This window comes from Carettochelys insculpta, chromosome 4 (assembly GCF_033958435.1).
Source record: "Carettochelys insculpta isolate YL-2023 chromosome 4, ASM3395843v1, whole genome shotgun sequence".
Taxonomy (NCBI): Eukaryota; Metazoa; Chordata; order Testudines; family Carettochelyidae; genus Carettochelys; species Carettochelys insculpta.
In genome coordinates, this window is record NC_134140.1 from 13,684,590 (window position 1) to 13,801,572 (window position 116,983).

At 47.4% G+C, this 116,983-nt stretch overlaps 3 protein-coding genes across 5 annotated transcripts; 1 reads left to right on the forward strand and 2 right to left on the reverse strand.

Moving 5' to 3' along the window:
- Positions 1-5,899: 5,899 nt before the first annotated feature.
- Positions 5,900-29,557, reverse strand: THNSL2 (threonine synthase like 2). Its single transcript, XM_074991678.1, is given in 10 exon segments — positions 5,900-7,205; positions 8,365-8,516; positions 9,772-9,897; positions 14,526-14,674; positions 16,129-16,359; positions 17,072-17,224; positions 18,799-18,912; positions 18,915-18,992; positions 21,529-21,764; positions 29,461-29,557. Coding segments are annotated over 9 exon segments (1,431 nt in total). The 5' UTR covers positions 21,752-21,764; positions 29,461-29,557; the 3' UTR covers positions 5,900-7,000.
- Positions 29,558-35,669: 6,112 nt separating this feature from the next.
- Positions 35,670-57,633, forward strand: FABP1 (fatty acid binding protein 1). 2 transcript variants are annotated; one of them, XM_074991679.1, is made up of 5 exons: positions 35,670-35,723; positions 51,721-51,811; positions 53,358-53,530; positions 55,758-55,850; positions 57,516-57,633. In XM_074991679.1, exons 2-5 carry the CDS (start codon positions 51,745-51,747, stop codon positions 57,564-57,566), a joined length of 384 nt encoding a protein of 127 aa, XP_074847780.1. In that variant the 5' UTR covers positions 35,670-35,723; positions 51,721-51,744; the 3' UTR covers positions 57,567-57,633. The 2 variants fall into 2 exon arrangements, with proteins under 2 accessions (XP_074847780.1, XP_074847781.1); XM_074991680.1 differs by having other exon boundaries at positions 35,705-35,723; positions 51,725-51,811.
- A 7,384-nt stretch (positions 57,634-65,017) lies between these two features.
- On the reverse strand, positions 65,018-108,390 carry SMYD1 (SET and MYND domain containing 1). Of its 2 annotated transcripts, XM_074992262.1 has the most exons (10): positions 108,190-108,390; positions 94,813-94,989; positions 91,510-91,723; positions 87,767-87,897; positions 83,265-83,303; positions 77,647-77,839; positions 73,352-73,444; positions 71,795-71,958; positions 67,463-67,631; positions 65,018-65,413 (listed from the first exon to the last, which is right to left on the reverse strand). In XM_074992262.1, the coding sequence occupies exons 1-10, from the start codon at positions 108,324-108,326 to the stop codon at positions 65,255-65,257; spliced, it is 1,476 nt and encodes a 491-aa protein (XP_074848363.1). In that variant the 5' UTR covers positions 108,327-108,390; the 3' UTR covers positions 65,018-65,254. The 2 variants fall into 2 exon arrangements, with proteins under 2 accessions (XP_074848363.1, XP_074848364.1); XM_074992263.1 differs by lacking the exon at positions 83,265-83,303.
- Between the last annotated feature and the right edge of the window lie 8,593 nt (positions 108,391-116,983).

Sequence of the window (116,983 nt, forward strand, 5' to 3'; positions counted from 1 at the left end):
GAGTCCACACTTGGGACTTGTAATCTGAGCTAAGTGGTGCAAACACTGTGGTGCTGCATAGACAAGCCCCCAGAAAGTCTGGGGTCAAGGGTAGAGTAACAACAATTCATATTTTTATAGTGCCTTCTAACCTAACCTATCAAAGCCTTTTACAAGTGTTAGTGATTTAAGCTCATCTTCCCTGTAAGGTAAGGAAATATTGTCATCCTTGTTTTACTAATGAGGAAGCAGGCACATAGAGGTGATGTTCCTAGCCCCATGTCACCCAGAGATGCTATAAGCTACAAATTCTTCTCCCTAGGCGAGCAGAATGGTGCCATCCGAACTTAAGGTCTATGACTCAGTCAGAGGCTTTGTCATTTTACTGACAAAAGTCCTGATTTTTATAGCAGTGATTATTTGGTTTTTCACTTGAATTTGGATTACTCTAATACAGGAAAGTACTGATTAAATGAAAACATCGCAATACTTTACCACAGATAGCTAATTTATTGATATAAGCATAGCTACATGTAAATGCCAGTCTGTCACAGTAAGCCAATGTAATAGATCATACCCTCACACACCCATGCATGCATATGTACGTATCATTAATATAAATTATGAAACATTCCTCAGCATTAAACTACTTTTACTTTCAATCCTCTTAATTTTCTGTCACTTTTTTCTGCCCTTCTCTTCCCCCAATATTCATCCCAATATTTATTCAGACAACAGCGATGATAATTTTTTGCACCAATTTTCACCCAGTTTTAAATGTTTGTTATAAATACTGATCAGTTCCATGGTTTGTGGAGGATAGTATGAGTCCTGGGAAAAGTCATTGTATTAGTAGATAAGGGCTGTATTAGAACTGGGAGAAGGCAGGTCTAGCACAGTCTCTCAGATTATTGTGCTTTTAAATGTAAAGGATTCACAGGTAATTCACCTTGACTGATGGATGCTCAGACTCAATCACCACCCAAGAGCTCATTCTGGGGTAAATTATTCATGTCTGCTGCTTGATCCCTGGCCACTCAACTGTCTCCCTTGTCATTAGCAGGAATGCCAGGGACAGTTACCTGCATATGAGGCAGTAAGTGCTAGATTACGTCTCACTTATGCCCATGGGGCGCATTAGAATGAGCTGAAGTGATCCGGTGTCAATGTAGACAGGCTTTGGCTCCAAGAATAGGGCACCCTGGTTTATACATGGAGATACACATCTCATAGAACTGGAAGGGACCTTGGGAGGTCATCAAATGCAGTCCCCCGCCCTCTTGGCAGGACCAAGCACCATCCCTTTTTTTTTTTTCACCTCAGACCTCTAAATGACCCCTCAAAGACTGAGCTCACAACTCTGGGTTTAGCAGGCCAATGCTCAAACCACTGAGCTATCAAGTAACATTGCCAGCATGGAGTGGTGTGAAATGTATTCACCTCCATCCTTCCCCCGCAGCAGTTAAAATGTTCAGCCCTCTCAAAAATGCTTGGCCAGGCCCTGCTCCTCACCCCTCTGTTTATTGCTCTAATCTCCTTCACACGGGTGTCTCTGGCACTGCCATCCCCATTGGCACAGAACACACCTGCAAAAATCACTGGGTCATCCCGTCTTTCAGTCTCATTGACGCCTCTTTCTGCACAGCGAGGGTCCTTCCTTCTACTCTCTTCGGAACTCTCCCCTGCCTAGACACCCGGCCTCTCTTCTTATGAGATTCCTGGCCTCCCATCTCACTCTCTCTGGCTACCCCATTCATGCACTTGGATCACAATGAGGTCTGTATCATTCCCTGTACACTGAAACCCCTCCCTAACCTGAGCCACTGACTCTCTGCTTTACCTCTGACGTCACAATGGACCTACACTGTTGATTTGACCCCCTTCTGACAGTATATTACTTAAATACAACAATTGTTAATAATGCATCTTAATTACAAGCTCATACCTTCAAAAATTGCCTGTGCACAACCTCTCATCCCATGTAAAAACACTGCAGTGTCTGGAGTGTCTATAGGCTCATTTAAGTGACAAACTTAGACTGACATGAGTCACCTTGTACTAACCTAGCTGTGCACCAGTCTGCACTTAAAGCTGCTTGGCACGGATCAGTAAGCTCTCCACTATGCTGACAGAGTATCACCACCTCCATGAGCAGACCTGAGTCAGGGTCATTGGACTGAGATCAAAACAAAGCTAACATAGGTCTTGCATTACTGATGTCAGCCCTAACTCTCCTCCAGCAGCTGTCCTACCATGCCCAGCACTGATTGCCCTGGGCACAGCCGTGAACTCACTGCCCAGCAGTAGTAGTGACTAGTGAGAGACCTCCAGGGGGAGGACACATGCCCCAAACTTTTCCCCTCCCTGTCCTTGCCCTGCCCCATCATGATCTATCCCCTTCCCCTGTACATAAGCAGGCAAGCCTGGTCAGCTTTGAGATATACCTATCTCATAGAACTAGACGGGACCTTGAAAGGTCATTGAGTCCAATCCCTTACACTTACATCAGGATCTACATCACCATCCTCAATAGATTTTTTTCCTTCACCCCAGATCGCTAAATGGCCCCCTGAAGGGATGAGATCACAACTCTGGGTTTACAAGGCCAATGCTCAAACCACTGAGCCTTTGGGAGACCTGCTGGGCTGACTGTGCCTTTATTACTCTAAGGAATGAGATAGCAGCTAGACTCACCATTGCCTGTGAAAAATAGTGCCAGGATTCAGTGCCATTGTCCTGTACTCCTAGGAAAGGTCTACTGAGCAAAGTTATTTTGGAATAATGGCTAATATTCCAAAATAACTTCGCTAGTGTCCACACAACACAACCACTATTTTGAAATAATTTTGAAACAGTGCACGGCTTATTTCAAAATAGGCAAACCTCATTGCACGAGGAATAGTGACTATTTTGACCTACTTCAAAATAGGTATTTCAAAATAGGGGCTGTGTAGACAGCGAATAGAGTCTATTTCAAAATAAGCCATAGTGTGTCCAATGGCTCTATTTCAAAATAGGTTCTACTGCACCAGTGGCTAACCAGTTAGAGACTTAAGAACCAAAGTTCCTGTAGATAGAGTGCTAAGAGCCATGTATTACATATTTATTTTTATCTATTCTATCTATCCATATAATATCTATCTACAGATAGATAGATGGCTCAATGCCCTGCCCCTCCCCCAGAGTCAGCCCCCCTATTCTAACCCAATGTACCCACCCCTTCCCCAGAGCCAGCTGCCCCAGCCCCCCTGGTCTAACTCTCTTGTCTGGCAACTTCCCCAATCTGGCACGATTTCAGTTAGCGGATGACCACATTATGGGTGTGGCCAAGTTTCCCGTTGTCCCATGAAGTTTGTTTACAGCCACCAGTCCTGGCTCTCAGTGTTCTGCACTGTTATTTGGCTCTGCTACCGCTAAATGTCTTTTAGAGCCCACTAAGCAGTGGTAATGTGCCAGACAATATTGACCTCCTGCTGTCTGGCAAAAACTCTTGGCCAGCAGGGATAAGGTACTGAGGATGCTGGAGTAGAGAGGTTCATCCTAGACGCTGCTGGAAAGAAAGTCCCTGACTTGCTGCTTTCTGAACAAGCTTTCGTTCTTAAAGATGGACACATCATGCACCCCACAATCCACCCAGTTTGATGTCAGTCAAGTGTCCCTTGTGATCCATCAGTTCCTGCACAAGCACAGAAAAACGCCCCCATTGACATGCTCTGCAGTAAGGTGGTCTGGTGCCAACCAAAGATGTGTTCCAGCTAGCACTCTGTCACAAGTCAGGAAGCCCATTGCTGCAAATCAATCCATTGTGTATGTCCTGCTGTAGATACATCTTTGTTTAATTATTTTCTCATTGGAGTTTTTAAATATTGTATCAAGTCATTTTATGTATCATTGTATTAAGCCCTCTTATATAGAGATTTGGTATCTTTTTCATTTAGAATGTAGAAAGTTTGTATTAAAACTTTCTATATAGAAATCATGTATCTTTCCATTTAGAATGTAGAAACTCTGCACGAAACCTTTTCTTTGTGTGTGTCTTGCAGAACAGTTCCTAGGAATAAGTAAGGTAAAGAAAATCTCTGTACCCTTTGTTTTTGGATTGCTTAGTTGATTACTCTCTTGAGTGAATGGGGTGTGAAAGGAGAGGCATGGAAGACAAGCACCTTCAGGTATTGCAAGGAATGGAGAATGGATAGAAGATAGATCCAAGACCAACAAGAAAAATAAAGGACCTGTGAAGTGGGCCCATTGAAAGAAGATTAGATATATGGATGCCTTGGGAGTCACCAGCAAGTGCCTGCTTTTGAAAGCACCACCCAGAAGAAGGTGCCATGGATGTCTAAATGTATATTCATAAGATTGCTCTTCCAGATTATGCATATGCATGAGATGGCTAACTGATGTCAACCTGCCTGAGAGAGCGGACACTATAAATGGAAGGCATCTTGCACAGGGACCCTATCCTATAGGAATAAGGGGATTTTGAAGTTGCTGGGGTCCTTTTGAAAAGGAGCCCCATCTGGACAAGCTGCGCGGCGGCAAGTCACGGCAATTTCGAAGTGCTGCGGCCACTGGCATTCTAATGAGGCGCTGAATATGTATTTCAGTGCTTCATTAGTAAGCTTCAAGATGGCCATTTGCATGGCCATTTTTCAAAGTTTTGGGATAGTGTAGACACGGCCAGTATGATGATTCTGAACAAAAAAGACTCCTCAGTTAGTGAAAAGTGTAATTTTTAAATTAATTGTAACTCAAGCTGATTAATGGATTTCCTTGTATATTCCCAAACAATTAAGTAGCGTATGGCTGTGACTCAAGAAAGCACTTCACATGAGCTTAAAAAATATGTTGCCCACATTCACAAATGCCAAATTGCCTGCCTAGCCTGTATGCCCTGCTGCCCTGTGCAGCATCACTATTTGTGCATGGAAACAGCTGCATTAATGACTGTGCAATTACTCCAACTGCACACACTGAATGTTTGTGCATGCAAATGAGACAGGCAACTCCCAGAGGAAAAATTTACACGTTCAATTGTGAAGATTAGTTAGCGTGAAGATTGTTGAAGCCTGATCTGGCATTTATTGTACACCTGGAGATACGAGTCTCCAAAGACCTGCTAAGACGGCTTGAATATACACAGCTGACAACTAGTGGGCACTCTCAATTTATATTCCATTTTAAACAACAAAAAAGTTAGGCTGCAGTGCCCTCTGGTGGACTGCTCAAGCAACTGACAGATAGCTGTGATAGTCTGTACTCCAACAAAATAAAGCAGCAGAAATGTAGCACTTTAAAGACTAACAAAATGATTTATTTGGTGATGAACTTCTGTGGAACAGACTCATTTCTTCAGATCAGATTGGCGCACCAAATAAATTATTTTGTTAGTCTTTAAAGTGCTGTATTTCTGCTGCTTTGTTTTGTTCAAGGAACTGGTAAAATTTGTTATTATCGAAATATCAAAAAATAGGTACAGAGGCCAGAATTCAGCATTGGTTTTATTTACTGTACTTGATCAATAATTCATTTTTATTATGTCTCTGAATTACAACATAACAGTTCAGGAGAAAAACACTACAGTACAGCCATGTGTATTGTATTCCTTTACGCTGCGGTTACACTGAGTTCCACTTTCGGAAGTGAAATGCAAAAGAGCGAGATCAAAAGTGCAAATGAAGCACGGATATGCACATCTTGTGCCTCATTTCCATATTCTCACATGATTGTGCGTCCGGAAGGTGCTCTTCCAGAAGCAAACACAGCTGTCCAGACGGGGTTTCTTCGAAAGCAAACCCCTTTTCCAAAAGAATGTCTGTTTTTGCTTCTGGAAAAGCACCTGCTGGAAGCACGATCATGTGAGAATATGGAAATGAGGTGCAAGATGTGTAAATCCATGCTTCATTTGCATTTTCGCTCCCGCTCATTTGCATTCCTCTTCCAAACGCTGAATGCAGTGTAGCCGCAGCCTTAGGAAATTAAGGCAAGATAGGGACTTATAATAATTATGTAAAGACTGAACAGGATAATGATTAGTGTTTGTAAGACACTTGGAAGACAAATTTGAAGGAACTTTCCCTTTAGGATTAACAGGGATCAAGTCAAACACAGTAGTCCCTCAAGTTATGGGAGGGTTGCGGTCCCACGCACCCTCGCACAACTCAAATTTTGCATAAGCTGCTGAGGAACAGCTTTTTCCCCAGCAGAACTCACGTTCTGCAGCCAGGGCAGCAGCAGGAGCACCTGGATCTCCTTTTGCAAAGTAAGTCCTGGGCTGGGGGAGAGGCAGTTGGGGAGGGTTAAGTCTGGCAGTGGTTTGGGGCCATGGGAGGGAGGCAGGGGAGTTAAGCCTGGGGTGGGTTAGGGCTATAGGGGGGCAGGGGGTGGTGAGCCAGGGCTGTGTGCAACAGGGTGGGGGTTTGAACCAGGGCTAAGGGGGTTGAACTGGGGAGGGAAGGGTCTTGAGCCAGAGCCACAGACAGGGGTGGTGAGCAAGAGATGTGCTCAGGTGGTGAGATGGGCCACAGGGGGTGTGAGTAGGGTTGGTGGGGTTTAGCTGGAGCTGCGTGGAGTGAGGGTTTGAGCCAGGGCCAGGGGTGGAGCAGGATTTTGAGTTGCGCTTCACTTGTGTTAATGCCAGTGAAATGCAACTCAAAATCGTGCACTTTGAGGGTTTAATGTAGAGGGAAGAAAAATGACCCCCTTCAAGGACTGAACTCACAACACTGGGTTTACAAAGTCAATGCTTAAACCACTGCATTAGCCCCACAAGAAAGAGGGCTATATGGCCAAGGCTGTTTGGCCAAAAGTGTCCAGCCAACTAGTTCCACCAGTAACCCCTTCCCCCTGCTACAGAATTACTTGAATTACATGTTACATGGAGAAGTTATAATCCTCTATTGAGTTCATTAGGACCTTCCCAGCAAGAAATTAGCAGAAAGCTTAAGCATCGCTAAGTCGGTCATGTTCTTTATAGGCAACCACCCAGTGATGGCTCTATTCAGGACCAGATGAACTCCACCTACATGTGTCTGAGCTTGGAGATAGCTTCTATTCTGTCTCTTAGGATTCTCACCCAGTTGTCTTCTCTCGTCAGTGCTGTGGACCTGGTCTCCATCGCTTTTAAAGTTTGTATTTCAGGTGGAAGCTCAGGCACAAGCTTGGCTCTGAGCACAGCATCCTGGAACTTTGCTGCTGAGGCGGGTGCTAAGCAGCACCTGGGAGTGCTGCAAAAGAGAGATGTAAGGTCACTGTGAGTGGTACTGAGGTCAGTGAGCTGCAGACCAGCCCCTCAACTAAAGGGCAGAACTTCTACCTTAGGCTAAGGCTACTAGAAATTTCTGGGGGCCATGAAAGAGAAACAGGATCAGGAGTGGTGTCAGAGGTTAGTAAGGAAAGAGCCAAATGGGGACACAGTGCAGAGAACTCCAGATAGCACCTACGGCTCCTCAAAGGCTGATTGATTTGGCCAGTGCCAGGAGGAGGTTCATAAGGACTTCCCACAGCTTCATGGGGCACGGAGAGGATAGAATTGGATCAGCTGGTGAAGGGAAAAGTGCAGCCACAACCTAAGAGGCTCTGGAAGAGACAGAAAAGAGGCTGCAACCTGAGGGACCCATGCTGAGGTACGCCAGGAACTCCCTCGTGCTGTGCAAGAGATGGGTCAGGGAAGTTCATGACCCGCACAAGGTGCACATCCATGCTGCTCACAACTCCATGAAGGAGCCACTAGTTCTGGCTGTGGGACCACAGTGGAGTACAGACTGGCTCCTGGGGTTCCTTCCCTCTTCAGGTAGTAACGGGTCCCACCACTTGGCGTCAGAGCTGGACATCAGCGCAAGGAAGTAAATAACATGGCGCATGAGCCAGTATGAATATTTCCTGGATGCAGTTCTGAGTCAGACCAGCTGGATGTCAACCAGCCAATGAGATTAGCCAAGCCAGAGCTTCAGCAACATACACGAGAGCGGGCAGCACCCATGAGGACACTATCTCAGGCATGGCTTTGCAGTGTAGTTATTTTCATGGGTGCTGCCCTCTAGTGTACGTGGGTGTTGCTAAAACTCCCCTGGTTCCTTGTGCTGAGGTAAACCAAGCTGCTCTCTGTGAGTGGTGGGAGAGCTTGTCTGTTCTTCTAGGCACATGGGGTGGGAAGGACTACAGGGAGCACTGAGGGCTATCAGCACCCCAAAGTGGGCAGGATCCCAGCCTAAGACAAAGCAGAACCGGACTCACGATGACCCATGCCAGGTCATCTGGCCAACACCCCACCTGACACGCGTTAGACCTCTCCTTAAATACTGCCTCCGACAGAACAATTATAACCAAGATTATCCAGCTGCCCCTGCCTGACAAGAATCTGGCTTCCCATGAGTGACTTCTTACTCGCTGAGATGGCCATCCAACTGCCTGTAATGGTAATGAACAGCCACGGCAGAGTGGGGACATAACAGGTAGCCGTTATCTTCCCAACAGCGTCTCATTGCTTGGACAATATCTTCGTCAGACACAGAACAGGAGCGCAGCGCTTCTGACAGCTGGAGATCCAAGGAGAGAGGCAAAAAAACAGAACCCAACCGTCACACACAAACACCACCGTGGACTCTGCCAGTCAATAGCCAATTGTTTAAAAATAAGTGTATGAAAACATCACTCTGCGATGTTACCCCCTGTGCGTTAGACCTTCTTATTTGTTACTATCTCGAATGCAGGAAGATGCACACGGCTGGTGGATACATTAATGTCATCGTCAGGGTCAATGCAGCCTATCCGGGGGTTTCACTCAGCCAGTTCCCTCAGTTAGCAGTTGCACTTTGTGGGCGGACATGATGCCAGTATCTGAAGGTATCAATCTCAAAGCACCAAAAGAACCCCCGATGGATGTGACAAGGGCAGTAATTTGTATCATTTACTACTAAATGGAGACTTAGTTACTTGTTCTTTTTCATGGTGATAACAAACATTGAAACCATTCGTTTACTTTTCACTTTTTATCTTTCTCCTTTTGTACAGGTTGAACCTCTCTCATAGGGCACCCTGGGGACCTGACAGGTGCTGAAGGAGAGAATTTTCCAGATCACAGGAGGTCAGTATTTTCTAGCACATTACCAGCCCTTCCATTGCTTACTGGGCTCTTAGAAGACATTTAGGGGTAAACTACAGCTAAATAACAGCACAGACCACTGAGAGCCAGGACTGCTGGCTGGAAACAAACCTTATGGGACATGGGAAACTTGGCCACACCCACGATAGGTGATCGTCCTGCTAACTAAAACCATGTCAGATTACAGCATGTGCTGGATGACAGAGTTCCAGATTAGAGAGGTTCAACCTGTAGTTCACCCATTCTGATCCCTGCTTCACTAAAGCTCCTCCTTAAAAGATTAAGTATGCATGTAGTCCCACAGAAATCCATACAATGGCTCACAAATTTAAGGCTATCCATATGATTAACAGATTTACTGGATCAGAGTCTTAGGCAGTGAAATTATATTGATTTGGCTCTACGTGCTATTATAGCACATGCTACTGTACTGGGCTTTCTAGGACTGCAGGGGAATAATTAAATCCAAACAAAAGAATTGTCTTTTTTAAAGGCTCATGTGACAAGATACCTATACACACAGGTTTTGCATACTCTTGTCTTCCCCACCCCGACCTGTGCTTTAAGCTTTAGTTGACTTGACATAATCCCTTCAGTACACTCGCAACATTAACACTTAATTCGGAAAACAGCTACTTTAACCAGTTGGAGTGGAAACTGATTTACTCCACACACACAAAGGGACTCACCTTTCTGTGCAATTGTTCTGGCAGTATCAGGTTTTTCGAGGTGTAAAACTGCTCCATCAGCGTTTTAATCAGGCTGCCATCGCAGCCCGAAAGCAGCCACAAGATCCTCTCCATGTTGTAAGGTGCCTATAAAACACACACTCCACACATGAGCCTCCATCTCCAGAGGATCCAGGTCTCAATCCCCACCACCAGTGATCTCTAGTTGGATACCGAGGCTACTATTACCTGGAAGATCGACCAGCTCAGAGTTGATCTTCCGGGGTTCGATTTCGCATGCTTGGTGGAGATACATGAATTCGACTTATTGGGGTCAGCAGTTGACCTGTGTACTCCTTCCTATCGTGAAGGGTCAAGAAAGACAATAGGAGAAACTCTCCCATCAACCTCCCTTAGTGAAGATGGCCAAGTAAGTCGATAGCAGATAAGTCGATTCTAGCTACGCAACTCCCGTAGCTAGAATTAAATATTTGCAATCGACTAACCTGCCTAGTGTAGATCTCGCCGTGGTGCTTAGCACTTCCTGGGTGCTCAGTGGGAGCGGAAGATGCTCAGCTCCTTGTATATTCATGCCAAAGTAACTCAGGCTGGAAAAATCCAACTACCTGGCGCCATTCCAGGTGATCTCTCAGGTGCATCAGCACATTCGGGAGCCTTTACTGGCCTGTGCGTGCCTGGTCCTATTATTCTGGACATTTGGAGGGAGCAGGTTGTCTACGGGACACATTTTTCTGGTCTGGATTCAGTTTTTCACTCTTCCCCTTTTTCCTCCCACAGGACTCCAGCCTCTTTGAGTGCAAACGACGGCCGGGGCTCGAAGGATGAGTAGAAGTTTGCTATTTCGCTTACCCCTTATTTGTATATGGAGAAACATAATGAGGTAGGTCCCCTCTGACAACTCTGGTGTAGCTGATAGGGGAGCAGCTCGTTAAGGGTCTGGTCTCAGTCCAGTTGCTAATCAGACCTAGGAACCGCACCATGGAAACCACCAACGCAATAGGAAACGCAGTAGGCTGGGGCAACCGGAGCAGGGATCTCAGGGAGGGTATCAGACATGTGCTCCTGCTCTGTCCCTGCCCCTCCCCCTCCCACCTCTTCTCTGCCCCGCCTTTGACCTGCCCCCTCCTTGCCCTGCCATGCCCCTCCACCCTTCTCCACCCAGGCTGTGCCCTCCTCCCACCTCTGCTGTGCTCCCACCCACCTCTCCCTGCAGAAGCACCATACTGCTTGTGGTGAGTGCAGGGCCATCCCCCCGCCCCTGGAGCAGCGTGGCCTGAGAGAAGCATCAGCTAAGAAGCTGGTGCTGCTCTGGGCTGCGCGGCTCTGGGGAAGGGGCACAACTGCCCCCCTTTAGCCCTCCCCGCACTCAGCGCTGGTGATGAGTGAGGGGGAGAATCCTGGGGGGTGCGTTTGGCCCCTCTGGGGGCCCCTCCCACATCACCTATGCTTGTAGGTGGTCTTGTTGTGGTAGTTTCTAGGAACATGATTAGGGGTCTCCTGTGCTAGGCACTGTGTGGACATAGACAGACGGCAGCCCAGACCCCAGCGAGCTCCGAGCCTAGAGGTCTGTCCACCTTTGAAACCCTGCAGCTGCACTGCTGTAGCACCTCAGCGTGGACACTGCCAAAGCCTGTAAACTGCGGCCATAGAGTGTCTTTGAAGACTTGATCTCTGTTAGGCCTACAAAGAACCCCACACCAGGCTTCAACAATGCTTACAGGGACTAATCTCCACAATTCAATAGGTGCAGTCTCCCCCAGGCAATTGCATGTACAGATATTCAATGCCTGTAAATGGAACATTTGCACAACTGGCCATGCCGCTAACTGGCCATTTGCCTGCACAAATAATGGCACTGCACAGGCAGTTGGGGGAATCATAGAACCACAGAGCTGGAAGAGACCTCAAGAGCTTATGGAGTCCAGCCCCCTGCCCCAAGCAAGATCAACCCCAACTCAGTCATCCCAGTCAGAACTATGTCAAGCTGGGACTTAAAAACCTCTAGGGATGGAGAATCCACCACCTCCCTAGGTAATGCATTCCACTGCTTCACCACCCTCCTGGTGAAGTAGTTTTTCCTAATATCCAAACTACACCTCTCCCTCTGTAACTTCAGACCATTGCTCTTTGTTCTGCTGTCTGTCACCACTGAGAAAAGTTTTTCTCCATCCCTTTTAAAGCTCCCCTTCAGGAAGCTGCAGCCTGCTATTAAATCACCCCTCAGTCTTCTCTTCTGTAAACTAAATAACCCCAAATCCCTCAGCCTCTCCTCATAGGTCATGTGCTCCAGCCCCTTAACCATTTTTGTTGCCCTCTGCTGGACCTGCTCCAGCACTTCCACATCCCTTCTATATTGGGGGGCCCAAAACTGGACACAATACTCCAGATGTGGCCTCACCCTAATGTTGGCCACTGCCGAATAAAGGGGAACAACAACCTCTCGAGATCTGCTCGAATTGCTCCTCCTAATGCATGTCAATATGCCATTGGCCTTCTTGGCTACAAGGGCACACTGTTTACTCATATCCAGCCTTTCATCCACTATAATCCCTAGTTCCCTTTACGCTGTATTGCTGCTTAGCCAGTCCGTCCCCAGCCTATAACAATGCTTGGGATCTTTCCATCCCAGGTGCAGGACTCTACACATCTCCTTGTTGAACCAATGCAGATTTCTTTTGGTCCAATCCTCCGATTTACCCAGGTCACTCTGGATCCTATCTCTACCCTCCAATGTATTTATCTCTCCCCCTTGCTTGATGTCATCCACAAACTTGCTGAGGGTGCAATCCAGTCCCTCATCCAGGCCATTAATAAAGATGTTGAACAACACCGGCCCTAGAACCAAGCCTTGGGGCACTCCGCTTGAAACCAACCACCATGGAGATCTTGAGCCACTGACCACTACCCCTTGGGCCTGACCATCAAGCCAGCTTTCTATCCATCATATAATCCATGTATCAAATCCATACTTCCTTAATTTATGGGCAAGAATGTTGTGGGAGACTTTATCAAAAGCTTTACTGAAGTCAAGGTATATCACATCCGCTGACTTCCCCATGTTCACAGAGCCACTTACCTCATTGTAGAAGCTAATCAGATTGGGCAAGCAAGACTTGTCCTTGGTGAATCCATGTTGATTACTTTTAATCACTTTCCCCTCTTCCAAGTGCTCCAAAATGGATTCCTTAAGGATCCATTCCATTAAGTCTTACAGATTACACAGACAACTTGGCCCTTGTGAATGTGGGCAACGTACTTTCAAATGTGGTGTTAAGTACACCACTGAAAACAACAGGGAGGAGCCAAACAGTGAAAATCTCCACGGGAAGGAGACTTACCCTTCTGCGTCCAAAGAGGAGAAGCTGTTTCTGTTAGGAGAGGGCAAATAATCCATCGGTGCAGGTAATCCTTATTCCCCAAAAGTGGTAGGTAGGTTGATGAAGAATTTACTGCTGTCTACACTGAGGGGGTAGGTCTGCTAAATGCTATCATGCAGGGGTGTGAATTTTCACACACCTGTGCAAGGTAGGCAGGTCAATCAAACATTTTAACATTGGTCGCCCTCCCTCAGGATACAACAGGAGGACAAAAGAGAGAAAAAAGAGAACCCTGTTATATGGCCCTCTGAGGATGTGTGTATCCAACATAAAGGGTTAATGTAGGCCTGAGAGGTCAGTTATGGTGCCTGATAGCACCCGGAGAGACAGCCAAGCTTAGCAGATCATGAGGCCCACTGGGCAGGGGCAGGCTGATTGGTAAAAAGCCAGGGAGTTGGGAGAAGATGAAAGCTGCAGGGAGATCTGCATCACTCTGCAGGGAGAAAGGGAGCTGGTCATGGACAAGGAGGGGATTCAGGAGGAGAAGCCTGGGGTGCTGTCCGAGATTGGGAATTTCAGCAAGATGCCATGAAAGTTAGAAGTAGCCACAGGGAGCACAGGAACCTCTGGTGGTAACCAGAGCCAGGCAAGGTGATCGGGAGGTGGAGTAGGAACCATGGGAAACAGAAACAGAGTCCCAGATAGAAGAGATTTAAGTGGCTAGTCACAGGGCCAATGGGATGAACCCAGAGTACCAGGTGAGCCAGGGCTCCCCTACCAGCAGCTGACAACATGGCACAGGACCTGTAATTGGCAGAGAAGACTGCCTAAGACAACATACGAACAGCTTGTCCAGTGGGACTTTATTACGCCAGATCAGGGAAACGAAGTGATCTGGATACAGGTCCAGGAGAAGCTGAGCAGAAAAACAGATGACTTGGCAAAGAACCAGGATTTTTTAACTGCACTCCAGGATGAAGAACACAGTCAAGAACTCCACTTTTCAGCCACAATGGAACTTTCATCCACCAGAGAAAAGCTCATCTATCGAGCAGACCGAGCTGTCTCAAAGGCAATACGAGGCTGTGGAATAACCTAGCAGGAACTCTGGATCATCACACCCCCCTCCATACCTTCTTCAAATGCCAAGGGCACCTCTCCGGCCCACCACTGGTACTATAAACCCAGAGGGACACGTAAACACAATAGTCTCTACCAAAACACACCATTGCACATGCAATTCTCTCATTAGGGAAACAATCAGAGGAAGAATGAACAACATGTGACACGTAAGTCACATCGCTTGATGCACAACTGACAGGCACTCAGAGTCTGCACAGATGAACGTGGCGTAGGAACCTGGATAGCAAAATAACTTTAATAGACGGATTGTTCAACATAGTGTACATGAGCTCTCCTTCTTAACCAGACACGTACCTGAATATCCATGGCCGAAGCTAAAGTTGGCGTAACGCTCCCTGACAACGAGAAATCGCCATGCTGAACTGCCCTGTGGATAATGTCATTCTTATTTACCACGGTGACCAGTTGGATGGGAAGTCCCATTTTCTGTGCGATATATCCAGCTAGGAAAGGAAAATTTAAAAATGTGGCCTTGAGCCCCAAGACAAAATGCTCAGAACGTTGATTTACCAGCCAAATCACCGCTCCTCTATTTGATCAGGAGGGGCCAAAAATGAGGTCTCATACTGCAGCTCTATCTTTCATACACCCAAAGAAAACCAGCTTCCACTTTGCGATGCTTCATTTGACCAGTCTCAAGAGAGACCACACCATGGTTGGTCCTGGAGTCTTTGTGGATGCCACCATCGTATTGGGAGATGTAGTGTAGACACTGGCCACTGGAAGATGCTTTTCATTGGTATTGGATGTGGCCACTGAGTTCTTGGCAAAAGGCTAACGCAGCTCCAGGTAAATGCCCCGAATGACCATGACTGTGACTCTTTACACCAACCCCTCGTACTGCTTTTCTCATAGATATGATACCCTAACCCATGGGTCAGCAAACTTTCTGAGGTGGAGTACCGAAATTTGACCGTTTGACCTCTATATATGGTCCAAGTGCCAGTAATATTTTGTAAAGTCACTAATAGTCCTACTTACAACAGTGTCATTAATAAATAAATTAAGATGAAGAGCTTTACCATTTAGGCTACGGTTGGTAGCATTAGCTGGTCTTCTGTTAATCCACAGGCAGCACGACTTTGAGCAAGCTCCCAGCTGCATGGGAGAGGAGCGGCGGGGCTGAGCTCCCACCTCGCTTGCCAATGAAAATCGGCTCACGTGCCACACCAGGGGTTGATAACCCCTGTCCTAAAGCAAGGGTGGGGGACCTTTTTTTGGCCAGGGGCCACTGACCCACAGGAAAATCAGTCAAGAGCCACACACAAGCAAAAGGAACGCACACACACAGCCCGCCCCAAACCATCTCTTACTCACACTTGGTGTGCACTGTGTTCTAGCCCTGCAGGGTGGGCAAAAGGGTAGGAGGAACTGCTGAGGCTCAGGACTTCCAGCCCACAGAATGGAGACTTACCATAGGCTAGATCAAATCAAGCCAGGGTTTGGATCTGGCATGTAGGCCGTAGGTTTCCCATCCCTGCCCTTAAGTTAAATAGGCCAGACGTGTAAAGATAGGTGAAAGCTGTTACTGTGACTGCCCACAAAATAACAGGATGAAGTTCATGTGCAAATGGGTGCACAGTCAGCCATGGGTACACACAGGTCAGATCAGTTTCACATGGATTCATGTCTAATTTAGAAAAAAATCAGAACCTTACTCTTTTCTCTCCTAAGTATCCAACTCCTTCTGTTCCTGTGTACATCTAGTGTTCTAACCCCCATATTGCACTCTCCATAACATTGCTTTGGATTAGTTGTGCCTTGTGTGGCACCAACAAGGTTGTTGGTACTTCAACATTAATAATTTTGATTTAAGTGGTTCAGAAAAAAAAAACTCCTTTTTCACAAGCTGCTTGCTGGTTTTAAGCCCAAAGAATGTCTTTTCCCCACACCTTACCTGTGACATTTCCTCCAGCCCCTGTTGGTACAACGATTTCCACAGTCGCCAGAGGCATCACATCCATTGATGGAGTGCATTGAAAGTAAGCGTAGAAGTAGTGAGCAATCTGCACCATAATCCTAGACCAGTTGATTGAGTTTAAACTCATCAGATTGTGTCGTCTGGCAAAATCCGCATCAGCGAACAATTCCTTGATGGGCTCGTCAATTTCATCGCTATTTCCATGAGCTGTGGAAAAGAGGAAAGCACGATCAGGAGCACGAACTGAAATGTTGCTAAAATCGGTGACTTTGGCACAAAATATTTATTTTCAGCTACCAAACACGATTCAGGACTGACGGACAATTCTAGCCAACCAGGACTCAAGACATAACTAATCATTGAACTGGAGTTACGGAGCTGGGGTTGCTCACACACAGAGGTCTAACAGCAATATTTGGCTCCACACGTGGGTTGCAATTCTGAAGTACTCAGAATTCCCAACTTTTAAGGGCATTTGGATCTGGCTTTCTGGTTCAGACCCATCTCTGGCTTATTCTTGGGCTAGGAGCCAGCAGCAGAGTCAAGACTTGAACCTACGGCTTATAGCTCCTAGGGCTGTTTAGTAACTCAGAATGCTGCCTGGGCCATGAGGAGTTTTGAATAGGATCCTACCAAATTCAAGATCCATTCTGGTCTATTTCATGGCCCTACGATTTGTAAATTAGTAATTTCTCACTTCCACATGTTTATATTTGAAATTTCACAGTGCTGTAATTGTGGGGGTCCTGGGACCCACACAGCTACAACAATGCTGAGTACAAGTCTTGTTGACTGACAGCCCAATACGGCAACAGCAGGAGCAGCGTGTCACACTCCTTCCCGCAGACTTTCTAGAATGATTGGCCAGTAAACATTGGGATTGATGGTTATAAAGTAGGTCATCTGAAGAAGTGCAAACCAATAAACACGTGGACATTTTCTTCAATCACCGTCGTCATTTGCAGCTCTTGTATCTGGCTGCAGAGATCTTTGGGTAATAGCACAAAGATGTCCATGCTGCTTTCCCCTCGCACGCTTTCAATGGCCGAGCTTCCCGTGTCTCCCGAAGTTCCTGTTTCATATAATCAAGGGGAAAATAGGAGTGATCACTATTAAGCAGAAGTTAATTAAAGACGGAAAGATCAGCCAAATCTGTGTTCTCACACAGAAGAAGGTTACAGTCGTCAGCCCGGGATATTTTTGGTTCGTGACGGTGTGGCAATTAACATTGGAAATGAGCTGTTCCCAACAAGGCAGTGTCAGCCTCATAAACCACCACCACCATCAGTGACACCTTTGTCAGCCTCAGAAGAGGCAGCAAGGAATGAATGGGAGGCTGAGCCACTAAAGAGTCCATTAAGTGGCAGCTTCCTCCGGGCTGCTCAACCTTTCTTTATGGCACCTGACCCCTTCTCCCAAACCCCCACTCTGTCTTGCCTCTTCCCACCACAGGCCCTGTTCTACCCCCTAAGTTCCCACCTCTTCCAACCTCCTCCCCTAAGCATGCCCATCCCCGTTCCTCTCCCTCCATCCCAGAGCCACACACACAGTGACACAGTTGATCAGAACAGGCAGGAGGTGCTGAGCAGGAGGGGGCAATTGGCTGCCAGTGGGTGCTAAGCACCTGCTAATTTTTTACATGAGCACTCCAGCCCCAGAGCACCATCCCTGATAGGTGTCTGTCTACCCTGCTCTTAAATATCTCCAGAGATGGAGATCCCACCACCTCCCTAGGCAATTTATTCCAGTATTTAATCACCGTGACAGTTAGGAAGTTTTCCTAATGTCCGTCTAAACCCCCCTTGCTAAGGTTTTAGCCCATTGCCTCCTGCCTTATCCTCTGAGGCCAAGGAGAACAATTTTTCTCCCTCCTCCTTGGGACACTCTTTCAGGTACTTGAAAACTGCTATCATGTCCTCTTTCAGTCTTCTCTTTTCTATGCTAAACAAGCCCAGTTCTTTCAGTCTTCCCTCATAGAGCTTGTTCTCTAGAACTTTAATCATTCTTGTTGCTCTTCTAGCGACCTTCTCCAATTTCTCCACATCTTTCTTGAAATGTGGTGCCCAGAACTGGACACAATACTCTCACTGAGGCCTAACCAGCGAAGAGTGGAGCGGAAGAATGACTTCTCACGTCTTGCTCACAACACTCCTGTTAATGCATCCCAGAATCATGTTTGCTTTTTTCCAAGAGTGTCAGGCTACTAATAGTGGAAGGGTAGCTCAGTGGTTTGAGTGCTGACCTGTTAAACCCAGGGTTGAGAGCTCAATCCTTGAGGGGCCTGTTTAGGGACCTGGAGCAAATATGTTTAAAACAAAATTATTCCGTCAGGGATGGTGATAGGTCCTGCTGTGAGTGTAGGCGACTGGACTCCAAGAACTCTGAAGATCCTGTCCAGCTCTCCGAGATAGGTATATATGAGAATAGGACTCATATTTAGCTTGTGGTCCACTATGGCCCCTAGATCCCTTTCTGTTCTGGAGACAATGCTAGAAACTTAGATGTCAATCCAATTCCACTCCTAAGCACTACTATGAGAGTCGAGTACATATAGTATATAGCCTCCATGCAGCAGACCCACTTTGCACCACCATGGCAACCTCTGCACTGGAGTAAACAGCATCCACCGGCTCAGCTGTAACCTACCTACGAGAATAGTGACATGCTTCTTCCTCTTCTTCAGGAAGTACTGTAAGAACTGCCCTGTGCAGGACAAGGACAGGTCCTTGAAGGCATATGTGACCCCATGCCAGAGCTCCAAACATTCAACCCGCTCTTCAGCCTGGCCAGATGCACAATGTTTTTGTGTCTGAACCTGCAGAAGGCTCTGTCAATCAGATCTAGAGGGAAGCATTTGAAAGGGACTGTTTGAATAGGTACCAGCAATAAATCTCCAATACACCATCTGCCTGATCATGGTTTGCAAGCTCATCGGAATCTTTACTGGGAAACCAAAACCTCTCCAGCACCACAGCAGTCTGGAAGTGGCAGACAGAAGCAGTGTTCTCATGAAGGTTTCCCACACATGGGCGGAATGACTTGTGTTATGTGCACCAACACATGCTGGGAGTGGGATCAAGGAGTTTGGCAGGAGGGGTCAGGACAGAGGGTTGGGGTCCAGGGGGTGAATGCTCCCACCTGGGGTGAGGGCTCTTGGGTGGGGCTGGGGTGCAGGTGCTAAGGCCTCCAGCTGGCGGTGCAGGCTCTGGGGTGGGACTGAGGGACTCCAGCTTGGGGTGCAGAACTTGGCACTGGGGCAGATGATGGGTACTGGGGGGGCTCAAAGCACTGGTTGGGGGGCAGTCTTTGGGGTAGAGCTGGGAATGAGGGACTCAGGGCTGGGACAGGGAGCTGGGGGGCTGAGGGCTCCAGCTGGGGATTCAGGCTCTGTAACGGGACGGTGGATGAGGGATTTGGGGTACAGGCTGGCTGGGGCTACAGCAGGAATAGAAGATCCTCCACCCCCAGCTCTCTCTCCCCTCAGAAGCCCCTGGGACTGTGGGGGGAGAGGCATCTCTCCCCACTACATCAGATCCAGGGTTGGAACCATGGTACACATACTATCCCCCAGCTGCAGCAGGTCCATGCTGGGGATGGGTTGGGGCCAGGGAAAGGGGCCTCTCCCCATCATGGAAGGTCCAGGTCTCCCTGCCACAGCCCTGAGCAGCCACGCAGCTTAGTGGGAACATTGGACGGAAGCCCAATGGGTTCTTCTCTTACAAACTACGAGTCTGCTCTTCGATGTAAACAGGCCAGCTCCTCTGACCATAATTGAGCTACACTGGTTTACACCAGTCGAGGGTCTGACCCAGTCAGAGCCATTTTGACAATTACAACAAAGACTCAACCTGTGTTGTAATGAACCGCCTCAGGTGAACAGTCCCCACTGCCCTACAGTGGATGCACAGATGTTGGATAGGTGCTATATTAAAATCCAGCTGTATATACAGAACTGTGTGACTGTCTGTCAGAGGCTGTTTACAGCTAACAGCTAAGCAGATGCTTCTTTCAAAGCAGGAGAATCCAGATGCTTTCCCCACTGCTGGAGAGAAATTTGAGTATCTTTGGAGTTCAGCACAGTGACTACTCTCAAGCACCATGTGGCCACTGATTTGTAACAGGGTTTCTTTACCAAAAATAGTGCCTGGCTTCATGCTATGGGACTGTTTTATGATCCATGTTACCAGGGGCAAAAATAGAACCAGGCACTCCCAATAGGAGGAGGAATCAATTTGCCACATTTGCTTTTTTTACACCTGCATACAAATACACATTACTTAAAACAGTCGGGGCAAGCTCTGATAGGCTGCTGCTTCCCAAAGGCAGAGAACAACCACATGCACAGCAAGAGAGGAAATATCCTCCTGAATCCTGCCACCTCTCAAAACTCCTAGCAAGCTCCATGGATCTCCCCAGAGAGAAGCCACAAAGGTGACAGCGCCTGCTTATCTTATCCATGCATGCCCCCAGTGACAGCAAAGGCCCCATCTGAAACTCTCCCATATTCCTAGATGGGAGGTTTTTTTACATGGAACAGCAGTGTGAGCTGAGGCTGCTGCAACCACCACAACGGTGCCCAGGACCACTGTAGCATTATATACACTGTATTTGCATCCACCTGCAGATCTCCCTTTCTACAGCAACCTGAGAAACCACATTAGCCTTTTAAGAGAATGACAGACACAAACAGAATTTGTGCATAAACGAGAAGTCCTGTGGCACTTTATAGACTAACAGATTTTTGGAGCATAAGCTTTCCTGGGCAAAGACCCCATCACCCAATGCATGTCTTTGCCCATGAAAGCTTATGCTCCAAAATACCTATAAGTCTATAAGGTGTCACGGGACTTCTTATTGGTTTTGTGGATACAGACTAACACAGAGACTCCTCTGAAACTTGTCAGAAGTTGTGCATGCTTGTTTAGAGACACTCTTCTGGTAGGGTTCAGAAGAGGAGTAGATCTCCAGCAACCTCTGTTCCTCCTAAACTGTGCGCTTGCGTGGCAGCTCAGGAGAGATTGCTATCAGCTAGGTGGCATCTGAGAGCTCCCAGAGCTAGGATTTTTGTTTCTACCAGTGGTACACATCCAGTGCACATAAAAATATTAATTCTGCACATGGATGGAAAAGATTAGAGAGAACGTTGAGGACAAGACACAACTAGCGGCTGGAACAACTGCAGGGGAGGAAGGAGAGGGTAACATTAAAACAATATTGAGATTCTGGCCACTAAAGGCCTTCACAGGTCCACTGAGGATTAGGGTTATGGGTTGATGGGTTAATACAGAGTGAGATAATAGTATCATCAAAAAGCTTTGATGCAACTAGAGCAAACCCTCAGCATGCTGCTTGCACTGCAGTCTGGTTTCTATTTACCATTCAGATCTCTGCGTGGGATGAGTTCAGAGGAGATGAAGAGGGAACTCAGCTCTTTCACGAGCTCTGGATAGGAGAAGGCACTCCAGTTTCGCAGGGTGTGATGGTCCAGGGTAGGGATTTCCTTGGGCATGAACAGGCCACCATCCGATGCATAGCCAGCAAAGAGGGCTCCTTCAAAGTCAACACTCTCTGCTTCTCCTCGAGTGCTGATGTACCTCATGTTTCCAGTGTCCCTGCAAGAGACATGACAGTTACACCGGGGCACCTGGGGAGAGAAGTCTGGTGTATCACATGGCAGACAGTCAGGTGTTTTGTGAATGCTGCTGTGTCTTTTACTGATGTCAGGGAAACTCAGATGTAGATTGGCTGCAAGACTGATTCCAGCTAGTTCTCTGCAAGTGCAAGGGATCTTCTCAGGCCAGGACTCTCTGGTGACATTAGAGGGACTTTGAAAGTTCAATAGGAACCAGTGGCGCTGGTACTATTTTTGCAGGGGTGCTGAGTTAGGCCCCACATACACCTGTTCATGCCCCTCTAATGGGTGCCAGCTCTCCTGAACCGGACTGACCTGACAGCATTCACAGCAATGGCTTCTAGTCCAGGAAAGTTGGCACCCAAGTAGCAGTACCAGGGCTGGGGGCTGCAGAGCCTGCAAGGCCAGCAGGCAGTGGGACCCAAGGGGGCTGGCAAAGCCAGTGGTGGCAGAGGAATCCCAGGGGAACCCTGTGGTGGCCTCCCAGCCCTGGGCAGGCAAAACCAGTGGTTAATCAACAGTGGAGCTGACCCCAGGCATGGTGAAGCTGGATGCAAAATCTGGGGGTGCTGCAGTATCCCCTGCACTCCAACTTTTTGCACCTATGATGGGGACTGAGAGACTTATTTGGAAAAGGAAAAAATGTCTCTCTCTCTCTGGAAATGCTTATCTTGGTATTGCTCCTGGCATATATGGATTAGTTAAGAATTGCCAGTTATTAGTTTGAAGACTGACAGATTTTTGTTTCACAATTGTTATGAGTATTATTTACATTACTTTATAGTTGGGAACTCTGATGTGCACAGTTGCAACACCTACACTACAGGATCACTTTAATATTTACAAATAGAGATTATTAATACATTTAGCACAGTTACAAACACAACTTGGTAAAACCGAGACAGCTACTATAGAATGTACATTTGCACTTTCATGTACTCAGACTATCCTTTGTAGAAAAACCTGAAATACCAGCCATCCTTTTTCTTATTACCCAGCCCTTTCTTAAAAGTGGCCATCTTTTTGGCACCTACCAAAGACTACATCTTCTTTTCCTATTGCCCTTAGCCTGGGATATCACTTTTATAATATGTTACGTGGCCATTATGTTCGATGCAGATTTAGTACAATAATCCCTTGATTCACGCGGAGGTTGCATCCTGGGCAACCTCTGCAGAAATCGACTTTTGCGTAAATGGGGGTGGGGCTGGCTGGGCGAGCATGCAGCTGGGAGAAACCACATCACAAGCAGCTGTCTGCATGCCATGCTCCCCAGCTGGACAAGGGAGGCAATTTCAATTTGCATTTAACTCATATTAATGCAAGTTAAGCACAAATCAAAATTGCGCTTCTCGAGGGTTTACTGTACAGAATATTTTTTTCCCTTTTTCTTATTTGTATTTTCTTACCTTACTAATACTGCAGTGTTTTTTCCAATAGGTTAATATATCAGTAATCTCATTATTACATACATGAATTGGTTCCTTTTCTTTCGTGGTTAGGTTACATTTCTTGTTTGTGTTTAAACCATTTTTACTCAAGTTGCAATGCCCAGTTAAGCTGAAAAGGGGGTGAACTTAGAAGTCTCCCTATGCCAATGTGCTGTAACATATCACTTGTGTGCTCTATGCTTCAGCTTATCACTGTCTATCTCGGTGAAATGCCCTGAATATATAGCTAACTTTGCTATCTGGGTGAAAGGTTTCAGACAGACGTATACGAACTTTGCCCTAGCTCAACACACAGGGCTGTGTGTGTGTGCCTGTAAGTCCCTTGCATTACGGCCAAACTACCTCAGCATAAAGGCTTACCTGGCCTTGTCCACATATAGCCTGGGGGTGAGGCAGGGGCCATGTAGGCCTCCTGCCAGAGCTCCCCGGGCCAGCCCCAGGGTGGGTCAAGGGCCAAAGGCTGGGACTGCACACACTTCCCACTGGCGTTCCCTGGGCCCAGCCTGGGGCCTGGCAAGGGGTGGTGGTGTGGGTGGGGGAAGGCATGCAGGCTGGGTCTGGCAGCATCCCTGGGCCCAGCCCAGGGAGGAGTGAGCAGGCCATCTAGGAGTGAGCAGGAGTGGGTGACCCAGCAGTGCTGAAGAAGAGGGCCGTGGCTCCTGCAGATGGAAGGGCTGGGCTCCCCCACCCAGTCCAGCAGTACAGCCAAGTGTCAGGAGAAATGTTTGAGCTAGTGGCTGGACAGATGGTGAGCCTCGGACCAACTGGTGACTCTCATGGCAGTGCAGCTGCCCCCAGCAGTCACTCTGCAGTATAGCTCTGCCTCCTCTCAACCCACTCTTCTTCCATTTATGGAAAACCATCTGAGTCCAGGCACATCCCATTGTCCTGGCACAACCAAACTCTGGCCTTGCTTTAAGTTAAGGTAACAGGAAGCTGTATACCAATTTTGATGATCCTAGCTCTCACTGCTTAAGAGGAGTTCTTGAACAAATGGACTCATAGATGCACAGGCGGACAGACTCACCGACAAACAGTTTCATTTTAAAATGTAAATATAGATTTACCATTACCAGTGTTTGGTGCCTGTCTAACTCTTTGCTTATACCCACTGAATTGAACTGCATGAATTCTAAAATAAAGAAAGTAATTCCTTTTGTAAGGGCAATAAACCCATTTCTTTATTTCAACATTCAAAACAGGGATTGTTGAAGATTTACTAGGCTTATTTGTGAATTGGGTAATAGCTTATATGGCTTTATTCATATCATTAGTAATTTCTGTGAGGTGGCACTTCTTACCAGCCAATAATGACTTTAATTGCAATTCTAGCAGAGGAACATGGGCAACAAGTGTGACTGTACTTTGGATAGTTAAATCCTGATACGTTGGGCCAGATAGGGGAATTTACTTGATTCCCTGACAAAATAGGTGCCTTGGAGTAAAATAAAATTGAGCCTCAGACAGGACATGCCAAAGGATTATATTGGTACCTTTTTGATTGGTTATCATGCAAAAGTATCTATTTCTGTTTCAAACCCATAACACCTGCAGGTGGACTGAGGCCCTTAACCTTCATTTTCAGCTCCCTCTTACACAGGGTTTTTCCATTGGGCTGTTTATCTGTGCCAAGCTTATCTGTTTAAAGTTCATGGACCTCAGCCTTTATGCTAACTTGCTGAAGTTAATGTCTTAACAGGATATAAGCCTGAAGGTTTCTTGCATTACTGATGAACTTAATGCAAAGCAGAATATAATGCAAAGCCGTGAATATAAAAGTGCTGATCTACAGCAGTAGTGAATATAACAAAGGTAAAACTAGCCCACTGGGTTACAGGACCCTCCTTTGATAGGTTGATTGCTAAAGAACCCTATTGCTTAAGATGAGAACTTTTCCCTGAACACAATATAGAACAGGAAAATGGCCACTTGCACAATTAGTATACGTGCCTTAGATGTTTGGCAAAAGTTTGGCCTTGTGTCCTTGGACTTTAACTGACCATAGAAATAATAACAAAGATGATTGTAAACTGAACCAGAGATACCATGATAGTTTCCATACTCCGCTTTGTCCCCCTTCTTGAAAAGCGTGACAGTCAGGGTAGGGATAACGAATGAGAAGTCCTGTGGCACCTTATAGACTAAGAGATTTTTTGGAGCATTAGCTTTCATGGGCAAAGACTCACATTATTAGATGCATGGGACAGGGTAGGGATGTTACTGGTTAACCAGGAAGCCTCCTCCCAAATGGATTTACCAGTTATGGTTAACAGGTAGGGACCAGAGCAGCCCCTGCACTTACAAGGGGCAGGGGGTTGCTCTGGCACCATGGGGCCACCACAGACAGGGGTGATCCAGCTCAGCTGGAGTAGTCCTCTCTGCAGTGTGTGTGTGTGTGTGGTCTGGGGCTGCTCCAGCCCGGCAGGAGCAGTCCCTCCCTAGCCACACCCCTCTTTAATTGGTTAACTGGCTAAACCTACCGTTTAACCAGTTAACCAATGAAAGGGGATTTTGCATCGCTAATCACGGCATCCATAATTTCACTGGGAATCACCTCCTTAATTCAGATTTTAAGGACAAGTAGATAAATAGCTCTAGTCCACCATCATAAAAGACTTCAAAGGGGATCCCATCTGGACCTGCTGCCTTGTTGTTTCTGCTTAATAGCACTGTATACCTCATGCAAATTGGGAAGATTTCTAAGCTCATCCCTAGGAAGTCATTGGTGGATTTGTTCAAGGACTTCATCTGCAACCATGGAGTCAGGTTTAAGAATATCTTTAAAATATTCTTTCCAGTGAAAATTGATGGCTTTGTTGTCCTTCAGGAGTGTGGTTTCATCCTTCGAGTAAAGGGGATTCGTGCCATAACAAGCTGGTCCATAGAAAGCCTTAATGGCACGGACGAAACCACATGTGCTGTGGATGTTCATGAGCTGTTGGAGTTCTTGTGCTTTCTCAGTCCACCATTTGTTCTCGAGCTCTCTAGTTTTACAGTGGCCTTCCGGCCTCGCCTGGCCATGGGCTTTTCTCTTTGTATTACAATTTATGTTATTCTGCCAAGCTCGAAATGCCATTCTCCTCTCATTGATGAGTTGCCCGACTTCACCACCATTCCTGTCAGACCAGTCCTGATATTTTTTGGTTTGGCAGCCTCACGGGCACTAATGATTACTGCCTTTGGCTGGCTTCAGTGTTCCTCAATTTCTTCTGGAAACTCTGATGGAAACTTTTCTTCCAAGACTGCTTGAAAGTGGTCATGCTTAATGGGGTCCTTCAGATCCTGAACCTCTCCATGGATCATAACCTTGCAGTCGTGGAGAGGCTTGCATATTTCAATGATCCCAAGAGTGATGCTACCTGGAGTCATGTATTCCCTGAAGTGTCACCCACGGCAGAACAGTCAAGGGCAAGGTTCTGGACAAAGTGTGATCCAAGAAGTCCTCAAGGGCAAAGCAGACAGAAGATAACTGCACAATGGAGGTGAAACTGTTGCATAACGTTGTAATGACTACGAAGGCTGCAGCTGATAGAGAGGGCTTGAAAACAATGACACAAAGTACACAATGAATGGAAATCCTCTGTGTTGACAGTTGTGCACCAGTCTCCCCACTTGCGAAAACAATACTTGCACGAGTCAAAAGTCCAGCGGTGAGTGGTGATGGGAACAGGACAGTGAGATCTAGAAGTGCCTAGTCACAGACTGGCACCCAGGCATGGGTGTGTGAGTCAGTCGTCTTCCTTGAGGACTGAGGCGTATCAAGCATATCTGCACCTGCACCCACCACTGAGCACTCCTCTTTAGGACACACCCTGCTCACCCCACCTGGAGAGGGGGCTAGAAAAGGTGCCCTAAAAAGTCTTCTCTCTGTTCCTCTTAGCTGGACAGCTGCAGCCAGCAAGACCACCACCCCAGTGGTCAAAAATGTAGGAAACTTGTTAATTTTGTGACTCTGAATGTACATACCCTGATGGACAACTCAGTGTCAGCCATCCCTACTCGTGAATTGAGTTGGTTTAACATAGATATTGCTGCCTTGGTTGGAACTACAAGAGCTGATGAAGGGCAGGTGAGGGAGGACAAAGGAGGAAACACCTACTTCTGGAAGGGAAAATCTTTGGATGAACCTCAGTTGCATGGAGTGGGCCTTGCTATAAAAAGAACAAACTCCTAAGGTGCCTCTCTAGTTGGCATCAGTGACCAGCTCATGACACTCCGACTGAGGCTCACTAAAAGCCAAGTGCTACTGGACTGCTTTTTGTTTTGATAGTATATAGACTAGCACAGCTATCTCTCTGTTACTAAAAACCAACAGGTAATTATTGTGTGCACCTATGCACCAACACTGAATGCTGATGAGGATGTAAAGGAATATTTCTAATCTTAGCTGGAAACCATTTTGTCAGAGGCCCCTAAAAGGATAAGCTCATCCTTCTGAGGGATGGCAGTGAATGTGTTGGATGAGACTAAGACCTGTGGAAAGGAACAGTCGGGAAAGGGGTTGGCAAAAGTAACTCAAATGGAATTCTGCTCTTGACCACGTGCGCAGAAAGTGAACTCATCACGACAAACACCCCTTTCTGACAAAAAGAAAAGTTCAAAACACCTTGGAGACAGCCATGCTCAAAGCAAGAGCATTTTCTTGACTATGTCATAGTTTGTGCCCGTGATCACAGTGATGTACTCCTCACAAGAACAATGAAAAATGCCAGTGACTGCTGGACTGATAATCCCCCCATTTGATCCAAAATGAAAATTAATATCACTGCCAAATGGGGGCTGCAAAAGAAGCCGATCAAGTGTAAGCTGTATTGTGACACCCAACAGTCTAGGCCAGTGTTTCTCAAAGTGTAGTCCATGGCCCAGTACCAGTCCTTGGGGAAAAAAAAATCGGTCCTTAGAAAATATACACATTATTGTGCACGATCCTATTAATTTGGTACATTTTGTATTTCCCGAATAAGAAAGGTAATAATAAGTTAGGCACTTAAGTATTTTATATCAAGATTTACATTATTATTATATACTGTTATTATTGTGAATAAATAATAGACAGTGAAAATGTATTCATTTTTTCATTCATTTTTTTTCTATATGTATTTTATTTTTGGGCCTCAAAAAAAGGTACTGAAAAAAACCAGGTCCCAATTATATAAAGTTTGGGAAACCCTAGTCTAGGCAATAACTGAATACTGTTTGTGGTTAGTTTTTCCCAAGTTTTGCATACTGCTCACTGGGGATGAACTGCCCAGACCCCACACCAGCTCCCTATCACTTTTCTCCCACACACTGAACTCTGACCACCCCCATTTTTGGTCCCATCCCTGGCCTCACAAGACTTTGTCTGACCTGGGGGAAGCCCTGAACCTCAGTTCCCCCCCTTCTTCAGTCCCCGCTAGTGGAGCTGGAGTGTGAGGAGAGTGAGGTGTCTAAGGGGCCACACCAGTGAGGGAGAGGGGTTTGTTTTATTTTTGTTTGGGTTTTTTTGTTGTTGTTGGTTGTTTGGTTTAGGGTTTATTTATTTGTTTGTTTGTTTGTTTCTCGAGTTCATGTGACCCCCCCCGACGATTTTTCTGTGGGTCAGTGTGTGGCCCCCAACCCAAAAAGGTTCCCCACCCTGGCCTAGGACAGCTGGTCCATGACTGGGCCTCCTGGCTACACAACTGCAATCCACACTAAACCAACAGGGCAGAGGAAAACAGATGCTCTCTGAGCCCCTCAGAAGGCGGTGAAGCTCAGTCCAGGGCTACTTTCTTGTACCTCCTCCCGCCCCCAACGCGGGGTGGGCTCGACCCCAAGGTGTCCAAAGCGGCGCTGAACGCACAGCCCGGCTCCGGCTGCTGATTGACTGTTCCGTGTTACTTCCCGATCCGCTTCAGCCCCGCTCGCCAGACCAGCTGGAGGGAGCCGCGGCCCGGCCCTGCTCAGCCCAGCCCAGCCCGGGAGGGGGCGCCCTGGCCGGGCTGGGCTCGCTCGGGGCAGCGCGTTGCAGCCAAGCCAGAGGCGGGCCCAGCCGCGGGCTGCCCAGGCAGCGGGCGCTCGGTGGCCGGGCCCAGCGGGAGGCGGAGCGCGCGGCTGCAGCCCAGGCAAAGGCCCCGATCCCGCGCAGTTCCCGCCTTCCGGGCCTCGCAGCTGTGGCTGCCCAGCCCGGAGCGGCAGTCGGCCCGGCCCCGCCGGCAGGACAACGCCCCGCCCGCTTCTCCTCCGAGCCCAGCCCGTACTTACGAACCAGGCGGGCCCGCCGCATCAGCCCGCGCCCCCGTGCACAGCTCGGCCACGTGCCGCAGGGGAGCAAAGCCAAGAGCCCCCCGCGCGCTGGTAACCCGCCGCTCTGGGCCTCCGGGTGCACCCTGCAAATAGTTCCCACGCCAGCGCTAGGGAGAGGGCGGGTTCCCCTGTAAAGAGGCCTCCAGCCGGCTGACAGACACTAAGCTGCACCCGCAGCCTGGGCACGTCCACCGGGCCGGGGGTTTGTGGCATCTTGCGGACAGCGGTGCATAAAGCTGCACTGGGAGGTGGAGCGCGACAGCCCATGTTGTATGGGTGGGGAAACTGAGGCACAGCGCGGTGACATGACTTGTCCAAAGTCAGATGGCAACTTAGTGCAGGGCAGACAAGATCCCCGCCCCCCATCTGTCCCACCAGGCCTTTTCATCCGGCTTGCTAGGGTCCTACAGCTGCAGAGTGGGGTGAGCTTTGGGTGCTGCCCCCTTCAAAACCAGCCAAAGGGTGCGGAGAGATTTTTGCTGGGGGCCCAGGCAGTGCGCTCCGAGTGTCCGGTTTCCAGCCAATAGGAGCTCATAGGTTTTGCTGGGGGCCGGACAGTGCAAGAAAGCTCTCCTGCTCCCTGGCACAGACAGCCACATGGAACAGCCAGTGGGAGGGAACTGCTGGCAGGCAAAGTGCTGCTGGCTGGGAGCTGCCAGAGCCTGTCTGACACCCCACCCCAACTCCCTCCCAGACAAAGCAACCACTCCCACACCACTGAGCCAGTCCAGAATTCTCTCCCCCACTGATACCCCCTCCTGAACTGCAAACCTCTGCCCCTGAGCACACCACCTGGTGATATTGATACTGCATGTGTATGTGACCTTTCATTGGGGTGGCTATTCATGTGTTCCCATGCAGTGTTTCAAAATGAGGGATACATGTACCCTTGGGGGTACACTGAGTTCTTCCAGGGATGCATCAACTCATCTAGCTATTGGCCTAGTTTTTACAACAGCCTACATAAAAATGAAGTAAAGTCAGTACAATCTCAAAGTTCATTCAATAACCTGTTTCTACTGCTTCCTATGCCTTACACCCTGGGTGTCCAACCTTTTGGCTTGCCTGGGCCGCATTGAGTGAAGAGGAATTGTCTTGGGCCACATATAAAATATATAATATAGTTAATGTATATAAATCACAAAATAATGTTAAAAGTTTACGATCTTGTGGGGCCGCATTACTAGCCGTCCAGGGCCGCTTGCGGCCCGCGGGCCGCGGGTTGAACACGCCTGCCTTACACTGAAATGTAAGTACAGTATTTCTATTCCAATTCATTTCTTTAATAATAAGATGGTAGAAAGTCAGCATGTTTTCAGTAGTAGCCTTCTGTGATATTTTTGCATGTTTTTGGATGTGGGTTTTACTGGAGGTATCAGAGAGGTAGCTGTGTTAGTCTGTATCTTTGAGAACAATAGGAAGTCCTGTGGCACCTTATAGACTAACAGATATTTTGGAGCATAAGCTTTCATGGGTAAAAGACCCACTTTGTCAGATGTGACTGATGAAGCAAGTCTTTACCCAGGAAAGCTTATGCTCCAAAATATCTGTTTTACTGGAGGTGTAACTTGATGGCATGCAAAACAAATCTGGCCCTGCAAAGGGTACAGTAGTCAGGTTTCTTTAGTAACAGAGAGGTAGCCATGTTAGTCTGTACTCCAACAAAACAAAGCAGCAGAAATGTAGCACTTCAAAGACTAACAAAATGGTTTCTTCAGTGATGAGCTTTCATGGGACAGACCCACTTCTTCAGATCAATTCCATTTCCAATACAGACTGAGATTTGTAAGTACAGAGGACAAAAAAAATTGCAATAAAAACTGACAAATTAAATAGGATAGAAGGAAGGGGATGAGGGGAGGGGGGATATTAATTGTCCTGCCTGAGACAATTACCAGCATCAAAGGAAGGGAAGCAGTCCTTGTAATATCAAAACAAAAAAGCAGTCAAGTATAGTATGTAGACTAGCAGGGCTCCCTCTCTGTTACTAGTCCTTGTAATGTGTCAGGTAGTTGATGTCTCTGTTCATACCACGTGTTAATGTCTCAGATTTGAATATGAACTCTAACTCACAAATCTCTGGCTCTAATCTGTTGTTAAATTCTCTATGTTCCAGGACACAAATTCTCAGGTCTTTAATAGAATGGCCCACTCCATTGAAGTGTTCACCGACTAGCTTACGTGTATTGAGTTTCTCAAAGTCTGCTCTGGCCGTGTCTACACTAGCCCCAAACTTCGAAATGGTCATGTAAATGGCCATTTTGAAGTTTACTAATGAAGCGCTGAAATACATATTCAGCGCCTCATTAGCATGCGGGCGGACGCAGCACTTCGAAATTGACGCGGCTCGCCGCCGCGCAGCTCATCCAGATGAGGCTCCTTTTCGAAAGGACCCTGCCTACTTCGAAGTCCCCTTATTCCTATGAGCAGATGGGAATAAGGGGACTTCAAAGTAGCCGGGGTCCTTTTGAAAAGGAGCCCCATCTGGATGAGCCGCGTGGCGGTGAGCCACGTCAATTTCGACGTGCCGCAGCCACCCACATGCTAATAATGCGCTGAATAGGTATTTCAGCGCTTCATTAGTAAACCTCGAAATGGCCATTTGCATGGCCATTTTGAAGTTTGGGGCTAGTGTAGACATAGCCTCTGTGTCCATTTATTCTTTGGTGAAGGTTTTGCCCAGTATCAGAAAAGTAGCTGTGTTAATCTGTATCTTCGAGAACAAGAAGTCCTGTGACACCTTATAGACTAACAGATATTTTGGAGCATAAGCTTTTGTCAGCAAAGACGTGCTTCATCAGGTGCATGAGATGGGGGGTGGGGGGACTCCTCAGAGGAGTATTTAAAGAGTGGGGTCCCAGTAAAAGGGAGGGCAAGAGCTGACAAGGTCTATTCAGTCAGGGTGGAAATGGCCCATTATCAGCAGCATACATCAAGAGAGGAGAAAAAACAAGTCAGATCAGTCAGGGGGGATGCGGCCCATTGTCAGATTGTAATGTGGAGGTGTGAACTTCCAGCACAGAGAAACTGCTTTTGTAAGGGGCCAGCCACTCCCTGTCTCTGTTTAGTCCTTGGTTGATGGAGTCAAATTTGCAAGTGAATTGCAGCTCAGAGATTTCTCTCTCCATTTTATTTTATAAATTTTTTGTTGTAGGACTGCTACTTTTAAATCTGTTACTGAGTGTCCAGGGAGATTGAAATGTTTTCCTACAGGTTTGTGTATGTTGCCATTCCTGAGGTCTGATTTATGTCCATTTATTCTTTGACTTAGGACCATGTTTCTCGACCAGTATGAGAAAAGTCGGGGGGCACTTATAATTTTTAAAGGGATAATTTATAAAAAGAAAGGTTGAGAAACACTATTCTGATGAAACTCAGGGCTTGTCTTCACTGCAGTGTTAGCTCAAGTTATCTCCATCTGAGGTGATTTCCCTGAGGGCCCTACCACAGCAAAACAAGGCTCTGAGCAGCTCAGACTGATTGGATTAGCAGCAGTGTTTGCGTTAGCAACACAGAGTAGCTGCATCACTGGAATAGACCCTGCATAGTAAGCAAGAGGGAGCCGTGCTAGTCTATATACTATCAAAACAAAAAAGCAGTCAAGTAGCACTTTAAAGACTAGCAAAGTAATTTATTAGTAACAGAGAGTAAGCCGTGTTAGTCTATACACTATCAAAACAAAAAGCAGTCAAGTAGCACTTTAAAGACTAGCAAAATAGTTTATTAGGTGAGCTTTTATTAGGCGAGCTTTTGTGGGACAGACCCACTTCTTCAGACCATAGCCAGACCAGAACAGACTCTATTTAAGGCACAGAGAACGAAAAACAGTAATCAAGGAGGACAAATCAGAAAAAAAAGGATCAAGGTGAGCAAATCAGAGAGTGGAGGGGTGGGGAGGGAAGGTCAAGAATTAGATTAAGCCAAGTGTTGCAGATGAACCCCTGTAGTGACTCAGAAAATTCCCATCCCTGTTCAAACCACGTGTTAATGTGCCGAATCTGAATATAAAAGCCAGCTAGGCTGCTTCCCTTTCAATAGTATCGGAGGGGTAGCCGTGTTAGTCTGGATCTGTAACAGCAATGAAGGGTCCTGTGGCACCTTATAGACTAACAGAAAAGTTTTGAGAATGAGCTTTCGTGAGCACAGACTCACTTCATCAGATGCTGGTGATTTCCAATACCAGCATCTGATGAAGTGAGTCTGTGCTCACGAAAGCTCATGCTCAAAACTTTTCTGTTAGTCTATAAGGTGCCACAGGACCCTTCGTTGCTGTCCATTTGAATAGCAGTGTGAAAGTTTTTTTTCAGTAACACGCATACTTTTAGGTCTTTAACAGAATGCCCCATTCCACTAAAATGTTGACTAACTGGTTTGTGGATCTGGAGTGTTTTGATGTCTGTTTTGTGCCCATTAACCCTTTGTCTAAGGGAGTTTGAAGTCTGTCCAATATACAAAGCATCTGGGCATTGTTGGCACATGATGTCGTATATGATGTTAGTAGAGGAGCATGGAATAGACCCTGTGGGAGTTTCAACTCCTATCCTCTCACAGGCCAGCCAGTTGAGTTTAAAGCACCTCTGAACTTTCATGTGTGTGCAAAAGTCAGGTTAGGAGTAATACTTGAAGTATCCCCAGAGCTAACACTGACGTGAAGGCAAGTTTAAGGGATTATGCAACTCAGATCAGCCAAATTCTGTTCTTCTGTAACCTTTCTGCAAGTCAGACATCATATCAACAAGAACAGGTGCTTAAACCCCTGCAGCCCTACTGACAAAGGGCCCATGGGCGGTTGAATGCAAAAACGGTAACAGTGCAACACTAAGGGCTTACCTAGACACAATTATGTTATGACTTCAACATAGAAAACCACTATGGTTAAAGCAGAACCTCCTAGTATGAATGGAGTTATTCCTGTATCCCTTATTCCCCTTAACTGATTTGCCTAAATTTTGGACCTGATCTATACAAGGATGTTCCGTTGAACTTAGCTGACTTAGGTCAATTATCGAAGCAATCATTCCACTCTTCAGGGTCTCTTTCGACAACTTTGAGGGCTCGTAAAGTAAATTTTGGAACTCCTTCTTTTCACGAAGAGAAACACCAAATTTGACCTTGCATGGTCTACGTTAGAATAAAGAGAGTTGTGAAATTCAATATTCTTGGCCTCCTGGAGGTATCCCACAGTATTGAGATATGGCCACTCTGGCTAGCACTTTCAGCTCCGCTGCTCTCCACGTGTGCAAGAAACAGCAAAGGAAAGTTTGAATTTCATTTCCTGTTTGGCTAGGCTCGCAGATGAGCTCCAGCATGGAGTGTCCAGGAGATCCGGAACCTTATTGCTGTCAGTGGGGGAGGGGATGAAGTTGTGCTGTCAGGACTACAAAGCAGCAAAAGAAACAGACACCAGTGCCAAAATATTGCAGCGCATGGTGGAAAAAGGATACACCAGTGACTGATTCTGCCCTTTTTTCGACACCTTCCCTTTTAATGCTCTTCCTCCTTCACGGTTAGAGTTACCATATATAATCTACACACCTATGTGTGGTTCATTGTCCCATGTAGTGGTACCTAGACCACGTCACAGTGAAAGAACGTGTCCTGTACAGCCTAAACTGAGCACCAGCAGGCCTTTAGCTTAAGCTGCAGAGACACCTGCACTAAGCTCTAGAGGTCCCAGGTTCAAGCGGGCCTGTCAGCAGTTACACGTACATCTGTTTTTTCCCCAGACATGTCCTATTTTTCAGTTCTTAAAACTCTGTCCAGATGTTCTTTTTATATTTCTAAAAATGTCCGGGGTAATAATAGGCGCCTGGACCCCTGGCCGTGGAGCTGGAGGCGATGGAGCGGCTGTTTTTCTTTGAGGGCTGGGCACTGGAGGGGGCCAAGCACAGGCAGCCCTGTCCACCTGCCCAGGCTGCAGGGAGGCTGCTGGGGGCGGCTTGGAGAAAGGACAGAGAAAGGAGTGGGATGAGGGGCAGCGCATGTGAGCCCCAGCTTCAGAAGCAGCGCAAAGGCGGAGAGCCAGAGCCCAGCTGGGAGACAAAGCAGGAGGTGGTGATGGAAAAAGCCTTCAGTTGGGCAGGGGGCGTGGCATGCAGCAGCCCCTCCCACTGGGGGGTGTGGGGGGGTGCACAACACACCCCGTCCTCCAGCATGATTGGCAGCTGAACAGGTGCCGGGTGAGCAGATCAGGGACTGCAGCAGCCAGACAGGGCAGCAGGGTGAGTGCAGCCCCCCGCCACTGCCTCCTTGCCCCCACCCCCGACACAGGCAGGGGGGAGACCTCAGTGCCCAGGGCAACGAGGCAAACAAAGCTCCCGAGCTGCTGATGCAATGGGAATGCAGCTGCTTTCCCTGTCCCTGCCTGACCCTCCACTTTCCCTCCCCCTCAGCAGCCCCACCACGAGCCCCTTCACTGCCTGTCCCAGTCCGAGTGGATGCAGGGGTTGTGAGTGAGCTGGTGCATGGGGTGGGGGAGGTGTTCAGACCATGGCCCCTCATTGGCACAGGGCTCTGGGGGTGGGGAGACTGCAGCTAGAGCATGCGGTGCTGGGGGGCAGCCGTGGGGTGAGAAGGGATGCCGAGTAGCATGGGAGGCAGCTGTGGCATGATTGGGTGGGGTGGCAGGTGGCTGAGGGACTGGGGGTGCACCATGGGGGGGCAGCTTTGCATGGGCAGGTGGGGATGTGAGGGAAGGACAGGTGTGTTTAGGGCTGACATTGAGAGGATGGGTGTGTGGGGCAGTGGTGATGGAGCAGATGGGGCATGGGTGGCGGGGTTGTATGGGGGGCAGTGCTGAGGCTGAGGTATGGGGGGTGGGGTAGTTGTCTGGGGGCAGTGCTGAGGCTGGGGTGTGGGGGGTGGGATAGTTGTAGGGGGCAGTGCTGCGGCTGGGGTGTGGGGGGTGGGGTAGTTGTAGGGGGCAATGCTGAGAGTGGGGGGTGGGGTAGTTGTATGGGGCAGTGCTGAGGCTGGGGGGTGGGGTAGTTGTAGGGGGCAATGCTGAGTCAGGGGTGGGGAGGGGTAGTTGTATGGGGGCAGTGCTGAGGCTGGGGTGTGGGGGGTGGGGTAGTTGTAGGGGGCAGTGCTGAGAGTGGGGGGGTGGGGTAGTTGTGTGGGGCAGTGCTGAGAGTGGGGGGTAGTTGTATGGGGCAGTGCTGAGGCTGGGGGGTGGGGTAGTTGTAGGGGGCAGTGCTGAGTCGGGGTGGGGGAGGGGTAGTTGTAGGGGGCAGTGCTGAGTCGGGTGGGGGAGGGGTAGTTGTAGGGGACAGTGCTGAGTCGGGGTGGGGGAGGGGTAGTTGTATGGGGGCAGTGCTGAGGCTGGTGTGGCGGGGGTGGGATAGTTGTAGGGGGCAGTGCTGAGTCGGGGTGGGGGAGGGGTAGTTGTAGGGGGCAGTGCTGAGTCGGGGTGGGGGAGGGGTAGTTGTATGGGGGCAGTGCTGAGGCTGGTGTGGCGGGGGTGGGATAGTTGTAGGGGGCAGTGCTGAGTCGGGGTGGGGGAGGGGTAGTTGTAGGGGCAGTGCTGAGTCGGGGTGGGGGAGGGGTAGTTGTATGGGGGCAGTGCTGAGGCTGGTGTGGCGGGGGTGGGATAGTTGTAGGGGGCAGTGCTGAAGCAGGGGCACAGGAGCAAGGGGCAGTTGGGGGTGGAGGGCACAGCGGTGGATTGGCCGGAGGCGTGCTGGGTGTAGAGGGCAGCATCTCTGCGTTTTCCGCGAGGGTACGAGGGATGGAAGTAGCACAGAGAGACGGAGGCGTGTGCTCTGCCTGTCACCTCCTTTCTAGCTGGGCTCCAGTCAATTTGCAGATGTGCTTGCGACCTTAGTGAACGGGAGTGTGACGCAGGGTCCAGAGCAGGACATTGAGTGGTGCATCACCACTCCCAGCCAACATGGAGCTGGGATGCAGCGGGAGAACCTCTTTTTCACCCTAAGCCCCACTCTCAGTGAAGGTCGCCTGCACTGACCAGGCGCGGCGCGGCGCATCGCTCCAGTACAGGAAACCTGGGTGTAGAGTCGTGAAACAACTTTCAGGGACAAGTCTCCTGACAAGCCCAGGTGAACGGCGACTAATTTTGGGGTTAACCATGGTGGCTGGGAGGAGGGGACCACTGCCACAAACCCAGCAGATGGTCACGTGACGCAATCCCCCTCTTTGCAGTGCAGGAGCGCCCTCTTGTTTGCAAGTTCAAGTATGGTTCAGCCCTATTCAAGGTCCCTTTACTGTGCTGGCCCCACCAATGACAGTCCTTCCTTGGCACTCATTTCCAGAGTGCACTGGTGTGGCTTACAGAACATAGATCAGTGCCTGCATAGACAACATGCGGGGGATGTCCTGGGGGGGTCACATGCACCCCCGCGTCACCTCCTGTGTCTCACTCACCGTGAGCACCACTGCCCATGTTCATGTGGGCAGTCCCGCCCCTCTCCCGCAGCGGCGCAGCCCAGCAGCGCTACTCCTAGGTCGGGGGACACAGTGAGGGGGACTGACCCCGCACTCACTGGAAGGGGCAAGGTGCTTCCACAGGAAGAAGCAGGAGGGGTGCAGACCAGGGGCAGGGAAAGGTCAGAGCAGGGGTGGGAGACGGGTGGGGCATGGGTGGAGAAGGGATGCGACAGAGCAGGGGCATGAGGCCATTGCCCCTCCTGCAATCCCTGCACCAGTCGTTGCTGGGTGCCTACATGCACATTTAACCTTCCTGATCCGCCTGAGGTCTTACATAGCACTTTACAAAGGAGAGAAGTATCATTAGCTGCCTTGTTACAGTGGGGGAAACTGAGGCACAGGGTGGTCACACTGGGCATTTGCACAGCAACACCCAAAAAACTAAGTCCTGCTCTTAGTCTAGGTCGGTGCCAAGCCACTAGCTACACTGTACCAGTTTCAAGCACAGATGTGGGTTTCTCAGAGGTTTCCCAAGCTGGCCTCCAAAACCCTAGGCCTTTCAGAGCTCCTTGCAAGGAAGGAGCTCCCAGGAATGAATGCTGGGGGTTGGATCACTGGCAGCCTAACAATGAGTTACCCCCAAAGGGGGCTGCACATATACACCCCGCAGAAGCCGTGAACAAATCCGAGTTTTGCATGAGCCCTGTCCTTAAGCAGCTTTTGCTGCCACTTCCCCAAACGTACTACGACTTTGTGTTCTAACACTGAGGTCAGAGCCCCAGCTGGTGTGGCTTGACAAGGCTCTGCTGAAGTCAGTGGAGGGGCTGGCCCATGCTGTTCTGCTGGAATTCATTATGCTAAGCTAGTCTGGGTAATGTTTGCATATGACATGCAAGCACCTGTTGCCAGATGATGACTGCACCATCTCTGGGTAGGTCTTATGAGCCTCTCCCCCCAAATTGGTTCAGTTCAAATCATTCCCATGCAAGGAAGGCTCGGAAGGTGTCACAGCTGCACTGTTGTCATTCTCTGGCACAATGACTCAATAGGCCTGACCCACCTGCAGGGACCTTCCTGGATGTTGTACCCCTGGCCCAGGTCATGACATCGGTAAACAAAAGGTCTTGTAGCCAATGTTCCTTCTAATCTTTTCTTTCCATGTGCAATTTTTTTCCATCCATGCGTGGAATAAATTTTATTGTGTGCTTGAGGCAGTAGAAACAAAACCTAGCTCTGGGGGCTGTGCTAGTCGGCTGGTCGGCTTTGGACTCACTCCTGAGCAGCTGCACAAATTCACAGCTTACAGAGCACATTGCTTGTAGCTGTCTTTAATGCCTTGCATTCTACGACTGCCCTAGTTCATCCAATGGTGGCTGGAGGGAGGTTGTGGAATGTTTTATCCCCTTCTGGTCCCACAGTGTTTTGCAGGTTCTTTGACGACTCCTTCTTGGGGAGCAGTGCTGGGAACAGTGGAATGGGAAACTACTATGTGGAGATACTAACACTGTTTGTCCAAGCCCAGCCTCTCAACTATGGGGAGGAACCACTAAGCTCGGGTCACAGAGTGCTGGATTGTGTGCACACAGAAATGATGTACAGAGGCAGGCTAGTAATGCAAGAGCAGGGGGTGAAAGAAACCCATCCCAGCAAGATTTGGCTGTGAAGCAGAGCCGTTGGCAACTGTAGACTGGGTTGACAGGCAGGCATTGATCCCATCTAAGTGTCCATCAAAGCATAACCAAGGTTGCCAACTCCCCCAGGCGGGATAACACTGACTTTTCCTCTTTCTTTGATTCCTCACTCCTTGCCCCAGTGGCATCTGGGGACCATGAGGGCTGAGCCTGCAACAGCAGCTTCACTTTCACTTGTGCTTTTTTTTCACCTAGTCTTTGCCCTGCTGTTGCCCTTTCTTGTAGCTAAGACACAAAGCCAGATCCTCACTGCCTGGTCAAGTTCCTATAACGCTTTTCTAAAAGAAGGGTGTCACTTCCATTGTTCTGGTTAAGCTCAGGTAACTACATTTTCCCTGCCTCAGGCCCCATCAAATTTGACTGGAGAAAAAGATATTCTCCACCTCCTGTCCAGGGTTCCTGCTAATTTTTTCACCCACGGGTGGAATAAATTTTGTTATGTGCACCAAAGCAAGTGGTGATGTGCACCACCAGTAGAAACACACATTTCCCACTGTGGGCACTCTGCTAATAACCTGGGCATCACCTGAATCTCACCTGGGCAGCCACCCAAGTGCTCAGCTTGCAGGGAACACTGCTCCTGTCCTAATTTGTGGCATAATATTGTTGTATAGTGCAGAGCTGCTTTACTTCCTCCCCTCTCCAGAGATGGCTGCATTTCATATGGAGGGAGAAAGTAATCCCCACATTTCCCCTACCCTTCCCCTTGTGAGCACTAACTTGGTGTTATTTTAAGCCTCGAATTAAAGTTTCTGCAGACTTGTGAAATTTAGAGGGGCCTTATTATCAGTGGTGCCAAGCACCTGGTCCCATTCAAGTGGAAACTCCAAATACTAGAAAATTAAATCCATTCTTAACACAGAAGAAGATGTGCGCTCAGAAAACTTGCATTGCTTCCCCCTTTGTGGAGGAAAACAGTTATTGATTGATCAGGAGAAGATATAAACACAAGTTCTTGTAGGTTAAATGTTATTTTCTGTGTAGTCATCCATTAACGTACTCAGCTCAAAACATGGCCATCGTCTGAAGGAGTGGGTCTGTCCCACGAAAGCTCACCACCTAATACATTATTTTGTTAGTCTTTAAAGTGCTACTGGACTGCTTTTTTGTTTTGATAGAATATAGACTGACACAGCTATCTCTCTGTCAGTACTCAGCTCAGGTGTCATTACAAATCCCCATGTCAGAACACGGGAGAGAAGCACTTTCCTACACCCTGAGAGGTATTTTGAGGATGAATACGTTAAACAGTGTGAGGTGCTCAGATCCTATACTGAAGTTGGGGGAGGGTCCATATTTAAGCTCTTCCACAGCTTACAGAGGATAAAGAAATTCAACAAAAATGCCTACTCACAGGGACTACAAACCCCTACCTTCCCGTGAACTAAGTGCCATCTAACTAGATATTAAACCCCACACTAAAATCAAACCAATCTAAATAGTAAGCAAATAAGTGGACGATTCACTGGTCTAGTTCAGTGTGGTATGTCTGAGAAGTAGACAGCTCTGGAAGAGTCTGTATCTATTGTGTGTACATCTGCTCAGAATGCTAGGTAAAAAATTGGGTTATTTGGGTGAAAGTTAGCTGTGGGATGTCTCTCTGAGTTGCCTATCACCTCTGGTGATTGCTGTTTAGATATGCCCTCTGGATGATGTAACTGTGCACTCTTAATCTTTTTATGCCTTTTATATTAACATGTTTATGTGGGTATATTATTAAATCCGCAAACAAACCAAAGGGCACAAAATTGCCCTTTTGGCACAACAAATAGACATCCGTCCCTTCCAGATGCAGTGTGTGTTAAAGAATGACAGTCATCTGATATGGGCTGGGAGATAACATTTCCACATGGGTGTTTTTTTTTCCCACATCCTCCCTAACCTCCCCAGTTTTTCATTATTTTGTGTTTTGTAAGGCAGTCATTAATAAGGCCAAAGATCAATGTGAGGAGACAAAGACAAGCAGGCAGAATTTTGAAAGAGGAACCAAGTTCTTTCATCTCAGCTTCCCCCTGCAGATTCTTAAGGCAGCAGTGATTTCATATCGTAACAGGTTCTCAGGGCACCACGCACCATTTTGTTCAGTAGAGCAAAGTGCACAACACTCTTGTGGGGACAGAGGTCACAGGAGGATTGAGAGTGAGATTGTGCAACTCTTACTCCTGTTGATGGGACTATTTGAGTTAGTAAGGGTTTACCAATGGAAGGATTGCACCACCCAGCCCTAAAAGTCTAGCAAATAAATGAAATGAAGCAGCCAAATTTTAGCTCAATGGAGATATGTGACTATGAGTGAAAATGAACAGAGAGTGCCGCTTGGGCCCTGTGCCCTAAGCCAAAGAGAAAGGAGAGTGCAGAGGCTAGCCTAACAACCTAACACGTGAGAGATGCCAGTGCAGTTCCTTGCTCTGCTGCAGATTTCCTGTATGACCTTGGGCAAGTTACTTCATCTCTGAGTATGTCAGTTCCCTCTCTGCAAAATGGGGATAGTAGCATTTTTCTACCTCAGGGAGGTATGGGGATAAATAGTGTGGGATGCTCAGATCCTATAGTGGTGGTCGTCCATAGATAGACCACAGAGCATAGTTTGCTATGGGAAATGTGATGTCCCTATGCAAAGAGAGGACATGATACAAATCCTCTTTATGCATACAGCACTTTTTAGATCCCGCAATCTCCCAAGCGACCTTCAGAAGGAAAATAACTTGATTGCCAACTCTAGTTTGTTTAACGATAGCAATTAATAATAGTAACCACTTAAAAGTTAATGAACATTCATATGCAAGGCTTAAAAGGAAAACTTTGTATATACAGGCCCTGACTCAGATCTGACTCGCACCAGTGCAAATAAGGAGTGACTCCCGTGCAGCTACTGGTGTCAACGGGTAGAAGCGTAGTTACTATCAGGTTAATGACTTGGGCTGGGTGCAAACTAACCTGTAAATCTGACTTTCTTAAATTAGGGGTCCAGTGCAAATGACAACCTACTATTATGTATTATATTGTATTGTGGTAATGTCTCAAGCTGCAAGTATGGACCGGCCCCCATTGTGGTAGGCACTGTACAAACACAGAACAAAAAGACAATCCCGGCTCCACATCCAGATGCAAATGGTAGAGCTTGAGCAGATCCCTACTGACAACAACAGTAATGCTCCTGGAGTCACTAGCTGGTAGTGCACGCACAAAACCGTAACAGCTTCTCAGGCATGCCAGTTACATAGCAGGGCAGAGGCTCATTTAGGAGTAGTTCGCACCATTTCAATGCACAGAGTGAGCAGCGTCTGTGCTCTCCAAAGCGCAGAGATTGCATTTGCCCCGACCCTTATTCATAAAATTCCCACACATCTTTTTGCACACTTCTTAAAGACCAGAGACAACGTGGCCCTTAGTAAGTAGCCAGGCACCACGACACGTTTAAGTGACAATGCTATGTTCCAGCTTCTCCAAGTCCCTGTGGCATCCTCAGACAAGAATATCTCAGGAACATGCTACCGAGTGCTTTGCAGAGTGGGCCTAGGCTGTTTCCGCCCACAACATAACTCCAGATGTCACTCTATGACCAGACTCTGCAGTAAGATTAAGGGACAGGGGTGCAACAAGGGGATGTTTCAGGATGAGGCCCACCTCACTCAGACATGAGACTATCTCATGGTTCAGTGCATTTCCCAATGATTTGCAGTTCAAACAACCAGGTGAAGCTCAGGGTATGTCTATACTTACCAGGGGTCAGTGCACCACGATTGGTCTTCCAGGGATTGATTTTGCCATGTGTGTGAAGATGTGGCAAAATCTATCTCTCCGGGCTTGGCCGTTGACCCTGGCAGTAAGGATTTTCAGCACGAGCCCCTATAGTCCCGATCCACGCCAGGGAAGAAGTCGATCCTGACGTGTTGATTCTCGCTTTGCAAATGGCGTGGCTAGAATTGCATATCTGGGATCGACTTTGATCCCTAGTGTAGACCAGTCCTCAGTCACTGCACTGAAATCAGTGAAGCACTCTAACTTCAGAAGAAGGGACAAACCCACCCTGCAAGTCAGAACTCTTCTATGAATTTCAGGACGCAGGGCATCTCCACCCCTATTGTCTATCCATTGTGCACACATTTAGCCATTGTGGAATGCAGTGTTGTTGTAGCCAGTGTTCCCCGTAAGCTCAGTGCTTCGGCAGCCGCCCAGGAGAAATTCAGGTGCCACCCGGTTAATTAGCAGAGTGCCCACAGCCACCCACAGTCAGCAGCGTGTGTTTCTAATGTTTGTGCACGTCCACATATATCTTGGTGCACCTAACAAAATGTATTCTGCCCATGCATGGAAATCAAATAGAGGGAACTACAGTTGTACCCATGTCTGTCCCAGAATATTAGAGACCCAAGGTGGGTGAAATAGTGTGTTTTACTGACCCATCTTCTTTCTGTAAGGGACATGAGAGTTCAGTCCTACACAGAGGTCTTCTGCAGGTCCGGAAAATGTACTCAGTGTCAATGAAACCTGGAAATAATATGTTAACAACTCATTCTAAATCTGATCCACCTTGTGTTTGGCTGGGATGCTCAGAGAACCATGTCCCAGACCTGCAGAAGAGCTCTGGGTAAGCTTGAAAGCTGGTCTGTCTCACTTGCCCACCATGTTACAGTCATAGAAAACAAAAAAGCAGTCAAGTAGCACTTTAAAGACTAACAAAATAATTTATTAGTTGACCTTTCATGTTACCGTTACTAGTCATAGAAAAGATTTTAGCAACCATCATGTCATCATGATCAGAGGAGACCCTGTTGTCTGAGGCCACTGACTCTGTGTTCTGCTTTCAAGTATAGGCACTGGGTAAAGAGAAGCTAAATTAAGATCTGCTGTGAAATGCTGTTTGGGGGAAATTCAGCCCTCTTCACCATGAGTGTGCCCATTGCATAAATGTCCTTTAAGCTTTCAAAATAGGAACTTTCACAGCATGGCTCTGGCCTTTCACAAAGGCAGTGATGAATTTCATCCCTTATGAGCATTAATCACTGAAGTAAATCATGTTACAGCCTTCTGAACAAGCTGCTGTGCTTGCAATTATTTATCAGGCAGCTGATAAGGATGTAATCTAATCTAGGAACTGTACATCAAGGACTGTCACTTAGAAAAAGAATCAAAGATGTTGATAGAGGAAGCCCTTATTAAGAGCTTATCTATGCCTGAATAACACCAAGTGTAGAAAGCTTTTTCTTAGAGGTTGTTCACATTTGAAGTTTATTCAGGAATATAAAGTCTGCTTTAAATTCACATTTTGTAAGCCCTGAAATAGCTTTCACTTAAAGGAGACCTGCAAACAAAAATAAATAAATAAAAGGACCCATGGCCTTTCCGCCTTCTGTACCCAACTGGTCATGAGAGACACACAAACACACAACAACCCCCACCCCCCGCCCATGTCACCAGGTTTGGGGTTGTGCTCTTTACATTTCTCACAGATCCGCAGAGTGACAGCCTCCAAAATACAGGGAGGCAGTCTGATTATAAGGGGGTCGTGCCTGTCAGCCCAGCCACCAGAGAGGGAGCCAGGCCCCCACACTACAATGTCTCTGGAGAAACTCATTACAGGGTGGAATTAGCTGACAGGTAGTGGCCCAAGCCTGCACACCAGGCCAGGCAGCAACTGAGTCTGTGTACCCCAGTCTGCCTATAGGGCAAGGTTTATTATTCCCTCTATTGTCGCGGTGTCTCCGTTTTTTCATTCCTAGCGGTGGCATTGTGTGCTTGTTTTCTTGAATTTCATGAGATTCATTTCAGACCAGTTCTCTAAGCCATTTTGACATGTTGGGAGTAAGGGAACTTTGAAGTTGTGCGGGTACTTCAAAGTGCTTGCGTCTAGACTGGTTGCCGGTGCTTCGAAGTTAGCAAGTTTGAAGTTTGCATGGTTAGAATTATGCTAATAAGGTGCTGCATGTGCAGCACAGCTCCTCATTATTATTCACCAATCAGGCATGTTTACATGCCCCTCTGCTGTCGCCCCTGTGCCACAGCCGAGCCTCAGTAACTCCACTTGGAATACAGTTCTGCAGTTAGTGGCGTACCCATTTCATTCAGTCTGTTCAGGTACAGCCGTGACCTGAAGAAGTGGGTCTGCCCCACGAAAGCTCGTCACCTAATAAATTATTTTGTTAGTTTTTAAAGGGCGACATGACGGTTGGTTTGTTTCCATATATCCTTAGTTTGTTTCTGAGAGCATCGTTAGAGACAGCATCAAAAGCCTTACTAAAGTCCAGATATATCACGTCCACTGCTCCCCTGCATCCATTAGGCTGGCTACACTGTCAGAGAAGTCAGTTAGAATGGCTGGCCATGATTTGTGCTTGACACATGCAGAGTATCTCTTGCTTATCCCCTGATTATGGTCCAGGTTTGAACAAACTGATTGTTTGAAACACCAGAACAGCCATAATGGGCTCAGACCAATGATCTGGCTAGCCCAGTATCCTGTCTTCCTGCGGTGGCAACGCCAGCTGTTTTGTTGGGAGCAAACAGAGCAAGGCAGAGATTGCTCACATCCCTTTGGGAGGAGGGATAGCTCAGCGGTGTGAGCATTGACCTGCTAAACCCAGCATTGTGAGCTGAGCCCTTGAGGGGGCCATTTAGGAATCTGGGACAAATAGGTTAAAAAAAAAATGGTCAGGGACGGCCCTGCTGTGAGGGCAAGAGACTGGACTCGGTGACCTCTCAAGGTCCCTTCCACCTCTGTGAGAGAGGTGTATTATCTCTAGATGTAGGGCACTTATCAAGCAAGTCATCCCCTGCTGGCAGTTAGAGGCTTAGGACACCCAAACTGTGGGGTTGTGTCCAAGATCATCTTGGCTAATAGCCATGGATGTACCCCTCCTCCGGCATGGTGCATGGGGTGGTGCGCAAAGGGTCGCATGCATCTCCCAGCACCTTGTCCCCCTTTGCACTCACTGTCAGAGCTGTGCCGGTGCAGGGGCAGTCCTGCCCGTCCCCCAGAGGGATTCCCTTGGTGGCAGGGCCTGCCCTGCTCTCATTAGAAGAGGTGGGATGGAACCAGAGCATGGAGGGGTGGGGCTTAGAGCAGAGGTTGTTGGTGAGGGGGCACGTACTTGTGGCCCCCCCCCCTCGTGGGTCACCCATCAGCAGTTGCCACTGGTGGGAAACCTGCGGTCTCCACACTGTGGTTTTTAGCCACACAGGGCACAAAAGGCTCCGACTGGGGAAGACAGCCAGGAAAAGCATCTCCCTGCTGCTGGAATCTTTCCCTGCGGCAGTAGGCAAGAGAAGGACTTGGGAATGGGAGAGGGAGGGAAAAGGCTGAGCCATGCCTATGAGCAACAAGGACAGTTGGCATTGGATGGCTAAGCCTTCCCTGCCACTGACCCATCTGAATACCTGAGCTGTGGTGGCCCTGCTACTCCACACACAGTGACACCTCCCCGTTGTCCCTACTGCTCACTGCATCCCTCCTCCTCTTGGTAGGGAGAGTGAGGAGGGATGCAGCCAGCCAGTAGGCAGCTAGCTGGAGGGAACTTGGGCTCACCCTGCAGACTGCATGGAATGATCAGTGAATGAAGCCAAAATCACCCAGGGTGTGGCACATACATGCCAGGTCCTTGAGTGCTGGGTGTTGTAATTGGATCTCAAGTTGACCAAGAGGCTGGTTAGAACACCCATAACCTGGCAACTCCCTGATGACTCAAAAGCCACAGTTTGTCCTCCACCTACATGCAGAAGTAGGTGAAAGTTTGATGGTGAAATCAGAGGCCAGGTCTGGCCAAACACATGGGCTCTGAAATACTAGTCCTGCCAGCGTTGCACTCAGAAGCAGTGTTCCCCGGAGGCTGAGAGTTTGGGTGGGCAGCCACCCAGAGGAGATTCAGGTGCCACCCAGCTGATTAGAAAAGCACCCACAGCGCTCACAGCCGGCAGCATGTTGCAACTGGTGTTGCGCATCTGCACATGCCTCAGTGTAGATAACAATATTTATTCTGCACATGGATGACAAAAATCAGAGGGAACCCTGCTTGGGAGACTGCCTGTTTCTGATAGCAGCCTGACAATACATGCAGGCCTGGCACCTCTTGCTGCACAGTGCATTTGGGAGATCCTCTCTCACAAAGGAGACAGAGATTGATAAATATCCACAGCTTTGCTTATCTACCTGGGACTCTTAGGGTTGGGCCTGGCCCTGCCCAAAGGGGCTCATTAACTGAATAAATGCAGAGGGCCAGATGCCCTGAGGTTAGAGGAGGAGTAGCTGGGTCTTTGCGCTAATAGGAGCCAAGGGAGCCAGCTCAACAAAGTTGTTGTCACCTGCTCTTCCTCTGGATTGAATGCCCTCTGGGAGGCAGGTGCTGCCGAATTAACCTCTGCATGACCATGCTTGTCATGCCGAGAAGCACCACCTATTGGAACTTCTTTGGCCAAGCCAGCCCAGTAAAGAGGCCATAGTGACGACCACTGCTGAAGCCTCCCCAGGGGCAAAGTTTCTTTTGCCCTGACTATTAACCTGTGTGTTGATGGCTGAACTAAACCACATTCAAACTGCCTCCCTTAACATGGGTGTCAGAAACCAGTACAGTCCTTTGTGTAATCCGCTGGCCAATACAATGGCAGCCTTCGCCTCAACCACAGGTACCTGTCAGAGGCCAAAACGAAGAGGGCTTTCTGGCTGTTGTTTCATGAAGCTTTGTGTGTCGCAGAGAAACAGCAGAAAGACCAGAGATGGAAGCAACAGACAAAGCCTGAACAAGACCTGGGAGCATGGCCTTGGGAACAGCCTAGTGAGGCAGAGCTTTTGGGGCAGAGTGCTGGCTGAAAGAGGCTTTGAACTATGAGGAAAACTGCTGGGGCCGGTGGCTTGATTCCTGCTGTGTATAAGCAGAATTGCTACAAAGATACCTGGTCTCATCACCAATTTTCTCTTGTCACTGGAACAGCCTGCAAGAGCCCAGGCTTTTAACTAACTGCTCAGGTGAAAAGGCGTACCACAAAACTTACCGCAGCAGATGCTAACTGGGCTAACTGGCTAGCCAGGTGGACTGAATATAGCCTAGACTAGGCAGCTCAGGCATACGAAAGAGGCATGCAAATGAGGTGACTCAAATGCAAATTAGGTATACATTGCATATTCAACACCTCATTTGCATATTTAATAGGAAGAAGGATTCTTTCAAAGATGGGGTTTACTTTTGAAAGATCAGCATCTATACGGGCTTTCTGCTTTCGAAAGAAGCTCTTTCAAAATTTCAAAATTAGAATATGCAAATGAGATACCAAAATATGCAAATTTATACCTCATTTGAATTTTTGATTTACCTCATTTTCATACCTCTTTCGAAAGAGGAATGCAAGTGTAAACACACCCACAATGAAGAGCTATGGCTTTCTTTAGTGGGTCATCCTTGAAAGGCTTCATGGAAGCTGGGAGGTTTTCAGAAGAGGTTTGGATGAGGAGAATTTAACCAGTAGAGCTGGTTGGAGAATGGGATTGCTTTCTGTGGGAACAGATGATGTTTCATTGAAAAATTGAAAAATTTTGCCAGAAAATTTTTTTTAAAAAATGGATTTTGAGGTTTTTGATTTTTCTGATGAAAAAATTAGAGGGAAGCAGAAACTTACTACACAAATGTACATTTAGGTAACCCCCAACAGAGAAGAGTTTGATAGAAAATTGTTCCTAGCCCTATTGGTCATCTAGCAAACAAGCAGGCACTTCCCAGCATGAGAAGCAACAGGGTGAGAATGGAAGATGGGAAAAGAAGAGAGTAATTAGCCTTTTGTGGAATATTGGTCTCTATATTTAAGGGAGAAGAGCTTATATTTTGGTTGGCTTCTACATCAGTTAAATGGAGACCTGTCTTCTCAGGGACATGCTGGCTGGAGTAGTCAGGAGAACCTCAGGGGCCATAGAAAGAGATGTGATCAGAGACGGAGTAAGGAGCAGAGCTGTCCAGAGCTCTGTGGGTGTCAAATGGAAGCTTGGACTTGATGCACAAACTGGCCAGAGTCCAGACAAGGGACTGAGAGCAGAGGTGATTCCAAGAAGTGAGGAAGCTTTTCACAGCAACATTTTGGGTGGGCAGATTGTGCCACCAGTCAGCTTGGAGGCTGCTGCTCAGCTCACTAATTATATAGCTTTTTAAAGACACTACTATGCAGATCTGAGGGCAGAGATTATCCTTGAATAGCTGATTGGCTCTGTGTGTGTGTGCGCGTGTGCATACATAGCAGTGGGAAATTGGGGGTGGGAAGGAGCAGAAAGAGACTTAAGGGAGGGTTTGTTCAGGGCCATCCTTAGGATTTATGGGGCTCTAGACAGTATTATTAAACCAGTGTCCCAATGCCCAATGGCAGCTGAGGAGGGGTGAGCAATTTTTTAGAGATTGGCTTGTATAATCTTCAGCAACGAATCAATGAAATATTTTAAAAGCAACTTTTAAACAAAGGTCCTGTCAACTAACACAGTAACTTCAGAAACTGACAGTATATACCTGGGGTCAGCAAACGCCTGCGAAATGGCTTCATTACCACTTCAATGGCTCTTTCATGGGTCTAATGTTCTGCCAAGAGCTCTGCGTGGCTGTTTTGTTTGAAGTTAACTAGACCCTCTCCGGAGGAAGCGGAGCCACAGAGCAGGAATAGGAAGAGGCAGGTGAGTGGACAGTAAGACCCATTGGTGCCTCAAATTTTCGGGCGCCCTACGCTTTCGCATACTCTGGGTATGGGTACAGGCAGCTCTGGGCTTGTTGGTGTTTCTCCCCCTCCCCTCCTTGTTTTGATAGCACATGGCTTCATCCCCTCTGCTGCTGTCATTCATCTAGTCCTCCAATAAGCTCAGCCCTGATATGGAGACAAAGGCCAATGATCAAGCTGGGATCCAAAACAAAGTTTCTCCAGGTTTGGATCTGGGGCTCTTCATTCTCACACATCTATCTCTTCACTGCCCTGTTAGAGGCTTTTTAATACTATTGTGGTATCCTGAAGTGCAACACAAGCTGCAGTTACTCTGATGCTGCTCAACATTATGACCGGGTGACACCATAGCCACAGCTGTTTGTGCCAGTATGTTGGAAAGAGCAAATGAAAATCCCGACATCTCACACAGCTCCACACCCAGATGCCAAAATATCATCCCCCATCTCCACCCCAACACTTTTTATCGTGTGTTTGCAGAACTCCCTTGCAGGGATCTTCAGACTTCATTGCACTGTGACCCCCCTTCAGGCAACAAGCATTACTGTATGATCCCAGGAGGGGGCACCAAAGCTGGAGCCCACCCAAGCCTGGGTGCCCAGGGCAAGGCAGCCAAAGCTGAAGTCTTAGCCCCAGGACCCTGGGCAGTGAGCAGGTCAAAATCAGAGCCTGAGCCCTACCACCTTGGGCAAGGCAGCGAAAACTGAAGCCAGAGGGCTTCAGCCCAGAATGGGGGGCCTATAGCCTGGACACCAGTAGGCAGGCCTCAAGTCCTTGAGTGTTAACCCTGGGAAGGGTCGAGGGACTCAGTCTTTGGACTTAGCCTTGGGCCCCAGCAAGTCTCATGCCAGAGGTTGTGAACCCATTAAAACTGAGTCACAGCCAGAAGTGGGAAAAGTCCCCCAGAAGTTACTTGAGTAAAAGTGCTGCTGCTTTTTTTTGGGGGGGTGCTTAAGTACGAGTCACCAGTGTCCTGCTGGAAAACTACTTGAGTTAAAGTATGTGCATGTGCACACACATCACATCTTGATTGTACTTAAGTATCCAGAAGCGAAAGCAGCTGCACTTTTACTCAAGTAACTTTTGGGGCATTTTTTTCCAGCTCTGATCACAACCCACGTCAGGGTCCCAGTGCACAGTTTGAGAACTGCAGTACTCTTTGGTTTGAATCCTTTCGCTTTTTCTGAGACAATCAGCGGACAAGATCTCTCTGCAATTTCTCCTTTCATTTCTTTAGCGTTACACATGCTGCTTTGCACCTTATTAGCATTGTAATGAAAAATAACCCCATTTTGTGACCTAGGTCTGGAGCTGAGGGAAGTGTATCACTGACCATTGCTCAGTCATACGTTAATGTTTGCGCAAGGCCATAAAATTACATCATATTACCTCTGACCGACTTTCAAGGCAACAGATTTTTATAAAGCCCAAGCACTGGTTACTGACAAGCTACATTCTTTCCCAGCAAGGCCACAGAGAACATCCCATCATGAGCTTCAATGGGAAGTTCGAACTGCAATCTCAAGAAAACTTTGAGCCTTTCATGAGAGCCCTTGGTAAGTGTCAGATAATGTAACTATGTTTTGTGTGTGTTTTCTCCATCCTTATGTAGCATCCAGCATGGTTTAAAATTGTGAAATAATATTGTATGCACACACCCCAGATTTAGACCAAAATAATTTTCATTTGTAATGTAGTATGTTACCATGTTTCTCTTTACGTATTCATATACATTTAAAATACATTACGCTGTACTTGTGATCCTACACACCTGTAAAAAGAACACGCAACTGCCAGAGCCTCTCACTGGCTGACATGCTGGGAACACTGCATACATTTCTCTGGGCTGTATTGTGCAGGAAGTCAGTCTGCAATGATCATAAGGGTCCCTCCTGGTCTAAGAGTCTGTGGGTCAGATCCTCAGATGCTGCAGATGGTTGGGAATTTCCAGCTAAATCAGTGGAGCTTTACCAATTTGCACTGGCTGACAAGCTAATCCTAGGACTCTATTAAATTAATCTGATTGCCTTGACTCTGCTCATCTGACATTCTGGGCTGGTCTACACTGGGGAACTTTTTTTGGGAAAAAAGCCCTTTTTGTTGGGGGTGGGGGGGAGTTTTCACACAGCCAAGCAGGATAATTTGAGATGAGTGCTTTTCCCTCCAAATAATTATTCCAGCTCTGCCAACAGGCCATCACTGACCTCCTCCTTTCAAGGTCAAAAAGAAATTGGTGTGAACAAAGTACAGCTATTATCCGCTCATGTGAAAGCATCTCTTGCAATGCTGTGGCTGTAAATGAGAGCGTTCCCTTTCCCAATGCTCTGGCCGTGGGAGTGCGATTTTCCAACATTACTTATCTGGACATTAGAACATTGAAACAAGTAATGTCAAGAACTCCCTGCAGTGTAGACATAGCCTCTGGTTATTGGGAATGAAACCTCTGATTCCGAGAGCTGGGTAAAATGAGCCCATTATTTAGCAGCCTGAAGTTAGATTTTTAGTGCCTTACTTTTTGGAACTCAAGTTGGAAAGTGTTGGCTTACATCTTCAATAACTTTCTAACTAGGAATTTTATGTTCTACAGCCCCTCTAGGTACTCATCAGCGATTTGCTTTGTCGTTTGTTCCATACATTGTGACACGCTTTTTACTCTCCATGCCTATGACTGACCTCCAGATTTTGAGGGATGGCAACCGGGGTGCTCCTCTGATCTCCTCCAAAAATTCTTTGTTCTCCTCTTCATCCTCTGTCTTCTGCTTGATCTTGACTTTCCTCTTAGCCTGGCCAGGAGTGGGGAGCAGTGGTGGCATTTCTTCCTTTCTAACCAGCCATGTAGGGCGCGGAACAAGTCTTTGTGTTGGAGATTTTCATCCAGTCTAGGCTCTGAATGACATTATGGGTTGCGCTCATATAGCACCTGACCACATGCTCCTGTATTAACTTAGGAAGCGTCCCTCAATCTGCGGCCACCGCAAACCAGTCAAGGAGCCCTGAATGTCGCAGGCATGAAAGCTGGCTCTGTTTGTGTGAAGTCCCAATCTTCCCCACTGTAGTGCTCCTCAGAACACTCACTGAGACTGGGCTTTTACTTCTGGCCAGGTCTTCCTGAGGAGTTGATCGAGAAGGGCAAGGACGTCAAGAGCATCACAGAATTTGTACAGAATGGCAACAAGTTTAAGGTCACCGTGACCACCGGCAGCAAAGTGCTGACCAATGAGTTCACTCTTGGAGAGGACACCGAGATGGAGACCCCAGCTGGAAAGAAGGTCAAGGTAGGTGCCCGGACCTCCTTTGAGTAGGTCTGTGGGACGCTGATCATCTCCATCCTGTGGGGTGCTAAGCACCCTGAGAGTGCTCAGTCCCCAGGGAAGGGGCCCTCCGCGCCTTGAAGGATCTTGTCCTTACACTACATCCCAACAACACAAGAAGGGCTGAACTGACATTGCCTCAGGCCCCCAGCACAATAATTTCTGGTGAACTTGTAGCACTTCCCTTTCCACCTAACCCAGAGATACCCAGATTTGCTCAACTAACAGCTGTGCCATGATCTTGCCCGGAGAGCCACAGGCAGCCTCAGAGCCCATAACTGCTGCTAGGGTAAATTATCTGCTTATGTACACAGGAGCAGCTCTGTTACACCATTTACACTGCCCAGGAATTCAGCCCTTGGTGTGCAGTAGGGATGTGTGGCACTCAGCGATTAGAGCTCCCAGCCTGCCCATGGATCAAAGTGGAGCAATGCATGCTGGGACATGTAGTTGCTATGGCCTGAATTCCCTCTGGTAACATTTAGATGGCCTGTGAATTGTGCTGTGTAAGTGCATGGAGGGAGCTTGGCTCGCACTTTGACCACATGGGGTTTATTATAGTGGAAGGGAAGGAAAGCTCTAAATGAAGCCTGAGGGCAGCACTGCCCAATGGACAGGGCATCTACCCACTTGGGTGCTATGCTTTGCGCTGCTTTAGGCAGGACGTCAGCAAGACACACAGGGCAGGTTTACTCAGCCCATGGCTGTGAGGGTCCTAGCCCAGGTCAGCAGACTTGTCTCCATGGGCCTGGCACCACAGCTCTCAACATAGCTGTTTGGATGTTGCAGCTCGGGCTGGAGCTCAGACACTGAAACAGAGAGACAGGGGAAGGCGTTAGAGCCCAACCTTCAGCTTAAACTATGCATCTATTTTTCACGCTGTAACATGAGTCCAGGTCTGGCACCCTGGGTGCAGAGCTCACTGCCGTGGTCTGTGTTGGCAGAGTTTCAAGAATGGCCTCTGCTGGTGGGTGCGTGTGTTTTGGAGCACCCCGTTTGGAAACCCAAGGGCCTAATTCTCAGAGGTGCTGAACACTTTCCTTTGCCTTCAGTTGGCTGCCTGGCTGTTCAGTGTCACTGAATTCCCACACAGCGCCTCTGATAGTCAGACCTCGCGTTTCCAAAGTTAGACCTCCCAAACACTGGGCGTCTCCTGGAAAGGCAGGCTGTAGCCGCTCTTTGTCTCAGTTCCCCCCCTGCCCGCCCCCGTGCAACATGTTAGGGAACCACAAAGAACAATTCTGTGCAAGTGCAGGTGGCTGCTCTTCCAGAATATCTGGCTGAATCTGGTTTGCCCTGGTGTGGTCAGCTGCAGGGCACAGGTATAAACCACGCCCTGCACTGTTACAGAAGACATGTGCACAGGCTCTTTGCCCCTGCTGACTGCTCCCTCATCTGCCTTTGTTTGGGTGGGCGATTGTGGAATTAGGGATATAGCCTCTAAAACTAGATAGTTCTTGTAAGTAGAAAGGAAAAGACAGACACGGGTTTGCCAGACATTAAAATCACACTGTTGGGAAATACAGCCCCTCATCTTCTCTATCTCATCAGCCAGTGGCTTTCTAGGCATTTTGAAGGCTACAGGAATTCCTCAGTCACCTGAAATTACCCTGCAGTGCTACACACCAAAAGGTCATTCCTATCCCACAAATGTATTGGGGATGAATCGTGAAATGGAGCAGAAGACAGGCTACCACCAGTTGAGTTAAAGCAATATTCTCAGAAAGTTAGCCTGAAGAAATTAAAGGTGTGCCTTTGAAATGGATTAGTTACACTTCAGCAGCCCCCGGTGTGAACAGTCTCAACGGTCTCATTCAAAATTAAAGTGGCCCTACTTCGGCTTAGTCTAATTAATTTTGAAAGTGAATTAAATAGAAATAGGTCAGCTTTAATTCAGAATAGCAGCATCCATGCAGGGATTGAATGTGTTTTAACTAATCCACTTCAAATTCACACTGTTAGTTAATTTGGAATCTTACACACTGGTGCCAGCTTCATCTCTAAGGGCCGGGAGGGGAAAGTGTTCAAACCCTCCCCCCTGCCCTGGCCCCACCCTGGATGACTAACAGAGTCAGTTCCTGTGATCTTACATGTGCCTAATGTTTTGAGTAATTAGAAACATGAGAGTGCAAATTGGTCTTTACTCTTCAGGCAGTAATAATGTCTCTCTCTCTCCCCTTGCTCCCATCAGGCTGTTGTTCAAATGGAAGGCGACAATAAACTGATCGCGAAGATGAATGAAATCACATCCATCACTGAAATAAATGGAGACATAATCACCAATGTAAGTGCATGAGGTTATATATACCATTAGAATCATGTAATCGCTTATAGCATGTTTCTAACAGAGGTCCTCAGGAGCAGCTAGCTGTTAGCATAGATCAGGAGTGAGCAAACTTTTTACATCGGGCCCCCGTTTTCGTCCTTGCAATTAGCAGGGGCCTCCCAATCTGTCTAAGGTAATCCAAACTAATGGCAATTTCGGTTATGTTCATATGAAAAAAACCTTTCAGCAAGTGTAGGAAAACAAGTCAACAGAATATAAAAACTAAATCAATTGGTACATAAATGTGAATTCGCAAACATAAAACAATAACAGATGTCATTTTTAACAATATGGATGAGCCTGAGAACCAGCAGCCCCTTATGAAATTTCACCCCCCATTTTGCACAGCCCTGGCAGAAAATGCTGGTGCCAATTACCAGTTTTACATTGGGCCAGAAACTCCAGAGCTATCAATCAGCATATTCCTACTTACTTCAGTGGAACTATGCTAATTCCCACCAGCTCAGGAGGTGCCTATTATACAGTAGTGTAGGAGAATCTGTTATTTATGTAGAGCATGGAGAATTAGCTGTACAGTAGACCCCCAACTTGCATGATTGCGACGTATGCGTTTCTTGCAATAACGCAAGTCAAAATTGTGAGTGGCGTGGAGTCAGGAACCAGGCAGCAGCCTGGCTCCCAGCTCCCCTCTGCTTGTGGGAGCCTGGAAACAGACCAGCACTGGGAGCACAGAGCCAGGAGCAGCTAGGACCAGGAGACTGAAAGCGACGGGGCCCCTCCCCTCCCTGGTCCTGATGCATGAAATTTGGCTTATGCATGGTTGCCCAGGAACGCAACCTAGGTATAAGTCGGGGATCTACTGTAATTTGGCCTTTTGTTAACAACCAACGTCTACAAGGTTTGGCTGAGAGTCTCAGAGGGTTTTATGTTAGTCTGTAACTTCAGAAACAACTAGAAGTCCTGTGGCACCTTAGAGACCAACACATTTATCAGGTCATGAGCAGTGTTCCCTTTAAGATAAACACTTGGACAAGCACCCAGGAGAGATTCACGTGCCACCCAGCTAATTATCAGAGCACCCACAGCTGGAGGCATGTGTTTCTGTTGGTGGTAAAGATCTTCACATGTTTCAGTGCACATAACAAAATTTATTCTGCCCGTGGATGGAAAAAATTAGAGGGAACATTGGTTATGAGCTTCTGAGGAAGTGGGTTTTACCCACGAAGATTCATGACCTAATAAATTTGTTAGCCATTTAAGGCCATTTTCAGTGCGAAGATGCAATACAATACATGCTATACACCTTTAATTAGGCAATTGGCATTGGAAGGTCACTGAAAAAGTGTGAATAAGCAAGACCTGAGTAAGAGAAAAACATTTTCACGCTCATTATAGCAGACTTATGGGGCACAACTGTCTCAGAGAGAAGGGAAGCTCAGTTGATTGGTTTCAAACAAGCAAGGCCAAACGGGACATGTGTGTTTTAGAACACTGATTAATATAGTAAAAGGGTTAGCTGGGCAACTTAAATGAGATACAGTGGTTGTACTTGGGGCCCAAAGTGAGGCCACTGGTCTGCCAGATTTGAGCCTTGGTGCTCATGATATTTGCAGGTGACTTCAGTGAAAGACTAAAGCTTTGTGCATTTTGTTTGGTTTTCAGACCATGACCCTGGGAGACATGAAGTACAAGCGAATCAGCAAGAGGATCTAAATTTCCATTGTGTTTCCTGGCATTGTACTGTGTAAAGTGTGCCCAATAAAGCACAGTATGTCTACAAGCCCCTTCGTTGTTGTCATTATTACTAGCATCCTCCTTAACATTCAGTGACAGTGCTGTAGCTCACAGATGCCTCTTACAAGAGCTGAACTGGCAATAGTCTCTATCCATTTACCCACTGAACAACTGTCTGTCTCACACCCCAAATGGCAAAAACTAGCTAGTAGGTGCAACTCAGTGTTACCTACCAGCTCTGTGTCCTTGGGGAACCAGAACAGGGCCACCTGTCAGGCCTGTGCTCTTGCTGAGCCACTGAGTGGTACTCATGAAAGACAACCCCCCCCCCGCCGACTCCACCTGGGGCCTCTGTTGGAACTAAAAGACAAAACACTGAAACTGGCAGGGACAGACACACCTAAATCCCACCAACAAGGGTGATTGGGTTAAGGAAACACCCCTAGCCTCATCTGCATTGAGGATAGAACAGAGACACATCTCCATTAGCATGCAGAATGGAGAACTGCTTTTCCAAAACAGGAACTGCACTGACTTACAGATATGGAAAGCTAAAGAGCATTGCCCGGTGGGAAATCTCTGCTCCAGATGCTAATGAACCCAGGCCTGCTCACGCCCAGATTAGTCATTATCAGACCAATGCTAACAATAGATCTTACAGTTATCCAAAATGCTGAAGCTGCCTAGTTGCAGTGTGAGCTCACCCATAGCCCAGCATGGTCTGTCTCTATTGAGTCTCCTCTGTTTATCCATAAACAAATCCAGTGTTCTTTTTGAACAACAGTCCTCTCTGTACAAACACCTGCCCTTGCTTAAAAAACTGTTCTGATGCCTTGGTGTAAATTCTGCATCAGTTCCATTGCGACTTCGTCATCTGCCTGATTGTGTCAGGGGCTCTGCTTGTCTCCTGCACGCTGGACCCCCGGCCACCATCACCATGTAGGAACCCCAGTCAGTGCAAGCTCTATGGAGTGTTTAGATCTCTCTCTTTCTTTCCCCATACCACTCTCTCTAGGCATAGCCTCCTGACCCTGCCTTATGTAATCACTTATGTGGTTTGCTAGCCCTAACATTTGTAATCAGTTTCAATTTAGATTTAATATTTTGTAACAGGTAAATATATATTCACTACCCAGAAATAAATAATTTTCATTGTTAAGCTGCTTACTTCTTTCTCTTTCTCTCCCACTCCCTCTTCCTGAGTGTTTGTCTTCCTGGGTGTTGTTTTCACTTCCCCATTCACTCTGCAACAACGCTTCTTGTACCTGCACTAAAGATCCCTGCAGTGCCCCAAAACCGTGTGGGGTTTGCCCATCGAATGGGTTACTAGTAGAAGTTGTGATGTGAAAGTGGGGATTGGGGAGTAGGTGCTGAACGTGGGTGGCATATGAGGGTGGCAGCTGAGAGTGCTGTTTAACCCAGCCACTGAGTCCAAGGGCACATAAGGGCCAGAGCTTGGCACTGCTGTGTGACCCAGCCCACTGAGTACAGGGACATATAAGGTGCCAGCTTGTAAGCGCTGATTAACCAGTCCTCTCAGCTCTGGCCGTGTGTGTGTATGGTCACCTCTTAACCCTGTGAACCCTGGGTCAGGCAGAGTAGCTCCATTGGGAGGGAATTGGCAGAAGGGAGAAATAAAGCTCCTTATGAACACTAGTAACACAAGTAGCACCCCCCCATAACCCCAAATAAATGATCATACCTCAGAGTAACGGGCCAATCCGATAACAACAGTGACTGCACTACCCTGGCAGGTATTTAGAATGTGAAACCTGTCTTCCAAAGTGCTCATAAAACCGCTCCCAGCTTGGCATCATCCACAGTTTTCATGTTTTCCCCCGTTCAGTCCTTCAGCCAAGCCATCAGTGAAATATTTAATAATATCCGACCCAGGACAGACTCTCCTGCAGGACCTGAATAGATCCGTCCTCCCAGTGTGACAGTGAACCACTGATAACTACTCTTTGAATATGTTTTCTTCAGTCAGTTGTTTACCCACTGCAAAGTACTTTCAGCGAGAGCTCAGTGCCCTTAGCTTGCTTGGCAGATTGTCATATGGGATTGTGTCCAAAAAAACCAAGCTATAGCGTGACTGCTGCTCCCCCACCAAGACCAAGAACCCTGTCGAAGAAGGAAATTTGACTGATTTGGTATAATTTTCTCTGGATGAATCCATACATATGTGGAAACCATCTTGTATAAGAAGCCATTTCACATCCCTTACTTCTGCATGTACACAAGAGCCCGTACTTTCCTTGACCTGTTTGGGAACGGCAGGGAGGATGAGCTCTATGGAACGCGTTAATGGACTGTTTGGATTTCAGGCTCCAGCTCCCCAGTACCTGTTTCTCTTTGCTGATAACGGTTTCTCTTTGAGAAGTGATTTACGATTCTCTAACTAATTGCCTCTGACACTGGGCTTTGTTTGCATAAGGGTATAAAATACTAGAGTGAGCTGCATCAAGCAGCCTTGCTGGACCTGGTTTTACTAGTGTCCAGTTTGGCTCATCTGTTGCCTTATTGAATTCAATAAAGCTGAATGTTAGCCGCCTAAACACAGAGAAGTCGTGTGCTTCAACACATACATGCTGATCTTTCACTTTCCCTGGGGGCTCGTGATCCCTGCTCCACCCCAGTCTCTGCCCCCAGAGCACCCCTTCCCCAGGTCCCACAGCAGATGGAACCCACCGCAAGAGGGAGGTGGGTGATCAGCAGGACTGCTGGTGAGGTCTGAGCACCCACTATTTTTTTCCTGTGGGTGCTCCAGCCCCAGGGCACCCATGGAGTTGGAGCGTATGAATCCATGTTGGCTGTTCCTTATCACCCTATTATCCTTTAGGTGCCTACAAACTGGTTGCTTAATAATTTGTTCTGCTGTCTTTTCAGGTATGAGATGTCCCATGAAGAAGGTGTTTCCAAATATTTATAAAGCTGAACACAGTGTCTGGAAAATTAAACAAATCTCTCTCTCTCTCTCTCTCTCTCTCTCACACACACACACACACACACACACAGTGTCAGGAAGATGAAACCAATCACACACACACACACACACTTTTAGCTCACTGGGTTGTTAAAAACTTGGCCCATCTTAATGTCCACTTCTTCTGCAACTCTCTTCTCTTGCCAGAACCTTGCTGAAGCGTGCCCTGTGCTTTGAGAAATAGTACGGGACATCTTCATAATACACTCTGCCCTCTCCTGCCTTGCATGGGATGGGCATTCAAACAGGGACCAGTGTTGGGATTTAGTGTGGCTCCGTTGGCCACTGAGTTTATACCAGTTGACATGAATTCAGCTGTTCAGAGCTATGATTTCAGGGTCTCTGCAGGAAAGTCCAGAATTTATTCTTAAATCTTAAGTTACCTCACAAAGGAATTTTCTTCAGATTACTAGCAGGTATCGGGCCGGGGATTCCCAGGATTGAGCGAGGGGTGTCACAGGTGTCAGGCCCAAGCATATGCCAGCACCCTTTCTAGCTGTCTCAAAGTAAACTCTTGGAGAAAATAAATACCACATTTAACACCACTTTCGCCTATTCCAGGCAAACCCAGCAAAGACCTTTAGCTGGTCTTACAGACTGCCTTGTGCCAGGTCCACCATAAAGAGTCAGCTCAGGGACGGATCTCCGTCGGGGTTCCACAGAGTCCCTCACCCCAATGAATCACACAGCACATAGCCCCTGTTGCCCTCAGAATGGAGAGTCCTGATGCATGGTCTCATCTGAATGGGTGACTCTTGCCTGCCTGCCCCTTGCCCTGCACTGCTGGTTCTCCTCCTACGGCAGTTTTCTTCCTGGTGTTGTGTCCCTTGCTACCTCATCCTTTCTCCTCAGGTCTCATTAGCTCAAACCCACCCAGGCAGGTAGACAATCAGTAGCCAGATCTGTGTCCTTGCTTTGGAGCAGCACTAGGTTGACCAGATAGCGTCTGTGACAAATCAGGACAGGGGTTTGAGAGCAATAGGCTCATATATAAGACAGTCCAAAATATGAGGGCTGTCACTGTAACATTGTCAGTCTAAGTGGCACTGCTCCAAGCCAATGCAGTTTGGCTACCCATGCAAGATTCATCTCTTTTCTGGTCCATCTTTTTGAGTTCTAGCACCCATCAGCAGCTGCTTTGCCTAACCAACTCTCCTGTTCCTCACACTAGCTGACTGCAGCTGTAGCTCTGATGACCACCCCTGCAGAAGATGGGTTGTTTTTCCTCTCTTGCTTTGGTTCTCTTCCCTCACAGACCACTTAGCACTTTAATCCTCAGCATCTTGTGCCATATTAGTGGTTAATTCTCATGATTCCCTCCTCCATTTGTGAAGACTATCTCCCTTGCTCCGATGAAGCAGTGGCAAGTGATTTCTCCAAGCAGGCAAAGAAAACCCAGGACAAACCCAGGATTTGAATTCAGGAGTTCCTAGTTGGTGGATCATAGGTGTTAGCTCATGACTCTGTCTCCAATAGGTATCTGGTTCACATTTCCTAGATACTTTCAAACACATAATAGTGAGTCATATCTTTCACCTTCCTTTTGTCATGGGGAAAAATCATGATGCATATTGGATGAGATGCAAATTTTTGCTGATTCTGCTGGTGGGCAGAATTTTTATCACAGTCCTAACAATACCAGTTGGTTTCAGGTATAGGCTTGTAGCTTCCTGCGCCAATGGATTTTAAGTGTACTCATTCCAATTACAGGGCTTGAAAGAGTCCTGTGTTGTTATTATCAGAGAGGTAGCCATGTTAGTCTGTATCTTCGAGAACAACAAGAAGTCCAGTGGCACCTTATAGACTAACGGAGATTTTGGAGCATAAACTTTCATGGGCAAAGACGAAGCGGGTCTTTGCCCACGAAGGCTTATGCTCCAAAATCTCACTTAGTCTATAAGGTGCCACAAGACTTCTTCTTGTTCTATATTGCTCATCACTCTCTCCCTGGGTTGGGAGTGGGTAATTTGTGAGCCTGCTGCCTTCCTTGGATATGGTAGCCATTTTTCAGGCCCTCTCTCTGGAGTTGAACCCTGATCCCCTGTTACTCATAGTCTCCATGGTAGGCACAGGAAGTACCATCAAAAGTTGATAGGGCAGACGTTTGACTGCATCATCGCTGCCAATGGACTCAGGCATCGAGCTATGCGGGGACACAGAATGATGGGTCAGGAGGGAGTAGTGGAGATGTGGTCATCAGCCAATGGCCGTCAGTAAAGGAGCAGAAAAATTTACCACATTCAGCCACGAAAGTCAAAAATAACCTTGTCAGCTTTTGCAGAATGCTGGCTATTGCTCAGCTGCAGTATCCTGGCAAGCAGAGGGCAGTAGAACACAGGACAACAAACCATCCCCTATGGCTGGGCAGCTTTGGGCTCAAAGGAAACCCGTCGTGCCCGTCACAACTGGCCGTGTGGAGAACAAGATGATTTCCAAAATGGTACTTTGGCAGAGCCATCCTGCCATTGGGCCGTTCAGGGCAGTTGCTCTGGGTTCCTGTGCAGCTTGGGGGAGTACCGCTGGGGACTGGTGCGGTAACAGTGGCTGGACCTGTCCCTACACTGGTCAGCGGCAGGAAGCAGAGTGACCCAGCCATCTCCCAGTGGGGTTGCTCTGCTTCACCCTGGCAGTGGGAAAAGGAGCGCTCTGGCCCCAGCCCCAGCCCATTTCACTCCCCTGAGTGGTGAGTGCGGCAGGGAGGGCAACCCAGGCTGCTGGTGCTAGGCCTCCCCACACCCAGTAATACCCCACGTTGTGAGGCTCAGGGGACAGGGCTTGGGGAGAAGGGGTGGAGGCAGAGTAGGGGTGGGAAGAGGTAGGGTGAGGACTGGGGCAGTTGTGAGGGGTTGCCTCATGCCCTGCAGCCCTCTAAAGACGACTTGCCCCTCTGCCTCTATCCACAATTATGGCCTCACCGCCATCACCCTTCCGCATCTTGTCTCTCACATACCCAAGCCTTCAACTCCACGGCATTCTCTCTGAATCCTCTTCTACTCCCGTCAGCAAGCAGTAAGGAGGGATGAGAGCTTTGCTAACTGGAAGCTGAGCAGGTGTGTAGCTTGACCTTCCTAGGGCCTAATTTTCCACCCGCTGAAATCAACAGCAAAATTATTCTGAGTTTACTGGGCACAAAATCAGGTCTTTAACTTGGATGACTGAGACCGGAGAGTTAAATGTTGTAGCGGTAGCTGTAAAGGCCTGTTGTTGTAAAAGTTTGTGTGCCCAGTGTAAAGCTGTAGTTGTAAATATTTGTTGCAGTCATGTTGTGCCAGGCTATTAGAGAGCTAGTAGTGGCTAAGGACAATAGCAGCAGGTAGGAGAGTCTCATACTTAGGGATGTGAAGTGTTCACTGTAGCCTCCAAGAAAGAATTTCACAGGGATTGGCCGGACTGGAGGCCAGATATCACACACAATGGACTGATGTAAGGTGGGCCTGACTGGACGGATTCTCCTCTGCATTACACACATGTTAATTTAGAGAAATTGCAGCAAAATCAATGAAAAACATGAGATAAGAAACTGGCTTTAAATTCACTGTTTTTTTCTGGTCAGAAGTAGTGATAAACTTCTAGAATACACCATTAATTTTGTCTGCTACTCACCACTGGAGATTTGGAAAATATAATTTCTGAAAGGCAGACAGACAGAAAACACTTTTTTATTTAAAAACGTTGTTTCTAATATATTTCCTTTTTAACATAAACCCGAAAGCCTTAGTGATATAATGTACTAATGGGAGTGTACGGAACACAAACCAGTCCCAAGGGTGATGATAGCAACACAGCCACAGTATGGCATTAACTAACATTGGATGAGAATTGATTTGTAGGTGTACTGGTTGTATAGCACAAGTTACAGAAAGATTTAAAGAGACAACGTGTTAATATACACCAGCGCAAGCTGGTTGCCAGTGGCTTTACTTAAGACTCCCAGGCTGTGTCTACACGTGCCCCAAACTTCGAAATGGCCATGCAAATGGCCATTTTGAAGTTTACTAATGAAGCGCTGAAATGCATATTCAGCGCTTCATTAGCATGCGGGCGGCAGCGGCGCTTCGAAATTGACGAGCCTTGCCGCCGCGCGGCGCGTCCAGACGGGGCTCCTTTTCGAAAGGGCCCCGCCTACTTCGAAGTCCCCTTATTCCCATGAGCTCATGGGAATAAGGGGACTTCGAAGAAGGTGGCGTCCTTTCGAAAAGGAGCCCCGTCTGGACGCGCCGCGCGGCGGCAAGCAGCGTCAATTTCGAAGCGCCACTGCCGCCCGCATGCTAATGAAGCGCTGAATATGCATTTCAGCGCTTCATTGGTAAACTTCGAAATGGCCATTTGCATGGCCATTTCGAAGTTTGGGGCACGTGTAGACACAGCCATTGACAGTCTAAGTGAGGACTTTGGCATTTGGTTTTATATGAAGAGAGCAAGACCTAAAATGAATTATTACTGAAGCGATGCTATAAAGATCTTTTTATTATTTGTGGAAACAAGATCTATGTCCTGTGAAATAGTTCTTAGCTGGTGCTGGAAGCCCTTAGAAGAATACTTGACAAGAGCCTCTCCCAGGAGCGTTAGATGTTCTTGGTTAGATGGCATTGTGTTCTTTAGAAATAACCACTTCAGATGCAGAACGGAAAGGGCTGACGTTCTACCAGATGTGTAGGAATACAGATAACTGGAAGCTATGGAGTTACTGCTTGGTGTGGAAGAGGCCTGATGAAGCTTCGCTGCTGGGCTCAGGCATTACTTGGATCTTCTGGTTCTTCAGGGCCGCTTCTCTCATTTTGTAATATAGGAACTCATTCTGCTGGAACATGCGTAGCTCCATCTCTGACTGGACGCGCATGACCTGCAGGGATGAAATCAAGGGGCAAAACCAAGCAGTGAAAACTATGACAATAGCTCTGAAAGTAAAGAAATAAACTGCCTTTTATGGTAGGATAGTGCTGGCCTCCTGCTCCCCAGCTCCATTTCTCAGCTGAACATGGTGCCATCTAATGACTAGCCAGGGGCCCAGGAGAAATGGTAAGATGATCTCAGTCTGGTTCCACAACCTCTCCCTCACAAGAGAGGACAAACACTGAGGCTATGTTTACATTGCAGAGCTATTTCGGGATCCCAAGGTATCCTGAAATAGCTATTCCACATCTGTGAAATGTGCCTGTTATTTCAAAATAGTTTTTGAAATAGCAGGCATGCTATATTGGCATCCCTCTACACCTTGTTGCAGGAGGAGTAAGGGATGCCTCAAAATAGGGCAATATTTTGAAATTCACTTGATGCAAATTGCATATCTTCTTTCAAAACCAAAGAACACAGTCATGTAGCACTTTAAAGACTAACAAAATAATTTATTAAGTGATGAGCTTTCGTGGTACAGACCCACTTGGGCACCATGTAACGGCAATCTACCGTACACTGCTTTACTGCTAATCAGCTTGGTCAAGAAAGGACCACAACTGGATCTGGGAGAACATTTTCTTGACCAAGCTGATTAGCAGTAAAGCAGTGTATGGTAGATTGCCCGGCCACTATCTACTTTAGCTCTCCTATAGACAACTACGGTTTCCCATTCCCAGAGTTGTCAACCCAGCTCCGAACAGGGTCTAAGGTTGGATGCAGGAAATACCAGGTGATCGGTAGGTGCCCTGTGCCTCCATGGAAAAAGGTTTCTAAACATGACACCCAACAAGCAGTCACTTGAAAAATACCTCTGTGACTATATGAGAGTGTAGCAGCAACTCAAAGTTCCTCAGGAGCACAAATTCACTGCCAGGGCTAGACTACAGGGCTTCCCTGGCACCTGCACAGGCAGTGGAGGGGTGTCGAGGACTCTTTTTATACCCCTCTGAAAGCCAGCTGGCCTTGTGTCCAGGATCACAGGAGTATGGGTACTGCAAGCCCACTACTCTCCTGGTGAAACGGGACAAGCAGTGACAGGGAATGGGTCTTGATTCTACCCTCAATGCGCCAGCCAACAGAGCTAAGTCAGTGTGGCAGGGAGAAATTGGAGCAGTAATTTGCTGCATCTCTAGGCAATCAAAAACTTACTCTGCCAAGCAAGGGAAGAACATGGAATGAACTGGGTCACTAAAGCACAGTTCCTTTCCTCGGGGGCTCCTGAGACAGCACAACAACACCATGCCCCTCATTAAGTGCTGAAGAAATAAATGAACATTTGGCAGTGGCTTTCAGCCTATACTACTGAGGCAGTTGTATAACCACCCATGTGTGTTTCTCACACCCACCCACCCCAACCTCACAATCACAGTGCCACAGGCCAAGTTCAGGCGAGGACAGAGCTAATCGAAGAACATGTTGCTTCCCCAAAGGCACAGCCAAACCTATGCCCAGTTCTCTGGCTACTCTAGAGTTGGGCAAAAAAACTTGATCAGAAGAGTTACATTTTTCAATTTCCCTGCACCATATTTGGAAATGTTTTGAATTGACATTTTTACCTAAAAATGTCAACTTTTAGTCAAAATGTCCATTAGCTATGAACATTTTCATTTGAAACTGACATTTCAAAATGAAACTTCTTTTCAAATCAATATCTTGTCTCATTGTTTTGAATTTTTTTTATTGCTTTTGATTCCACGTAAGTTTTCAATGCTGTATTCTAACTTTTTCTCCCAATCTGGGACAAAAACCCGTGTTAAAACATTGGAATATCCCAGAGGTTAGGAATTCCATTTTCCAACCAGCTGCAATGTAATCTAATGCAAAACATATTAACATCACACTGCAGAAAGCAAGCTTTATATGATCAGTTTTCAGCTTTTCATGCATTTGCTTCTCCCAGACGGTTAAATTTAACTCTTCATATACACTGACAACAAGCCAGCCTGCACAAACAAAAGTCAATGTAGGAACTCTCTAATACATGCTGGCCACCTACCTCCAGGTCTTTGGTGATTGGGTGGGTAGGTCCATGGGTCACCAGAAGAATAGCATAAGCTTTACAGATCATGCCATGTCCTGTTTCAATGAGACTGGCATGCCAGTGAGTAACCCCTGCCCGCATCACTGCCATCCCTAGCTGTGCATTATTGGGATGGTATATTTTCCTAGAAAAAAATTGAGAAATTGTATTGTGGTGAGTCTAGCTTTCCAAATATAAATATGATCAGAAAACACTCTTTACTCGTGGCCAGATTCTGCCATGCTTATTCACACAGAATGGTACTGTGATGCTATGCCACCATGTTTTTGTGGAAATATGTTTTTGAATGTGAATATGCAAACTTGAATATGCTTTATGCAAAACAGGGCAAGCAACCTATCATTCCAGAGCTTGTCATCAGCTGAATGTATATATTCTCCTTATGTGCAGTGCTGGTCAGTTTCCTGCCTCCCACAGTGAGGCAGGAAGCCAGGAACCAGGTGGCAGCCTGGCTCCCAGCCCCCTCCACTGGCGGGAGCTGGGAGCTGGAGAAACTGGAGAGAAGCTGCCCAACTGCAGCTGTCTGCCCAGCTTCCCCCAGCTGGGGGAGCCAGGCTGGCAGACAGCCACAGAGCCATTTTGAGTTGCACTTAACTCACATTACCACAAGTTGTCCATCTTGAAATCGTGCATTTCATGGGTTTATGTATGAAGTGTAAACCTGCTTATTAATTTAGGTCTAGTGAAAGCCATTAGTGGAACTTAATGGCCCAGGGCTCAAGACAGTGAGCCCAAACCATGATTGGTCCTGTAAACCCAAACTGTGGTTGGTCCTACAAAAACACGTGACCATGTCACCTGGTGCTGGAATCCATCTTGAATTTTGTACTCTTCGACAGGATGGGGAAAGGGAAGGCAGAGAACTGAAAAGGATACACACTCTGGGGAAATTCTATTTAAGGGATGGGGAGCAAACCATGATTTTCCTCAGCTGGCTTCACAAACCACTCCTCTCCACAAGAGGACACATGAAGAGACCTGAAAACAAAGTACACTAACGAGGGGAGAAGTTGTTAGACATGGGTTAGCAAAAAGATTAGCTCTGGCATAAAGAAGTTTACCTGAAATGAGAACTGGGATGAGGAATTATCTTTTGTAATTATTTTGTTAGTGTTTTAGGCTTAGCTGGTGTGTTTTGTTTATTTTGGTTTAGTAACCTACTTTGAGCTATCCGTCACCACTCACAATCATTTAAATACTACTTTTTCATATTTAATAAAATTACCTTTGTTTATTATAAACCCTAGTGTAAATAATTGTTACCAGGGAGGGGGATTAGCAACAGCTGTGCATATCTCACATGAGCTGATGGGAATAAGGGGACTTCAAAGTAGGCGGGGTCTTTTTGAAAAGGAGCCCCGTCGGGATGAGACGCATGGCGGCGAGGCGCGTCAATTTCGAAGTGCGGCTGCCGCCCGCATGCTAATGAAGCGCTGAATATGCATTTCAGCGCTTCATTAGTAAACTTCGAAATGGCCATTTGCGTGGCCGTTTCGAAGTTTGGGGCTTGTGTAGACGTAGCCATTCATTGATAAAGAGAACATACTTTGTGAGCTTCCTCTGTGTAAAACTTTTATACAGAGTAAGATGGATTTATTTGGGGTTTTGGTCCTATTTGGGAGATCAGACCATCTGGCCCAGTAGGACAGAGTGGTGGGGCACCCCAGAGGGCAGGTAAGTGGGTTCAGTGGTGTGATCAACACATCAGGTGACAATCTCAGGGGGATCTCTGTGCTCCAACCTGTCACAGATTCCTTAACTTGTGAAAAGAGGCACTGCAATCAGGTGATCATCTGCAAGTGGGAGTTGCGACTCTATGTGGTAGAACCTGGCTGGGAACAAGCTGTTTGCTGACAGCAGAGTCTATTAAGTTCTGGTGCAGGATGTTTGCAACCCTAGATTCCATCAGTATTACTGCTGTCACAGTCCAACGTGATGTCTCTAACTGGGCAGTTCAAGCACAGTGAGCAATTGCTTGAATTTTCTTTTAATCCTAATGCTTTGCACTTACCAAGCATTTTTCATTTGTGGATCTCAAAGCACTTTGCAAAGGAAGGAAAGTATCGCTGTCACTAATTTACAGATCGGGAAACTGAGTCGCAGTTGAAATGACTTTCCCCATGTCACCTAACTGGGCAGCGCTGGAGCCAGGGTTTGAATGCAGATCCCATTTTTAGGCTTATGATTCTTCCACTGGACCACACTGCCTCTCATAAAACAACACTGGTCAATGGCATTTAAAATGAAAATGGACAAAATGGCAAACAAAGCTCTCCGGGGAGCAACTCTTCTTTGGCAGGAGGACGAATGGGATGATTCAATAAGCCTTTTCCACGTCTCATGGCTATGATTTTTTCAGGCCATTTCAAAACCTGTGATTTCTAAGAACCGGTGGTCTGCAGGCCTGTCAATGGGTGGGGGCTGTAGGGAGAGAGGAAGGGGTAGATGGCCAGGGGCCTGGTATTTCAAAGGAAGCTGGAGCTCTGGCTGCCATCACTGCATAGTTCTGGGGGAGAGGGTAGCATCATGGTCTGAGCAGCACTAAGGACTGGCTGTCCTAGGCCTCACCCCATCCACCACTGGCCATGCCCCTTCTAGGGGTGCAGAGCCAGGCCCCCCTCCTACCATGCCCGAGGCCTGCAGCGGCTGTCAGCCCTGCTGGTGCTCTGCCGCTTGAGCTAAACTTAGTGTGAAGGAGGAAAAGCAAAATCTGAATAGAAGGAAACCCAGCCTTCTTCCTAGCTTTACTAGCTCTGCAGTAGAAAGTTGTTTTAGTCAATAAAGAAGTAGATACTGAGTGTGCCAAGGAGGGAGTAATTTCCTTCAGGTTGCACTGAGCTATCTGAAAGGAGATTTACGGAAATTATTACAGTATGGGGAAGTGCTCGGATAAGATGCTGCTGGGCCTGCCTAGATGGAAGAAGATTCAGATGGCTTGAGCAAGTCTCTAGACCAACTGTGTGTTTGTTTCTAGCTGGCCTCCTCTTGGTGGCCAGCTGCTGGGAAGAAGGAAGGCAGCTTCCAGGTGGTGATAGCCCAACAAAGCAAGAAACTATTTTGCAATGGAAAAGCTCACCAGCCAAAACAAGGCTGCATATGTGTTAATTCCTAAAGGCCTGAATCCTAACTCCACATCACCTGAATCTTTTAAAATGGGACTGAGCAAAGCCACCTGCAGAGCATCAAGAGGGGATTTCTCCCCTGTCGGTGTATTTTGGAAGGGTTTTTTGGTCTCCTTCTTTGGAAGGATCTGGGATACCAGAGCTGGAGATGGGACACTGGGCAAGTTGAGTCAAGGCTCTGAGGAGGGATCAAGCATTCACCCTCTCAGTTACTTGGCTGGCAGGTTCTTGCTCATGTACTCAGGGTCTAACTGATTTCTGTGTGTGGTCAGGAAGGAATTTTCTCCCAGGTCAGCTTGGCAGAGACCTCAGGGATTTTGTGCTTTCTTCTGCAGCCCAGAAGGCAGGCAACTCTCTAGCATTATCTGGGTGCATTTCATTTAATCATTTCCCTGCCGTTGCGAGGGTCTCAGGCACTGGTGCATCTTTGTTCCTCCTGTTTTCTGCCTATTGCACATAATACTCTAGTCTTCCATGGTTTTCATCTACTCTGGTCTGACTTCAGCTGTGTGTGTAAGTCCTGCAGGGGCTGGTGACCTGGACTGTATAGGAAGTCACTGGAGGATCTAGCAGAGATACCTTCTGCCCTTAAAGGCTGACTCTCACACTCAGGAATAAACAGCAAGGAACAATTACTAGCAGGAATAAGGGGTGCAAAGCAAAAGAGCAAGGCAAAATTTTAACACATGGTGACACCAGGACAATCCACCAGCACTTTTCTTATCACAGTAACAGAGATCACATTACAGGAGTACAGTGTGCTCTTCACAGAATAACAGGCCTTCTCCATGTCTAATTGCCTTGACTCAGCATCTAAGCACTTTGGTGCAGCTTTGCAGACAAAAGAGCTGGGTTAATTAAACTTGCTCAGTCCCTATCTAAGGTTATATGCAGGTAAATTGCAAAATGATCATGCTTTGGAACTTTCCTTTCACAAACTGAGCAACACTCCCTCTCTCTTTGGTATTAAATCAGGGCCTGATTCTGAGCTGAGTTATGCATATTTTACACCAGTGTCACTCCATTGACTTTAATGGACTTGTTCTTGTTTTAGGTTATTGTGAAGTGAGCACAGAATCAGGTCCAGATTCTTTGTAGAAATGTCTTAATTAAATCAGAGAATCAAAAAGAGCCACCCTGAAAAATGGGTGGTTTGATCACATACATGTAACCGTCCACCATCCTCTTTGCATAGCCTGCTGCTTCCTCGAACATCTGGAGGTAGGAGAGCACTTCTGAAGCGATGCTCAGGATCCTGAGCAGATAGACGTTGGTGTCTCCCAGCACGGGCTCCTGTTTCTTCAGACACTCCCGACAGAGCTTCACAACCTGGGCACCCATGAGAGGTCAATGAATTCAAGAGAACATCACAGCACCACCTGCCCTAGAACTGCTGACAGAGCACTGCATCTTGTATGGTTCACATTTATCCTAGTGCCTCAATAATTACTCTGCAGAGAGACAGTCTGGTATAAACAAGCGAGGAAAGCAAGAGTGAGGGATACAAAGGTAACCCAATGGTGAGCAAGCCACAGGTTTCCCCTTTGCACCCTTCCACAAAGGACATGGATCAGAGGGGTGGCCGTGTTAGTCTGTATCCACAAAAACAAGAAGTCTTATGGCACCTTATAGACTAACGTATTTTGGAGCATAAGCTTTCATGGGCAAAGAACCACTTCATCAGCATGTGATGAAGCAGGTCTTTGCCCATGAAAGCTTATGCTCCAAAATAGTCTATAAGCTTCCACAGGACTTCTCGTTTTTTCACAAAGGACATGTGACTATCAGAGCCTGACCTAGGCAGCCTTGGCACTGCAGCATGTGCTTTTGGTTCTCGAGATCCTTGACATATTGGCAAAGATGGTGGCCATCAGGCAAACTTTCCCACAGCACTAAAGTGGATCAGCAGAGAGACGGGAGTGGATTGACACCAGCTCTGAACCTCTCACGTGCCAGAGAGGGGTAGATCCAGTGTCAACCCTGGGGTTCAGGCTCAGTTTCTGTAAGATGGATCTGAAGGGAAAGACTGGATCATCCGGATCCCTTTGAACACTGGGGAAGTTTAGATCCAGACCAGAACCCTTGTGACTTGGTCCCATCCCTACTTCATTGCCCTGGAGAGAGAGTAGGAGAGGTCCAGTGAGACGAGCAGCCCCAGTGGATGCATCACTCACTGCCGCATTGTGGACAGAGAGGAGGAGGAGGCCAAGATGGGCAGAGGAGAACGACAAAAACAGGCAGTCCTGTAGCATCTTAAAGACTGAACAAATTCATGTATTAAGTAATGAGCTTTCGTGGGGAAGACCCATTTCAGACTTCTTGAAAATCTGAAGAAGTGGGACTTAACCACAAAAGTTCATTACCTAATAAATACATTTGCTAGTCTCTAAAGTGCTACAGGACTGCTTGGTTTTTTGTGAAGTTGCAGACTAACGCAGCTACCCCTCTGAAGAGAATGAATGAGCCAAGGAGGGAGAAAGTGAATATTGGCAATTTTTTTCAATGTCAGCCTGATAAACGTTGATATCAACCAAGTGACCCATCAGCCAGAGGGGACAGCTATTCCCCCTGTCTGCAGTATTGTTTCATAAATATGACACCACAAACATAGACAGAGTCTGCCCAGTGGCTTGGTGAGATCAGCTGCCCCAGGAGATGGCCAGGCCTGTGTGCTTTCCCTGGAGTTCCACAGCAAGGAGAGACCAAAGTCACTGTGACTTACTTCATGGTAGATCCCCTCTGAGCGAGCCCTGTTGATCTTCTCCAGGGTGTCCTTGGAGAACTGAATTACTTCCTTCACCACCTCTTGGGAGGGCTGGGGACAGCATTGGAAAGCCATTGAAACAGGGTGACCACCCATACTATTTTTACTGGGATAGTCCCTTATTAAACTGTCTCACAGGTGTCCCAACTTTTTTAAGAAAATAGACAAATTGTCATGTATTTTGCAGGGCTCTTGTTCCATGGCACTTTGTTTCTTGAGGTGGCAACCTCTCCTGCAAAGGAGCTCCCCCACTGGGTGGCTGCCCCATTCTCCAGAGCTCCGCACCTTTTGGTAGCAGCTCCTGTGGCAGGGGAGCTCTTCTGTGGGGCAGCTGCCCCATTTCCCACCACCCCATGGTGGCAGCCCCTGCTGCCGATGAACTTTACAATGGGGCAGGTGCCTCATTCCCTGGTGCCCTGCACTTAGGGGAGGCAGCTCCTGCTGCCAGGGAGCCCCTCCAAGGGTCGGCTGCCTCATTCCCTGGCCTCTCGTGCCTTAGGGAGGTAGCTCCTGCTTCATTCCCTGCCCCACCCAGCCAGGAAGCTTTGGACCACCCCCAACACAGGGTTCTGGAGCCCCCATCCTCCACTCCCCTTCATTCCTGGTACCTCTCCACTGGAGGCTGTGGAGCCTCCATCCCTGGTGCTTCACCGTGGAGTAGTAGCCCACATTGCCAAGGAGCCCTGACATGGGACAGCAGCCCCACTCCCATTTCCAGAGGGGGCGTGTCCCATATTTGCCATAGGGCAATGTGGTCACCCTACATTGAAATGCATTCACTTCTGAAGTAGCACCCATGTTCCCCAGAATAGAACCAGGTGCCACACTGGGGTCCTGCAAGTTTGCTGTCTTTGAACCCCATTGTAAAACTTCCACTGACTTCAGCGGGAGTAAGATCAGCCCCTTCCTTTGCTAACCTCCTGCGTCACTCAGTTCTCATCATCATCATCAACAACCATGGGTTTAGCACCCATTGGTGTCTGATGCCTCTCTCACTATCTCCTTCCATCTTTCCCTGTCCAGTGTGGAGTGGCTTAATTTCTGTAGACTAGCTCCGCACCAATCTACTACGTCATCTGTCCATCTCTGTGGGGTCTGTTTCTCCTGTTCAAACCATCCATTATGCCAAATACCAGGCTCTTGATTTTTTGTTCATCTCTCATTCTGCAAATCTGCCTGAATAGCTGTAACTTGCACTGTATAACCTTCTGTAGCAGATCCTCTTTTGGCTGTATCTTCCTATATAATTCCTTGTTTGTGACCTTCTGCATCCATCCTATTCTGAGGATCTTTCTATAACAACTCCTCTCGAATGCCAATATCCTTCTCTTTGAATCTCTTGTTATCACCCATGTCTCACATTAGTACAACATGCTGCTGAATACACACGTTTTCAAGAGCTCAGCTTTGTTCCTAAGCTAATCGCTTTGCTTTTCCAGCTCTTATCCATGGCCTTCAAACTCACTCTTGTTTTCGCTATTCTAGTCACTATTTCCTTCTTACAGTCTAGATCACACCTTATGTTGCTCCCCAGAGATGTGAACTTCTCTACGTTCTCTAGTTCAGTCCCATCTGCACTGATCGTCCTTCCTATTTCCTTCTCTCCAGATGCCATTGTTTTTGTTTTATCAGGAAAAAAATTAACAACTTGAGGTTCGCAGGTGATATAGGTATCATTGAGGAAGATGAGAAGCTAGCAAAAATGGTGCAGGTGCTAAAGGAGGAAGGGAATTGGTACAGACTGATTATGAACATCGGTAAAACAAAACCAATATCACTCAGTTCTGCTCTCAGTTGTGCTCTCACTGGGACACGGGGGCAGAGACCTGAGGAGTTTGAGGCATGTGTTTTTGTTTGTTTTTTCATGCAACATGTCAAAAGCTGGCAACTGAGAGACTCTTGCACTCCTCAGAGGGGAATGAAAAAGTCTGAGGCTAAGTCTACACGAGCCCAGAAGATCAAACCACTCAGGGTTACTCTGAGCAGCAGCAGAGACATGGACTATAAACCCACCGTAAAACCCATGGGCATGGATGCAGTACAGCTCAGCCATGCCTCCACCGCTGTGCTAGTGGTACCGTGTCTACACTGCTATTTACACACGCTGGTGGTGTTCACACCCCACAGCTGTGACTATTAAGCGAACAGAACCAGCCTGGTAACTTACTAAAGGACTGAAATTACTGAGGATACCCAGATTTTCAGATTTTAAACAGGGTTTAAGCCTGAACAGTGCACTTGGGGTCTGCCTACACAACAGGCAGAAGTGTGCCTCCTGGCCCAAGTGGACAGGTGCATACTAGCTAGCTCTGCACAGATTCACGCTGATAATAGCAATGTGGGCACTGTGCTGCAGGCTAGCACCAGAACGCGGTCAAAGGGGGCCAGGCAGGCCTGGACTCAGCCACCGCTTATGCTGCAACAGCTGCATTCTTATTTTTAGCATGCTCTGTCAGAGAGAGCTAGTGCAAATCCGTTTAACTGGGCTGGGGATCACACCTCCCAGCTGCTGTGTAGATATACTCTTGGGGTCCCATCTTGTGCTGTGGGGTTTGTTCAAAAGGAATTTTAATGTCAATGCAAGGTCTCTTCTCTGAGTAAGGGATTCCGAGAACAGGCACTAGAAATGTCTCTAAAATAGTAGCTGCACCTGCTGGCGGGAGTAAGGCGTTATCCCATCTGCCCACACGAATTGTCTGATGAAAGCTATTCTTTCCCTGGGTGCCTAATCCTGGCCCATGGAAATCAATGAATGCTTGGTCACTACTTTGAAGGGGCAACGGATCAGAGAATGGAAGGACTGTTAAACATGTGAACTGTCCTTCCAGAGGGTATTCAGCGAGCATTTTCCACGCAGCTGGGAGTGCTGCTACTAACAAGAGTGAGCCTGAATTCGGAGAATGTAGAAAAGCTGGATGGCAGCAAGCAGGCACTGTCTCCTGTTAAGGTCAATAGTAAGATATTTTATCCATGCATGGAGAGTATTTTTAATGCATAAAATCCCAGGGCTTGCATAGGGACAGGGAGACTTTTCCATGAGGGCACCAAAAGGTATGGAAAATATTCACCCTACAAGTGACACATACTGACACACACTGATTATCTGTACAGAAGAACCCTGTTCTCTCTCTCTCTCTCACACACACACGCATCTACACAAGCCCTTACTGCTCTTCACTAAGGCTATGACTACACTAGCAGCAGCACCTGAAAACCCGTGGGCTTGTATACAGTACAACTCAGCCATGCTTCCACCTCTGTGCTAGTACTATCATGTCTACACTGCTATTTACACATGCTGGAGGTGTTCACACACACCAGCTATGCGATACAAGTGGCTACTGAGAGAATGGAGCCAGCCAGGTAATTTACTAATGCATGAAGAGCGTTATAGTAAATAACTATAAGATTTATCCAGCATTGCTCAGGCCTTTCATTCAATTAATTTTTGCTTTGCTCAGGGACAGTTAAAACAATGCAAGGCAGTGAGTGGTCAGTTCAGCCTAGTACTACAAAATACCCCACAAACTTGCCACACTATCATAACCCCTCCTTCCAATAGTGGGGGATTGAGACCAGAAAACATAGATAAATAGAGGCATTTTGGAGTGACTTGGCCAGAGTCACACAGTGGAAAACAAGACCTGTATCTCCAACAGCCGGCCTGTGTTTTTGGGCTGCCAAACCATCCTTCTCATTGGATGCCTGCAATTGCTAATAACATCTGACCTGCACTGTGCATAGCTTTGAAACGAGTACCTTTGTCGCTTGTACTAAACCTTTATCAGTCTAAGATCTCTGGCAGCTGCCTTGTTCCCAGAGCTGAAGGCAGGAGAGATGGTTCTTACACTGGAAGTACAGGGTTGCCCTTTGGGTTTGGAAACATCCTTTGATTGTTAAAGCCCATAGGGGCAGGGAACAATGTTCCCACTAATCTTTTCCATTCATGTGCAGATTTTTTTCATCCATATGCAGAATAATTTTTCATGTGCACTGAGACACATGTGAATGAGCATCATCAGTACAAACACCAAGCCTAGCTGTGGGTACTCTGCTAATCATCTGGGTGGCACTGGAATTTCCCAGAGTGGCCAGGCCAGTGCACAGGTTACTGGGAACACTGACAGGGACCATCTGTGTTTGTACAGCACCTAGCACAAAGGGGTCTTGGCTAATGACTGGGGCACCCAGGTTCTGCTCCAATACAGTAAAGAAGTAGCACCATCCCACGACTGTCAAAGTCAGGGACGTACCTTGTTTTCACCTTCTTTCACTGCCAGCATCAGGTCATCTTTGATCCCTTTCTGGCAGTGCTCACACGTGCAGTCGAAATAATACTGCTTCTTCAGCTGCTGCCTCCGCTCTTGGCTGACATTCAGGAAATCCACGTAGGAGACAGTCAGCTCTTGCCCCGGGGAGATCTTACCCAGTGCGCGCAGCTCGATCCTGGGTTCAAATGAGAAGAGATGTGGAATTAGAAAGGGATGTCTGGAGCCCAAGACACTGGTTGCAGAACTGTTTGGGACAATTTCTACTGCCTCCCACCAGCAACCAGTTGTCTTAAATTAGGGATTCCCAACATTTTTCTCTCTGAACCCCTCCCCCTTATCACACTATAAAAACTCCACGGCCCACCGGTGGTACAGTAACTGGCTTTCTGCATATGCAAACCAGAACTGGTATTAGGGGTAATAAGCAGAGCAGTTGCCTGGGACCCTAAATTACAGGGACCCCTACAAAACTACACTGCTCAAGCTTCAGCCCAGGTGGTGGGACTCATGGCCCCAGGTTCAGCCCCATGTGGTGGGACTTTGGCTTTCTGCCCTAGCAAGTCTCATGCTGGTCCTGCTTGGTGAACCCCTAAAACCTGCTTATGGGGCCCCAGAAGGCCTCAGTCCCCTGGTTGAGAACCACTTCCTTAAAAGACCACTTTAGCCCTTCAAACACTGAAGGAAACACACAGCTCTGTGCTTCTAACTCACACTATAAATGCCCCACCAAACCCTTCACAGCATCTGTCCTAACTAGAAGTTGCTTTGCAAGTTGTAAAGCTGTGATGATCCAATCTGGCTCTGCTTATTCAGTTATCAGCTGAATCTAGAGACAAATCTTTATCACAGTGAAGGGTCTTGGGATGTGTCCAGGGCCAGTGCTGTGCCCCAGTCAGGCCTGCTGCGAGAGGGGCTAAGGAGGCAACTGCACAGGGCCTGATGTTTCAAAAGAGACCAGAGCTTCAGGCCCCCTTGAGACGCTGCAGGAGCATCACGCCTCCCCTCTGCGCAACTTCTGAGGGCTGGTGGTGGACAGAGCACTGTGCTCCGGGCAGCACTAAGGGCTGTCTGCCCTTGGCCCCGCCCCTTTCTCCTGAGGCTCCACCCCTTCTGTGATCATGGAGCCAGGTCCCCCCACACTTTGCTCCCAGGCCCAGGGTGGCTATCAGCCCCACTGGTCCCAGTTTACTGTGGAATCTCTTCAAATGAAGACACAGACACTTGACAGTACACAGCTACCAAAGCCTCTCTGATGACGTCAGCACCCTGGAATGGTCACACAATATTGACTACATTCCCCCAGGTACCCCCACCCAGGTGGCACTGGGTTCGGTGTAAAACGTGGGGTGGATTCCTGAAAGGTGGGAGAGTCTTTGGTTTTTCCAAAGCTCTGGATCAGGCATCTTCCCCACGTCCTTTCACCAGCTCCCCAAAGGTTTAGCAAACCCTTTGAGGAAGGTGACCAAGCTTCAAATGTACAATGAGGCCAATCTCATGTGGGCTTCGGGCTTCCTAACAAAACTGTCCCATGGCTCTAGCTGCCAGCAGGTTATCTAGGTCTTTACTGACCACACAAAAAATACCACTTACTACTACTCTGGTGAAAGCTATGGAATGAGGCCAGCCCTTACAGGGCCTGTGCTTAGCCTCTTCTTTCCCTCTCCTGGCAAGCATTTAAAAACCTGAGGCACTCAAAATCCCACTGTTTTTTGTTTCACTGGAGCAGGCCAGTGTCTCCTCTCTGTTACACCGGTACGACCCTGCTGAAGTTACTGGGCTGCCATGGTGTAACTAAAAGGAGAATTTAGCCCAGCAGGGTTACCTAAGGTGGTAAAAATCCCTTCAAGTGACTGTAAATAAGGCCTTGTGGGATGATTAAAAGTCCGAGATTGCTTATATCTACTACATATTTAAGAGAGGTTGTGCGCCTGTCCATCCTTGAGTCCATCTGTCCATCTGTGAGTCCGTCTGTCCTCCCGTGAGTCTGTTTGTTCAAGAACGCCTACCGAATGGTAAGAACTGGGATCACCACATTGGGTGTGCATCTTCCTCTTATCGTAACTTAAAGCAAGGTCAGGATTTGGTTGTGCCAGGACAAGGGGCTGTGCCTGGAATGTGATTGTTTCTCATCATACAGAAAGGGAGCAGTCTCGCAGCAGGGACAGTTGTACTCCACAATGATCACAGAGAGTCAACAAAGAAGCACCCAACCCCACCCCACCCCCGACAGCCCTGGAGAGCAGTGGAGCAGCCTGGCCCAGGCAAGCAGCTGCCAACGGGGCAGTGCAGCTCCTGCTAGTGCGGGCTGACCCCTGGAAGCAGTGCTGGTGGCTGGGCATTGCAGCACCTGCCAACCAAGGCTGTCCTTGTGGAGCAATGCCACTGCCTGAGCATGCAGCCCCCACCACCCTGAGCCAGGCCCAGGAATCAGCCGCCAGCTGCCCCCAGCCTCTGCCCTGCGCCCCCCACATCTCCCAACCCCTTGCCCTCACTTCTGCACCCCCCACACTCGCCAGCCCTGAAGGACCTGAGCAATGCGGGGTAAATCATCTAGTGCATATTTCATTCTACCCTTTTTCACCCTTCCCCCAGCCACCAGTTAGCAACTTTGGCCATCGTTAGCACTAGAGACTATATTTTTATGAACAGAGTCCCAGTTAGTGAGTGTGACCCTAAAGGCACTGAGACCACATACTAGGGAGCATGAAATCTCTGCTCTACAGCTTTGGCTGAGAGCCAGCTGGTCTTTAGCTCATGGGCTTTAGCCCCTAAGTTTGCAGGATCCATCCATTCTGCTAAAGACCCAGGTGCATTGGCCTTAGGTGAGCAAAAATGTATTTGTGCTCAGTTTAGCAGGTCAGCAAAGTGGAGTTAGTGCAGCAATTAGCTCTACAGTACATTCTACTTTGCTTTGATCTACCAACATGTTCCCAGTCCTGCTGTTACTCCGCTGGTCAACTGCATGATCCATCATGAAGGGTTGTGTCCACAACCATAGAATCATAGAGTTGTAAGAGACCTCAGGAGGTCATCAAGTCCAGTCTCTTCCCCAAAGCAGGACTGATCCCAACTAAACTAAAGCATCCCAGTCAGGACCTTGTCAAGCTGGGATTAACCTCCATGGATGGAGATTCCAACCCCTCCATAGGTAACGCATTCCAGTGCTTCACCACCCTCCTAGGGAAATAAAGTGATGGGTCATGCAGGATTGGGGCCTGGGGATTTGAAGTGAATGAGGTCTACACATCAGCAAAGCATGTCCAGAGAACCCCCCAGCTGTCAGACCAGGCTAAAGAGTGTCCACTGTCTTGAGAGCAACAGCAATGAAATTAGTTTGTAAACTGCAGAACTAAATGGAGCGATGAAGCAGATCTGAGTTGGAGGAAGGTGGGCCATGGGAAATGAAACAATTTCATGATCATGCTCTTTGCTAAAGGCTTGACCCTGCTCCTATTGAAGTCAATAGCAAACTTCCCATTGACTTCAGCAGTAGTATAGAGAAGCCGTATGGGATCTCCTGACTTCCATTGAAACAGGGGCACCTAACGCAACCACAGCCAGAAGTATACCCAGAGAATGCTCAAGGGGCAGAGCAGATTTACTTCAGGGGGTTTCCGTTGCTTCTTTCTCCCAGGAGGGTTACAATTTGCTCAAGATAACCATGTTTGACCATAATGACGCAGACGTTGCACTTTTGAATCTCTTGGCCATAAAATCCTAGAGCTGTTACCCATCCCGTGAGGCTGGCTCTGAGCATCTGTTGGCATGAGATCACATCAATGGGATATTTCCTAGTAAATGCATCACTAAACACACCATCAGCAAGGACAGCTATTAGCTGTGCCTTGACCACGAGAGAGTTCTCAGTTTACACAGAGTCATGGCTCTGAGCCAGGATGGACAGGAGTGGTGTCCCTAGCCTCTGTTTGTCAGAAGCTAGTAATGGGGGACAGGGGATGGCTCACTTGGCCAGAACTGTAGAGGGAGGTATAGTTCAATGGTTTGAGTACTAGCCTGCTAAATCTAGGGCATTGAGTTCAATCCCTCATAGGGGTCATTTAGGACTTGGGGGCAAACAGATTTAACAAAACAGGAGGGTGCTTAGCCCTTTCAAGCAGGGAGGGGACTAGACTCAATCACCTTGCAAGATTCCCTCTAGCTCTATGAGATGTGTATCTCCATTCCCCTTATGGCTTCTGTCTGAAGACAAAATACTCTGGTCTGAGCCAGTAAGGCAATTTTCACCTTCTAATATAACCAGCCACGAGTCTAAGGAGACAGTAGGTACGGTACAATATCCAGGGTGAAGGTTTACGTATACACACATCCTTTTTCAGACTCAGCAGGGCCTTAACTAAGGCCAATCAGGCACTCAGAGAAACAAAATCAAGCTTTTGAACTTTTATGATCCTCCTGGTATGATGTCAGTAGGCATGCAGGTATTTTAACCAGCTAGCTGTACCATGGAAGGAACTGATAACATTTTGGAAGAAAACAGAACTACAAGGAGCTGTTTGGAGCTATACAGTTAATGGGATGCTATCTGATAAGGACTAAAAATAGCATTTTCACAAGACTGTGAGATCAACATAATTGCTCTCATGACCTTCCGCCCTTCCCCCAAAATTCCAGTGAACTTGCAGAGTTTGCAAATGGTCCATGGTCCCATTGTGCCAGCACAAGACAGCCAGAAAACAGAGTTGACCAGATATGATGTCTGTAAACAAACATGAAACCTACTCATCTATTTTCGTGGTCCTGGCTGAATGTAATGCACTGAGGAAACAAACAGTATTAATAGTAAAAAGTCATTTAAAATATTGCAGCTCTAAGTCAGGACAATGGCCTGCCTGGCTATTAAGTCAATGGAGCTATGCTGGTTTACATGTATGGAGAATCTGGGCCATCAATGTTACAACAACAGAATCCCTGCGAATGAAACAGAGCACAAAATATCCAGTGCAATGAGAATTAAAAAAAAAATCAAAATACATCTTAAAAAATCCTTTAAAACCACCAGACAGAACTATATTTTGAACAGCAGCGGCATAAAAAAAGCAAAAAAGGAACAACTGTAAAGGTAAACACGGGTGACATTTAAATCTCAAGTGTATTGCCATTGAAGTCAGTGCAACCGGAGGGAACTGTTTGTTACAAAGAAACACAGGTTTTTTAGTTTGTCAGTAACGCAGTCACCCGTCATCTCATAATAATCCAGGTTTTTATTGCAATTATGTGGGGCCAGGCAAGGTTAGTGAGACCTTGTCAGACTTCCATGCTCTTGCTGTGGTTGAGAGGACAGGAGATAAGAGGGCAGAAGGGAAATGTGTAAGGAGGGCAAGACTGAGGAGATACGAATAGGGTCAGCTATTCTTCAATCTACTGCAAAATGCAGAGGTTACACAGGGAGACTTTGGGTTTAGTGAGGTTTTACACAGGGGGGAAAAACCCATTTCCATTCCAAAAATGAGGAGGGTGAAACATCCACAAACCGAGGCAGCTTAAAGCCTCATCGTCGTTGTCGCTTGTGGCTTTTAGTTAATACAGGATGTGAGAGGTAAAGGTCAGAGGGGAAGATTATGCTTACAAGACCAACCCACCTCATCTGTGTGTGGAACATTGATCTTACAGCCTCATGACTGAAAGACAAAACAAACATCTGCAGTTTGCACAGGCACACGTACGACACAAGCAAAATGGAATCAGCACATACGATATATGGAACAGTAGCTGCTCACGGTCCGGGGAACAGACACATATCCGGATGCAGCGTGAGTCTAAAGCAATGTAGCTCTCCAGTGTCACTATCTACAGCTGCTATAATCAAATTGGTGGCCTATGGCAATCTGAGCTGCCAGCTGTCCCCGGCGCTGTGATTTAAGGAGCATTCTGCAGCAGACCACATGGGAGCATTAAGGAGGAAATTGTGACACTCCGAAGAGCTCAGCTCTGTTGCAGTTAGTCGAGCCACTGCCAGGTGTTAAACACTAGGAATTGAGCATAGATGGAAAACCTCAGTCACCAGATGAGGCTCACATTATTCAACAGTATGGAAAGAATTAATCTAATTTTTCTCCTTAAATCATTAATGACTCCACTGACATCAATAGAGCGACACTGGTTAAAACCATCATGAGAGGAAAACGAGGCTCAGTTATTAGAAATATAGAACTGGCCAGGTCTGATCAGGCCCATTAAAGATAAAGGCAAAATACCCACTGACTTTCATGGGAGCAGACGCCACTACCTATTATGGTTCTCAGAAGAAGACAAGAAACCTCTGACCAATTGCACAAGGGGTGGGAAGTGGTCCTGGCTCACTCGCCCACGTGGTCAGCAGATGTCCTCACCATGCTGTGTTTAATAAAGTTACTCACTTTGTAAGTCTTGGTAAATTCATTTGGGGAAAAAACTGTGCATAGAGATCTGGAGAATCCTGGCGTCTAGCTACTTTCTTTGACAGGGATTTGGGAGAACAGTAACTAACCAGATGATAAATCCTCCATAAAGTCATGATTTAAACCATCTTAAATGTATGACTTTTCATGGAGAAGAATCATCCACATTGTCCAGGGGAGTTAATTCTGAAATTCAGCTGCATTTGCCAGCTGTGGCATCCCTTGGTTTGCCATATGAACATTTGTTTCCTAAGCAACATACTGAGACCCTAATTCACATTACACAAGATCCTGGGAACCTAGAACTGAAAAACAACAGGCCTCCAGGAACATGTGTAACAGCAACGTTCGAAGCAGAGAAGCAGGCTCTAAACTCAGACATGTGGCGAGCACTGATGTGTGTCTCTGTAACCAATTGCTAGTGTGTTTCCACATTCTGAAGCAACTCCTTCTTCAGCACACCCCAGAGTAGGGAGGCCCAGGAGACCGGGGCTGCGGCTGAACCTCACTGACTCCACAGTACAGGATGAACCTCTCAGAACTGGGATTCTTTGGTCCAGCAGGACCATGGATGTTCCTGGACCTGAATGTCCCTGTGGAGGGTGGATGGCTGGGAGTCCAGACGTCCAGCCTCAAGGGAGCCGGCAGCTTAGCCTGGCTAGTGACAGAGGGCTGGCAGCCCTTCTGGGGCTGGTGGCCAAGAAATCAGACAGCTGGCACGGCGGTAGGGTGAGGGGCCAGAAGCCTGGTGGGCTAGCACAGTTCTGGGGCCAGCAACCAGGAAACCTGTGTGGCAGTAGGGTAGGCAGGCCAGGAGCCTGGTGGGGCGGGGGGACAGGAGCCCAGTAGGCTGCCACAGCAGTGGGACAGGCAACTGGGGCCTGGTGCGGCAGTGGGGAAGGGAGCCGGGAGCCTGGGAGGGCTGGTGGCTGGGAGCCCTGCTGTGGCCCAGATCCTAGCTGGGCCAGTGGTACTGGGGGATCCAGCTGGCAGGTCAGAGGCTGAGCCAGGAGCTGAGCCGGCTAGGGAACCGTGGCTGGAGGGCCAGAACTGATGTTCCCTGGTCCAGCAAACTCCCTCATTCAGGACTAGTTAGGTCCTAGGGGTGCTGGACCAGGGAGATCCAACCTGTACAAAAGGGAAGGCTCTGGCAAGCTCATGGAGCAACTTGCCCATGACTGGAAAGTCAGCATTTGGGAGCAGGGCGAGAGAAGACCACTGAATCAGCTGTCACACGGATTCTTGGGCCTCCCCTCCGAATGGAGAGGGATAGAGGCAGTGTGAAAGCTAATCCCACCGCAGCGACTGGAGTAGCAAGTATTGGGAAGCTGCACTGCCACCCTGGGAGCAGAGAGGAAAAGTCCCTGCAGCCCAAGCCTGGACAGATCTGCAGTGTACAGCCCAGACCTACGCAGCAGTGTTAAATGGAAGTGAGAAATCATCACAGAAGGAGCCACTTTCTTCTAGCGCTGAACTAGGAAACTTATAAGGAGCAGAAAAACAGCTCAGTCCTGACATCTGTTCTTCCTTTGTTTCCTTGGAGAGTTTCTGCCTCAAAGCACCTACAGCCCTCTTCCTGCCAGAGCTTAAAGAACCAATGCACGTGGCCTCATTTGGAGTATAGAGGGGTCAGACACAGAAGCGGAATCCTAAAAAAAACAGGCCATTGTTTGCCATGCATCTTAGTTCAGAATGCAGCTCAAAATGTTCTCCAGCTTTTGAAGGCAAACACCCGGCATGACAGGTAACACTACAAGTGGCCCATGCATGGTGTTCTGTGCACATTGAATGTGAACTGAGATGTCTTCTGCAAAACATGACCAAATGGTTTAAATTCAGTACGTTAATGTGTGCAGGAACATAAACACTTAAAATTAATACTCTGTCAAATAAACAAAACTATCAGTAACTCCTTTACGTTCCTGCCAAAGACACAAGATCAGAGTTGTTGACCTCAGTGCTTTGCTAGCTATAGTTTTACATGGTCTCATCCCCATGACACAGGCCTGATCCAAAGCCCACTGAAGTCCACGGAAAGTCTCCCAATGACTCCAGCTCTCTTTGGATCAAGCCCAACCTCCACAAATCTAACAGTTCTGGCTCTTGTCACATTCCCCACCAGTGGGCTTAGAAGCTTGAATGGTCAAGAGATGGGTGGGTTATAGCCTGTTTTCTAAACAACAAGAAGTCCTGTGGCACCTTATAGACTAACAGATATTTTGGAGCATAAGCTTTCATGGGCAAAGACCACGAAGTGGGTCTTTGCCCATGAAAGCTTATGCTCCAAAATATTTGTTAGTCTATAAGGTGCCACAGGACTTCTTGTTGCTTCTGGTTATAGCCTGTTTTCTAAACAACAAGAAGTCCTGTGGCACCTTATAGACTAACAGATATTTTGGAGCATAAGCTTTCATGGGCAAAGACCACGAAGTGGGTCTTTGCCCATGAAAGCTTATGCTCCAAAATATCTGTTAGTCGATAAGGTGCCACAGGACTTCTTGTTGCTTCTGAAGATACAGACTAACTCAGCTACCTCTCTGAAGCCTGCTTCCTGGCACCCCTACCACTCCAGGAAAAGTTGGGTGCCTAAGGAAGGTAACTAAGGGAACACTGATGGGTTGATTGAGGCCCAACAGTGAGTTTAACCCCTCTGATTTTGGAATATTTAGTTTAAAGTGTACGATAGATACAGATGTTCTGAGGTTTTCTTATTTTAATTAATGTGAAAGCCATTTTTGCTTGGATTTATATACTCTGTGCAAGTTGTGCCGCTAGCCAGCGTACGACAATGGAGCAATGCTAATTCATACCAGCTGAGGATGTGGCCTTCAATGTATGTTAAAATCTGCAGGCATGATCCCAAGAAGGGCTGAACACACACCTCTTCCATTGAGTTGGCTGGACAAATGTAGTGGTAGCTGGCAACTTACCAGGGCTGTCCAACCGGCCTGCTGGCACTGTGTTCTCCATTGTAGCTTGCACTGTCTCTTTTGGTCTTGGCTATCATTTTTAGGGGACCTCAGGAAGAACTGTGGGTGCTCAGCACTATATTTGCATAGCAGTGTCCTTTTGTATTCAGGTTCCAGTTATATATACTTTATTAAGGGTTAATAAATAATTACTAGCTGTTATAAGCGTGCCAGGGACATGAGTATTTTGTGTTGTAGATGGTTACAAACTCAGCAAGGTATTATATGTGGCCATAAGCCAAAGTTATAAGCAACCTATTGATCTGGATTCTTGTAACAATTTCTTTATGATACGCATCCTGTAATTCTTCATAAATTCTTTATAGATGAAACCTTAATATAAGGGGCAACCTATCCATTTAGTTACTATTTTACTCCATTTGAGTGTTATGGGCCTGATCTAAAAGCCACTAAAATCAGTGGAAACCGTCAATAATGTCAATGTCTTGGGATCAGGCCCCTTAGCTGTGTTTTGCCTCTTTGTTTTCTGTACCAAAACCAATAAGAATACAAAAGGAGAAAAGCAGAAGCAATGCGGCTCATCTCTAAAGGGTCTGGCTTTCCTGTGTCTAACAGTCTGTTCTCCACAAACAAGCCAGAAAAAGAAGAAACTAAGGGATTTTTCCCAAGTGTCCAATGCCAGGAGAAGCAAATGTGGGAAACGAGTCAAGCACCGGGGCAGACCTCGTCCCCTCCCCTTCCCCGACACCTCCCATAGAATGGAAACGTACTCACTTGCCGTTGTTGAATATCACCGTGCAGTTAGGCCAACAATCATGATTCACAAGACAGAGATTGGGGAAGATGCCCACACCAACAGCTTGCAGTCCCCTTTGGTCACTCAGGGTGAAGCCATTGCAGTTTATCTAGTCCCAAAAACAGGCACAAAATAAGAGTAGATTAGAGGAGGTGAATAATGATGAAATCTTGGTCATGCTGAACTCAGTGGCTCTTTTGTCACTGACTTCAGTGAGCTCCATAAAGCACCTTAGATTTTGGAATATTTTCCACTGATTGTTCATAAAATGTGTTTTCTGTGCTCCAGGCATAGGGATGAAGTCTTCAGACTCTGGAAACAAGAGAGCCACCCAGGGAGTGCTTGGGACAGTATCCATTAGCCTGGACAGAAGCACTAGGAAGTTCACAATGTAGAGCTCCGGAGGACAAACTCATGAGCAGATTAAGCACTGTTGGTTTGAGTGTGTCCTAAGGATGTAAAATCCTCTTTAATTAGTTAACTGCTTAAACATTAAGTTTAACTGGTGACCTGATTAAATGGGTGAGGAGGGTAACTGTGGGGCCGGTGGGTGCTCTAGCTTGGCTGGGCTGGAGCATCCCCACCCTCAGTGCTCCTGGACCTGCCAAGAACCAGGGCTGCTCCTGCCAGGCTGGAGCACCTCTCACCCACAGCAGACCCCACAGAACCAGAGCAGCCCCCCATCCATAGCAGGCAGAGGGCTGCTCCAACCCCCCTGCTTACCCGTAATCAGTAAGCCTCATCTGCGCAGAGTGAACCATAAACACCCTTAGTGTGTTCAACCCTTTCTTGTGTTCACGTTCTGCAAATATTCCAGCAAACACGTCTCACAGGAAAGGGGAAAATTTCACTGATTTGTAGAGAACAGGCGCAGGAAGCAAATTGCAAGTTTGTGAGAATATCTGTATCAGCCTAATTCTGCTGGCTGCCCCAGCCAATCTGAGCAGACAATGTCATGTGATCTGTGTAGCCGAACAAAACGGATACAGTTTGCAATGAATTTTGTTTATTTCATCCTGGCAAGTCCCAAATGACTGACAGACAAGACATAATTTGCATTCCTTATTCAGAGACTGATTTCAGTAACAAAAGAAATTAAGGTGTTCTCAGACAATTTGCAGACAGATATTGAGGGGAAATCTGTGAAATGAACTGTTCACTAACTGTTTTATTTCCTTTCCTGGCCTCCCCAACCCTATCCTTCTGCCACAGTCTAGCAGAGTGTGGTCTAGCAGCTAGCAGAGGTGAAAAGGGGTTTGAGCGCTTATTCCTGGCTCTGACCCATTGGACTAGGTTTCCTTTGTTGGAGAAGCAGAGATGGAGCAGGGATTGGCTGCTTCCCCCCTAGCAGGGGATTCCCTCAGCAGGCTGAGAGTCAGCTTAGTCAATTCCTGTGCAACTGTCCCATAAGCCCCTGGAGCAGAGTAGAGAGAAGAAAGCACTGGGGCACACTGTATCTTGCTAGCCATAGCTGGTGTTGGTTCTTTGGGTCTGTTGCCAGCTGGCATTTGCTACAGCATTCTCATGTCTTATCTCAGCAGCACCAGGGCCAGGCAGAAAATCAGAGCCAGAACTGGTCCATGGAGGCCTCCCTGTCTGCTACACAAGGCAGACCTCAGTTGACCTCTGGGTCAGTCCTGTAGATGCTGCGTGCCTCAGTTTCCCCATTTACTGGTGAGCAACTGAGGCAAAGAGAGACTAAATGGCTTGCCCAAGCTCACCTAGCAAGTCTGGTTTGCGGGGAAACTCCTCAGTGTTTTAAGGGGTCTGGAGGGCCTCTGGTGAAAGATGCAAGCTACATATCTGGGGAGTATTGTTCCAAACACACTTCACACCTTATGCATAGGCCCGAAGGTTGCCACCTTCTTTTTCTTATCTGCACCTCCACACCCCAGAACACTGGGATGCCCCATTTTACACAGGTTATTTCTTACTCCCTAGAAAAACAATGGGGAGTCCTGTAGCGCCTTAAAGATCAACCGATTTATTTGGGCATAAGCTTTTGTGGGTCAACAACACTTCAGATGCATCTGACAAAGTGGTTTTTACCCACAAAAGCTTATTGCCAAATAAAGGTTCATCTTTAAGGTGCCACAGGACTCCTTGTTGTTTTGCAGGTGTAGACTAACACAGCTACCCCTCTGATACTTCTTACTTTCTGTTACTCGGATAGCAGCCACACACAATGGCTACGTCTACACATGCACCCAACTTCGAAATAGCTTATTTCGATGTTGCGACATCGAAATAGGCTATTTCGATGAATAACGTCTACACGTCCTCCAGGGCTGGCAACGTCGATGTTCAACTTCGACGTTGCTCAGCCCAACATCGAAATAGGCACAGCGAGGGAACGTCTACACGCCAAAGTAGCACACATCGAAATAAGGGAGCCAGGCACAGCTGCAGACAGGGTCACGGGGCGGACTCAACAGCAAGTCGCTCCCTTAAAGGGCCCCTCCCAGACACACTTTCATTAAACAGTGCAAGATACACAGAGCCAACAACTAGTTGCAGACCCTGTATATGCAGCACGGACCCCCAGCTGCAGCAGCAGCAGCCAGAAGCCCTGGGCTAAGGGCTGCTGCCCACGGTGACCACAGAGCCCCGCAAGGGCTGGAGAGAGAGTATCTCTCAACCCCCCAGCTGATGGCCGCCATGGAGGACCCCGCTATTTCGATGTTACGGGACGCGGATCGTCTACACGTCCCTACTTCGATGTTGAACGTCGAAGTAGGGCGCTATTCCCATCCCCTCATGGGGTTAGCGACTTCGACGTCTCGCCGCCTAATGTCGATTTCAACTTCGAAATAGCGCCCAACACGTGTAGACGTGACGGGCGCTATTTCGAAGTTACTGCCGCTACTTCGAAGTAGCGTGCACGTGTAGACGCAGCTAATATGTACACTGTGGTCAGGACAGGACATTCCACCATATTACAATCAGGTTTGTCACAGTCTTGGACAATAGCTTGTGGTTTATTACAGTCGGAGATTCCATAGCGTTAATTTTTGGCACACCTTTTTCAGTAATCTTCTGACCTTACTGGACATAGGTTTATTCCTGTGTCATCCTCTCATGTCAAGTGTCCTTAAGTCTACGACCTAATTTGGCTAAAGAAAAACCTTACAGGCCTCAGGCTACAGGCCTAGCATTCCCATGATGCCACATGCATCAGTCCTACATATGTGTCAGTCTTGGGCCAGGTCTGCACTAGCCATTCAAGTCGACTGTAGATATGCAATTCTAGCTACAGCAACTGCGTAGCTAGAATTTGTCTTATCTATAATCGACTTGCCTGGCTGTCCTCACAGAGGGAGGTCAACGAGAGAAAACCTCCCATCGACCTCCCTTACTCCTTGCAATATTGAGGAGTACAGGGGTCGACCGTTGACCGCAGATAGCTCGATTTCATGCATCCCTGCTGGGCACGCCAAATTGAACCCCAGAAGATCGACCCTGACTGGGTCACTCTTCTACATAGTGAAGACATACACTAAAGCTTCTCCAATCCTGCACCCTAACACCTCTTTAGCATACATTGATTATACATGCACTAGCATATACATTGCATCACACAGCACAGTGATAAATGGATGATCAAATGAACCTATTGGCTACAGGAGTTGGTGGCAGAGGGCTCACTTTCAACATGCTTTGTGAAGTTAGCATTGCCCCATTATCAGCAGCTCTCTGTTTGTTCTCCCAGGAGCTGACATACCACTCCGAATATGTGAGAGATGAACTGCATGCCAAACTGCTGGTTCTGGGAGGGCCAGAAGTTGAGGAAACTCTCCACGTCAACTCTCAGCTCTTTCTTCTCCTCTTCTCCAAAGTTCTCCACATGGTTCTGCAAGTCGTCAATGGAGACCAAGCAGCCTTCTGTAAGACCACCTCCCTCTCTCTCTATCCTCCACATGATGCGGGCAGCCAGCCTGGCCAATGAAGAGGAGAATTAGGAAATTCCAGCATGCTAGTGAAATCCACAATCAAACTCAGCCTCACCACAGCAGCAGGGACTGAATGGGAGCCATCACACTGAACAAGCAGAATGCCTGAGTCAGATTTGGCCTTGACAAATTTCTCATCTGGAATTAGTTGAATCCACGGCTGCCAGCTCCCCTTGCAGGTTGCTACTGATATAGCTGAAAATGCCTTTCAAAGTACAGAAGGAAAACAATGCAATGTCTTAAAGCAGAGCAATGCTGAGACTTTCTGATTGTTCACATGCTCTCTCTAGTGGTGTGATATAAAGCAAGCAGCTCTTGAAACAGGGAGTTTGGTGATTTTTTTTTTCATTTTTTAAATGTGGTACAAAATGTATCAACTTGTGGCTCTAGTACAGGGTTTGTCTGGCCATTTGAGCGCCTCCCACTCTTTCATGTATACATCCCCCTAGTGGGATGCTCTTACCTCCATTTTATAGATGGGGAACTGAGACAGGCTAAGTGACTTGTCTAAGATCACAGAAAAAGGGCAGAGAACGGGATCTGCAGCCATCACTCTAACCACTAGTCCATCCTTTCTCTACAGAGTCATTCAGCTGAGAAATGGCACCTTCTTATTCCCCCCACTGGCTCTCCATTTTACCGTATCTTTGGGACTCTAGCACCAGCAGAGCAGCATGGAAGGCCCGACAGAGCTCCCAGAGCTGGGGACCCTCCAGTGTAGAGGAACATCTTGGGATAACACACTCTCAGCTCCACAGGGCCCATGGGTGGACAATGTGCACAGTGCAACAGCTACCAAGTTAGGTTAGAAGTAGTAATATGCTCTGCCTCCTTTGTCTGCTTGTACTACAGGCTGAACAATCACACTGATGGCTACACACACGCCAGTGCCAGTTCCTCCCTCTGAGTGACTGCTCGCCCCAGGAACTATGTTTGCATTAGCTAACAATACCTCTCTGTCTCATTACAAAGGAGTATTTTTATGCAGATGCTATTAATAGCTAGCCTGGTAAGTGAAGGAACTACCGCGAGGCATGGACTGAACACAAGGAAAGCAGGTGGCAGTTCCATGCCCTAGTTAGAGCCAACCTGCCCTTTTAACATCTTTATTTTAAGGGGAGATGACCTTGCTTGGCTGCAGATATGTTTGTTATCTTCTGGCTGGTGACAGCTGGCAGCTTTGCAATTGGAAGGAATGGCTTTTAGACACACCTTCCTTATGGCTACCAGCCCATTCCTGCATTTATTGGGCCGGGGCACATGAAAGGCCAAAGCTACTCCCAGATCCACACATTGCTCTAAGCGGTCTGTCCCCTCAACTCCAAATATCCAGTAGCTTCCTAAGCAATGAATGGATTTTCCTCTCTCTTCTGCTGTGTTATTGATACAGGGCTGGGTTACAACTAGGTGCGGTTCTCTGTCCCATGTAATGACATCTAGACCACTTACACAGAGAGAAAGAATGAGTCTCCTCGGCTGAGAGGCAGCTGGCCTTTGGCTCAAATCTGATAAGTGAAGGAGCTACAGTGAGGCATGGACTAAACAGAGGGAAAGCAGTAAGCTCCAGAGGTCCCAGTTTTGAGCCCACCTTGGGGCAGTTACATATACCCCAATGTTCAGTAGGTGTTTGGGGTTGGACACAGAGCAGATTCTGGCCCCAAAGTACAGGTACAAGAGCCTGACACAGTACAAAACAATAACCGGGGGCAGGGGGGCACACAGTCAGAATCAGATGGTCCTACAGATCCTCTGGTCTCAGAGACCTCCAAAGCCCTTTCAAGAAAGGGTGGAGTCCAGGGCCCCACAGAATCTCAAGCCACTGGGGGAGGCATGACCGCTCATGAGAACAGTGACATTGCTGCTGGTATTCAAATGTAATGTGTGTCTAAGACAGCTAGATACTATAGGTTGAACCTCTCTACTCTAGAACTCTGTCAGCTAGACACATCTATAATCCAGAATGATTTTAGTTAGCCAGACAACCACTTATCATGGGTGTGGCCAAGTTTCCCATAGTCTCATAAAGTTTGTTTACGGCCACCAGTCCTAACTCAGTGTTCTGTGCTGTTATTTAGCTGTAGTTTGCCTCTAAATGCCTTCTAAGAGCCCAATAAGCAGTGGAAATGTTGACAATATGCTAGACAATATTGACCTCCTCCTGTGGTCCAGCAAATTCTCTCATTTGGCACCAGCCAGGTCCCGAGGGTGCCAGACGAGAGAGGTTCAACCTATATGTGATACAAATATAACAGCAAGACAAAGGAAGGCCTGGACTTGGTAGGCAGGAGATGTAGTGGCACCCTGTAAGTCTATTGTGACCAGGACTGGATTACACTTTTGTGAACCCAGGCAGGCGGTGAAGCACTGGAACGTGTTGCCTAGAGAGGTGGTGGATTCTCCATCCCTAGAGGTTTTTAAGTCCCGGCTCAACGAGGTCCTGGCTGGGATGACTTAGTTGGGGTTGATCCTGCTTGAAGCAGGGGGCTGGACTCAATGACACCCTGAGGTCCCTTCCAGCCCTAGGATTCTGTGATAAGCTAGGCCCTTCCATTGCTTTCGCACTTAAGGGCAGCAACTGGAGGTGGAGTGGGTGGTGGGTAAGGCCTCGGTCAAAGAGGCGAAATGGGAATGTGAAGAGGCAGAGCAAGAGCAGGGCCTCAGGAAGATGCTGAGTGGGTACAGGACCTTGGGAGGAAGGGTGGAGTGCGGGGACAGGGACATGGTCCCAGCAACAGTGGTCCCCCTACTTCTCAGGATCGTCCAGCTCCATTGCCTGGCTGCCATAATGGTCCCCTTCCAGGTGTGGGCTCAGCACAAAGGAGCTATTGGGGCTGGGTTTGTCCCATAGCTATGAGCCTTGGGCTCTTCCTAGCTCTTTGCAACCAGTGGTTTGTGAAGGCGTCACTCCCATCCTGGCTAGATCCAAATTAGGCTCCATATTGATTTCCAAACTACAGAAGGGAAGTCCCCTCTCACACCTACATTTTTCAGGCCTGCTCAGGAACCAGACCAAAACCATCACTCCAGCCCTCCTGCAGCTCTCAGCACCACACCAGCCAGACCACCGCTCTCACCTGATGTTTTCGTTGGGTGCTTTCCCATGCGCCTTGATGGCAGAGCACTCGTGTTTGTGGTTCAGCCAGGCATCCTTCTGGCAGGTGCGATCGCAGTAGTGGGCAAACTTACACTGGCCACAGCGGTGGAGCTTCTCCTGCCTTTTAAAGCAGGTGTGGCAGACCAGGGAAGTAAGACTGAAAAAAGGCAAAATGAAGCAGCCATCAGCACCAAGGTAACATCTGTTGGATCCAGATCCACACTTCCCAGTTGGCCCCCGACCCCACAGAGATATTCCCAGACAGGACACCACACCCAGTAAACTGAATAACGCTGAGCAATATATTCCACATAGCTATCCGGAAGGGAGGGATAAACATTTCAAGCAAAGGGTAGTTAATGTCTGTGCCTTTGCCAAGTGGTGTTGCCACTCTCCTGGGCTCTGAGTGTGAGAAAGCTTTTTTGTTTAAAAGAGGGAACAAATGAATGCGTTTCCCAGTCTCCCAAGGCTCCTGTCTCCAGCACGTGGACTCCTGGTTCCTATCAACATTGCTAAAAGGATACTGTTTTCCCATTAGGTCCTTGTTAAAACATTAGTTGTCTGCCCCCTGAGAATTTGCCTCCAAGAATTCTAGTCTGTCTCTCGGCAGAACCAGAAGAAACGCTGCATAGTCAGTGCAGGGGACCACATGCTGACTGTTTTACATGAGCATAACTGGAGAGTAACTCTGCTGACTTCAACAGATTACCTTGAGCTCTAATTCTCTCACCCAGCACCGGCCAGGACCCAAGGGTGCCGGATGAGAGAGGTTCAACCTGTACAACTAAGGGTGAGGATTTGCAGGATCAATTCCTATATGTGCAATGATTGAAATGTTGTCACATACTGGTTTGCTTGTGCTCCCAGGCTACCTCTATACTACAGCAATCTTTTGAAAGAAGTTCTTCTAGAAGAGATCTTCCAGAAAGATTCCTTTCGAAAGAGTACATCCACACACAAAGAACCAGATTGAAAGATCGATCCGCTGTTTCAACAGAGAGCAACCACACAGCCCCTGCTCTTTCAAAGGAATGGACCAGGGATTGAAAAATCCACCGCCTTGAGGGCCTGTGGAGCGTCTACACATGCTTTTTTCCTAAAGAAGATTTCGAAAGGAGGCCCTCTTCCTGATCCAGGAGTGGAGGACAGGTTCCACAAGAAGAGCTGCATTCTTTCAGGTTTGTATCCAAGCGTGCATTTTGTTTGTGGCTGCTCCATGTGTTCTTTGGAAAAAGGGCCTGATTTTCTGAAAGAACTTGCTAGTGTAGACCCGGCCCCAGTGAAATCACTTTGGAGGTATGGCCGTTGGTCCAATGGCAGCTGGATAAGGCCCCCCCAAAAAGGAGTTAACATCGCTTTCTCCTGACTAAAACCACATAGGCACATAAAATAGTTTACCTATCACTGAAGTACAGCCACCTCTGGGATCCAATGTGACAGTTGTCTAACTGTGTACTACACACTGAACCTCTCTCACCCAGCACCCTTGGGACCTGACCAGTGTTGGGTGAGAGAATTTGCTGGACCCCAGAAGGTCAATATAGTCTAACACATTGCCAACACTTTCACTGCTTACTGGGCTCTTAGAAGACATTCAGGGGCAAATTGCAGCTAAATAACAGCACAGAACACTGAGAACCAGGACTGGTGGCTGTAACAAACCTTATGGGACCACAGGAAACTTGGCAAGACCCATGATAGGTGGTCATTGGTTTACTAAGATCATGCCGGATTATGGATGTTTCTGGCTGAGAGAGTTCCAGATTAGAGAGGTTCAAGGTGTAGTGATATTAGACCATAGCTGAGGCCAGGCTGTAAAGAAGGAAGCTGGAAAAACTGCAGAATTACTGAATGCAGGTAGGACTTGACATGGGCAGACTGTCACACTAGTCAAAGGCAGCAGGAGACGAGCATTAACAACCCTCCTAGGCAGAGGGGACTGCGGGTGGTGGGTCTAGAGAGGCACTGGCTATGCACTCCCCTCAGCCCAAGGAAGGGCTGAAACAACACCCTTCCACCCCAAGCCCTGCCTCTTCGCCAGCTGAGGTGGCCTGGGGCACTAGGGAAGCTGGAGGGCCAGCGCCAGCAGCAGAGATCTGTCCCCCGCCCCCACCACACACCCACACACTCTCACAGGCAGTGGGGTGGGAGGAAGCACAGTTCCACCTCCAAGAAGTGCTGCTGGGGCAATCTCACTCCCTCCCACGGAGCAAGATGGCCAGGGAGCAGCGTGAGCTGGGAGCACCTTGCTGCGCTTTCCCCACAGCTTCTGGTGAGGGGGGAAGACCGGTGCAGACTGCTGATCCTAGTGCAGCCAGGCTAGCCCCCCGGTTGACTGCTGGGTGGCCCCTCCCACCAGAGGAATGCATGGGACCCCTGGTATACCCTCCTCCCCCACACACAGAACCCCTGCCCCTGCTCCTAGGATGTTAGCAGTGAACTGAGCACACTTCGGTAAATTGGAAAGTTAGCAATTTAGAACTGGCCATTAACCTCTCAATATGTTCCTCACCAGCCTACACACTATCAGACCTACAAGGCAAGGAGCACCCTCAGGTGAAGGCACCACACAGTTCAAGGGGAGCTCTTCAGACTGCTATGTTTCCTCTTTTGTGCAGATCATAGAATCATAGAATCATAGAACACTAGGACCGGAAGGGGCCTCGAGAGGCCATCGAGTCCAGTCCCCTGCCCCGATGGCAGGACCGACCACTATCTACACCATCCCTGATAGACATCTATCCAATCTGTTCTTAAATATCTCCAGCAAGGGAGATTCCACAACCTCCCTTGGCAATTTATTCCAGTACTTGACCACCCTGACAGTTAGGAACTTTTTCCTAATGTCCAACCTAAACTTCCCTTGCTGCAGTTTAAGTACATTGCCTCTTGTTCTCTCCTCAGAGGCCAAGAAGAACAAGTTTTCTCCCTCCTCCTTCTGACACCCTTTAAGATATCTGAAAACCGCTATCATGTCCCCCCTCAATCTTCTTTTTTCCAAGCTAAACAAGCCCAATTCTTTCAGCCTTTCTTCATAAGTCATGTTCTCCAGACCTTTTATCATTCTAGTTGCTCTTTTCTGGACCTTCTCTAATTTTTCCACATCTTTCTTGAATTGGGGTGCCCAGAACTGGACACAATATTCCAGCTGAGGTCTAACCAGCTCAGAGTAGAGCGGTAGAATGATTTCTCGTGTCTTGTTCACAACACACCTGCTAATGCATCCCAGAATCATGTTTGCTTTTTTTGCAACAGCATCACACTGTTGACTCATATTTAACTTGTGATCTACTAGAACCCCTAGATCCCTTTCTGCTGTACTCCTTCCTAGACAGTCTTTTCCCATTCTGTATGTGTGAAACAGATTATTCCTTCCTAAGTGCAGCACCTTACATTTATCTTTATTAAACTTCATCCTGTTTACTTCAGACCATTTCTCTAATTTATCTAGATTATTCGAAATTATGACCCTATCCTCCAAGGTAGTTGCAACCCCTCCCAGCTTGGTATCATCTGCAAACTTAATAAGCGTACTTTCTATGCCAATATCCAAATCATTAATGAAGATATTGAACAGAACTGGTCCCAAAACAGACCCCTGCAGAACCCCACTTGTTATGCTTTTCCAGCTGGATTGAGCACCATTAACAACTACTCTCTGGGTGCGATTAGCCAGCCAGTTATGCACCCACCTTATTGCAGCGTGATTTAAGTTGGACTTGCCTAGTTTGTCGATAAGAATATTATGCGAGACCGTATCAAATGCTTTACTAAAGTCTAGGTATACCACATCCACTGCTTCTCCCTTATCTACGGGTCTCGTTATCATGTCAAAAAAAGCTATCAGGTTGGTTTGACATGATTTGTTTTTTACAACGGGCGGTTTCGCAGAACCAGCTCTCCCCAGAAAGTTCATTGACATACAAGGGACATTTATAATCCAAGGCCACAACAGGTGCATCCAGCTGGCTCCGCAGGTTACTAGCTTCCAGCTTACATTTCAAAGGGTGAGATTCAGACTTTCCCCTCTCATCACATAAAGGCTTCACCTGTGACCGTCATAAAACACATTGGAAGTGCCAATAGCATAATAGGGCAGGGTTTGTTTCATCTGACACCCTCTCTTTGACAGTGTCCAATGTCAGATAGTTCAGAGGTAAAAGCCTACCCATAATGCACCTCACTCTGCACTTTCCTCCTTGCGGCTGCCTCTCCTGCTCGCTTGCTTTGTTTAAAGCAGAGGTCGCTGTCTCTCTCCTTTGCTGTCAGCCCAGTCTGCATTGCTGAGTGTGACAAAGTGGGGCCGAGAGGATTTTATTCCCTGTGTTCCGTCACATGTATTTCCTCCTGTCCTGTAGGAACCCCAGGTGTGTGTCTCAGTTTCCTCAGCTGGTGAGGGAATTTTGGGGTGTGATAGTTTCTGAACATACACCATGGCCATGCCTTTGTGACCTAAGCCCTTGCTGGGGGGAAGTACCCTTGCTGGGATGCAGGACAAAGGCAGGAGGAGGGGCCTGGCAGGCAGATTTCAACTGGGCAGTTGGGAGTGGAGCTGGGGTTACCGTGCATGGCCTTTCAAAAAAAGGACACCCCGAGAAAGAGTGTATCAGCATCTACCAACTCCCTCTGTATGAATGTGCCATATATGCTATAACACTAATACAGCATGAGCTGGTACATACTGACACAGATGCACTCCCTCTTAGGGGTGTCCTCTTTTTTATATGGCAACCCAAAGTGGGGCAGTCTTGGCTAGCTGGGGAGACACAGGGTAGGGCTAGGGCTCTGGCTCTGACCCCCTCAGGTGCAATCTAAGAAGGATTGCGCTGACTGCTCCAGGGTTCGTTGCTGACAAGTCTGTTCTGTGCTGTCCCCCTCTCATCTACTACACCTTCTGGACTACCTGCTGGCTGAGAGTCACATCTGACTGCGGAGGGGATGCAGGGCCCAGTGATTCCCCACTCTCCGTGACACAGAGTTACACCGCGAATGAACTGGAAACTTCAAGTATGTCTATGTGCACAGGCTAACCTGCCTGAGCTAGCCTGAAACCAGTTAGCACCGGTAACAAAGGCAGTGAATACAGCACAGCTTGGGCTGAGTATGTACCAGGGCCATGTTGGGCTTGTATGGCTCACCCTGCTTCTTCAATTCTGTTGCTATCTGCACTCCCTGGATTCAAACTGGTTCAGGTGAGTTGACCAATGCACAGTTTTGGCTGTGTAGACACACCCTTAGACAGTGGTAAATAGGCTTAAGTATGTGTCTCTCATTGAGTACAAGGGAGTCCAACTGAGTGTAACAACATCTAACCTACCAAGCAAAGGCCTCAAGCAATGCATTATTGCATTAGGCACTGGGATGCACCTACAAAGGAGAATCCTTGTCCCAAAGAGCTCACAGTTTCAATGGATGGGACCAGCAGAGGAAGCTTTGTGTATTAGCCCTGCCCTGAGTGCAGGGGACTGAACTAGATGATCTCTCAAGTTTCCTTCCACTCCTGTGGGTCTATGATTATCACCCACTTCCTTCAAATGGGAAACTGAGGCTCAGAGTAACTATGCAGGGGCTGTTTGTGCCAGAGCTGGGACTTTAACCCAGGGCACCAATGCCTTAACCATCCTTCCTCTGTCCTGACCATGGAAGGGCCAGCCAAGCTGTAATTCATCTGACATTGCTACCTGTGCTGCTAACAACACACACCTTGCTCCCTTCCCTCTAGGCTTTGCAACACAAATAGAGCTTTATTAAGCAACAATTGCAAGCAAGATTATAGGCAGAGTGTAAAGCCCTGTGTTGTATAGAGATGTGTGTAAGGCTTGTATAAGGACAATCATTGGGCGTGCTGGCATGCCACTAGTAAGCAGGCTGGCCAGCAAGCTGTGTGCTAAGAGCAGGAGCACCGGCCTGCTCTCTTGAGTTCAATGGTAAACTGGGTGCTGGTCAGAAATGCAAGGCTGTGTTCTATCAGCTGTCAAGTCAGGGGGACAGAAAGGTTCAGCAGAGATTAAGCTCCTTGTAAGGCAACAAAGAGCCACAGGACCGATAAAAACACACAAGTGTGCTGTGTGGGAAAGCAAGGAGGCAGAGAATGCATGGGACTGTCGTTACAGGGAGCCTTCTAGCTGTACGCACGTAGACAGCAGCTGAAAAAGGGGTTGTGGAAAAGGTACTCATTAAAGCAAATGAACTCAGAGAGGCAGCCATGTTAGTCTGTACCTTCGCAAGTAACAAGCAGTCCTGTGCCTCCTTGAGCTACAGCTGCACTGTAGCTGTAACTCGAAATAACTTACACAATGTGCTCAGTGCAAATTGCATAAGGTATTTTGACTTCCCTTATTTTGAACTCGGCACCAAAGTTCAAAATAAGGGGCTATTTCAAGGTTTCTGCTGCACCTCTCCCAACGAGGGGTAGCGGGAATGGAATACTGCACTCAAAATAGTGCTGCTCTTTCAAGTGCAGCGTTTAGCTCTGGAGTTGATATTTTGGGATACATGTGTACTCCAAAATAGCAACAATATTCTAGTGGTAGCTTTAGAGATTAACAACTTTATTAAGTCATGAGCTTTTGTGGGTGAAACCCACTTCCACCAATGAAGTGGATTTTATCCATGAAAGCTCAGGACCTAATATATTTGTTAGTCTCTAAGGTGCCACAGGACTGCTTGTTATTGGCAAAGCCAACAAAGGCTTTCAGGAGGAAGTGTCGCAGTGTAACCCACTCACCTCCTGGGTGAGGTTCACGTACCTAGACCATTTACAGGGAGAAATAACGAGTTGCCTCTACAGCCTTAGCTGAGCTTTTTAGCTCAAACATTAGATACTCCTGCACTAAGCTCCAGAATTCATAGACTCATAGGGCTGGAAGGGACCTCCAGGGGTCATCTAGTCCAGCCCCCTGCTTCACTCAGGATCAACCCCAACAAAGTCATCCCAGCCAGGACCTTGTCAAGCTGGGACTTAAAAACCTCTAGAGATGGAGCATCCACCACCTCTCTAAGCAACACATTTTAGTGCTTCACCACCCTCCTGGTGAAATAGTTTTTCCTAATATCCAAGTTCCCAAGTTCGTGTCTGCCGGTGGGCAATTACAGCAGCAGAACCCTGAGATAGGGTCTTTTGGGGGGTTTCCCCCAAGAGGGCAGAGACAAAATACAGCTTTCGATCGCACATTAACAGTATTTCTGTGAAGAAAGATTCCAAAGCAAAACTGGCATGCAACATGTATAGGGAGCATTTCACTTCTTGCTGAAAAGCAGCCAATGCTGGGGAGGAGTGGAGCAGTTTTTACGGCAATGTGCAACAGTATTGCATGAGGTTTTTACAGCCAGGAAGTGAAGCAGCGGGAAAATGCAACAGCAATTTTGAACTCGTGTGGCTCTATTATCCTTCACTTACACACACCTAGCCAGCTTATTGGGAGCAGTCATGTGTAGGTAGGTAAGGGCTGAACTTTATCCATGTGCTCTAAGGACCCAATGACAGGCAGCCATCTGAGCAACAGCTACTTTTGGTGAGCCAGTTAGACATCTCATCTGAATTTACACAAACTGCTTAATCCTCTGCCTCTTGGCTCAGCTCCACCCTGTAAAATAGAGCTAACACTCCCTTCTTCTGCCAGGTCTATTTAGATTGTAAATTCTTTGGAGCAGTGACCTAGTATCTCTCACCATGTGTTTGCCCCTCACCTCCTAGTGGGACCCTGAGTTCAGCTGGGACCTCAGGCTAGGGGTGCACACAGTAGGGGGGGGGGCCTCCCTCGAGTGGCATGAAGTTTAATAAAGGAGGAGTAGCTGCTGAGTCACAGGCTCTTCCATCTCATTAAAAATATTGAAATCTGTTCCTGCTTTTATGTCTGTGTATCACATTTATATACTGATTGACAAAGTTTTTACATTCTACAGACTTATTTCCTAGACATGTCGAATGGGTTTTTAGTTTTGTTTTTCAGATGAACATAACTGAAATTTCCGTTGGTTTGGATTACATTAGACAGGTTGTGGGGGGGATGAAAGGTGTGGCCCGACATGAAAAGTTTGCTCACTGCTGCTCTAGGCAGTATGGATTGGCCTTGTACACCCAAGGTTATCAGTGCAATCCCTGAGGAGGCCATTTATGGGTTTGGGGCAAATAGATTAAAAAAAAAATTGTCAGGGAGGGTGCTTGGTCCTGCCAAGAGGGCAGAGGACTGGACTCAATGAACTCTCAAGGTCCCTTCCAGCTCTAGGAGATATATGTATCTATCCCTATAACAAAGGTATGAACTGCTCATCAGCTGGGATTAGAAAAAATGCTGTTCTCTGGTATAATACAGCACTCTTAGGTGCATTGGACATAGGCAGAAGGAGATTCTCCTTTGCACTGTAATACTGTTAGACAGTTGCTCTGTTGATAGACGTTTGGGAAGGAAAAGTCCTGTTAGATTAGGAAACTCAACCTTTTGCAAACGTAACATTTAGAACCTTGGCTAGGCAGCACAGACTAGTAATGTTTGGGGGTGGGGGGGTATATAGGAATTATTTATAGAACTGGCTTTTTTAAACTACATTATTTCAAAATCTGCAAGGCTTTGGAACAGCTGTCCCTTTGGCCTGACTACAAATACATTACTGCAGTACAGGTAATGTAATAGGTGAGGTCTCAATGCTAACTGCGATATTGCAAAGATCATTTTTCAAAAAATTAAAAAGGGGGGAAGCTGGAGAAAAAAAACATAAAGTTTCTTTTAATGGGGCTTTCACTGGAAATTCAGACCCCCAGACCGGCCGCCACTGCTGCTATTGTACGATAAGCAGCACCTGAAGCTGTGGACACTTTAAATCACTGCCACAGTGTTGATTGGTGGCCACTCAGCCCTGCTCCTTTCACCCATGGCCCCACCCGCTTCTGGGAGCATGAAGCCAGCTTCCACCCACCTTGCCCTGAGGCCCAACATGACTTGACAGCCCCATTCATGGGCTTTACCTGAGAGAGTCCATGGTAGTAAGAATGGCAGTAGCCTGTTTACACTAGGAGAGGGAAGCTGAACTGGTAGCAGCCAGGCCAAGAAATGTTAAGAAAAACAATCTAGTGTAGACACAGATTTTTATGGAGATGCATCAGTGGGTAAGACTGAGATATTCAGTACATTGGTCTCAATCCCCAGCTGGTGTACCTAGACATAGGTAATGCAGCTATGGCAGTTTATACCATCTGGGGATGTGGCTTGCTGTGTTCAGTGCCTAGACCAGCGTAGAATATGTGGAGCACCAATAGATCAATATCTACCTCAACAGGGCACTGTGTGAATCACTGAGGGCTTGTGAAGCTCTTGAGATGCTTAGTTGCAAGAGACCAACGGGCAATCTAAGGGCCCAAGTGGAGCATCTCCATTGTCGTCAAAGGGGCACGTCATAAAGACAAGGGTCTGTATGGAAAGACCTGACTGAAGATGGTCTAGAAGAGCTAGATCTTTAACATGAGCGTCAATGTCTTCCTAGAACAGTGGGTAACCATAACAGTCCATTGCTAGGTGACCCTGCAAGGCAGCCAGCATCTTAAAGACCTGTCTCAATGTGTAGTGTTCATTTACTATGCACATTTAAAAAAACAACCCTAAAGAAAACCATTTTATTTTAAAGCTATGATTAGAACATGTTGTGCAACCTACTGCTGTCTTTGCCTGAGACAAAACATTCTTTGGGAGGTATTTTAATTAACCTGATGCTTTGTTGTTGTTTTTTTTTCGGTTTGGTTTGGTACTTTAAGTTCACTATAGCAATCCTTGGGACTCAGTCTAGTTCAGCTTTGGCCAGAATGATTGAATGGCTTCAAATGACCTTGCCAAGGAATAAATTACTATAAAACCACCTCTTACTCCTGATCTTACTTCCATTTTGTCCACTGAATTCAATAGGACAGAAACCCCTGGTGTGGAAAAAGTGAATAAGGAAGTTATTTTCTTGTTCCCATAACAGGAGAACGAGGGGGGGTCACCAAATGAAATTAATGGGTAGCAGGTTTAAAACAACCAAAAGGCAGTTTTTCTTCATGTAGCACATGGTAGACCTGTGGAATGCCTTTCCAGAGGATGTCGTGAAGACCAGGACTTTAAAAGGGTTCATCAGTGCCTATTAGCCAGGATGGGCTGGAATGATATCCCTAGCCACTGTTTGTCAGAGGCTGGAAATGGACGATAGGGGAGGAATACTTGATGACTACCTGTTCTGTTCATTCCCTCTAGGGCATCTGGCATTGGTCACTATCAGAAGACAGGAGACTGGATTAGGTGTACCTTTAGTCTGACCCAGTATGGCTGTGTTTATGTTCTAATACTGCCACCTACTCTCAGTGGCTGTGTCTACAGTAGAAGAATAACTTTGAAGTTGCTTACTTCAAAGTATAAAGTAAGAAACTTCAAAGCTGAGCATCTACACACACTCTATTTCAAAGTTAAACTTTGAAGTAGGGCACTACTCCATTCCCAGGAATGGGGTAAGGACTTTGAAGTTGGGCTCCCTTATTTCAAAGGTAACTTCAAAAACATGTGTAGATGCTCTGCAGGCTACTTCAAACTAGCCCCTAACTTCAAAGTTAACTTCAAAGCTAGTTCCTCGTGTAGATGCATTCAGTGAGTGCTACTTTTTCCCACAGTTAGATCCATTCATTCCAGTAGGACTACTTGCAGAGTAAGTTAGTCAATGGCACTGGCACAAAGCCCACTAGAATCAATGGAAAAACCCCTTCTGGCTTTTATAGGTTCTGGATCAGGGCCAAAGAAAGGCGAGGCGAAGTCTGGACAACTAGCAGCAGCACTGAGCCCTCTGTCTCTCAGTCTAATCGGTTTTGTGGCATTTATGCAACACTACCCAATGTGACATTTAGGCATCATTCAAATACAGATGACTTTGTGTTTGCAGTTGCATTTTAAAACAGCTGCTCTTGCAATGATGTGTTAAAATGCAAAACAACCCGAGGGACTAAATCCACAAAGGGGTTAGGAATCACAATGCTCACTGTTGCAGCATCTAGCTTTAAGATGTCTTGGCATGCAGTGGGATCCACAGCCTGGAGAAAGACATCCAGGCTTTCTATACAATGCATAGAGACAGGTGCCTAAGAATGAAATCCACAAATACCAGCCTGCTGAGCAGGGAATCTCCTAAACTAACAATAACAGATGAGTGTGCCCAAAGCCCCACCCCTCTCAAGGAGCTAGCCCCAAAGTCCTTTTGTGGATCTTGGTGTTCCCTGTGTTGCCGTGGTAATACAGGTCAAATCTCTCTAATCCAGAACTAATATATATATATATCTCATAGTGCTGGAAGGTACCTCAGGAAGTCATTGAATCCAGTCCCTCACCCACTTGGAAGGGCAAAGCATCAGCCCCCTCCCTCTTTTTGTTTCTTTGAAACCGCAACTCCCTAAACAGCCCCCTCAAGGGTTGGGCTTACAGCCCAAGGCGTAGTAGGCCAATGCTCAAACCACCAAGCTATCACTCCCCTTGTCTAGGGCCAGCTGTAATCTGGCAGGATTTTAGTTAGCCAGACACCCACTCATCATCGGTGTGGCCAAGATTCGCATGGTCCCATAAAGTTTGTTTCCAGCCACGAGTCCTGCCTCTCATTGTTCATTGCTTTTATCTGTAATTAATCCCTAAATGTCTTCTAAGAGCCCAGTAAGCAGTGGAAGTGGTGGTAATGTGCTAGACAATATCGACCTCCCGTGGTCTGGCAAATTCTCTCATCCAGCAGCCGTCAGGTCCCGAGAGTGCTGGACAAGAGAGATTCAACCTGGTGGTTTATAGAGATACTCTTCCATATACACTACAATGGCATGGAAAGGGGAGTGAAAAGTTGCAACTAAAAACAACTCCACACATTTGTTTCCCATTCTTTCCATTCAATGCCCTATTTTTTTAAATAGCCAGGTGACATGGAGCCACCAAGCAAATTCATTTATCCTGAGTGACTTAAAATACCCCAGATGACAAAAGTTAAAAAGCACAGGAAAAAATTTAGATCCCTCCCTCAATCTCATTAAAAGAAACCATTTGTTCTTGGGAAGCTCTAATCAGAAAGATCACATGCTACTTCTGCTTCATGTGCACAGCACCCACCGAAATCAGTGGCGGTTTTGAGCAAAATTCAATCCTGGAATTAAATTGGATGGCCATTTGCAATTGTATGCCTGTGAGGAAGGGTTAGACTTCTGCTAAGTGCGGAGTGAGAAAGGGCAGCTGAAGATCAGTTTCATGTTTCAAAACTTCAGGCCAAATGCTGCTCACAGTTACCCCCTGACAATTTGGAGTAATTCACTGACATCAAATCCAGTGCCATATTCACTGGGCCAGAGAAAGAGAGAGAATGACGTAGTTGGCCTGTGGGTAGGGCCCTCTCCTGGGAGACCCACATCTAGTTTCTGCCCTGCTGAGTGTTTAAGGATTTCATACAACATGGAACAGCTTCACCATGAGCGGCTGGCGGCTCCCAATGCCAAAATGTCCTTTAGCCCAAGGGTTAGGGCACTCTTGGGGGAGACATGGGTTAAGTACCCCTTGGGCCTGCAGGATGCTGGCACCTTTGGGTGCAAGACACTGTCAAAACCATCACAGGTGTTGGGACCCAGCCTCTGACTTCAGGAAACCCCATCATATATATTGTTAAGATCATCTATTGAACCTAAAACAGGTCCAAGTCCTCACAAAGGGGATTTGAACCTAAGCTGCCTAGATCCCACCCTGACTCATACATAACCATCCCTTGGGCTTTGTGACAGCCCTGATCCAGCAGCTGTACTTGCAGGCAGCATCAGAAAATGCCCACAAGACCAAGCCCCACAGGCAGGGAAAATGCTTAGACTGATAATCTCACTGGGGCTTCAGCGCTAGCTAGGCACTTGTGACCTGGACTCAGCAAGCTTTGGGCAGGCACATAAGTGCCTTAGGGACTTTACCAGCAGAACCAGGTGCCCTGGTAATTTAGGCACCTACTGGGGGAGGTTCATTGTAACTGGAATCACAGTTTGCGTGCTGCAATCTACTTGAATAATTCACTGGGCCCAGTCTTGAGAGGTGCTGAGCTCTCTCCACTCCTGCTGCTCTCAGTGGAAGCGGAAGGTGCTGAGCACCTTGCAGGATCACAGCCCAGGAGCAAGCTGCACTGTATTTAAACTAGACGAGCAGACTGACCATCCCAGCCTACCAAGAGGACAGCCGCCGTGAGCTGCATCTCCACAGCATGAGTGCTGCGGAGAGTGATCCTCAGCCTTTCTTGACGTTATCCAGACGCTAATGAAGCCTTCCCCCACTGCAGCCAGGCTGGGCTTTGCACACAGCAGCGACTGGCTTTTGCTATGTAATAGTAACTTCCCTCTTACCTGTCAAAAACAACTGCGGCGTAGGCTGGCTCTGCAAAAATGACGTCCCCAGCCCAGAATTCCTTGGCTGCCTTCAATCCCCGGCCTTTGCTTTCTGATGTGAACACTTCCACCATCTCCATTTCCCCCGGTGTCATGTCAGGGAAGCCAAGCTCGCAGCACGGGTATCCCACTGTGAGCCAGGTCCCGTGTCACGCCTGCTTTTTCAGCACCTTTGGGTTGCCCCAAGACCAAACCTAAATATAGACAGTCCCCATCACACCCACCTACTGGAAGCTGTACCATTTTCCACTTGTGGGGGGAGCTTTTCACTTAAGACAGTTCTATGCCCAGAAATCAAAGGGGCTGGCCCTGCCTGACCAGCACTCTTTGCTTCATTCGGAGAAGCCCATCTGAGAAAAAAGGTTGGAATTGTTTCCCCAAACTGAAAGTATTTGTATATGTTATGGCCACAGTGCTTAATTAACTCTCTCCCATTGGAAAGAGCTCGTATTTTCCTGAAGAGGGTATTTTTAGAAACCACTTGCTTCTGTCTGTTAGGAGCCAACAGCTGAGACAGTGGTAAGTGGTGGGCTGGTGTGTGTCCCTGGCGCTGTCATCTGGTCTCTTTCAGAAAGGAAATAATGCTCCTTTCTTCTTCTCCCACCGCCACCGGGTGAGATTTACAGTAGGGGAGAGAGGGCTGTAGTCAAACACGTGCTCAGAATGCGGCTGCAGAAGAAAGACATGGAAAAGTTGCTTTTCAAGCGCCTGCTGAGCAGCTCCTCGAAGCCTGAGGAATATGCTGGGAGGACTGGCAAAGCCTGGCGTCTCTTTCAGCAGCGGGCTTGACTTGTCAGCTATTCCCTCGAGCATTTCGTTGGCTACACACAGTGAAACAACATGCCAAGGGACTACATTCACTCAAGTTCCTCTCCACTGAATTGGGTGGATGAATTGGGCCCACAGGTCATAAAGGGAAGAGAATATGACTCGGGGGTTCAATTACATTATAAAATGGGGACTGGTTTCTGCTATCCCCTTATGACAACTGCAGTGAAGAGGTCATCTAGGGGTTAATGCTCCACCTCTACCCCTCACTGGTTAGCTTGTGGGACTTTACCCAGCTGCATTGGTGGCCCTGCATTTAATAAAGCAGCAAGTTCCTAGCTTATTTTTGCTGCCTTGAGGGGGTCCCTTTACAAGCCCCAATTAAGTGTAAATCCAGAACAACTTCACTGAAGTTAATGGAGTTACTCCCCATTCATGCTGCTGTAGCTGAGGCAAAGAATCTGGCCCTGAATGCTCAGGGTGTGTTTGCACAGCAAAGTGATTTCAAAATAACTTTCAAAGCATCTACACGATGCAATGCTATTTCAAAATAACTTCAAAATAGCAGTTGGCTTATTTCAAAATTGGTAAACTTCGTTGCACAAGGAATAGTGCTATTTCAAAATAGCTGTTTCTAAACAGGTGCTGTTGAGCCAGGGAGTAGAGCCTATTTTGAGATAAGCCATAGTGCGCCCACTGGCTCTCTTTCAAAATATGCTTTCGACGTGTAGCCATTGTATTCCTAAATAAGGTGTTCCAGAATAGCTATTCCAGAATAATTAATTTTGAAGTAAGGATGCTGTGTAGACAGTCCCTCAATCAGCTAACTTCTGCTATTTTGCACTTCAAAGGCTTTAGAGACTTTGTACTTCTAAATTTCATGGTAACTTCACCGTGCCAATCATGTTGGTATCTGAGCCCATTTCAGCCCAAGATCTCAAAGTGCTCGTGAATTTAGCCTCCCTATTCTACTGTGAGGAAGGAAAGTATTATACCCATTTAATGGATGGAAAAATAGAGAGAAAAGGTGGTTAATTCTCTGAGTGCCCCTCCCCAGCCACTTGAGGATGAATTCTGTCTAACTAGGGTTGTACAGTATGTAATGATTGGGAACTGAAGGGGAAGAAAGAGGGGGAAGAGAGAGTACATACCATTGCTATCTTCTGGACAGTCTCCGAACTGCTTAGTTTAGTGTTATTGGTTTAATGTAGCCAACAGCTCATGGAGATTCTCTATTTGTATGAGGAAGAATAGGAATCAGGTTGCCATGCAGATACTGATGTTAAGGTTCTTCTGAGCATGCACAGAAGCCTAAGCAGAATCAGGCTGAGCTGAGTTTTCATGCCACTTATACTAGGGTTCTAACTATTCCTGAGCCAAACAAAATCTGCATTTCTCACTGAATGTTATATTGGAAGTATGTGCTTTTGAAACAAGAGGATCTGAATTGTCTCCCTGCAGTCACCATAAGCTCCTGAGCAGTCACACTGCAAAGAGCAGTGAGAATTATGAAATCTGAGGTTTGTAACAATATCTTGTGTAACCTTATGCCCCGCTCTCTAAGGAGATGTTGTGGGTGTGGAGAACTGTACAATGACAGAGGGGAAGCGTTCCTTTTGATTGAAATGCTGAATTTTGATCATATCTGTTTTGATGTCCCTATTTAGTTTCCCTTAGTGTAAGTATATCATGGGGGGAGTGCGTTAGAAATCTATTACAGGTTGAACCTCTCTAATCCAGAACTCTCTAGTCTGGGAAACTCTGTAATCCGGCTGGATTTTAGTTAGCTGGATGACCATTTATCATAGGTGTGGTCATGTTTCCCACAGTCCCATAAAGTTTGTTTCCAGCCCCTAGGCCTATTCCTCAGTGTTCTGAGCTATTGTTTAACTGTAATTTACCCCTAAATATCTTTTAAGAGCCCAGTAAACAGTGGAAGTGTTGGTAATGCTGCTACACAATGTGACCTCCTGTGGTCCAGCAAATTTTCTCATCCAGCACCACTCAGGTCCCATGGGTGCTGGACAGTTAACAGTAACTGTGTGTCCCAAAAATCTGTTTTTTCCCAAAACTGAGTTGAGCTGTCACCGTATCAAATACAAACAACAAGACACACTAGAGGGATAGCCAAGTTAGCCTGTGTCTTCAGAAACAACAAGAAGTCCTGTGGCACTTTATAGACTAACAGATATTTTGGAGCATAAGTTTTCATGGGCAAAGACCTACTTCGTCAGGGTCTTCTCCCACAAAAGCTTATGCTCCAAAATATCTGTTAGTCTATAAGGCGCCACAGGACTTCTTGTTGTTTTTAACAAGAAACCCTATATGTTGGCACACAAAAACAAGAACGTAATTTAAAACACACAGGTTAAACCCACAATAAAACCAACATTTTATTGTGTTGCTTTATAACATTAATTTTTTACACAACAAAATGTAAGCTAAGATACACACTCATTCTTGATTAAATAGAGCAACAAAACATGGCTTTTGGTTGTCAGGAAAAAATATGTTTATTCATTTTAAAAGGAGATCTTAGACCAGGCATCTTCACAGACAGCCCCCAACCCATGTGTACAGTGGCTAGGGGTTCATATATAAAGATCTGATCCTGGGCTCAGGGTTCACAAAAGGCTATTTAAAAAATAATCTGTCAGAGCAAGAGACTAGAACATAGATGGTTACAGATGAGAGTTTTAGTGCGGTAAGAAGTCTAAAGCTCTGCTGTATCTAGAATGTATTTTAAAGATACTTGGGTTTGGGTTATTACAGTAAACACTTGAGTTACATGGGGGGTTGCATTCTTGCAAACCCTGTGTAAAGTTGAATTTTCATACAAGTCAGTGGGTGGAGAGAGGGAACCAGGCTGCAGCCTGGTTCCTGGCTTCTCTGGGCTTGCAGGAGCTGGAAAACAGAACAGCCCACCAAATTGGCAGGGAGCCAGGAACCAGGGAGCAGCCTGGTTCCCGTCTCCCTGCCACTTGCGGGACCGAGCTCTTGGCTGGTCAGTTTCCTGGTTCCGCCAATGCAGGGCATCAGGGAACCAGGCTGCTACTTGATTCCCAGCTCCCCTCTGCTTGTGGGACTGGGAAACTGACCAGCCTTTCAGGACAGGGCAGTTTCCTGGCTGCTTCTCCCTGCCTTCCTCCAATGGTGCAGCTGTCAGCTTGCCTAGCTGCCCTCAGCTGCAGGCAGCTAGGCACACTAAAAGCTCCTTCCCCCTGTCTTCCCCCAGCCATGTGGCTGTCAGCCTGACAGCTGCTCCACTGGAGGAAAGCAGGGGGAAGGTTTTTTAGTAATTTTACTACTGTATTATGCTTATGGAATAACAGACTGGCTTAGGAAAAAATGCAGTTGGCTTTTTAATATAGTCTAATCAGAATCTGAAAGCACTGAATCAGAGCCACCTTCCTGATTCTCTGAAGTGGTTTGTTTCTTCATTAGGCTTTTAACACTTTGTCCACACTAGGGAAATCTACAAAGCATTTCCTATTGGTTTAGCATACACAGTCGTAACTGAATTAATCTAAGTCTGTGTTGTTAAATAGATGACACCCCTTTAGCTAGAATCATGGAATCACAGAACAATAGAGCTGGAAGAGACCTAAAAAAGCCATCGAGTCCAGCCCCCTGCTTGAAGCAGGACCAAACCCAGCAGATCAGCCCTGCCAGGGCTTTGTTGAGGTGAGACTTAAACACCTCCAGGGATGGAGACTCCACTACTTCCCTGGGTAGACCATTCCAATGCTTCCCCACCCTCCTAGTGAAAAAGTTTTTCCTAATGTTCAACCTGGACCTTTCCAACCACAATTTGAGACGATTGTTCCATGTTCTGCCATCCGTGACCACTGTGAACAGCCTCTCTCCAGCCTCTTTGCAGTCTCCCTTCAGTAAGATGAAGGCTGTTATCAAGTCCCCAGTCAGTCTTCTCCTCTGCAGACTAAACAGTCCCAATTCCCTCAACCTTTCTGCATAAGTCATATGCTCCAGCCCCCTAATTATTTTGGTTGTCCTCTGCTGGACCCTCTCCAGTGTATCCACATCCTTCCTCTAAATGGGGGCCCAGAACTGGACACAGAAGTCCAGATGCGGCCTCATCAAAGCCATATAAACAGGAATAACCACTTCTCTGGATCTACTGGCAACGCTCCTCTTGATGCAACCTAATACGCCATTAGCTTTCTTGGCTACAACGGCACACTGTTGACTCGTGTGCAGCTTCTCGTCCACTACAACTCCCAGGTCCTTTTCTGCAAAACTACTACCAAGCCAGTCAGACCCCAGCCTGTAACAATGCTTGGGATTCTTCTGGCCCAAGCGCAGGACTCTGCACTTGCCCTTATTGAACCTCATCAGATTTCTTGCAGCCTTGTCTTCCAATTTGTCTACGTCAGTCTCGACCCTGTCCCCACCCTCCAGCTGATGCATTTAAACCTGTTTAATCCTTCATAAATAACAAATAGACTTGTTGCACCTCAGAGACTAACACATTTATTAGGTCATGAGTTTTCATGGGTAAGGCAGCTTGTTATTTGTGATGCTACCGACTAACACAACTACCCCTCTGGGACCATTTAGTCCTTGTTGAGTAGGTACTAGTAAATTACTAAATTACATTAAACTGATTTAAGTGGGGTTTAAACAGGTTCGTGTGCGGCTACATTAAGTGAGAAGTACCACCCCCAGATAACAATAAAACAAATAGCACCAGCTTCTGTCCATAATTTCATCAAGTACATACCAATGCCTCACCAACATAACAGCTGAATCCTCAATGTTTAAGTGGCTCATAGAGTTTATAGTCTCTAGTAAAGTGTGCGTAACTGACCAAGAAAAATCTCAGGGGCCTCACTATAGGAACCTTGAAACTCTTTGAATCTCATGGAGGCAACATGCCCTAGAGCAGTGGTGTCCAACCATCTTAAGCACACGATCACTTTTTGAGTGTAAACCCAAACACCTTTGTCTTTCCTCCTTCCCTGCCCCTTCTCTGAGGACCTGTTCTCCCCCATACCCAATGGCAGTTGTGGCAGGGGCAACTGATGACTGGCCATTTGATACCCACTTGATACCCTCCTGGCCAAACCAGTTAGGATCACCTCTCAGAAGCTCCAGGATCCAATAGTTGATTTTGATCTACTGGTTGGTGACCACAGACTTACATTGATTACAGGGGCCATTTAACTGTGTTTTTCATTGGCTCCCTTCCAATGGTACCTGGCAGCCAAGTGTCTGAGTGTCATTTGTCCTGAGGGGAAGCAATCTCTCTTCCCTCTTCACAAGAGCCTGACCCTTTTGTTTTATTTCAATCTAAAGGTGCATGAGCGTTGGTCAGCTGGGGCTACTTTACACTGAAAAGTTGCACTGCTTGAGCTCTACTTGTATAGTTCAAGAGGTACAATGTCCCTAGGATAGCCACAGTCACCTCCGTCTAAACGTGTTTCATACCAAGACAGTGAAGGGAACAAGCAACAAGGGTGCAAGGCACTTTTATGCAAATATAACTGTGCACACACTAGAAGTTGTGTGGGAGTACCATGTAGGTAGAAATAAATAGTGATGTGCATCTCTGCCCAGAATAGTTATAGAACCCCAAAGAACTGTGTGTTGCCCAGGTCTCTAAGCATTAGGAAACACCAGAATGAAGGTTATTTGTACTTTGGCACAGTGCTGTTGTGCACGTGTATTATGATACAGACTCAAAAGTGTGGCCTTGAGGTCATTTCCCTTCCCTTCCACCATAAAGTTCTGCCAAAGTACCAGAGGAAGTGGTGCTTTTTCCATCTCTTGATGTCATCCAGCGATGCTTCTCTGGCCTGTGTCCATAACTTCCTACTGTGTCAAACAGGAGGCCTGTGATATGCAAGTGGGTCAGATTAGAGGATCTAACAGTCTTCTTTGGCCTTCAAGTTTACAAAGCTAAGTGTGGCACTGTGGGCAGCAGCTAATGTTTCCATGTGTAGCCTGCTTGATCCTCAGAACCAACTCAGAGCCAGTGGGGAGTGACACAAGGGGAACAGCTCAAGCATCCAAAGGGGCTGGCCAGGGGGAGGACATTAGCCTTGCAAAGCAAGGGATGGCTTGACAGTGACGTCACAAGAGTCTTTTACAGCACCTGAGTTTATTGGATAAAGGGGGTTGGGAGGTGCTGACCTCAAACGACAACGGCAAGGTAGCACAGGCTGCAGGGCAGCGGCAAACTCAGAGAGTCCCATGGCTTTGACACAGGGAGGAGCCTCTTTGGAGTTTTCTCCTTTCCTACTACTCTTTTTGAAAGAAGGCAGATGTCCCTATGAAGGAGGTGAGAACCCCAGAAGGTTCAGTAGCTATTCAGTCTCTTATACCTAGAGCCAGCCAAATGCAAGGTCCTTTAATGTGGGAGAATTTTTCCCCATCTAGGCTTTTGTCTCTTAAAATCACTGGAGTCATGGGGGATTGTCTTTTTCACTTTCCCATGTCCAGCTTCCCTGACTGGCGAGCAGGGGCTGGTCCTTAGCCCTGGAGGTGGGAAGCCCTCTCCCAAAGAGGTGGAGCAGGGAAGCTCTGAGAGTGATCCCTACAAGTGACCTGAGCCATCCCAGGGCCATACGGGGAAACGTTCAGCCTCCTGCCCCTCAAGGTGTCAGCTCTGATTGGCTGAGATCAGGGACAAATGACAGGGAAGAGACTTCAAACTTCGCTGTTCCTGTTTGAGCCCAAGATGATAAGCCAGAACTAATCATCTGGTTGGCAAATTGTTCTCCTCTTCATTGATTGTTTCTGAGCAGTCCTGATTCTCTCTAATGTTCTGCTTCCTCTAATATACTAGCTGAATAAGGAAGTGAATATGAATATTATGAATAGTTGTGTAGTGATAGATAGCTGTGTTAATCTGTATTCTATCAAAACAAAACAGCAGTCATGTAGCACTTCAAAACCTAATAAAATAATTTATTAGGTGATGAGCTTTCATGGGACAGACCCACTTCTTCAGATCATAGCCTTACCAGAACAGACTCAATATATTGTCTCCTAGTCATCTGTCCAAGTTTCCACTTCTTACATGCATCCTTTTTGCGTTTAAGGTCTCCCAGGATTTCCCTTGTAAGCCAAGCTGGTTGTCTACCACATTTGCTTTTCTTACTGCACAGCAGGATGGTTTGTTCCTGTGCCTTCAATAAGACCTCTTTAAAACACTGCCAGTTCTCCCGAACTCCTTTCCCGTTCATATTACCTTCCCAGGGGATCCTGCCCATCAGTTCTCTCAGCGGGAGAAAGTCTGCTCTTCTGAAATCAAGGGTCTGTATTTTACTGCTCACCTTTCTTCCTTTTGTCAGAATCCTGAAATCCACCATCTCATGGTTGCTGCAGCTCAGGTTGCCACCCACTTCTATTTCTCCTACTAGTTCTTCCCTATTTGTGAGCAGTAGGTCAAGCTGTGCATGGCCCCTGGTTGGTTCCTTCAACACTTGTACCAGGAAGTTATCCCCAACATTCTCGAAAAACGTCCTGGATTGTCCGTGTGTTGCTGTATTGTTCTCCCAACAAATGTCTGGGAGGTTAAAGTCTCTCATGAGAACCAGGACGTGTGATTTGGAAGCCTCTTTTCATTGTCTGAAGAAATCCTCATAGACTAACGATATTTTGGAGCATCTGATGAAGTGGGTCTTTGCCCACGAAGGCTTATGCTCCAAAATATGTGAGTCTATAAGGTGCCACAGGACTTCTTGTTGTTCTCAAAGATACAGACTAACATGGCTACCTCTTTGATACTTGAAGAAATCCTCGTTTACCTCATCCACCTGATCTGGTGGCCCATGGCAGACACCAAACACAACATCACCTCTGTTGCTTCCACTTCTAAGCTTAATCCAAAGACACTCAACTGTATTTTCTCCCTCCGTATGCAGAGTTCTGAGCAATCAGACTGCTCTCTCACATAAATTGCAACTCCTCCTCCTTTTCTCCTTTGCTTGTCCTTCCTGAACAGTTTATACCCTTCCAT

What these genes read in the sequence shown, in the direction of transcription:
- FABP1 (XM_074991679.1), top strand. Translation starts at nt 51,745, where the DNA reads ATGAGCTTCAATGGGAAGTTCGAACTGCAATCTCAAGAAAACTTTGAG. An exon ending in GCCTTTCATGAGAGCCCTTG is followed by an intron (nt 51,812 to 53,357) that starts GTAAGTGTCAGA and finishes ACTTCTGGCCAG; the next exon opens with GTCTTCCTGAGGAGTTGATC. An exon ending in CAGCTGGAAAGAAGGTCAAG is followed by an intron (nt 53,531 to 55,757) that starts GTAGGTGCCCGG and finishes TGCTCCCATCAG; the next exon opens with GCTGTTGTTCAAATGGAAGG.
- SMYD1 (XM_074992262.1), bottom strand. Translation starts at nt 108,326, where the DNA reads ATGACACCGGGGGAAATGGAGATGGTGGAAGTGTTCACATCAGAAAGC. An exon ending in ATGTTCCACACACAGATGAG is followed by an intron (nt 77,840 to 83,264) that starts GTGGGTTGGTCT and finishes ATTTGAACCCAG; the next exon opens with GATCGAGCTGCGCGCACTGG. An exon ending in CAATCACCAAAGACCTGGAG is followed by an intron (nt 65,414 to 67,462) that starts GTAGGTGGCCAG and finishes TCATCCCTGCAG; the next exon opens with GTCATGCGCGTCCAGTCAGA.